Source organism: Natator depressus, chromosome 22 (assembly GCF_965152275.1).
Source record: "Natator depressus isolate rNatDep1 chromosome 22, rNatDep2.hap1, whole genome shotgun sequence".
Classification (NCBI taxonomy): Eukaryota; Metazoa; Chordata; order Testudines; family Cheloniidae; genus Natator; species Natator depressus.
Genome location: NC_134255.1, coordinates 13,449,079 through 13,557,182, shown reverse-complemented (window position 1 = coordinate 13,557,182; position 108,104 = coordinate 13,449,079). Strand labels below are relative to the sequence as shown.

Below are 108,104 nucleotides of genomic sequence, written 5' to 3'. Positions count from 1 at the left end.
GAGTGAGCCCTTCCCTCAAAGCGCGCGCCGGGCCGTCCGGGACAACCAATCAGCGCGGGTGCCTCCTTAGCGAGGGCGCGCGCCGGGGCTGCGTCCCAGCCTCCAATTGGCGCGCGTGCTTCCTTCCCGGGGGCGCGAGCCGGGGCCCCTCCCACAGCAGCCAATCAGCACGCGGCGTTGCGAACCTCTTGGGGCCGGGTCGCGCGCGCCCTCCTTCCGCCCCCCCTCCCCCCGCACCGAGGCGCGTCCCCGCTGTAGCCCCAGCTCCTAGTGCGGAACCGCCGCCTCCTCCGTCCCGTTCTCTCCGCCCGGCCGGGGAGGGAGCGGCCCGGGGGGCTCGGCCAGGCGCCCGCGGAGCCAGCGGGCGGGGCACCCTGACCCCCGCCGCTCCCCGCAGCCCCCCACCCATGGCGGCCCCTCTGAAGAAGGGCCCGGGCGGGCTGATCGGGCTGATGAAGGACGCGTTCCAGCCGCATCACCACCACCTGGGCCCGCACCAGCCCGGCGCCGTGGACAAGAAGATGGTGGAGAAGTGCTGGAAACTCATGGACAAGGTTGGGGGACGGGGAGGGGGGCAGACACGGGCAGGGGAGGGGGGAGGGCCGCAGGGGAGGGGCGGGGCAGGATTGGGCTGGAGATGGGGCGGGGGGCTCGCGATGGGGCGGGGCAGGATTGGGCTGGAGATGGGGCGGGGGGCTCGCGATGAGGCGGGGCAGGATTGGGCTGGAGATGGGGCGGGGGGCTCGCGATGGGGTGGGGCAGGATGGGGCGGGGGGCTCGTGATGGGGCGGGGTAGGATTGGGCTGGAGATGGGGCAGGATTGGGCTGGAGATGGGGCTGGGGCAGGATTGGGCTGGAGATGGGGCTGGGGCAGGATTGGGCTGGAGATGGGGCTGGGGGCTGGAGATGGCAGAGAGGAAATTAGATTTTGGAAAGGTATGTGCTGTGGGGAGAGGCTGGGGCAGATGGTAGTGGTGTTCAGGAGAGGAGCAATATGTCAGAGGGAAGACTGGATTTCTAGGGGGTGCTGGTTAGGGCGTTGGGGAAGATGGAGAGCTTGTTGAGTGGTGGGGTGGCTGGAGTGGTGGTCAGCACCATTGCAGACATGTTCTTGCCTCTGACCTATTTGTGGTAAATCCTACCCATGTAACCAGAGGAAGTATTTTGCTGAGGTTGACCCACTTGCTTGTGAGTTCCAGCCCACTGCTGAGCATGGTCTGCTCTCTTGATGGCAAGATAGAGGTCTGGGGTACCTTGGCAGTTTGGAGAGGTCTATTGGATGAGTAGTGACAATGCAGTGGGACTCAGCATAGATACTTTTTATTAAAGCAGTGAGTTTTGAGTACCAGTCATGAGACCCTGTATAATTTCCTCTATAATAAACATGCGGAGTTATGCTAAAATAAGGGAAACGAAATCTCATGCTTCATGGCATAAAATGATTGCTGTAGGAATCAGAAAGGAATCACTCCCACAACTTCCAGCACTACATATCCAGGTTCATTAATTTCTTTTGCCCCCAAGCATCAGGGAGTGGGTACTGCCAGAGATGGCACGCTGGACTAGTTGGCTTGATGGTCTGAAGGAATGTGGTAAATTAAGTCTTAGTACTGATGGGTATATTAGTAGAGGAGCCACTGCTCTAAATAGCCTCAGTCAGTGCTTAATTTTAATTGTAGAGAATTGTGCTAACCTAGTTTATACCTAGATGAGTGATTCTGGCACTATTCTTCATGCCACAAATGGGCACAGTAATCCAGGAGGTAGGCTTAATGGGAATATATTTTCTTTATTATATATGGTTTTCTGTAACCTTAGTTGTGACATTTTACTTTTCTGTTGTTAATATCCATGGATAAGTGATGAGACTAAATTTGTATGGGATTGAGATATATTTGTGTATAAAATGAGTGGCATACTTCATAATGCTAGGTTCAGTTGAAAGAGTAGATTAGTGCATAATGAATGCAGTTAGAAAGCAGTTGGCAGTAGTTTGGGGAGTGCCACACCATCCACCTTCTCCTATTGGACAGGATGGGTATATCTCATACAGTAAGCCTGCCGACCCATGCATGTCATCTTTCTTCCTCTTTTAACAGACAGCATTTGTACATGTTAAGCCCTGGATCTCCTGCAGCAAATGTTATAGCTCTGTTCATTCTGAAAAGAAAAATAGAAATACCTTTTTTAAAAAGACCAGTAAGAAACATTTATGCCAAAAAATTCCCTTTAAAATTCTCTTGGCAGACTATACAAAAAGCATGGTTTGATTGTGACCTTCATTTGCTGTGTATGTGATGAGCTCTCCTATATGTGGAGAGATGGGAGAAAGGAAAGTAATAACCTAAGCACCTTTCAAGAACCTTTTCTTTCATTGTCGTTACTGAGGGCGAACAGATGAGAGAATACAAGTGATAACCAAAATGTTGGAAAGATGTTAGATATGCATATTTCTGTATGCATATACAGATGTGTTGTCGATGCCTGGATGTGACTTGTTCTAATAGGAGTACTTGTGGCACCTTAGAGACTAACCAATTTATTTGAGCATCAGCTTTCGTGAGCTACACGAAAGCTTATGCTCAAATAAATTGGTTAGTCTCTAAGGCGCCACAAGTCCTCCTTTTCTTTTTGCGAATACAGACTACCATAGCTGTTACTCTGAAACTTGTTCTAATGTGAATCTCCATTCCCATGTATATGCCATGAACATTCATGCTCAACTACATAGACTAGTCAGGCAAATAAAGGCTTAAAAAAAAGTTGGAATTGGAAAGATGGAGATTACCTTGGTATGTCATCTTGGGGTATAAAAGCAGCATTTTCTGGGCGTCTTTGGGTACCAATACCGTTACTGATCTGCATAGTCAGATCTTGGCCACACACAGTTTCCTTACCATGAAATTGTGATCAGTGAAGTAAAGCCAAGGGTGCTGCAGTTGCTGCAGAAATATTTAGAGGAATTTATTTTGCCTGAACTTGTGTTGGTTGCCAATTCTACAACCTCATTATGAAATGCCTTTGTTAGTAAATAGTGGCTGAAAGCTCTAGTTGTGTGTTTAATAATAGTTAAAATATTAAAATCAGACTTAAACCCTGACCTTGCAGTCTGATCTACATGGGTGCACCCTGCATCTGTGTGGAGCCCCATTAACTTCAACAGTTTTGTATAGAGGTAACAGTTTGTGAACACACATTCTGTTACAGGATTGGGCCTAAAATAGAATATCTGCTTCTTAACACAAATTGCCAACCATTAACCAAGACTTGGTTGAGGAAATTGCAAGGAGGTGGGAAGAACTTGTGAAAATTTTTGTGAAACTTCGTTTCTGTTGTCAATTATCTGACTACTTCAAATACACACAAACTCAAGTAGGTGTGTAAGAAAATAGTTGATAGGTGCACGTATGATAAGGGATCTTGTAGCTCAGACACCTGCTGTATTTGTATCTGTACAGTGACCTAAATTCATTAACCTGTAAAATTAGTTGGTATCCTGCAAAAGCATTCAGGTATTGTTGTTCTTCACGTGTGGCTAATGAATTTCCTACACAAGCTAATAGTTGTCCATTCCATTCTCTCCGCACATTTTGACAAGTGCCCAACTTCCATCTGAAGAAGTTTTATTTTTGTTTCATATTAATTTTGTCCCATGTTCTTCCCACAGTTGCCTTCGGTGACCCATAATGAGGCCAAAGCTCCAGTGTTGGGCAGCACTCCTTCGTATATCCAGTGGGATGTTCATCTTCAGTTATCTCTTTTTACTCATTATTTATGCCTTGGCTGTTGATGTGGGGTTCCGTAGTGAGGCTTGCATTGGGTTTTTTGACTTGTGACCAGGGCTTCATCAACATGGTACATCAACTAGGATTCTCAAATTTTAACTCATTGCATTCCTATCTGTTAAAATTTGAAAGAAAAGCTGTAGTTGTGGAGCTAATTGTTTGACTCGTTACTGCACAGGCAACAAGTATATAATAGTACACTTCAGTACTTAGGAAGTTCTGTTTTCAGTAAATCTCAAAGTTTGACAGTTGCAAGAATAAATAAGCATATCACTTTAAACAAAAATTGGACACTGGATAATCTCTTTCCAGGTTTTTAGATGGATCCCTTTCATGGCATTCTGCGCGAATCTAGTATGTCAATGTTAGGCCTTGTCTACACTGCCACTTTACAGCGCCGACACTTGCATCGTGCAGGGGGGTGTTTTTTCACACCCCCTGAGCGAGAAAGTTTCTGCTATGTAAAGTGGCAGTGTAAACTTTCTCGCTCAGGGGGTGTGAAAAAACACCCCCCTGCACGACGCAAGTGTCAGCGCTGTAAAGTGGCAGTGTAGACAGTGCACCAGCGCTGGGAGCTACTCCTCTCGTGGGGGTGGTTTTTTTTACAGCCGCGGCAGCGCTTTAATGTTGGTAGTGAAGACACACCCTTAGTTGTCAGTGAAATCTTATGTTGGTTTGCCATCTGCACCCTTATAGCTTATTTGGACTTTACTTCTGCAGCCCACTGCCTTATGTGAAAGCAGCCATTTAAATAACAAGTAAAATCACTAGACAGATAAATAGTTGGTTTGGGTGTGGTGTTCAAAGTTTAGTTCACACTTTCGGGGAAAGTATACTCATACATTCCTTTTCCACCTTTGGCAGGTCATTTTCACACTTGAGTGCAGGCTGAGGCTTGTCTGAGTTGTGTGGCCTGGTGCACCTTGTTTAGGAGCTAAAATAGTGTTTGGGCTGTGCTAGGCCTCTTTACCCCTTCCAAAAAACCAAACCAAAAATGACATTGTCCTGACAGAGAGTTTCACTGATTGGAACAATTTTGTTCCCCATTGAAACCCGCTTCTGTTCTATTTCATGAGGATAAAACAGTCCTTTTGAAAGCTGATATATCTTTAAATATTTGGCCATTTTGTAGACTAATATTTATATATTAATTGCAGCTGCAGTCCCTGATCAGGCCCCTGTCATGCTAGGTGCTGTACAGATACAGAAGTAGGCACAGTCCATGTCCCAAAAAGTTTTCAGTATGTAGGTTAGACTCTTTAGGGCCACACCACCTACAGTTTTGTTAGAATATCTGCCCCACTCTGGCAAACATTCAAGAAAATAACAAAACCTTGTACCTTTAGTATGTTTGTGCCTTTTGATGTGATTAAATAGGATACTGGAATATGAGGTTGTGGTACAATTTTTGAAACTTTGCTAAAGTAGGACAGGAAACCTTTTAAGTTCTTTAGGCAAGTATTTTGTCTTTGTTCTGTAAGAGAACTAGAGTATGATTGATTAACATGGTTATAAACACAGTTTGCCTATTCAAGTATGCAAGATTAAACATGCCGCTATATTATATGCAGTTCTGGCATATAGCATCTCTTATATTGTACATCTATATATTACCGGTCACCTTGAAATTTCACTCCTTTGTGTATTCTAGATGTTTGATGGCAACTTATGAAATTCATCTCAGTTCAGCAGTTTGCTTTCTTATCTAGAGGTTGAATCATGCCTTTGAGGCTCTGCTGTTAGATGTCTTATGAGCCTTCAAAGTGCAGCGACAAATAGCACACTGACAGGTTTCAGAGTAACAGCCGTGTTAGTCTGTATTTGTAAAAAGAAAAAGGAAAAGGAGTACTTGTGGCACCTTAGAGACTAACCAGTTTATTTGAGCATGAGCTTTCGTGAGCTACAGCTCACTTCATCGGATGCATCCGATGAAGTGAGCTGTAGCTCACGAAAGCTCATGCTCAAATAAACTGGTTAGTCTCTAAGGTGCCACAAGTACTCCTTTTCCTTTTTCTTTTTACAAATAGCACACTGAGCATCTCAGTCACTTCTTTGCACTGACTGTAGCCATCCTATACATTTTTACTAGGCTAAAGTGGGAGGAACTGATGTCAGTCTAATTTATCCTATTTCCTCATCTTTTCACTGTGTTAAGCAATTAAAGCAGTGCTTAATATCAGAAAATGTATTGATGCTGTAAAGTAACTTGTTAGTGCTGTGTCTTGGCAGGAGGGAGTTGCTTTATTTTTGTGGATAATGCAATTGATGATTTATCTTCAGAACCTAATCTAGGCAGCAGAATAATACAAATAATATCCAGAGTATGTCTACAGTGTAGCTCGGAGTGAGCCTCCCACCTCAGGCAGACAAACTCGTGCTAGCACGGCTCATGATGGCATGCTAAAAATCGTTGTGTGGATGTTGCAGCACTGGCAGAGGGTTGGGCTAGGGCTGGCTTGAGCTAAGGTGGCTCGCCCAAGACTCTGCCGATAAACCATGATGTCCACACAGCTATTTTTAGTGTGCTTTCGCAAGTCTTTCTACCCAAGCTGGGAGGCTTTCTCCCTGCTGCAATGAAGACATAACCTAATGCTGTTCTTGGGCATTTGAGGAACTAGTTATGGAAATTCTAAACTACTTAGAGGGGTTTTGTAACTGGATGGGATGGAAGAATAGTAGATTTCACATTACAGGATGTAGAAGAAACTGGTGTCAGATTAGCAGCCGTGTTAGTCTGTATTCGCAAAAAGAAAAGGAGTACTAGTGGCACCTAGAGACTAACCAATTTATTTGAGCATAAGCTTTCGTGAGCTACAGCTCACTTCATCGGATGCGTTCAGTGGAAAATGCTCAAATAAATTGGTTAGTCTCTATGGTGCCACTAGGACTCCTTTTCTTTTTAAGAAACTGGTGGTGGCTGAACTAAAATGGCAAACACCTCTGTAACCTAAATATGGATGTAATTCAGAAATTTTGTTGCAGGTCACCCCTGATAGTAGTGATGTGGTCAGGTGTGGCTTTGTGGGAGGCTGAGAAGTTGATATGTACTGAGTTGCTGATGTTTCAAGGAAAAAGCAAATGCTTGGCTTTGGCGAAAAAGGGAGCTTGTAGCTTTGTTTTTTAAAAGGAAGAAAGCATCAGACTCCTCATAGGCCTGTTTAGGAAAACAGCGTTGGAAGAGAAATAGGAGTTGAGAAATCAATAGAAAGAGATCCGTCACTCCTAGGTTTTTTTGTCGTTGTTTTGTTTCAAGGTTACTGTCAAATCATAACTTGCAAACAAACTTTTGCACCTGTGTTGTTAACATCTACATAAATATCACACTCTTCTGAACTTTTTACTTACCCTTGTTACAAGTCATAAAGAATAGAGAAGAAATTATTTTTTAGGTTTTTTTTACTTCGTGCTTTTGACAGCACGTTGAAGTCAGTTTCGCTGTTTCCTCATTCTAGTCATAGTTCCCCTATTTATGTGAGTCTTTAATATAACAATAAGGAAGAGAAAAACATTTAAGAAATAGGAACTATGATGGTAAACCTACAGTGTTCCTTTTACAAGGCTAGATGAAAATTTTAAAATCCAGTATACTTGTAAAAACGAGGAGTCCTTGTGGCACTTTGGAGACTAGTAAATTTATTTGGGCATAAGCTTTTGTGGGCTAAAACAGGACTCCTTGTTGTTTTTGCTGATACAGGCTAACACGGCTACCACTCTGAGACCAGTATACTTGTAGGTATTCATGCTCCTTGTTAACGTTTTTCATTTCTTTCAGCTTGGAAACGGAAAATCAATTTCAGTACTGTTTGTAGTCTGTTTAATTTTCAGTTGCTCCTTTCTGAGAGTTTAAAACATTGCCTGGGAAAGCTTGTGTTCACAAACAACTGTTTTCATTTAAATTATTAACAATATAGAAACATTTCTGTTGGTAAAAGCTTTAGTTTTAAAATAGTTTTACAGTGAGGCCAAATTTCAGTTGACAATGTCCATTTAAGACTGCACCTATTTTTAAGTCACTTAAAAAAGCAGAAATTACTTCTCTTTACGGTGAGCACACCTAATGTAAGGTATTTGCTGTCTTTCTGGACTCACTGTAATGTTCTTTGGTAGCCGCAATCATGGGGAGAAAATGAATGGAGGGCATGGTAACTTGCTAATACGCTGCTGGTTTCCCAGAGCTGTGAACGCTCCTTTTAACGTTGTCATGATGCTGCAAGTGCACAAGTAGAGAAGTAAACAAAGTGAAACCCTTTTTTTTTTCTTTTTTTTTTGCTGATATATTAAGAAAAGTCAGTTTGTTAAATGACAGGCAGTTCGTAGGCAAGTAACTTTATATCTGAGTGCTGCTATTGGGTACTTTTAAAACCAGGTATGGGGAGTTGTGAACTTCAGCTGTTGAAATAGGTGTCTGTTTGGTGAATAATTAAACTTATTTAAAATTCATCAGGTAATAAAACCAAAGTTTTTCAGCTTTTCTGATCTGTAAACCATTTACTTTGGGTATTCATACAGGGTATTTTAATGAAAAAGTTTTATAGAGGTTGTGAGAATACGACCTGTCTGCAGAATTTGTTGCTTTTCTGGGAAAACATGTCTGATATGAATATCAATATCAAATAAGTCTGTATAGTTACTGACATACAGTAGGTCTGCTTCTTACATAGCTGGATAGTTTCAAGAGATAACAGCCTGTGCCATTTCCTATTGTAGCTGACCCAGAGAAATGACTGTTCTGTGTTTTTGACTTGTCTGCTTCCTTCATGTGGTTTCCCTACAACACACCAAGAATAGTTTTAAACCCAATTGTTTAAATAACAAAATAGATCTGTAGGAGCAATAATGGTGCTATCTGTAGCTTGCGCTGGGGACATGGTTAGGATCCTTCCATGCTGCAAAGTGAAACTATGGTCTCAGAATACAGTTGTCCTAGCTTGGTTCCCTGATAAGGTTAATTTCACAATGTATGAAAGAAGCACCACTCTTGTGATAACTCCGCTCCTTGTTTAGATCTCCTAGTATTTGTCAGTTCAGACTGGAGGGGAAGTTTACTTGGCTAGATTATTTCCCACCTATACATTCGGTGCTCCTCCAGAGTGTAATTCCTTCTCATTATGAGAATACTAGTCACCTGTGTGAGACTTGGTGCAGTCAGGCAGTCATTCCCTTGATGGAAATCGAAGTCTCTCAGTGGAGCCATGCATTATTGGAAGACATGTGTGACCTCTCCACACTGTGTTTCTTGCACCTATCCTAAAACGCTGAGTGAAATGCTAGAGTTCCATTTCAGACTAAATTAGTTATTTGGTTTAAATATTTACTGTTCAGTCACAGCTTGTGAGGCAAAAGTAATGGAATAAGTGTTTAAGTGTGTAATATAGAGAGCCAGTTAATTTTTTTCAGAATGTTACTTGGTGGCATATAGTAGTTTTTTACCAGATTTTGTGTAGGTGATGCACTGCATAGCGGCACCGGGTTATTCTTGGCGCTTTCTTATCTACCTTCCTAAAGCCTTCTGAAGAAAGTGATCTTCTGCAGCATTTTTATGAGATCTGCTTTATAATAATCTTTTGCACGTCACTGGTGCCAGTTTAGACCTCAGTCATGCCTTTTGATATTAGGAAGTCAAAACAGTGCTTTTACACTACAGTAGAAAGCTTTAGGAAATTATTGCACCAGCCTTATTTTTTGTTTGAGGTAAACGTGCCAAAGACTAGAGCTGTTAGTTGAGTCTTATTCCCAATTGCCTGTTTTTTGTCTTTTCAAAAAGATGGCTTTAGAATTAAAGCACTGAAATTGCTTTGTCATGCTAAGCCGGTATTTCAGCACTTGGTTGGAGCTCAGAGAGCCCTAATAACTTTAAAAGTTGCATTATGCCTTCTGTAGCTAGCTTTCTCTCTCCCTTGATTAGGTAATTGAGAATCTTGGCTGTTCTGGATACAAATGAGGCCTTTCTCTGTGAGGTGTATGATCCTTTTTTAAGACTGTTTTTCCTATTGATTAAACTTGTTTTCATGAGCTTTGTCATGTAGTCGCTCTCTTGCAGACCGCTAACATTTCGAGAGCTGTCTGGTCATATACGGTTACAGCATCAGCATTCTCTTTGCAGGTTGAATGAAATTTTTCTGTTCAGTTATGGTGCCTAACCTGTTATGTAGAAGCAAAAATAGATGCATAGAAAATGGCAAAAAGTTTCCTTACTGATAAGCCTATTAATTTGTTTTGCACAGTGTACTTGTGGAATAATTGACTCAAATTCTTCCTAACTAGGAATGTGTAGATAATCTCACTGCTGTAATACAAATTAGAAAACCTTTCCATTAGAAAGCAATGTCACTGATCATCTATTTAAACAATATTTACTTGTAATTTTTAAATAGTCTTAAAACCTCAAAGTGGTGACTTTTTCCATTATTCATTTATTGCAGGTGGTGCGTTTATGTCAGAACCCAAAACTGGCACTGAAGAACAGCCCACCCTATATTCTAGATCTGCTACCTGATACGTATCAGCATCTACGAACCATCCTGTCGCGTTATGAGGGGAAGATGGAGACCCTAGGAGAAAATGAGTACTTTAGGGTCTTCATGGAGAACCTGATGAAGAAGACCAAACAGACCATCAGCCTCTTTAAGGAAGGGAAGGAGAGGATGTATGAGGAGAACTCTCAGCCGAGGTAATGGGGAAAAGTTACCACAAATACTTGTAGCACCATGCTAGCTGAGTGGGTGAGACCTTGAACTGAACAGCTTGGTAGTTGGTATGTGGGAAGGAAGAAATCAGTGAAGAGATTTAAGGTTAGCTGGAGAGGGTAAAGTTTGAAGTAAAATATTATTCTGTGCTGGAATGAAGGCAACGAGAGGACATGAATATGAAGAGAGATTCATATTCCAGATCTTATCATTCCTGGCTGTGGCTTAGCTTTCATTTGAGTCGCACTAGTATAAAGAATAAGATTATTTATGTTCTGAATGGGTTTTCAGATTTATGTATGAGATGTACCTGAGTACAGCTCCATGCCAAAGTAAAGAGCACCAATAAGGTTCTTTTGTCTGTAAATCTGTAAAGACTTCAGAATAGCTTGTTCTGAGGTTTAAAATTAAGTACTTAATATTGAAAGACTTAATTTTACAAACTTTAATTGTTGGAGTTGTGACCTCTGCTCTGTTAATTTGATTGCAGTTCTGGAGGTTTGATGAAGTAAAAAAAAATACCCTGTAGCATAGGAGGCAGAGGGAAGAAAATCATGAGATTGTCCTAAAATTCTCTCACTTCCCTTTCATACTATACTAGAATTTGAAGTTAGGGTGAAGCTCTGATTGGCACATAATTGATCTATTTTGAAATTAAAGGAACCTGAGCGTATTCAGAGGTCTCCGAGGGAGAGGAGTGTTCTTTTGGCAAGTCACTTTATCAATGGCTTAGAATTTTATAATGCTATTTTATCCTTGACTATCAATTAAGTTGTCCCCGGACATCATTTTTTCCCCCCTCGCTTTGACCTCCATGTCACGTCTGTTTAGAGATGGACTGCAACAGCTCTCTGGTGTCCTGACTATTGTCATGATTTGAGAGACTCAAGGCTTTAGAAGCACTTCATTTATCAGCTTGTGTCTTAAAGGACACAGGTCATGAGCACATGTCCTGTTACTAAAAGTAGTATGCATATATGGCTGCTACTTTAGCTGTTTGATACAATGGAGAGCAAGGTTTTGTTGACTAACGTCAACAAAGTAGGGATAGACAGGGCTGCTCTTGGGTGCCTTCATTTGTTTTTCGTTGAAGATTCTCAAAGGGTAGTGGTGGGGAATTTTTCTCTTCCCTAAAAGTGCTGTCACAGGTTCTATAGGGTTCCATCTTGTCACCCTTCTCCTTTAATCTGCATACATGGATGTTGCAATGTTTATCGAGGAAACATGGTGTTTTTGGCATGCTGATACTTTACATTTCATCTGGCCCAGCTGTAGTAGTTCAGTTTGCTGCCTTACATAGTGACTTCTTGAGTCTTTTTGGAGAAAAGGATGGAGGGCTAGACTGTCTGATAAAACATATGGCAGTGGCTGGTTGGCTTGGAAAACAACCATAAAATGTGATGAGGAAACGTGCTCCTTTGTCAGTGAGCGTACATCTGTTTGCTTACAGTCTGGGTGGCTGGTTAGACTTCTAGCTGCTTTTACATGGTCAAGTGTCAGTCACAGCAAGAGTGACTTTTTTCCTTCTACAGATGACCATGAGTTTGACTGTTGTGGATTCAAATGTTACACGTGTCACCCATGCCTTTGTTACCTCAATTTAAACTACTTCATTACTGAAGCTGGTGCAGAATTTGGCAGACCACTAATTAAGTGAGGTATCTCACCATAAGCATGTTACACCAGTGCTCTGTGATCTGCATTGACTGCCTGTTGGTTTCTGGATGGATTTTTTGTGGTTAGTTTTGAATTATAAACTCTAAATAGACTGAGGCCTGCCTACGTGAGGTACCTCCTCCTTCCTTGTGCCCAGCTGTCACAGTTGAGATCAGCAGACACTTGAGCTGGAGTCCGCTAAGTATAAGAAATGGGAGCTGGGGATGGGGGTGGAAAGGTTACCAGCAGGAGGTCCTCTTTGTGGGCACTTTGACTTTGGAACTTGCCCCTCACTTGGACCAAAATAGTCTGAATCTGAAGGGCATTGCAGCATGCCCTGGAGGTTACCTATTTTCTCTGGCTTTTAGGGAGGGAGGAGAGGTATGGCCACTTTAAGTGGCAAGAGGTTGATGGGGGGCGGAAGGGTTAATGCTGATTTATATATATTTATCCATTGGTGGTACAAGATAATGGAGGGAGTTGTAAAAAGCGTATATTTGTATTGAACTGTTTTCAAAGGGCGCCTAGGGTAGTGGAATAGGTACAGTTTATTTTTTATGTACAAACTGAAGTAAGTAGAAAAATGTGGAACTAGCTGGATCAGTTGAATTTCGTTGCAGCTGAATGACTTAAGTGAATGAAGCCTTTGCAGCTATTTGCTTCTAATATTTTGAAACCAAGATGGGAAGTGATGGAGCCACTTTGCATAAATGTTTCTTGATGATTTTTTGTTTTAATGTGTTCATGTAATACGGCTTCATTATTACCGTTTTGATTTCCCCCTTTCCATGGCCACTCAGGGGTTTAAGTATTATTCTGTCAAGTTATTTTACTTTTAGATGGTGCCTCACTAAAAATCTCTTCATAGCCATTTGAAGTTTTCAGGTAATTTCTTGAATGTGGGAGGTGAAAATGGAACTAAAAGCTGCTGTTTAGCATGGCTTTTTGATAAATTTGTGATTTTTGATTTGCAAGGATTATGCTACGTTTCACAGTTTGCTTCAAAGCTGTAAATCTGTCTGCCTTTAAAATTTAATTCCAATTTTCTGTATAAGGATTTCAAGGTTTGGGGCCAGTATAATGAGTGAAGCCAAATCAAACGACCAGATTGTCCCTTACGGGAAAATTGCTGCTTCTGTAGACTCTGATTGACTCTTCATAGATATCGGAATTGAAACTGGGGGTAGGGCAGGGAAGATTTCTCAGCTAGAAACACTTGAATATGCATGAAAAGTTATAAAAAATAGTGGATGTAATGGGGAGAGGGCTTGAGCACGCATGCCTCGGGGATAACACACTTTTAGCATGACATTATGGGAGTGAGAATGTTTAATGTAAAACTGCAGTCATTTTGGATTAGCTCAAATTAAAACGTGCATGATGCAAGAAGCATTTGTCACCATGGATTAACTGTGTAAACTGTATTTTAATTAAAATTGGCCTTTGGGTCTTTTGCTGGAGTTTTCTATCTTGCTGGAAAACCTTTTGGGACGCTGACAACCTGCAAACCCAATGTAAGGCTGTAAACCGCTCTGCAGTGTAGTGAACTGTAGGAACGCTTTAATGTAAGGTTAATTTTAAACCTTTTGTTAAGAGCTTTTTTTATTGGAAACTAGCTTGCTTTGGGCTCCTGTACCATCACAAATGACCTTGTCCAGATCAATCCACCTCCAGTACTAGGCTCAGAAGTGGTACAGTACTGAACATGCACTAATGTACACTAACCTGTTGATTGTTTCAGTATTCTGATCCATCATTCTGAGCAGATGCCAACTGACAGGCAACATCAATTGTTTAAGTCCAAAATTTTAGTCACAAGAATTGATCTTCTGACTTCTGTTCCTCAGATAGTTCCATAGCACTGACCTGAGAGAAGCAAAGAAGGAAAAAAAATATAATGGTTTAGAGTTAAAACAAAAATGCCTATTTCAACTAATATTCAAAGCATGTTAATTGACAAGATGGTACGTATAAGTTGCAAAACCAGTGCTTTTGCAGTCAGTTTTACCGTCTGCCAGGTGGGATCTGACTAGCAGTCCCTCTAGAGTTATGCTTCTGAAGGATTGACAATCAAACACTACATCCACAGAAGTGAAAATTTTTGGCCTGTCAGAACTGGTAAGCATGCTGGTGTAACTAAATCACAGCCCTGCTGCTTTCACCTTCTCCTTCCCTACTCTCCATCCATCTCTCAACCCAGAAAGACGTAGTCACCCTTGTGTGGATTAAGCAGTTTTCCTCCGACTACACTTCAGGCATGTTTTAGCCAGTGGGCAGTCATGAGCTTGGTAGCTCTCTCACTCGTCCCATATTTATTCAGTGGATAAAAAGGCACGATTGGTTAGAATAGTCTATAACATATGAATGATTCAGGCACTAACTCAGGATATCACATGTGTACAGAATATGGATTCTCTGGTTAAGATGGGAATGCTTTTAGATGTGCTTGTTGAACCCTCTGTTTTCAGCACTGTGCCCCTGTCAGGCCGGTTATTGTGTTCTAACTTGCTGTAAGGTGTCATTTAGGAACTGATTACTGTAAATTTTGGAAATTAACCACAAAATCATAGGAGATTTAAGGTAAATTGGTTGTGCTTTAAAAATAAGCTGAGCTCCCCCAATTGTTCTAGAAGTTTGTCATCAGCTGTTTTAGAACAAGCCAGGAACCCTGAACAAGAGTCTGGCATTCAGCTGAACTTCCGTTATGAGGTAGCATTATATACATCCTCTTGGCAAGGAAAGATGTTTCTTATTTTGCTCTTTCTTTGTTTGTTTGCCCCGGCCAGTTAGAACATGTTTGAAAACATTCTGTTTTTTCCTATCTCAGTTTTGCTATCATTCAGCCTATTAAATGTTATTGCTTTCCATATTCTCCTTTACCCTGGTTTGCCTGTTTCCTGTAGTGCTCAATTTAAACATTTACCTTTCTTCCCATCTTCTGAATTTAGCAATCACTTTGTTTCCTTCCCCAAAATTTCTCATGGTTTAGAACAAATGAAGTATTTGGACATTTGCATAACTCGTGTGCAAACTGTGCATGTGTCCCTTTCCAATAAATGCAACACTGAGTGGCAAATGACAAAATAAATCACTCTTTTTGATAAGAGAACTAGGTTTCTTTAAATCTTTCTGAATTCAAACTATTTTTGATCTCTAAACCAAGGAACAGGGTTCCCCCCAAGCAACTTAAAATGATCCCCAATGAATTCTTCCAAGAGCTGGATTGAGGCAGAAATGAAGAGATCCTGTCTGGTTGGTCATGTGCCATTCAGTAGAGTTACAGTGGCTACAGATGTGTGCTGCGTTATGACTTTATGCGCATCGTGGAGTGTAATGTTTGGCTTTCTTGGCCAGATTGGCATTTTCTTTTTGGTTTGTTAGACCTTTTGCTGACACTCTACAGAGCAACTTCATTGCGTGTCATCTAGCGTGGAGTCACTTTGCATTTCATGGTACACTGTACAATATATGATGCTTACACCAGAGTTGTGTAGAACCAGAATATGGCTGCCAATTGTTAAGTGTTTACTGTAAAATGAAAACTTGGCTCAGTTTAAAATGTAGTAGCAGGAAGTGAGATTAAATTTACATTTTAAGGGTTTAGAAAATTAAGTTTCAAAGATCAGAGCATGAATCTTTGATGTATTTATTATATCTAACTTTTTTCTTTGATGCACCTGTTCCTCTGTTGTGTTCAGGAAATTATAATAGACTTGTAGAAACACTCGGTTTAAGGGATGGTGGCTGAAAGTCTGGGCTCCATTAAATGTGATCAGAAAATCAATCAAATGGAATTTAACCTTTCTATGCTATATACTAACAATTGTTATGCAGAAAGTATCCTCCTAGGGTGGCTAAAACCAAGGTGAGGTTTAGCTGACTTCCAGTGCTCAGTATTCATAGCACTTTTCTTAGGACTGTAACGGCTGTTTTGCAGCTTGCAGCAATGTGGTTTGGTATAAAGTGCTTCAGTGGAAATTGTTGTTGGCTTCCATAAACTGTTATACAGTATTTATATATTTGGTGTCGTTTTTTTAACTCAGCTATTTCGTTCTGACATCTTTAAAGATGTCATCTAAATTCTGCTTCAATTTACATGTCTGTTTAAAGATTACAGCAAAGTCATGGCTGCTTTTTAAACTATGCGAGCACTACTTAACTGTGGTATGTAGAAAGCCGTGAATATTTTTGAATTGGCGCTGATCATGGAAGCAATGAACAATAGTTTGTGCTTCAATTTAGAAATGAGAAGTCCCTAAGTACACTTTTAATCTTATGGGGATGTTGCATCTCTTATGCATATAGTCAATCAGTTGTGGGAAGTGAGGCCTGTGTGGGGTAAGTTTGAACTTGCTAGTCAGGAACCAGGTTTCTAAATACAGATTACGTATTTGGGAGTTCAGTAAAACATAATTGCAGTATCTGCTGGCCCCTGATTTTGAAAACCACTAGTCTTTAAAGGTTTGTTTACTTTGGATTTTTTGGTCATACTATGCCCATGAGAAAATAAGGGTGGATTGCTAGATTCTTGTGGTTAATATTTGTTCTTTGTGTTCTGACCAACAAAAAGTTCCCCGGGATGGGAGCTGATCATTTTTTAGAAAAAAGTCAGTTCCTATTCTGTCTGAATATACAATATCTCCTGGTCATAGATGGGGGGAAGATGGAGTCTGGTGGGAGGCATTTCAGAAAAGTATGCCGTTCCACAAAATGATGCACTATAACTGATTATATTTGTTTTCATTAGCACTCCCAAACAAAAAGGCAGAGCTTAATCTAAAAATTGGAAAGAGAGTATTGGGTGAAATGTACTGTACAAGTAAAGTGATCACAAGGTGACTGTCCACAATTTAATACATTTCTAAAAATGTAGACTGTCCCAGGTAACCCCACAATCTTGCTGTAATCAGCATGTTAGTCTCATGTTTCACCGTAGAAGAGGGTCTCCATAAGGGATATGAGTGCAATAGGCTTTGTGGCTGAGTTCAGAAAGGTTGTTCCATGCATTGAGGGCATGTGAAAGAAAACTCAGATGCTTTTAGGAGAGGCAACTCGGTGAGGTATCAAGGTTTGTATAATTGGATCAGAAGAGGTAAGGGCGATGTGAAGAGAGAGATCTGCAGATAAGTAGGGATGGGCAGGGTCCTGAAAGTAGCGCCCAAGGAGCTTAAACTTAACGTGGTAGAGAGTGAGAAGCCAGTACTGAGATTCAGAGTGTGGAGTGTAGATCAGAATCAAGCAAAGAAGATAATTTTAGAAGTTGTATTTTGTGTGGACCGAAGCGGGTCCATTAGGGGTGACAAGGAGGCCAAAACGGTGGAAGAGGAGTTTGAATGAGAATTCTAGTTGTAGGGGTAGAAGGAAAAAGGCCATATCAGTTGTGCCATCTTGCAATGTGTTTTCCCATATGTCCTTATTAGATCTCAGCCCTTCTTTTTTGTGTTTGGAATCCTCTTGTAGTGATTGTGTTTGAAACAGACTGAATTGTGTAATGAACTCCTAGTGGGTTGCACGTTATATATCTGGACATATGGGACCCAGGAGAGTAAAGAAAGGTGGCGTATGGTACATCTGTGTTATTAACAACTTTAACCCTGAATGCCTAATTTGGATACACGATAGCAAACGTACTGCTTCTGTGGGGCTAGACAAGCATGGAAACACACACCAAAACATTCATGTTCCTTTTTATTTGGAAGGTGGGAACCAAAAAAAGTGCATTTCCTGCAGCAATGCAAGGTTTAGTGATTCCAGTTAATCTAATACAATAGTACCTCTTCATGGCAATGCTGAACTTGCCCAACTGTTCATGGTATAGTTTTAACTCACCTTAACTGCAGTTCATGTTGGAATGCTTTTATTTTTATCACAGGTTTCAGAGTAACAGCCGTGTTAGTCTGTATTCGCAAAAAGAAAAGGAGTACTTGTGGCACCTTAGAGACTAACCAATTTATTTGAGCATAAGCTTTCGTGAGCTACATCCGATGAAGTGAGCTGTAGCTCACGAAAGCTTATGCTCAAATAAATTGGTTAGTCTCTAAGGTGCCACAAGTACTCCTTTATTTTTATCACAGAAAGTTACAGGTACCTGCTGTAGACATGAAAGCGATAGTTTACACAAGAGTTGCGATTCATAAACTCACCTGGCTGTGTAAGCTAGAGATGTCTCTTAATGAACTGTCTTTTTGCAGTTATCTAATATCTTGCTTGGTGGAGAATATAGGAAAGGCAAATAATTTACCCATCCATAAATGTAGATATGAAGTGTCTCAATTTGCTGGGTTTTAATATCCTCTCTAAGTAGTGGGAATAGGCTCTGCTTCTATCCTCCGAATCAGTTGGTGGGACAGTCCACTGCCGATAGAATTTCCATTTTATCTTTTTAAACAAAATTCAGCCTTCAAACCTTGTATAATACAAGTGCTACAGTGGCACAGCTGTGGCACTGTAGCGTAGACGGAAGGGGGTTTTCTGTCACGGTAGTAAATCCACCCCTTCAAGAGGCGATAGTTAGGTTGACAAAAAATCTTCCTCTGACCTAGCAGTGCCTGTACCAGGAATTAAGTCAGTTTAACTACATCTCTCAAGGGTTGACCTAAGCTTTAGGTGTAGACCAGACCATAGTCTCTCAGTGGCTGAGGATGGAGATATATATATAGGCTCTGTGGTGAAAGGGAGGGTTAGAAGTTGAGAAGGAGGCAGTGTTGTGGAAGGGAAGCGTTAGAAGTTGAGAAGGCAACTGTAGATGAGGTGTTAAATGACACAAGTATTGTTTGCTTTCTTTTTGCTATTTGCACAGGTAGGCTATATAGCAGTGGTTCTCAAACTTTTGTATTGGTGACCCCTTTCACATAGCAGGCCTCTGTGTGCAACTCCCCGCGCCCCCCTTATAAATTAAAAACACTTTTTTACATGTTTACCATTATAAATGCTGGAGGCAAAGCAGGCTTTGGGGTGGAAGCTGACAGCTCGTGACCCCCCATGTAATAACCTCATGACCCCCTGGGGGGTCCTGACCCTCAGTTTGAGAACCCAAGTGAGCTGTAGCTCACGAAAGTTTATGCTCAAATAAATTGGTTAGTCTCTAAGGTGCCACAAGTACTCCTTTTCTTTTTGTGAATACAGACTAACACAGCTGCTACTCTGAAACCTTGCTATATAGTTAAGGTACATTAACTAAAAACCCCCTGCTTTTCTGTGTGAGAATATATATTGATTATGTGCCGAGGATGCTAAAATTCTCTGAATTTAACATCAAGTTGCTGACTTGAGAAGTTGGAACATGTTTAATTGTCATGCCATCTGACAGCAAGACTTAGTGATGCTGCCTCAGTAGGATTTCATACTCTAGCCTTGCTCCAGGGTATAGAATTACTTATCCATGCAGGAAGAAAGCTGTAGATATTTACTGTCTTTTATAAAGGAGAGTACTTACATGTGTCTAAAAGAGGAAGGAAACAGATCCCACAGAAAGATATAAAAAAGCTTGGTTTGTTTGCTTTAAACCATTGATTCTTAGATTCTGACCCACAAAATGTCCAACAAGAAAACTTCTTACTGGACCAACAGACATGTCTCCTAACACTCAGGGGGAAGGGGAAAGAATTGAGGGGAAAAAACACCTAGTGAATGAGGTGCAAAAGAGCCCTCCTTCTGTCACTTCCTTCTGATGCAGCTAACACTTCAAAAAGAAAGAAAAGGGGAGAAACAGAAAACCCACAACACTACAATACTTGTGGAGCCTACATCTGCATTTAAATGAGAACATCTTGAAGACAAGAGCAGGCTCAAAGGCTGTCCACAAGAAAGGTTTCCTTGCCAAGCTGCGGCATATAAGCCCTAATTGCCTGCTTGCAAGGAGAAACCATTACCATTTAAATTTCTGGGGGGAAATATGAATCTGTTCCTTACATTTGGGCTTTAATAGAGAGATTAGGTGTTGAATTTCATAGTCAAAACTGTAACCAGTTACAGCTATTACCAATGTAATAGCATAAACTTTCATTATTTTCGCTTTCCTCCCATTATAAATAACATTTTCGTGCAGATGCAATTCTATAAGTGAAATTGAGCTTTTGGATTCTTGCACAGTAATAAATGGATGGGATTTTGATCTCTGGGTGTTTCCTCTGTGTCTGAGTCTAAAATAAGTTTTCTAGGAAATTAGTTTACCTCATGGACTTTAGTTTTATGGCTGGCACTGCAGAAGCAATCATCCAGTTGATCACAGATCATTGGTTAAAATGTTGATCAATTTCTTGGGGTTTTAACCTGTGCAGTTAGCTGTCTGACATCTGTGTTTTGTACATCTTAACTTCTTGTGTGAGGCATTGTCACGTTTTGGATTGTGCTGTTTGACAACAGATTGTGCCTTTGCTAAAGGAAGATTACTTCAGCCTGATAGGATGCTGCTGAAAAATTGGCTGAGCTTCATGAAAGGTGGTAAGCTAAACTAGAACAGCTCCTTTCTAATATTTTGAAACACTACCTTGTGACCTATAGAACAAGTTCATGAACCTGCAGACATTTTGCTTTCTTCATGAAATGGGGATAAGGTTGCATTTTCAGTTAGTGTACCACTGACTTGGCTGTGTGATTCATTGACCACTGGCTGTCTCTAAAAAGCATGGCTAGAAGTATAGTGGTGGTGTTGCAGAGTTTTTTTGGAAACAGTATGATGAACAAAAATGGATTGTTCTTTCCAAACCTAGTGCAGGGGGAGGACTGCAGGTTGACACAGGCGCTAGGTTTCTGTGCCGTCTGGATTCTTTGTTTTCAGGTCTTCAGAGATTTCCATTCAAAGACATAAAGTAGATTTAAATTCTTTGGGAATTTTTATCCCTGTAGCAAAATGTTCTGCGTTCACTTGTTTGACAAGATTTAAGAAAAGGGAATGAATGGAGGTTTTAAGAGTGGAGATGGGCAAAGAAACTTTTCAATGAAAGGATGACACTTGCATCCCTCAGGCAGTCTGTTAATGGTATCGTGCATGAACGAGGAGATTCTACCCATCCTCAAGTTCAAGGGAGGGCAGAAAAGATTGAGGATCTGGAGAAGCTTTGGGCAGGAATAGGAGAATCCTATTTGAATTAAAAGTGGAGGGGTCTGGGTGGGGAGGAAAAAGGTGATCCAGAATTGATTTTAGCTATAATGACTTATTGCATTGTAACACATAGTCACTAATACTCCATTGTGGTATGGTTCCGACTGTAATCCAGAGGGTAAGTGGCCTAAGATAGGTATATTGAGGAGTGTTGCTGTTAAGAGATATACAAGCATCAGAGGTCAAGTCTTGCTATTATATTTCAGAGATCACCATAAAGGAATACATTTGTTAACTAGATATGCTATTGTCCTTTATCCTTGCAAATCCTCTGAGGAAGTGTAGAACTCCCTAGCCTAGTCTCTGATTAAGTCATTTTAAACCCTGCCTCTTCAGCACTTGTATAATCAAGCATTTTAAATATCCAAATCCAGCAGAAATGAACTGGTGATATATTTTTTTCTCTTCAGCATAGAAAGAGCAAAGTGGCCTGTTAAAAGTGATCTGAACATCAGGATCAGAAAGTCCGGAGCTGAGCTTGTTATTCCAGGCAAAGCCAACACAATGTTGTGGTTAGAATACTGGGTTGTTCAGGAGTTATTAAAAGCTGATGTCCTGTGTAGGCTCCAGATATCTCATGTCCTTAATCATAAACATAACATGTGAGCCAAAATTGTCCCACCTCCATCGTTTTACAGTATTTTGTGTGTAATATGTTAAGTGATTTGTTGCTCTGTACCCCAATAGATAGTTGCATTTCAGTGTTGCTGTTTATACAGTTTCTTGGATTGCTTTAGGAGACTGAATCGAAAGGGTGCATGCATGTATCGGGATAAATGTATTTAATATTCATTTCTGTAGAAAGTTTATTTCATAGCACATGTAAAATTAAAGGCATTAGCCTATTTAAGCTTTTGTAGTCTATTGAAACACAACTTAGGAAGCTATAATTAAACGCTCAGTGGGGCTGTCTGTAGCTTTTATTTTTGAGTGCTTTTTTTCCAACCGCACTAGAACGCATGTATTGTAGGTGTTAAGGTTTTGAATGCTGCGCGTGAAGACAAAGCTTTGAACTAGTAAACAGTCACTTTTTAGCCAAGGACCTGCAATTAAACTAAGATTCTTTATAGCTATGGAAATTGGTGGCCACAATGAAAAGGGGGTTGTATAAAAAGGGAATAGAAATAGCTAGTGTTACACTTGTTAAATGTCCCCCCTTAAAGTCTTGTCCGGCACAAAAAACGAGCGTGTGACGAGAAGGAACAAATGCAGAACAAATTGTTACTAACTGCTTTCGGTAAGTGTACAAAGAATGGAACAATGAATATTCAACTTTCAATGTATCTTTTGTAAAAACTTGACAAGAAAGCGGGGAGGGTGTTTTGACCTATGCCTTTTCTTGATAGCAGCCCTATTGCATCTAATTAACGTGCCAGATTCCTTTTTCCCATTGGTGCCTTAATGAATCAGTCCACAAAATCAATGCAGTGCTAGCTGACTCCTTCAAAATAGTATAACGTGGGCATCTATTCTGCCGGTTCTAAGGCTATGGATACACGACGAGGCTTTTAGCAACATGGCTGTGCCGCTACAGCCATGCCGCTAAAAGGCGCGCAGTGTAGCTGCTGTTTGTCGGCAGGAGAGCTCGCTTCTGCCGACAAAAAAATCTTCCACCCCCCACGAGCGGCAGCAGCTTTCACTTCTGCCGACAAAGCGCTGTTCCCACCGGTGCTTTTCATCGCTAAAACTTTGGTCCTGTGGGGGTGGGGGTGGGGTGTTTTTTTGTTTTTTGTTTTTAACACCCCTGAATGACAAAAGTTTTGCCGGGAAAGTGCCAGTGTAGGTGAAGTGAGCTGTAGCTCACGAAAGCTCATGCTCAATAAATTGGTTAGTCTCTAAGGTGCCACAAGTCCTCCTTTTCTTATTACTCCGGAGGTGACTTCTGCTGTTGAGTCAGTAGTAGTTAAATGGAATGTCATTCACTTCCTGTGCTGGAAGCTTTCTTGAAAGTAGTTCCGTTGTATCTATTTTTAAAACTGATTACTGTGTGCAGAGGACTCTGAAGCTGCCACTGAGTTATAAATGTCATCTCAGGATCTCTTCAAGCATTCCTACTCAGTATTTGTGTGTAAGGGTCAGTTATGTTAACGCTAAGAGCACAGTTGTTGGCTGACATAGTGGTAGGAAATGGCATACTGCTATTCTTCCTGGAATTCTGTGCAGCCATTTATCTGAGTCTGACTATTAGTATCTGGCATATAAGCTTTAAAATGTGACAGGGTATGGGCTATGTGATAGCTCTCCGTTTTGGTGGCATCTGTAAAGTGCATTTCACACTCTTGCATGTTAGAGGGTTAAAGAACGTCATTTCAAATGTTTGAATCCTTAAATTGTCAAACTATCAACTTGCAACACAGCTTAATTCCTAAAAAAAATTCTGGACTAACTGTTCTATACGTGTCCAAACATATTAGGGTCTTGAACCCACAAGTGTTAACAGAGGACTGGAAGTTAGGGAGACATCAATTCTATTTTTCTCCTTGTGTAACTTGAGTTGCGTCAATTAGCCTCGGTGTGCCTCAGTTTTCCCCAGCTATAAAAGGGCAACACTGACCTCATCTGGGTGCTGTAAAGCTCGGCTGATACAATTGGGGGGCTTTTTAAAAAAATGCTGGGATCCTCTGATAAGTTTCTGTAATTGCAAAGTATTTATTAAACATTTGGGGAGAAAGCCAAGTTTTACTACTATAAATCTTCAATACTCCGTTCTTGTCACAGGAAAATCCAATTTCATCTTAATTTTTCTGTAAAGAGTAGCATTCTCTCAAGCTGTGGCAGATCAAAGCAGTCAGCTGACCCACCAACTATGACTGCTTACAATTGCTGTGCATGATGTGGAGCACAACAGAGTATGAGTTAACGTCACATGTAGGCAGTGTTTACAGCACCCAAAAAGATAGAGTACTTTTTGAATGTAGCAGTTCTAAATTTGAGTGTGTGCTGCTGCATACCCATATTACTTGTTGAGACTTCTTTGTATAAATGCCATCTAGTGTTCATTGTGTGGTGCTGATCTAAGTCTCTTGAGAACTACAGGGTTTCTTGCAGTACTTGCCAGAAGTACCTCATACTCTGGAGGAATGAACATGCAATTAGGAATTGGAAAGAGTTGTGATTGTACTTGACCACTAACTTGCTGCGTGGCCTTTGCCAGGTCACTTCTTCTCTGCCTCAGCTTTCCCATCTGTAAAATAGGAACAACACCTCCTTGTCTCACAGGTTTATTGAGGATAAGTTAACTATTAGTTATTTGGACATGTAAAGTGCTGAATAAATTCTTACCAAAGAGCTGCTTAAGCAAAACTGTGAAGGAGCAGGCAAGAACTTCTCAACCAGTGAAATAATTACCAATGAACTTGAACATCACATTCTTCTATGGAAGCAGAGAAAATGTCACACATTCAAGACATCATTCAGTACTTGCAAAGCAGTATTTCAAAACTGAGCAGGAGCAGCTGAGCTGCAAGAAGCTGTTTAAAATACACGTCTTCAGTAATATTGGGAAATAGCACAATGACTGCCAAGTGCTGTTACCTTTTTATTTGGCTAAATGTTCTTCTGGTTTTCTAGCCATCCTTTTTGATGAGGGACCCTTGTATTGTGTAAACAAAATGCTTGCAGGAAGGAAATCAACTAGATGGGCTGTCCCCAGTATATGTATCAGAGTCTTCCTCAATATAAATAAGGAGCCAATAAATCTTTGTTTTAGAATTGCATCAGGTTTTTTTCAAGATCCTTTGTTGCCTTTAAAAATACATTAAAGAACTTAGTATTTAGAGATCAGACTCTTCCAGCATTTTGTCAGGCTTCTTTTCTTCACTTTTCATTAGAGTAAAAAAGTGAATTCTTCTCAAATCTCATTTCTTCTTTTCTGGAGCTTTTTCACAAATGAACTTTGCTCATTGCTTCTAATTTGTTGTCATTAGCCACCTTTCCAGGTCATGTCCCTTTTTAATGGTCCACTTAAAATATTAAGCCTCCCCTTTCCCTTTCAGTTCTGCGTAGTCAGGAATTGTACAATAACTTGGTTTTACTCCTCACAAGTGTTTCCCTCCAGAGAACCCCACACTCGGGTCAGAATTACTGTCTTAAGATCTCTGCCAGCCTCAAACTTTGCTGCCAATTTCATGAAATTACTTTAAAGAGAATTCTATCCTAAAATTGGTTGTAGTTATGATGTTAATCAAGTTACTTTTAGTTTAGATTTTATTTGACAGCCAACATTGTCCTGTAATTACATATTCAGTTTTTATGTGAACTTGAACATTGCCACATGTAAAAATGCGTGCTGTTTATTGAAGCTGCTGAACTTAGTAAGTATTGTAATGTCCCTTGATGGGTACTCGGAGTGTGATTTTCAGAGGTGGTGAGCACTCACAACCCCAGCGTATCTCAATGGAGGCTGCAGATGCTTAAGCACCTCTGAAAGTCAGGCTGTAAGCAACTGTTAAGTCTACAAGAAAATTTCAAAAAGGAGAAATGAAGAGCTCTGACATTGGCTAACCTTGTGCTGCATCCTTTAACTCCTTTCATGCTGCAGGAACTCTGGTGCACTTTCAATGGAATAAGCTTCCCAGGATGATCGTATTGTATGCACACTTCAAACTATAATAGCATTATAGCTGTGCGTCGCAGTGAGAACTATATAAATCCCGCTCTGGAACAGTCTTTCTTTCTGGTGCAGGCTGCTGCACACGAAACATAATGTTACACCAGTGCCAGGCTCTTCTTAGCACTGAAGGAGTATTGGAAGAAAGTAGCAAGATGATAGTGTGACCTTAGTTTTAGGAAGGCTTTTATAAATGCAGTTTATGAACTGCAGCAGTCATTGGCTATTTGTGCAAAGAGGTGGGTTTTTTGTAACCCTGTGGAATTTAAATAAGCATAAAATGTAACTTAAAAAAACCACTGAGATTAAAGTCTGCCTCTACTATTGACTGTTCTGCAAGACTGAGCTCTTACAGTGGAAAAGTGCTTTCATCCAACAAACAGGAAACCGGAAAGGAACAGCCTGCTACAGGTCAGAGGGGACCAACATCAGAAAACCAAACTGGGAGAAGCTGAGGCCCATAGGGAGGCCACACTGAAGGATTTCAGTAGGACTGGAAGTACTTGATTGACCTGTTGACTTCCTGTGAGACCCGGGGAGCAGAAGCAATCATTAAGTGGGAAGGAAGTAGCATAACCATAGGGGATGGGGAGGAGAAGGAGAATCAAGCAAAGTATCTGTTCGGTCTTCAAAAACCTTCCATGGGGCTTAAAACTGGCTCAGCACGTATTAATTGTCTGACTTACTCAGTTATCTGGTCACACTGTATTTCACTATGCTATTTCTTTTTAGTCTCTCTACAAAAGTTACTTGAGGCTTGCCCCTTGGGGGACTGGACAGTATTCAAGGGAACAAAACTAAAAGCACAATTCACACTGCAACTACCCAGTCTGCATTTAGTAATACCTAAGTGTAATTGTATGTATTAAACTATCTTTAAACATTCTGTTCATACCTAAAGAATGGAGGCTCCAGGCTACAGCTGCAGAAGTTTATTAGCTAATAAAATACTTGGACTTTTTTAGTAAGTGCAGAAGTCGTTAGTTCTTTGAACCTTTCTTCTTTCAGTCTCTAGATTGCTTAATTTCCCAGCAGTCAACTGTTCTCTGTCTCTGTCTCTGTGTCTGTCTGTATAAAATCTCACTAACAGAAGTGTGGTGTCCTGTCCAAATTGCAGACACTTCAGTTTGAACCTGATGGTAACCACTGAACAGAAGCATCATGCAAATTTTACTTCTGAAGCTTAGTTTTTACTGTTGCAACTGAATCCACTACAAGTAGGGGAGAGATCTGACTTCTGCAATGTTTGCAGTCTTAGGGTGCTGTTTTCTAAAATGCATAACTCAGTGAGATACCTAAATCCCATTGACGTTCAATGCGATTTCTACACGTTAGTTGCTTAGGTGCTTTTGAAAATTTTACTCTTTATCAGCAGAACCCAAGTTGCCAGTGTCATTTCCAGTTTTTTGGATGAATATTTACTATTTGATTTTGTTTTGAAGCAGCAGTGAGGGTGAGAGTTGTCAGTGTTACCAATACTAAAAATAAGTTACAACCATAACCTTGATATGCCATAAACAGCTAACATATATTTGCTAACATGTATTTGGGCTGTTATTTCTTTACAAAAGTGATGTAGCTTTTAATTTTTCTGTTAATTTGTGTAATTGCAAAGCACTGGCAGTTGATATATTTCAGCAGTTGGTCACCACGTATCAAAGAATGGTAAGTTTCCGTAGGCTCTTCAGAGAAGCTGTTAGAAGGGCTCCCCCTCCCTTCTTTCATTTTGATGATTTAAGTGATGCTTGTCTGAAAGTGGCAATAACTTGGACTGCAGCTGAAGTTATAAATCCCTAGACCTTGGTAGAATTGTTTTGGAAACAATTTGTAGATCAGCATTTGAGAGTAGAATTGAAAAGTGTTGAAACGTAACTTTATTCAGCTCCAAGGCCTTTTGGTTATTCACCCCTAAGCCTGTCAGGATACTGTGTTCCTTTTCAAACATTCATAACCCTGCCTGCCAGCCACAGGGAGGTCTATAGTCGTTGGGGACATTAACTTTCCCCCAACCCTTCATAAACTACAGTGTGTATGTCCTGAATCATACTTATGAACTGTGCTGCTTTAGTAGCAGAAATCTAGTGTTACCAAGCTAGCTCAGCTAATCACCTTGCTCAACTTCATGGTGTTACTTTTCTGGAAACTCTTTCCATCAGTGACGTGCAGCGAGGTGAGATACCACTTTTCCTGTTACGATTTACACTTCAACTTTACAAGAAGGTTCTCTGCATTTGCTGATGGTTTGAATTAGTTTGGTTACTTCTTCCATGTCAGGCTGTTGGAGAAACAAACATATCGTTGGTTCAGTCCTTTACTTTCCATTTGCTTTTATTTATTCAGTTGGTTACATGCTCTTCTTCTGTAGCAACTAGGCGTATCCTCGATAAAATGCAGATTCACACTGAACAGTATAAGCATCCCTTTCCTCCACACGCTGCTCCTATGTATGATGTGAACCGATACATGTCTTTAATCATGCATTTGCTTGATCAAAAAGGTGCTGTGTACCATCTGATGAAGATTAGTAAACTCAGTGGGTAGTCGGAGGGAACAAGTTGCATGGCTGGGGCCCCTTAACTCATTATGTCCCATGTCTATTAGTCAATGTGTTTTTAGGGTCTGTCAACAAAAGAACCCGTCGTGATCGTTAGTAGAGATCCAAATCCCAAACCACACTGTTCTTTATGGACTCAAACCAAGTCCCATTGCCCCTGGTAGCATATAGGAAGGCATCTAGTTTACGGAGTCCAGCTATACTTGGTTCTTCTGGGCTGCTGTAGAAAGCACAAAAACTTTTGTAGGAGTATAGTTTTTTACCCAATGGAAATGAGGACATTTTTCAAAAGCACCTGATTGGCTTAGAAGCTTATGTCCCAGCCACCTGTGTTACTTTGGTGCTTCTGAAAATTTTATACTTTGTGGGGGCTGTGAAGTACTTTTCACTATCCTTTTGAGTACTTGTAACCTAATATTTTTACAGTTTCATGTATGTTGTTGAATGTAGTGTGTGAAGCTCTCAAACAGCTGAAAGAAGAAACACGTTGCATTAAAAATAAACCTTCCGAACTTTTCTTTGTATCACTGAACATTTGTAACTTGATTTCAATTAAATGAAACTTCCACTATTTACTTTGTTCCAAACATGATTCAGTTAGTGAGTAGTACCTCATCAGCTAATATCTTTATGCACTGCCACAACATTTGACTTTCACTGACAATTTTCCATCCTTAGAAATGCTGCCAGTAACATTCTCACTTTTGCAGAGGCAGCCCAGCTTTCTAAAAATGCAAGGTTGAGTTACTGATGCTGCTGAATGTTAGTGTAAGTTCCCTGCCCTTGCCATGCCTTCTGAAATCATACTGCACTACTAAAGCAAGATACACACACTAATAGTCTTGGCTTTAATAAGTGACTCTATATTCCCCTCTAATTGTAGGCTTGTTCAGGTATCCTTTACCCAACCTCTGTACAATAAAGAAAACTGTACAGAGACTTGCAGCATCTAGAACCATATGATCAGTGTGTTTGTGCTACTTTAACATAAATCTTGGATGCTGTAATAGGTCTAAATAAGACTGTAAAATTGTGAGACTACTATTAAAGAGAGAGCTGCTTCCTGCAGAGCACCTGAGTGCATCTTCAGCTGGTACTTGTGTTCAGCCTGAGCATCTGCTGGGCTCACACCTGATAGAAAGTGGGAGAGAGCAGATGCCTTTAATCCCAAACTAGCATGTTCCGTACATGTGCCAAAGAACTCCATTAGCAAAGGCAGAACATGAAATGATTAGGAATGAGAACAGGACAAAGTGACAAAAAATGACACTTCCAAATAGGTCAAGTCAAAATTTTGACTTTTTATGGCTATGTGGAATGTGAAATACTCTTTCCAGACTTTACAAAACTCGAAAATATTGGGGATTTAAAAAAAACAGGTGAGTGACTATGGGGGTAATAAAGTGAGCATAGACTAGCTCCAGTTTGGGTTTCAATTCTGGGAGTATTAGAGGAAAAGAAAACTCTAACTCATGTGTTTTAAATAGTCTCATTCGACATTTTGGGGCACAGGTCTATGGAGAAGTGTTTGCAAATGGTAATAGAAGGGGAAGTGAAGAAGTAACTGGCTCTCTTGATGGGCTGAAGCTGGAGTCCAGTTCTGAAGTGAGTCAGGATGGCAGAGCTTGCACTTGAATGAGCTTATTTCATCTAGGAGGGCAACATGAGCAGAATGGGGACATCTGGCTGAAAACTATAGTTCCAGTTTAGAGACCGCAGATGGCATCTTCCACAGAACTAATCAAAACAATGAGTATTCAAAATTAGTGAAGAAATAGCAGGTGCATCCAGTGTACATCCAAACTAACACTGCATTCAGGGATGTATTGCCCTACAATAGTGTCCTTAAAGATAACATGTTGAAAAAATGGTTCCATGCGAGTGAATCCCCTTCCCACTGTGGTTCAATAGTCAAGGCATTTTTAGTGCTGAGGTGAGGGAGCTTGTTAGGCCACCTACTGTGGCCATTGAGCAGGCTCTGCAGCTCTTCTGCTGCTGAAACCCACTGATCGCTAGCAGTCTGCCTAAATTGTCTTTAGAAAAAGCATTAATCGAAGCAGCACTCTCCCTGTTCTACCTGACACCAGCATTCATGCCAGTAGTTCTTTACCATCTCCCATATGGAGGGGGACAAAAACTACTGGACTACCCCCATTCCTAGTCTGCAGCTCTGTCCTTCCCAACACCCAGTGGTGGTGGGGAGGAGGAAGAGAAAAGGAGCCTTCCCGCATAAAGGTGCAGGTGAGGAAAGAGAGCAAATAAACACCCCTTCCATCCAGAGCCATCTCTCTTATGTTTCTATCATGCCATCGCTATCAGTTTCATCTAGGCTCTTGCTCTCAGCCAGGAAGAGTGTTATTTTGACTCCTTTGGAGGAGAGGGTGTGCTCTCCTATAAGACTTATGACTTTGGGGGTAAGGGAGGAACTAGGCTGTGCCTTAGTTTAGTTTTGCCTAACTAAAAAGTGGCGTCCCTTACAGGCAGCATGGTGTAAGGACTTGAGCATGAGACATGAAGTCAAAACCTCTTGAATTCTAATCGTGCTCTGCCACCTGACTTGCTGTGTAGCCTTGGGCAAGTCTCTTAACCTCTCTCCTAACTACAAAACAAAGCCTAAAATATTCCCCTACCTCAGAAGAGTAGTGAGGGTTAGTTAATTAGTCTATGTGTATCCAGCACTTCCAGAATGTAAATCTCTTTAAGTGTCATGTGTTGGACAAAATGCGCTGAGAACTATAAATGTATGTTTGAAAAATGCTCCCAAATGGGGGATTTTTCAGTTGGGGGATAGTTTCTGGATTTCTTCAAGCTATTTCTGCATCTGGCTGACTTGCCCACAAACAGTGTAAAGTCACATTTTTCTTTTTAAAAAGAAACTTCTGCTTTTGTAATCTCTTGCAGGCGTAACCTGACAAAATTGTCCCTGATATTCAGCCATATGCTGGCAGAACTGAAGGGCATTTTCCCAAGTGGCCTCTTCCAAGGAGATACGTTCCGGATCACCAAGGCAGATGCTGCAGAGTTCTGGAGAAAAGCTTTTGGGGAAAAGTAAGTTTCTAAATGTGCTTAATATGAGAGATGCAAGAACAAAGTTCATAGATGTATTGTTTTTTTAAATGTTACTTCTGCTTTATGGAGTATGATGATCTTTTGTCAAATTAATCATAAAATTAGTGATGGGAAAGACCTATTAGATCATCTAGTCTATTCTCCAAGGTCCAGTGCAGGATTGTTCCCTATGTTATATTTTTCCAGTTCCTTGTCCAGTCTTTATTTAAATATGTCAAGTAATGGGTCTTTCCCCACATTCTCTGGGGGATTATTTTACTGTTATGAAGTTTCCCTGGACATTCAGCTTCAACTTTCCTTTTCTTAATTAATCCCATAACTTCCAGCCATCCTAAATAATTCGTCTTCCTGCCTGCCTGCAAATGGTTATCGTGCTCCCCACATTAGTTGTCTGCTAGCCAGGCTGTTCATATTAAGTTATTTTAGCTTTTCCGTTAATTAGTCTTTCCAGTCTCCTAATCCCTTTTTTCCTCGAATAATATGTAGCATTTGTGTATTGCTTGTCTTGCTCAGTCTGCATAATGGTCAAGTTAAGATGGAATAAAGGAGAAACTTAAGTGCAAGGTATATTTAGGTACAGGCCAATGAAATGTCAGATTTATTTTTTTAAATCTAATAATTAAACACTGTATTAATTTTAGAAATGTCCTCCACTATATTAGAGGAGAAGGTTTACTGGAATGGGACAATGACTTCTGACTAAACAAGACACACCATGTAAACAGTGTAATTAGTACATCACAGATACTAAATGAATATATTAACAGTTAGGAGTCAAAAAATGAAACCAGTTGGACTTGACCAAGAGATAGGAGCCTGAAGATTGGTAAGCTCTTTTCAGGGATCTTTTTATAGACTTCTACTATATATTTCAAAAGGGAAAAATGCTCAATTATATAGAAAGTTCAGGTTCTGGTCTCCAGCATGTAGGAAGGCATCTAGTTTATGGAGTCCAGCTATACTTGGTTCTTCTGGCCTGCTATAGAAAGCACAAAAACTTTTGTAGGAGTATATTTTTTTTTACCCAGTGGAAATGAGGAAATTTTTCAAAAGCACCTGAGTGGCTTGGAAGGTTAAGTCCCAGGCATGTGAGTTACTTTGGTGCTTTTGAAAATTTTATTCAGGCAAATCATCTCTCTAGATAGCTGTGTGCTGTCATTTGACTGTCTCTGTCTCTGCTCCAGGGAGACTTAAATTAACTCTTCCTGTGCCTGCTGCTGAAAGATGAAATGGATCAAATTATGACAGCAAGTGCTGTAGATGCTGTTTTTCAGGGTGAACTGTTGGCTGCACAGGTGTTAATGGGATGGGGGAAAGCGAGATCAGAGCTGGGCTTGCAATTCCAACACTTCACTTTTTGCAGAGTAGTGAATTGAAAGATGGCTGGTTTGCTGCTGCTTGCTGGTGATGCACGGAAGTTTCTCCCTCATGCTTGACATGAGTAATTTTCTCTCTGAGTTCAGTTGGATTTGTCTTGCTTTCCTTTTCTAATTGGGGGTGCCTGTGTGTACACATCTGTATATATCATAAATAGAGTGTAACACTATGGCATTGCATGATGATGTTTCTAAGCTCCTTTCACACTTGCGGATTTTTCCCCTCCTCCCCCGCCAGGACTATTGTCCCATGGAAGACCTTCCGCCAGGCCTTGCATGAGGTGCATCCAATCAGTTCAGGACTAGAGGCCATGGCTCTGAAGTCGACTATTGACTTGACATGCAATGACTACATTTCAGTGTTTGAATTTGATATCTTTACCCGACTCTTTCAGGTAAGGGCAGAGGAACGTGAGTCACTTGAAACACTTTGGAAATATATGTAGCCTACTGCTTAGATAGACCTTTACGCTAGGCCTTAAATAGTAAAATAACACTGTTAATACTAATAAGACTTTTCTTTTCCATATATATATATATATATATATAATATAAAAAATATTTTTAAGATTTAGAACTCTGCTGTTTGGTAGCATTGTGTGATATTTCTTGTCAAAGGGGGGAAAAAAGCTTTCTAAAAATAAATCGTAATTGTAGCACACTTTCAATATCCCTCCCCGAATCAATTTTTCCCACTTTAAAGGTCAGTTTTAAAACTGAAGTTGTGATAAACTTCCGTGAGCCAGGAAATGTGAAGCTCACTCAATCAGTCCATCCCTAACTCTCCCTTGTGCCCTTTTATTGTTGGATTTTTTTCTGTGAGGGCGTATTTAGGTTGGAATGACAATATGGAACTTCAGATTTCCTGGCTTTTGAGTTGCCACAACCAAAATGTTATATAAACATATCGTGTTTTCTATATGAAATAAACATCTATATTGTTGAATGGAATCAATATTAATTTTTGGGTGAAAACGTAAAAGAAATCTGTGTCACCAGTAGTACTTGGATAAAGAATGCAGCTTCTGATGGGGCAATTGGATATTTAAAGTACAAACACTTACTACTTTGGCTCTGACTTGCCTTTTTCCCCCATGTGATAGGGTGGGTTGTAATTAAGATGTATTTAGCTGAAAATTCCCATATGCAGTGTTGTCGTGCGGCTGGTCAAATTGTGTACTTCTCTCTACTCTAGTATGTGAAGAGTGGTTTAGGAGTTGTTATAGTTATGAGTATTGTAAACTGCTATGCGTAGTCTCTTGACTTTGTGTGCATTAATAACAACAGCACTTAGCATTTGTACATTGCTTTATCCAGTCACAGCATTGTACGGACAATATTCTCACCACACCCTTGTGAGATTAGGTCATTAGGTATCGCTCTCCATATTTCACAGAGAAACTGAGACAGAAGTGAAGTCACTTTCTTGAGGCCATGCAGCATGTCAGTGACAGAGCCGAGTCATAGTTTCTAGTTTGTAATCCTTCGCTTAATCTTCTGAATTACTCGTTTCTATCCCTGTCTCACCTCTCAGTTTCCCCAGAATGGTGTGAGTGGTAGCCATTCCTGGGCTGCCTTCCTTGTGAGCAGAATGACTTATCCCTTGGTATTTGTTAAATGTGTATTGACTGGGATTTCTGTCCCAGTGGTGTTTGACTACTAAATTGATAAATGTTTCACTTTGTGGTTTCTTCCCCCTTTTTTTTCTACCTGTTAAACATTCTGATTTATCCATTCTTCCTCACCTTTAAGGTTGCCTATCCTTCCATCTATCTAAAGGGGATACAGAAAGTGTTCTTTGATTTTGTGTTTTGGTCCGGTTGCTAGTTGAACAGAGTACACCGAGTTGCATAGTTTTGTTTCTGTGAGCGCTAGTAGATAACAGCAATATTTATACCTCATTCTTCTCCCCCAGGGATGGCCACCAATCATAGCCTTGCACTGGCAGACTATAATACTGTTATCTCCAAGCTTTGCGATACTTTTTGTTGCTCCATCACCTTATGGGCAAGTCCACTGTAGCCTCTCTGATTGAATTATCACGGAGGTGTGGCGGAAAGGGATTCTTGGGATGCCAAGACTTAGCTAAGGAAATTTTTCCTGTGTAGTTAAGGGGAAAGGGCCAATGTCTCTACAACTGAAACACCTCGCTATCTACGTTTCTGGCTTTCACTGCTTCCTTTTTGTTGCTGCTACACTTTGCATGTTGGTACAGTTTGTCACCATCCTGTTGCTATTTTGTGTTGTCTCCAGGGGGTGATACTCAAATCCTAATGCTGCTTGATTGTAAATAAGTTTTAGCCCCTGCAATGGAATAAGAACTCCAGTTTATTGAAGAACTGACCTCTTTTTGGATTAAGGACAGTCATGTGCATGGGTACATCTTGGAAGTGCATGGTTAATGGTATTTCTTTTGTTGTTTCTTTAGCCATGGTCCTCTTTGCTCAGGAACTGGAATAGCCTAGCAGTGACTCATCCTGGTTACATGGCATTTCTAACTTATGATGAGGTGAAAGCTCGGCTTCAGAAATTCATTCACAAACCTGGCAGGTTAGTGCTTGGTAGCAGTTGCCTTTTTGAGGATTCTTGCTAACTCCTCTAGTTAGTTACTTTTGCAGCACCTGCTGTGTCAGAGGAGGGTCGGTCTGACAGAGGGGCCTTACTCGGTGTTTTGCTGGTTGCTGTTACCGTGCGCTGTGGCAGGGGAGGAGATTACTGCCTCTCACCTCTGGAGACCACTGGTTGCACACTACTTTTAAAAATAAAAGGAGTAGTACTTGTGACCTTAATGTACTTGTGTACAGTAAGACCTTAGTCTCTAAGGTGCCACAAGTACTACTCCTTTCCTTTTTGCGAATACAGACTAACACGGCTGCTACTCTGAAACTTTTAAAAATGGAAACCTTGTATAATCTTTTAAAAAACTTAATTTGAAACAGCAAGTGAGTGTGAGGACACTCATCCTTATTGCTGTGGATTCTGTGTTTAATTGTGCGTGCACGCGCGCACACGAGTTTTTAGATGCTTCACTCATATCAGACTGCAGGGTTCTCCCTGTGCGCTACAAGTGAGCAAAGTGGTAAGAGCTGGTAGAAATCCTCCAGCTACTTCAGCTTGTCTTATCTTTCATCTTGAGATAGCTAGACAGAGGCTACCTACTTGGTTCTTAATGTTTTTTTGGCTGATCCAACCAAAACGAATTTCTGTTTTTGTCTCTTTTCAGTTACATATTCCGATTGAGCTGTACGCGACTCGGTCAGTGGGCCATCGGTTACGTCACTGCAGATGGGAACATTCTCCAGACTATCCCCCACAACAAACCTCTTTTTCAAGCACTGATAGATGGCTTCAGGGAAGGCTTGTAAGTAACTTTGCATCAGCCTGTCACCTGTTGTGCTCTTTCAGTCTGCGGTGAGTGTACAATGCATCCTGTTGCTGTGGCCCCTATGATTTACCTGCCTTAATCCCGTCACTAGTTAATGTAGCTTTAGAAACGAGTGGGCTGATAGAACGTACCTATCACGTTTCAGTCTCGTGTCATTCTGGCTGGTGGTATGTGCGGCGTTTTGCAGCGGCCATGCAGCTGTTAGGGATATTGTGCGGGTGAGCATTACGCAGTCCGTCCTCTTTATTTACGCCCTGAATCAGCAAAGCACTTGTAAACCTATTAGTTGTCCTGTTGAGGTCAATGGAACTGCTCACAAGCTTGATTATTTTACTGAACTGCATTCTAAAAGAGGGAGTTTGACTCTCGAGAATATTCATAGAGAGAGCCATTTTTTTCATTGCTTGTCTCTACTCCCAGTGCCACTGTTGAAGGTACATGTCTGGTTTGTAGTTTCCTGTCAACGTAGTCTCTTCTTCCATTTGACCCTATACTGATGTCACAAAAATTAGGATTGAGTTATGACCTCAGTTTTCTTTCTTCGGGTGTTACAGTTTCATCATTAAGACATCACTGCAGGGTGGGTCATATAAGAAGAGAAGATTGGGGGCTGAGAGTGCCTTTTATTAAAAAAAAAAAAAAAAAAAAAAAAAAAATCAGAATAATTTGATCATTGGCAAAAGGGAAACCATGAAAACAGACTTCCTGTTTGCGTATTGATAAGTGTGGTATATTAGGGGGCTTTCTCTGGTTTGAAAGTTCCTTTTCAAACCAAAGCACCTTGGATTCCCAAAGAACTGAGATGCTCAGTCTTTGCGTGGAAAAGTGCCCCTATGAGGTGATCCCAAGCTGAACCTACAGGTAGGTTTTTCTTTTGCTGAGTGATCAGTGTTCAAGTATAGTTGACCTCTGCATTTTTAAAAAGAGATTTAAAAAGGGATTTTAGAAAGAAAGAAAGGTGCCTTTCTTTAAATCTTATGTTATGTTTACTTGTTGTAGTTATTTATTTCCTGATGGTCGGAATCAAAATCCTGACCTGACCGGTTTGTGTGAGCCTACACCTCAGGACCACATTAAAGTTACACAGGTGAGCAAGAGGGCTCTGTCCTGTCAAACTAGCACCACTTCTCCATTTTCTGGCCTCCTCATCTGCTTAATACACTGGTTCCTTGTGTACGAAGCAGCTGTATCAGGTCTTGTAAGACACACAAAAATCTTTGAATGGTTGGGTTGGGGAAGACAGATTGAAAACATCAAACAAAACTTCATTTCTGTCTAGGGCTGATAAGTTTTGGGTTCCTTGTTTAGAGTAATATGATAGTGCTGGCAGAAGGACACACTAACTCCTATGTCGTCTTTTATCCCTGACCTATGTGACCTTAAGTTGAACTTGAAGCTCTATACTGGAAGGCTCCTTTAGGATAGCTTCAAGTCCATTTTTTTTTCCAGAGATTGACAGAAGCATTGCTTACGGAAGTCTCTAGCACATAAAATTGCAATGTAACCTTTGCAAGCGTCTGTTTCTTTTGAGCTGTGGTTTGATGCTGTGATTTTGATTTTTTTCTCTGTGTGAATATTGGGGTGGATTTCTTGTAGTTACGACTAATGAGGCACGTTATATTCCAGAGTGAATTCTCTGTTTTCCTTCCCTCAAGGAACAATATGAATTGTACTGCGAGATGGGCTCCACGTTCCAGCTGTGTAAAATTTGTGCAGAAAATGACAAGGACGTGAAAATTGAGCCATGTGGCCACCTGATGTGCACTTCCTGTCTCACCGCATGGCAGGTAAGGAATTGCCCCATTTGTGCACTCTTTCAGAGTGAGGTTGGTCTGTCTTTGGGCTGGGGTGATGTATCTTTTCCTTCCTTCTTCTCAAACTGTTTAGATCAGGGGTGAGCAAACTTTTTGGCCCGAGGGCCACATGGGGGTTGAAAAACTGTACAGAGGGCCAGGTAGGGAAGGCTTCAGAGTAACAGCCGTGTTAATCTGTATTCGCAAAAAGAAAAGGAGTACTTGTGGCACCTTAGAGACTAACCAATTTATTTGAGCATGAGCCTTTGTGAGCCACAGCTCACCCCATCGGATGCACACTGTGGAAATTGCAGAAGACACCACATACACAGAGACCATGAAACAATACCTCCTCCCACCCCACTCTCCTGCTGGCAACAGCCCATCCAAAGTGATTATCAAGTTGGGCCATTTCCAGCACAAATCCAGGTCCTCCCACCCTCCGCCCCCCCACACAAACCCACTCCCCCGCCGGCAATAGCCCATCCAAAGTGACCACTCTCCCCACAATGTGCACGACAGGGAAGGCTGTGCCTCCACAAACAGCCTGGCCCCCCACTCCCATCCACCCCCTCCCACTTCCTGCCCCCGACTGCCCCCATCAGAACCTCCAACCCATCCAACAACCCTCCCCCCCCACCCCTTGTCCCCTGACCACCCCCTCCCGGGACCCCTGCCCCTAACCGCCCCCTGGGACCCCACCCCGTCTCCAACCCCCCCGCTCCCTGTCCCCTGATTGCCCCGACCCCTATCCATACTCCTGTGACTCCCAACCCTCCCTGTTTCCTGTCCCCTAACTGCCCCCCTTGAACCTCCGCCCCATCCAACCGCCCTCTGCTCCCTGACTGCCCCCCCGGGACCCCCCCCGCCCCCTTACCATGCTGCTCAGAGCAGCAGGAGCGCGCCACCTGGCTGGAGCCAGCTGCGCTCCCTGCACTGTCCGGTAGGAGCGGCGGGTCAGAGCGCTGCCCATGCGGCGGCTACAGGGGAGGGGCCAGGGGCGAGCCTCCCCGGCCGGGAGCTCAGGGGCCGGATGTGGCCCGCAGGCTGCAGTTTGCCCACCTCTGGTTTAGATCCTTATGGGTACCGACAATTTGGTGGTGGAGCTGAAAGCATAGTGTGAAATTCATATCAATACATCTATTGTGCCTTGCTCCAACCGCAAAATAATAAAGGATGCTAGAGTGTTGTCCCCACAGGATGCAGACTTTGGACTCTGTGTTCAAAACTGGTTCTACTCACTAGACTCTCCTACCTTTTTCTCATTGTTGGTGCCCTAGCAGCTACTTTCTTGCCTTAAGAATAGTTTGTGTGGGAGGGAGGGCTTTTTAAAAACCCCATTTTTTTTGGTTTTACTCCAAATGATAAGGATCATGCTGTATTTATAGTGCAGTCTTAATTCCTGTTTCACTCCTTCCCTCCACCAAAATACACCTGCTAAAAAGATGATACTAAACTCCCTTGTCTGATAAGTTACTGTCCATTTTACTTGTTTTCATAACAGCCGTTGTTTTAATAGGTTTCTTCCCATTTCCCCCCACCCCCTTCAGGAATCGGAAGGTCAGGGCTGTCCTTTCTGCCGTTGTGAAATCAAAGGCACAGAGCCCATTGTAGTCGACCCATTTGATCCCAGAGGAGGAGGAGGATTATTGCGGCAATGTGCAGAGGGAGCTCCCTCCCCAAACTATGATGATGATGAAGATGACAGAGCAGATGATTCCCTCTTCATGATGAAAGAATTGGCCGGTGCTAAGGTAAAGGCCCCATTAGGCACATGCTGCTGGATGTGGCAATAGACACAGAGTAAGCTGGTTTGAGTCTTGTTGACTATGCACATTGGAGGTGTTGAGCCCCAGAACAGAAACTGTCCTCTGTATTTCCAGGTTGTGGTTGGTACAGAGATGGTAAGTTCCATACTATTGAAACTTACCAGTTCAGTCAGGCGATATTGTTCTACATACCAGAATCTCTGATATTGTATATATTGTCCTGGAAGGTGGGTCTTTGTCCAAGCCATTAGCAGGGTGACATAACTCAATTCATCTACTGAAATGCAAGACCTATATTTATAATACTTCTCTGCATGCTGAGTGATGCTGCTTTTGATTTATGATCTGTAATCAGCCTTATCAGCAGAAAGTCATTTTCCTCAGTGCTGAGTATAAGCAACCAGCTAGAGAAGGAGTTTTTCCAAGGTGCTGATGACTGAACTAAGTAGAGGGCAGTCTGATTTGCTGAGGAAGTCAATTGGACTGTCGTCTTTGAATATGTTGTCTGATTAATCTGTGTAATAAAGGTCTGATGACTGCCTTCCATCAATGCCGCTTCCTGCCAGGGAAATGTGTGCAAGTAAGGCATTCTTTATGAATCACTACACAGTGGTTTTTTTTTCTGTTGGCTTATTGCTGCCACTTGCCCATCAGCAGTGAGTTGTTCTGGTGCCTAGGGAAAAAGATTTTGAATCAGACTTTTTTTTTTTTTAAATAGTTAGTTTCACTTTATATAAAATAGGGCCTTCTAATTAAGAATTCTCTGTTCAGATTTAATGATAATCCGCATTGATTCATCCCTGTTATAAATTCTTTTGTAGTCAGCAGTTGAAGTTCCAGGCCACCGTCTTGGAGATGAGTGCTATGCAGCTTGGCATTTCTTGGGGTTAGGACACAGTTTCCTTGACATGACCTGACTTCCATTGTGGTTTGCAGTAGGCAAGTGCTCCGGATGTGCCAGCACCAGATGCTTACAAATTCTGTCAAGCTGTTCAAAGTTACCATGCTCTAGCCTGTATCATAAAGCAACTCTTATAAAGATAAAGAAAAAAGGAGTGACTGTTCTGATTTGTCAGGTGGTGAAACAGTTATCCACGGACAAGAAGGAAGGTTTTGACACCGCTCCTGGGGCACGCTAATGATTGCTGTAAGTGCCGTGCCGTCCCGTCATGGCAAAGGGACAACTTGCACACCTCTATAATATAACTCTGTGCTCTGCCATTAATAGAGTGGAGCATGCCCTCTGGTGAAAAGAAAATATGCCTACTGCAAATCCAGTACCAGTATTAAAGAATAGTTGGTCCAACCAAACAATTTATCAGCATTTTAGAGTGAGGTTTTTAGGTATGTGCTCTGTGGCTGAGTGCCAGAGTTGGGCCTGTTGGTGATTCACAAGGTTGGTTTCAGGCAAATGCTGCAGTGCTATGAAACAAACGTGACCTCGTATTGCATGCTCGGTGTTAATGTATTAATTTCATTACAAGCTGCAGCAAGGTAACGTGAGGTGCAGAACTTGAAGGCAAGAGGGGTGTGGTGCTTTAGATAGGATGTCTTCTCTACAGTTTGGCTCTTGTTCATTTTCTTTATTTTCTCTTTCCAGGTTGAGCGCCCTCCTTCTCCATTCTCAGTGGCTCCACAAGCCCCACTTCCCCCAGTACCGCCACGACTCGATCTTCTGCAGCAACGCGTGTCCATCCCTTCTGGAGCTTCCAGCCCTGGGACCACTTCCAAGGTGAAGTCTTCTTTTCACCCTCCTCCAAGGTCCTTTATTGAATGCGGAGGAGATATGGGAAAAGTTTTGGACTGTCCTGACTCTTTCTTCAGACTCTACCTTTTCTTCCTTCCTCTCCACAAGTCATTTCAGACCAGCTCTTTTCTTCCATCCAAGGAGGGCCCACAGTTCCCCCAGAAAGCCGTTTGTCCTTCTCAGTCTTCAACCAGTACGCCTCTGACTACTCCAAGTGGAGCTGCATTTATGGAACTGTGTTTGTTCCAGCTACTAGCCTAGCTGGGTGAAGTTGGTTCTTATATTCCCTTTCCAGGTTTTCCCCCAAGCATTTCTTTTTCCAGAGAGAGAACTAGGGAAGGGGAAGGGCGTTAGGAGGAAGAGATGGTCGTATTTCCTTTATGACCAGTAGAAGGAGGAAGCACAGTATTGGTAGCATTGGGCATATTAGTGGTTGTTAGTTTTTTTGGAGTGGGTGGGAGAGGCTGTGGGTTGGTGCTGAAAGGTCAGGTGGGAAAATAACCAATCTTATTAATCAGTGTTTGATAAAAATTCACTTGTGAATTCAATCTGTACAAGAAGTTCGATGAAATAGTGAGAATTCTGGTAGGGATCCTTTATGGTGCCATTGTGGGCAGCAAGAAAGCAAACCTGGGACTTAGTATGTATTCCTAGCCATAAATGGTTAAATGTTGTATCTAAAGGTCTATGGAGGATATAGCTGGGAGTTATTTCACGTTCTATGGCTGCTCTAGAGTTAATTTTGTGTAAGAAGCGTCCTAACTGGGATAAGTGCAGTGGGCTGGACTTCCTGCTTGCTAAGCTGTGGTTTTAAATGTCTGATGTTGTCTTACAGGCTGCTCCTGGTCCCCTCCATAAAGATAAACCTTTGCCGGTACCTCCAACGCTCAGAGATCTCCCACCACCGCCCCCACCAGACAGGCCATATTCCATTGGGGCAGAGAGTCGACCTCAGAGACGTCCTTTACCCTGTACACCAGGAGACTGTCCTTCCAGAGACAAATTACCCCTCGTACCTTCCAGCCGTCAGGGGGAGCCCTGGCCATCACGGCCAATTCCAAAAGCGCCGTCTGTAGCTCTCAGTCCTAGTGACCCTTGGGCAGGAAGAGAGTTGACGAACCGGCACTCGCTCCCATTCTCACTACCATCTCAGATGGATTCCAGACCTGATGCTCCTAGGCATGGGAGTACACTCAGCTTAGACACCACAGTGGTAAGTCACCCGAGGTGGTGGCACCCTGCTTTCTAGTGGTGCAGGCCTGCTTCCTGTGAGTGGGAGAGACGGGGAATGCTGCTTGTGTAAGACTTCTCTCAAGTGATGATAAAGCTGAACTGTCATTTTTGTTCACATTTTTCATACAAATTATAAGTGCTGGATCAAGAGCTGTGAGCAATAAAATCCTCCCATGGGATGTCATTGCCCTGACATTATGCATCACACCCAGCCCAGAGTAGTCTGTAGGAGGGGAGACTTCAGTCCTTTGGCTTCTCTTTTGAGATGGCCAGGAAGGTGGTCAGGTAGTGCTGGTTGTGGTGGGCTTTTTTGGGATGTGGTTTCCTTGTCCATTGACAGCTGGACTAAGAGCCCAGCTCGTTTTAAATGGTTGCGATCAGTTGGCAGCAATTTACAGTCACTGTTGACTTTGGGTCTGTGTTGCGTGTGGGACTGATTCCCCCACCACCATCTATAACACATTGCGATGCAGTACATTTCAGTCGAGAAGAAATGCTTCCCAGAACATGTTACTTTCTCTCATTCTTTAACCCTTATCTGTTGCTTCCTCCAACTCCAAGCTTCTTCAGAGTTTGAAAGCCAGTGTACTTTTTAGATATCAGCAAATTCTTTTGCAGGTACAAGGTTTCTTGAAATGGATGATTCAGAATGTCAAAGAAGCTCTCCTTTCTCAGACAAGAGTTGGTGCTTCGGGTGATGGGACATTGATGTCTGTTTGAATCTGCTGACAGAAGTGCTATTTCTAACCTATGGTTTCTTCTTTGCAGAACTTGAACAGTGGCCCCCCAACAGGCTCAGAATATGAGCACCCCAAAATAAAACCCTCTTCATCTGCCAATGCTATCTACTCTCTAGCGGTCAGGTGTGTTACTTTTGAATGAAGGCTCTTTTCTTGTAGTAGAGATAATCAATTTCAGGATTGCTGTAGATGTAGAGAGGGCAGAAATGTACTTCTGGGTCTCTATTTACATCTCAGTACTCTTTGGTAGCAGGGTTAGAATCTGACATTATATAGATGGCCTGAGTTTAGGATTCAAGCTCTGGATTGTTAAGAACATACAAACAAGGAAAAGTAAATCTCTCAGCAAGTATCCTTAGTATTAGATCTACAACTGGTAATTTCGAGTGTTACTGGAATGGTAATTACCCAGAATTGTTGCAGTCTCAGACAACGTGGTGTGCAGTGTCCTGTGCCTTAGACACAGCAGTACATATGGTATGAGGGAGTATATATGTTGAAATGAGGTTGAAATGTGAGATCCTCCAGTGGCTAGGATTTCTCTATGGCACTGTTACCACGCACCTTGGACAAGACTTTTGCTGCTTATTTCACCGTCAAATCAGGTCTCACAATTACATAGCTCGGAATTCCAATAAGCCAGGTTGTTGCTTTAGTCAGAATCAGTTTGAAAAGCCTTGCTTGAAGCTTTGGCTTTCAGTGCTTGAGAGCTGATGGTTGCCATTTTGTTGTTGTTTGGATTAGCTGCTTTTCAAACTGATTTAGTTGTTTGGCTTAACCGTGGTTTGTTTTTATTTGCATTAACTGTTTTTCAAACTGATTGCGGTGGTGTTTGGATGAACTGGTTTTCACATGCTCTTGATCCTCTTCCTTCTGCCCCCAGACCACTGCCCGTGCCAAAACTGCAACAGGGGGAGCAGTCTGAAAGCGATGAGGACACTGAATACATGTCACCATCCTCTCTGCCTCTGGTGCCTCCTGGTTCTGCCCAACAAAAAACAGAGATCAAGCTGCCTTTGGAAATGACTCACGGTTTACGGTGAGATTATAGTTGTGTCTGCTGCATTTACAACCCCACCTATCCAAGGAGGCTTGTTCATTTATTCTGGCTGAGGTTTTGGTCCCGTGGTTTATCTGCTGCCTGGTTCCCTCTGGTATTGACCAGATCTAGATTAGAGTAGTGGGGTAAATGAAATGTGAACATTGCTCTGGTCTGAGTCCTTTTATAGTGGATTCAGTTAACCCCTGCCCCCAGGCCATTTTTGTTGTTGGTCCTTTGACACCAGCAGACATAGAAATGTGACATTCCATGTACAGCTTTGTTCCCTCACTTTCCAGGTATACCAGTTACATTTTGATCTGTTATGTTGCAATGGAGACAATGTCAGAATGTGTATGAGAGCAAATATTCTCTGAAAGAAAGTAGGTAGCAGAGCTGTGCTTCATATCACAGTATGCATCTGAGAGGAATCTACATAACAGATTGTAGGTGAGGAGGAAACTACTGTTGCATATCTTAAGGGAACATTTTTTTCCACCTTTCATTCAGAGAGTTGGAGTGTGATCAGCCAAATAATGTCTGTATGTATGAAGCTATGTACAACATTCAGTCCCAGGCAACATCCGCTGACTTGGAGACCACCAACACTTCTGGTGAGTGGGCATCAATGCATGTTATAAAGCACCCATGAGAGAAATTGGGTAGGAGTGAATTGATAAGATTCCCAATTTAAATAGCATTTAAGCTATCATTTAACAGAGGTGTCACTTGCTGTTCAAGGTAAATAGTTTGTCAGATGCATAAGTGTTCATTTGGTGTTGCCTACAGACTGCAAACTGGGATGTCAGTAAAGAGAACCTAATTTAACAGGGCTTTAAGACACTCATCGGTTGTTCAAAAGAAATCATTGTTATAAAGGTTTTGTATGAAGTGGTGGTTGCTGTAGGTAGCTGGGATGGAAAATGTCAGCCCAGACTTGTCATCTTTCTGTTTCCAGCTGTTCCCATTAATTCTCCTCATTGTTATTGGTAATTTTTACTGAATTTATGAAATTCGTCCCTGTGTGTGTATCTGACACATTCCTTTTCTAGTGTGATCCATTTCAAGTTGCTGATTCTCAATGGAGTAGGCAAAGGCCTATGCACCAATGTGGCAGTTGTGATTAGTGGAGATATCACACGGCAGGTCTCTAGGGCAAATTTTTTGGGGTGCCAGCATTCTCACTGATGTCCCAAGGAGTTTTCTGTCATTGGAGATCAAGGTGTACCCAAATCTTGACCCTTTTGGGGACTGATGCAAGACCTGTCTCTTCTCACAGCCCGTTCCCCACATTAACACAGCTTCAAAATGACTTGGCTATTGCTTCTTGGAAGGGAATAGCCAAGAATGAGCATGCTCCAGATAGTACATATATTGATGGAGGGATGGCGTGTTTGTGTCCTTTTCCTGGCAGAATGATGAATTCCATTTTGTATGTTATGCCCTGGATACTACTGTGATTGATGCATTAGATAGTTAACTTTACTAGAAAGGTAAAGAACAACCCGCAGCTGCACACCCAGACCTGCCTGCAGAAGGCTGTTTGGCGGGACACAAAGTGTACAGTGTCTCTCGTGCCCCCTTTTGCTTTCTGCCTAGTTGAATGCCAACTGCAGAAAGTCAGGGAGCACTCAGCCAAGGTGGATTTGATCTTAAAGGCATCTGCATTGCTCCGCAAGCATAGTGTAAAGTTTAAAATTAAGCAGGAAAACTGAAGAGTTTGTGAGACACCTGGGTTTTTTAAAAAATGTACCATGTGAGGCAGGGGTAGGTATTTACAACTCTTCCACTGTGATACTTTTTACTCACTGCCTCCTGGAAAGAACTTCTTCTGGACTAGGGTTTCAACAAGAGACACTTAGCTATCTGCTCTGCGAAGGCATGTGGACTGATGTGAATGGAATATAGCCTGTCTTAAGAAAGGGAAGGCTCTGTTCAAGCACTTGGAGCTAATTGTGTATTTTTCTAGATGAGGGGGATATGGCTGCAGCCAGTGCTAGCAATGGCCCAGAAGAGTCTGAGAATGAGGAAGACGGATATGATATCCCCAAACCACCTTTACCAATTGCCACAGCTCGTCGCACACTGTCTGATATCTCCAATGCCACTTCTGCCTTCAGCCGAATGTCTCTGGATTGTGATCCCATCACAGGTGAGCACCCCTACCTCCTGATTTTGCAGCAGTATGTGATGATTTGGTACAGATCTTCGAAGCTTCTCTGTCACTAACTTGTTATTGCCTTTATGCTAGAGAAGAATCAGTTCTGTATTCCAGAGGTACTCCAGTCCTGAAGGGTTAGGGTTGATTTAGATCTTAACATGTGCTGCACTAGCCATTTAAACCATTTGGTGTTTGGATTAGCAGTTGGCAAAACCCACCATATTCACCTGGTCATCAAGAATACTCCTCTATGGAAATTAGGTTTACCTGTAGCACTCACTGGCAGGGGAAGTAAGACACAGACTATAGCTGGACTTAAAACTGAGCTTTCTGATGTTATTGCCCCTAAAGACATTGGTAACTCTGCAGGCAAAGGTAGTAAGAAAGACCAATCTTTGATCTTCTGCATCCGATGAAGTGAGCTGTAGCTCACGAAAGCTTATGCTCAAATAAATTTGTTAGTCTCTAAGGTGCCACAAGTCCTCCTTTTCTTTGTGCTAGGTCAGACTCTTGGGTATCATTCTTTGCCAGCAGATGAAGATAGTGTTCTGAAACTGTTTGGTGATGTCTACTCTGTAGAGAGAAGGGACTTGCTAGTTGTTTCTGTCTCCAGGCTGTAGAAAATAGTGCTGTCCTGGCTCACACAGACTTGGTAAGAGAAAATCAAGGCTCACTCTGTGCAAAAATCTTGTTTGAGCCTGGGACTTCTATTCTGCAACTATCTAGTCACATCTGTTGGAGGCACTGACCACCTTGGGGTTATTAGTCTTGCATCTTGTGGGGCTACTCTAGTGAGGAGTTCAGCATGCCTGATTTCCCCCCAGGAATCAAAGGCTACTCCCAGAGGAAGAAGATGTGATAGCTGTGGCAAGGGGCTCAGAGGGAGAGGTAGGAAACAGTGCTTCCTGCTCCCAAGTCCTCTAACCTAGCAGAGACTCTAAGCAAAGAGCAGCTCAAAGTAACACCTTGCCTCTCAGATTCTCCTGGCAACACCCTTCAGAGGGTGTCTTCCTTGCCTTGATCAGTGCCTTCCAGATCTTTGCCTGGAAGTTTCAGATTCCAGCTTTCCTTCCTGCAGAGCCTCCAAGAACTTTTCCCTGAGTCTGCTCTTCAGACTTCCAGCTTCCGCTCCTTCAGGATGCTCTCCTCCAGCCCTGGGAAAAGCAGCAGGACTTTAATAGGTTTGCCACACATGCCCTTCCTGGCATCTCCTCTCAGTGCCCCACAGCGTTCATAGAATACCATGGGTGGGATAAAAGAAGAGCAGAATCTGCCATCTTTCTGTTTCCAGCTGTGCCACTGACTCACTGTGTAACCATAGGGTTAAGGGTCTTCCTGTCTCTGTGCCTCAGTTTCCCTATCTGTAAAGTGGAGATAATGATATTGTCCTTCCTTTGTAAAGTGCCTTGAGATCTACAGATGAAAAATGCTTTAGGGGAGGGCTAATTATTATGATTTTGGTGAGTTTTCGTTGCTGTCTGAATCATGGGGAATTGGCTCTTGTCAGAGGCTGGCTACTAGGTGGGATGGACCATTATGGCAATGACTCTGCTCTCATGTCCTGTACCATAAAACATAGCTTCCTATACACTTGTAACAAGGCTCCGTACTCATGGCTACTGTTTTAGCATGACCTGCTGTCTCTGAAACATCATCCAGCTTATGGTGAACTACCTATTTCTAAGGCAAATTGTGGAGGGAGTTCCTGTTCGCAATTGTACAAAAGGCTTTTTGTTTGTTTTTAAGCTGCTTGTTTTTCCTGGAAGATTAGTGATTCGAACTGCATGTTGATGGATGAGGCAGCTTCAGTGAATTGGTTGCCTGTTGTGCTTTTGATACATTTTTCAGAGACCCTGCATCATGGTGACTGCTTCCTTCCTGACACCAGTGCTTCAGGGCTGGCTCCTTTTAAACTAGATTGTTTGGGAGTTCTTACTCTAAGGGCTTGTACACTTTTTGCAGAAGTTTATCCTATTGGAAAATGCCATCTTCAGGCACCTGAGGGGTTACCCCGAAAGGTAAATCAGACTTTCTTAAGATGTTCAGCATTCATGTTGAAAAGTTTCCAGTGATTTGAAAAGTAGGACAAAACGTTTTCTTCAGCTGTCAAAGGTTAAAATGAGAAGACAACTGTAAGGAACATGGGATAGCAAACAGTGATATCTGAAGGGGCAGTGTTCCTAGACACTGGGCAGATTTCCACTGGCAAATCAGTGACTGATGTTTTTGTTACCTTTTCACAAGAGGATACAACATGTGGCCCTTGGGAAGGTAGAAGCTGGAATAATTCATGGTGAGGACAGGCTGAAGAGGCTGAGTTTGCTGATCTGCTGTAGCAGGGTTACTGTTGCTAGGTAGGGTACCCTTCCACTGGACCTGTTGCAGAGGGAGTGGGGGATGTGGCAGAGAAGTGCAAAAGCAGGAGCAGACCTGGCCCTGAGACCAGAATGGCCAGGTCTCATTAGAGCAGTGCCTGATAAATTAGGTAATAAGTGAGTGGTTAACCAGGGGGATTTCCCAAGCCTTAGACACATACTGGGATGTGTGGTGAGATCTTTTGCATATTCCTTGTACTTGCATTGTTTTTCCAGACCTCTTTCTTACTCTCGTTTTGCTATCTGAGGTCTGCTCACACGCTTACCCAAGTAGCTCCCATTTGCTTGGTCTTGTTTCTATAAGCAAAACCAGTAGGGTTTACTAATTATTTACTAAACCTCTGTAACCATTTTTGTGCACCAGGGAAGAGGAGATGAGATAAACTGAAGTTGAAAGGACGGGCTGGCTGGGAAAAGTGGCTTGTGGTGCCAGGGCTACTACAGTGTTCTAAGGCTGCCTGTTAACGCAACAGTCACTTGTCTTCTTCCAAAATAACCCAGTTGTTTCTCCCTCTAGGTTCTTCCGATGGCTCTCAAGTTCCAGAAAGGCCGCCGAAGCCCTTACCGCGGAGGATAAACTCTGAACGGAAAGCCGGGAGTTGTCAGCAGGGTGGCGCTGGCACCAGCACATCGCCCCAACTCTCCAGTGAGATTGAGAACCTTATGAGCCAGGGATACTCATATCAGGACATTCAGAAAGCACTGGTCATTGCACATAACAATATTGAAATGGCCAAGAATATTCTCCGGGAATTTGTCTCCATTTCCTCCCCTGCACACGTGGCCACATAGCACATCACCTCCCTGCCTACAACTTCTGTGGACCAACGGCCTGGGCAGCCCATAGCCCAGCTGCAACCGCAAGGAGGAAGGGGTTCCTTGAGAGACATTGTGCTCAATTCAGCCCTGCCTCTTAAGAGAATCAGTTATCAGGTTTCTGTGGTTCCAGATTTCAAAGCAATGGAATGAAACGGAGCGGATAGATGTGTATACAGTGTGTGTCTTGGCATCGTTTTGGAGTCCTTCACCCCCGCCTCTTGTTTGGGAGTACAGATTTGTTTCAAAGGGCATTGGTAGAAATAGGTATCATGACAAGTGATTCCAGAGCTGATGCTCTGGGGGTGGGCGAGTGTTTTGTGCTGTGAATTCTAACTGAATGCTCGGAAAATGTCTCCAGGTTGATGTGGTGTGTCCTGTGGTTCATGGTACTAGATTGGGACCTGTTCACTGCTGTGTGTTTGGCTCAGGATTTTTAGAGCAGTCTGTAGGTGGCCCTCTGCTGGGAATACATAGGAGATCTAGGAAGAGATGATTAGATTGCTTCCGTTTACTGTGGCATTTCTCCTGTACCCATAATTATTGCTCACAATTTAAGTCCTCCCCTTTAGCTGGGATACAAGTGTGACTGGCAGCAGTCAGATATTTTTAACTCCTTAGTGCTGGGAGGTGGATTTCTCTCACCACGTATCGCATTGCTGGCACTGGAATCCAGGGAGTTAGATATGTTGAACTTGGCGGGGCGGGGGGAGAGTCTTTTGGGGAGGGTAGGCATGGAGAACTGGCTGCTGCTTATCTTTGTAGCCCAGAGCATCTTGTGCTTCAGTGCTTCAACTTGCTTACAGCTGTGTTGGACTTGAGTAGCTACCACTGGATACTCCCATGCACTCTTTCTATAGGAATGTTGCATCTGGTAAATATGATTTATTTATCTTAATTGCATGGTGGCTATAGCACACTAGTGGCCTTCACACACATTCCATCCTCTCCTTTAGAGAGCGCTTGTGGGAGCCACTCACCTGTGTGCCAGGTTTTGTGGAGTAGGTAGGTGCAACCGATGTATCTCATCAGTATCGTGTCTGCTTTGTAGTAAAAATGCAACAAAATTCTCTCTGAGGCTGTCTGTCACAATAATATGGGGCTTGCTTCCCCTTTGTTACACCAGGGAATTGTCAGAGCTTGTGTCAGACAGGAGATCAGAGGAAATTGTATAGTTATGAAACAATCAAACTGGACTTTAAAAGTTGGTGTTCAACTATTATTTTGGAAAAACCTGACTTGCTAGTATCCTGTTTACTCAGTCCCTTTCAATTTGGGTGTCTTTGGTGTTCGCGAAGTGACTGATTCTTTCAGAGAGGAATTAAATCAAAGAGAGATACAGAGACCATAGTCTGACAAATGAACAAAACGCGCATGTATTCAGTGCACATTAACTTTTCAGATTGTGCCCGGAATTATTTGCTCGCTGTTGAATGTCAGTAGTATGAATGAACAGCAGTAGTGACTAAATGACTATTTATGGCTTGAAATATCTTTAGGGGTGCGAGACTGTTTGATGTAGTTCATCCCTTTTACAGAATCTGGTAATCAGTTCAGGAGCCTGAAATTGACAGAGGGAATTTAACAAGAGTAATAGCAAATATTACAGAAGGGAACAAAGTACTAGATTCTCATTTTATGTGGAACATAATGATTATCTCTGAATCTCCACCCTTATCCTTGTATGTGCAGTGGGATCCAGGTGACATAAATGCATGAACTGTCCGCTCTTTTCTCCTTTCCTCCCTTCTTTGGTAAAGAAAATATCGTCTGGAATGCTAGGGAGAGCAACTCTCTGTGCGGTACAATCACTGCCCATCAGCATTGCTGCTGTTTCAGCGCCAGAGGTATAATTTGCAAACACAGCTTGATGCTGTGGTTTGTGTTGGTGCGAGATGGGAGATGCTTACTGTTCACTGTAATAGTGCAAAGTCAAGTCGTGTGACTTCAGCGTGAGTTCATGTGCATCGCTGAGGGCAGAGTCCAGCCCTAGTGAAGTCTTGAGCTGTAAAGGGAAGGGTGATTGTCTGCCCTCCATGGAATATACCTTAATCTGCTGTTCCTCTGCCCGTGCACGTGACAGACAGCAACTAACAGGTCATGTCTTCTTGTTTTTGTGTGAAATGCTGTGACAATAATACATAGCAGGCCGTGGTCAGCATGTCTTTCAGACCTTGTTGGTTGCAGGTCTAGTGCAGGAACAGCTGAGGTTGGTACAAGGGCAGCTCTGTTCTCTTATTACATCTGCATGATGCAGTGGTAGTTTTGATACTGACCAAGCAATTTCTGGAGTATCTGAATCATTTTGTGGTCTGTGCTTGTCCAAAATGTGCTTCAGAAGCAAATAGTGACCCTTCTGACGTGAAGACTACTCTTTTCTACCCTTTCTTGGTATCTGTCTCTAAAGCTGCCACTAACTCCCGGTTGGTTTTGCAGCCACTTCACTTATAACTTTCTCTGCACGATCAGCCCGGGTGTTTCAATGTGCACTGTGGCTGCATTTTCAGCAGGGTTAGTGCTTCTGCCGTTGCTGCACGGCAATTAAATTTAACCAGCTAAAAAGCCTGAACTGTTGTCCTGCTGTGCAGAGAGCCTGTTGTTCAAAGCAGCAGTGTCCTATTCCTTGTGGACAGTCCATTTTCACAAGCTTGTCCTGTTGCTAATTAGATCATGCCTAGCAAAGCTTTGACAGACCTCTTTTCAGGGTTCGGCCATGGAGGTTCATTGCCTGTGGACATCATTCCAGGATTAGAGATTTGAAGGCAATCCTTGTGGTGTGGATCTCTGACGTTATTTTTATGCATGTGTCCTTTCTGCCCACTGTGTCTTAAACTTATCTGAGAAACTTAAGTGGCTTTTTCTCCTTGAACACGTGAATGTTTGTAACAGTCTGCGAGTGTTGCCGAAGCATAGCCGAGCCAACAGCGCTTCCTGAGGTGGTTCTCTGTGGAGTAAAGTGAAGCACTTTGTGGTGTATTTTCCTTGCTGCTTTTCTTTTGCAGAGGTAACCTTATGATTGCCCCATCCCACCCCTGTGTCTTTATTCCAGAATGTCAACGTTTTATTTTACTTTAAAAGAAAGAAATGGAAGAAAGGAAAAAAAAAAAGCCAAATGTCTAGTGCCTTTAAGAGAATGCTGCATCTCCAGGCTGGATCTGAGTACCCTCTTGTGAAAACTTAGAGCCTCAACTAGACTAGCCTTATCGATGCCTGTGAGTGCAACTGCTTTGAAGGGGATGGAAGTGGGGGGTGGGCGGGAGAAGAGAGAGAGAGAGATTGGGGAGAGTCACTTCAAAGATGACTCTGTGTTTTGTAGCATTTCAACTGTGGAGGTTTCTTACCTTATCCCTGTTACTAACGGTGACTTGTCTGGATTGGTGCTGTAATAAGCTTGGTGTGAAGACAGTAGAATTGTAATACAGGATTCTTTTTGCTTTTAACAAAACCAATCAGAGTTCTGGTCATAAAAATGCTGTTTGTCCCCCACCTCTCACCCCAGGAAACAAAGCAAGCAACATACAGTCCAGTGAGAGAGGAGTAATAAAATGCAGTGGTACCAGATTGTGTTTCACCAAGTGACAATCAGCAGGTAGCTGTGACTGCAGATGTGTGCGTCCCATTCCAAGTTTCCAGCCACTCAAGTGCGTTAACCACCCTCCCAACTGTATGGGAATCTACAAGACAACCAATTCCCACAGGAGGGAGGTAACAGCCATGCTGTTACTCCTGTAGGTGGAGAAATCTGCCTGCTGACCTGCACTTGTCTTGTTCCTCTCTGCAAGAGCTGCAGATTTAAGCATTAAGCAGTTAGTGCCTCTCTGCTGGTTTGCAGTGGCTTTTGCTTTCTTTGTAAGCTTTCCCCATGTGTCCCTAGCTGCTACCCAAATCCCAGGGCAGCTGGATAGGTTGGGGAACAACACATTGCTTTATGCACTAAGACCCTGTACATCTTTCCAGCTAATCTAGGGGCAGAGTAACTGCTGTACATGTGCATTTTATCTGACTAAGGACAAAAATGCAATTCTTGTGGCTTTTTTTAATGTGCCCCAGTTTAAAATCAGAGCAGGAAACAAGAACATTATTATTTTTTAAATTCCTAATATAAATCTTTTTTTGAAATTCATGGTGGGGGAGGAAGAGTAGCTTTATTTCTCTTGAATAATGAATACCAATTTATATAATATCAGTGTTAAAATGTTGAGATTTTCACAAAATATTTTAAGTATAATAGTGTCATTAATATAAAAAAAATTTATATTAGCAGTATTTAATCCTTTGAGACCTGTAAAGAATAAGAAAAACAGAAGGTAAATATTCTTACAGAGAGTAGCTGAGCTTTAAGGTTCATTTGATTTAAAGTCCTCGTTTTGTTTTGCAAATACATTGTTAATGTTTAGAAGTTATACTAATGTTATTTATTAATTTTTTTCATTCTTGTATGCAGCCCACTAAAGAGCTTTTTTTGTTTTGAATTTCTTGCACCTGTCAGTTAAAAAAAAAAATACAAAACAAAACAAAGTTTTATTTTTAAATAAATTTCCTTTGTTGTAGCATATCAGTGAGGTGGTCTTACTGTGATTCATGGACAGTACTGCTCTTGAAACTGTCACGAGCCTATTCAATGTAACAGGGATGCACATTAAACGCTGAGAACTGCTGACTGGGTGTTCTTGCCACCAAAGGAACTGATAAAAGGTACCTTATTACGGTTATTTGGTACATCCTAATACAAACTGGTTTACACTAGAAAAGGGCTGGTCTACACTAGAAAAGATATACCAGTATAACTGTCTGTGACAGGTGGGTTTTTTCCCCCACTGGCATAGTTATACCAGTACAAACCCTGGTGTGGATGAAGTTATACTGGGATATGGTGGATTTTGCTTTCTGAACTGGAGTACAGTATAAATACTTATCCCAGTATAGCTGCGTCCACACTAGGGGTGTTTTCAGCGTCAGTCATACCAGCGTAGTTAAAGCAGCAAATCTGTAGTGGAGACAAGCCTTGAGACACTGCAAGTTTGTCTTAAACTGCATGGCCCTACTGACTGAGGGTTCCTCCTCATTCACAGAGCTTTGGTCTTCTGCTAACACATGGGTTGTCAACACTGCCCCTTCTGAGCAAAGGTGGGAAATATAGGAAAAAGGGCCTGTTGCCAGCTGCTGGCATTCTAGGAAAGCATGTGCTCCTTAAGCAATGCAAACTGGTATCGGAGAGGCCTCATTCTTATAAGAAACTAATGAGAAATGTCTCTCTTGAGTTGTGGGGGGGTACTCTTGACCTCTTATGAAAGAGGACTGTCAATAGATCTTTCCTGAAACACTTGCGTCTGCTTCCTCTCTGGCAGCAGCACAGCTATGGAGTTGTTAAGTGAGGGGTGGGCAAACGACGGGCTGCATCTGGCCTGTCAGACCTTTTAATTCAGCCCTCAAGTTCCGGCCGGAGAGCAGGGTCAGAGGCTTGCCCCGCCTTGGTGCTCCAGCCAGGGAGTGGGGTCAGGGTCTTGCTCCGCTTGGTGCAGCTCCTGGAAGCAGGAGCATGATGGGCATGTCCACCACTCCGGCTCCTACGCATAGGGGCAACCAGGGGGCTCCATATACTGCCCCCACCCCTAGCACCAGCTCTGCAGCTCCCATTGGCCGGGAGCTGGAGAGGGGACATGCTGCTGCTTATGGGAGCTGCTTGAGGTAAGCGCCATCCGGAGCCTGCATCTCTGATCTCCTCCCGTGCCCCTGCCCCAGCCCTGATCCCCCTCCCACCCTCTGACCTCCTTGGTCCCAGCCCAGAGAACACTCCTACACCCCAAACCCCTCATCCCCAGCCCCACCCTAGAGTCTGCAACCCCAGCTGGAGCCCGCACCCTGAACTCCTCATTTCTAGCCCTACCCCAGAACCCACACCCCCAACCTCACCCCTTCCCGCTCCCCAACCCCCAATTTTGTGAGCATTCATGGCCTGCCATACAATTTCCATACCCAGATGTGGTCCTCAAGCCAAAAAGTTTGCCCACCCCTGTGTTAATTAGATCTAAATCAAATTCAGTCTAACAAACAAGAGCCCCCATTCTTGTGTCTAAGTAGGAATGCAGTAATAGCTCCTGACCCAGTTGTGAGCATATATTATCAATGCAGTAGACAAATGAGGGGTGAAGAGAGGAGGAGATGAAGGCACATGCGCTGAAGTCACACATTACAGTCCAAGTGTACAATCCGCACCTAGGGAATGTTACCATCCCTAATTGAGTTTCTCACTTCACCATTGTGAATTGAGACAAAGTACAGCCAGTCCTGGAAGTATTTTGGCTTTTTATTTTCACATATATAAAAAAAAACCCTGCAAATATCAGACAAACTCTTAAATTTACACACAAACCAACAAAAATATATATATATATATATATAAAACAAAAGCTTTTGCTTCTGATATTTCTAGCTCACAAGTACAGCTCACCCTTTTTGTTAATGAGTTGGTTGCATCTGCTGCTGCAGAGAGTCTCATTAACCACTGAGGAAGTTGGGTGCATAGGAAAGGAGCTGCTATCGTTTTGCCCAGTGTTAATGTAAGGCTGTTTGTTGCTGAAGTGTTGGAGGAATGGAAAATAAATGGCTGGTTAAGTAGCAGCTATGGGGGTGTGTGCCTAGGTGAAACAACTTCTGCAACTTGCTTTACTTCTCTAATAGGAATCGAGAAGGAAAAGCAAGGGGCTCATCTCCTCAGTGTTCGCCTGGGGGTGGGGGAGAGCTCATAGGGCTGATGGAAGCAACAGCAGTATATGCTTACAGGCTGGGTGTTTTCCGTGAGGAGGTGGTCTGTTTGGTATCTCTGAGATAGCACCAGTTCAATAGTCTGTGGGAGCTCAGTTCTGTCAGTTTCCCTTCTTGTTCACAGTTGGTACCTGTCACCCTGGCCTAGGCCAGAGAGTGGGATTTTAGTCAAGGATATGTAATCTTTTATCTAGTGAGAATACTTTAGGGTTTTTTGAGGGTTTTTTGAGAGGTGCCAATTTCTAAGCAGGGCATAAAGCTTCTCTCTTCATCAGCCTCGACTTTAGACGTGGTCTGCTGGAGGGCCTGCTCATTTAGCCGCGGTACAGCTTAATTAGAAATCTGCCCAGGGTAGCCACGTTCCTCAGGGAGGTGGCAGGTGTGAAACAAGGCCTAAGCCCTCAGCTAAGCAATGCCACATCATGCAGCTTTAAAACTTTCATATGAATGTACTGTTGGGTCCAGTCCCTGCCGAAACCTCAGAACAACTGGGAGGCCCTACTTTTTACTGCACATAGAACAGAGATCCTTTCCTTTCAGCTACTTGTTCTCAATAGAGTCACTTGGGAAAACGAAATCAACTCTTCCAAGAATGGAGCGCTCTACCTGCATTTCACCAGTGCAAGCTGAGAGGCTGTGAATCTAAACCAGCAAAACAAGGACAGTTAAGGGAAAAGCTAAGAGAATTAACCATTTGCATCCTAGAACCCACCAGGTAAATTCCACCCCCTAGCTGTAGTTCATACTATGCACCCATTGTTCAGAGACTTAGCTGAATGCTGCTAATTTAATACGGGTTGTGGGGTTGGGTTTTCTTCAGTTGGAAGGAGCTCCACTTAAAAGCACAACTCTAGCCAGAGAAACCCAGACTGCCTAGCGCTCTAGCCTACTTTCAGGAGGGCAGGGGGACTTACTGCTGTGAATTTTCGGTAAAATGCTTCTAGATTTTCCCCCCCACCCCCCTCTCAATACACACACACAACTGGAACAATAAAAAGCGAACGGTAACATTCCTGATAAGACCTTAAATTCTTCCCCTGTCAGGGTAATGTGGATGTTTCCAAGAATGTGTTTTTGGCCTCTCTGAAGCAGTAAGCCAGTCCAGATTTGTTGCTGCTAGCATGGTATCTTTCAGACCCTTGGCTAGTGTAATGGCCATGTTGGGTGGGGCTGGGGGGTGAGGTATTTCTCCTGGCAGAGCAGTCTCAGCGCTGTGATGCATTTCAAGGTCTCTGGTCACGCTCCCAAGGGGCTGGAGCAGGGTTGAGAGGCGGCGATCCGGGATCAGGAAAGGTTTGAAGGGAAAAAACACATGGCGGGTCCCTCATTCTAGTTCCTCAGGTCGATGTATTTCTCTGCCTTTAAGCCATGGACAAGAAATAAGTAGTTAGAGGCAATCAGAGTGCAGGTTCTCCCTCCTCCCACAGATGAAAGGACCAGCCGCTCAGAGCCAACCCGGGTAAGTGTGACTCCGAGAGCAGTGGGTATTCGCAGTGGAGGCTCCTCCTTAAACCATTCTGTGGTTGAGTGATGAGCTGAAGGCTACTGGGGCATGTGCTCGTGTACGCCGATTTGCATTAAACCAAGGGACAGTTCCAGGTCAGCTAACATGTTCAACTGGAAACCTCTGCATATTAAAACTAGACAAAGCACTTTAGGATAACAGCAGGAACAATCCTATATCAGTGGCTGGGGGGACGACTGCCTCTTTAATTACTTATACCCCATGGAGCAGCTTCCCCGGGGAGAGGGAAAAAGCTCCCTAGCAGCAGAACCCATTGGTTAGGGCTGCTACCTTCTTTTCTTCCTCCTTGCAGTCCCATGGCTGAGGACACACCCTGCCCTGGTGTTTGTGGATCCCATTCTTAGGCACATACCTAGCCTAGGGAGTCTAGGTCCCTAGGCAGGCTTTGCGGAGGCCAGAGGTTCTCTAGCTTGTAACACCTACACCGCTTAGCTCCAGACCAGGCTGACCGCGAACCAAGAGGGAACAGGGAAACCTAAGGGCCTGCAACTCTGCTTTCTCCTGGGAGCCAGGGGAAGTGGCCAAGTTCACGGTGAGAGAGCTAAGGAGGGGGAAGGGAAAGTTTTTATAGCAGAAGGGAAAGCAGTTTCAACACCGCTACTTCCCACTAGCATGCAGCAACACATCCACATCTTGGCCCCGGCGCTGACTGTTGTGCAATGAAGGCTGGCACCATGAGGTCTCTTCCCCACTTCCCTTATTTACTGCTGATGACGATGGATGATGAAGGCCCATGCAAGATCAGGGGTGCTGGGAACAGCAGTTGACAGCCGCTTCCCCAGCTCCAGAGGAGGCCCACCCTCAGTGTGAACTGTAGGGCAGAGACACCCCCTGTGCCGTTCAAGCATCACTGCTGCTCCTGGCCAGAGGCTGCAAAGGGAGAGCCCAGCCCCCAGAAGGTAATTGCATGGAGATCTGTCCTACCTGGTCACCTGCAGGTCTCTTCTCGCTGTTAGCGCCCTGCAGAAGCCCCGCCTCTTCGGGAAGTTTATCTGACTTAACTTCAACTACAATCTCGTCTTTACGGGCATCTGGCCTGGTGCTAGGGGGAGGGAGGTGACAGTTTTCAGAGACGTTTGAGGTACCTGAGCGCCTACAGGCTGAGGTGCGGGAATCTGGGCCCTTTGGCTGATTCCTCCGGACTCCTCCGGGCAGAAGGAAAAGGAGTCAGAGCAAAATCCAACTACGGTGGGAACCCAGGCCGAAGGAAGCTTTCAACGACTCCAGCCTCTACCAGCAGGAGGTGCTGTAGAGGAAGGGGCAGGAGCCCTGGGATAGCTGCCATGCTCAGTGCTGTTGGAGTGTGTGGCTCGTAGCTACTCTGGTCACATGAGGGCTTGCTGGCTGATGGGGAAACTCAGCTGTGGCTCCCTACAGCGCCTGCTTCAGGAGGCAGTGCCGGGAGCCTTTGCTGCTGGGAAGCTCTTGGCTACTCTACATCCAGGCCTCCCCCCGGCATGAGAAAGGCAGTGAGGCATCCTAGCCCTTCCGAGGGGGGTGGGGGGGCAGAGCAAGTTGCCTGAATGGAATGAGATGGGAAGCGTGAATGATTTGGTGCGTCTTTGAGCCAAGCCCTTGCTAGCTGGGAGGCGGGGGAGCACTGGAAGGGCGTGGCTGGGGCGCAAGCTATGCTTACATGTCCTGCTTCCCGGTGCGGTTGCAGGGGATCTTGCCTTTCTTGTGCAGGAAGTAGAGCACGGCGCCGAGCACGGCGATCACCAGGATGCACACGATGACTGCCACGATGATCACGCCCTTGCTCTCCTGGGTCTTTTGCTCTGCTCGCAACAGACAGGTGCCGTTACTGCCTGACCCCACGGCTTCCCCGAGAGACGCCTGTCACCTGCCACTCGCTGCAGTAGTGGGCAGCACGCTTACCTCTCCCCAGGCTGCATTGGAAGGGCATTAAACGGGCAGGGGGTAGCTGGGGGGCACCAGGAAGAGAAGGGGGATGCATGCAGCAGAGCTAGCAGAATGCACTGGGATAGCTCTCGGGTTCTGTTCCTGGCCCTGCTGCTGGCTTGCTGGGGGTAACAATATGGGACGCAATGAATGGATGTTTGTAATGTGCTGTGTATTAGGCATCATCTCCAGTGATGGGAGAGCCCCCCCTGTTGACGGAGGTCATGTCTTCCCTGACGCACAGCCGTTGTGCTGCTGAGTAGTGTGCCACGTATCAACAAGCCGTCAGTGACTTCGGGTCCTAAGGCTCGATGCGACTTGGCCTCTTAAGTGCTTAAATCGCATTTGAAAGTGGGCCTTAGGCGCATTTCACCCAGCATCTAAAATAAAGTGTCTAAAACCTCGGTCAGGTCGGAAACGCTCCGCTGATATGGAAGCACTTCTCATCCAAATACTGGGTTTTAGGCTCTAATTTAGACCTCCCTCTGCAGCATCTGCCACCCACCCAGTGCCACGGACTGAGGGCAAGAGATCCCAGCTGAGTGAAGGTCAAAGCGCAGGGTGGAAGCTAGGGGAAGAATGGCCTGAAGGAGTCACGTGCTCGGGCCTGTTTCTGGAGTGTAACATGAATGTCGCACTCTGCAAACAGTGGGGGACACACAACCATCAACACAGCTGTAGGCAGAGGGGAAGGCTGGGAGTGGGTGCCTAGAGGCCGCAAGAAGGGGTGCGAGGAGCTCACACGATGAAAGCAGGCCGGGGGTCTCAGGAGGAAAGGGACCAGCTGGGAGGCAGGGGGTCCTGTGGGGCACAGTAGCTACTGACCTTTCTTGATGGGTTCCGCTAGAATGCCAATAAAGAATGGAGAGAGAGTGCTGAATGAGGCCCATTCCTCCCGGAGGTGGGAAGACTCTCGGCAGACATTCACCCCATTGGTTCCGGGACTTAACCGCCCACCCCGGTGTCCCAGGGCAGCTCACAGGGTCTGAAGTTTTAGAACTAGGTGCCCATGGCATCTCTCCGTACCAGGACACCAAGGGGTGACTTGAAGGGATGCGGCTGCTATTCCCCATCCATCCCCATCTTCAAGAGGCCCGGGCAGTGCTGCTGGGCCATTCTGGGCTCTCAGTCTCATCCCTTCCCTTCCACAGGGGGTACTTAATGTGTGGGTGAGATCTCGTTCCTCTGACCACTGCAGGGGCCACTGTTCAGCACTTTCCCTGGGGACGCTTACCGGTAGTGTTGCCAATAGGAGGAGGTGATGTCGTTGTCGTCCCTGTAATGAAGACAGACATTGGCTGGTTGATTTGATTCCTCCCCTCTCTGGAAAGCTGGGAGTGAGTTAGCATGAAGGGTGCCCCCAGCAGCATCCCACCAGCTAGAGGGAGACTCCAGCCTTGGACCATCTGTCTGTGCGCAGTGTGTCATTGAAACGGCAGGGGCTGGAGCGGGCGAGCATTCCCTGCCCCTGGGCAGCCTTGCAGACATGCTCATTGGCTTTCCCCAGCCAGTTACAGATTCACCCGTGTGCACAGTACCTCTCCCGCCACAGGGACCCAGGGCTAACGATAACGAGATGATGAATCATCTTTTGGACCTCCACTTTCTAGGACCTCAATGTCCAACACAGACGCCGCTAACAAATCGTGCTGAGAACGGATCACGCAGCGTGCGCCTCAGCCAAGCAGCTGGGCTTACTGTCCAGCCCAGAGAGACATGGGGAAGAAACATGCAGGAGACACTACATTTGGAAATTATTAGCCAGCACATGGGGACGGTCAGTGAGTGTTAAGTGAATTCAAGCTTCCCTCCCTGAAGCCAGGCCAATGGCCATCAGCAACTGGCCTCAGAATTCCCCTCCGTCCTTTGGCAGCTCAGATCGGAGAGCTGTGTGCATTCAGCATCCTACCTGCTGATTTGAAGGACACGAATAAGCATTGACTGCTCAGTCTTCCCCATAGCCCTGCCCAGCCTCTCTTCTAGCTTTTCCATTCTCAACAGTGCCGTTAATTAAGTTCTGACTGCCCAGTCTCTGCTGTTAATCGGGCCTGAGCTCCAATCAAAGCCAGCAGCTCTTTGGTTCAGGGTTGAACTTGCAAATTAGGAAAATCACTACTTTACAATGAACCCTCTTCCCCCCACCCCACACGCCTCTTTCACAGTCACTTTTCAAGTAGAACCAAGCTTTAAATCTTACAGTTCAGTCTGTCAGCTCTCCTGCTTAGCTCACCCTTTGGTGTGAGGCAACCAAGGAAATATTGTAACCCCTTTGGGGCAGGGAATGTCACTTTGTGCAGCACCTATCACATTAGGGCCCCGATCCTGGACTGTGGTGCACAGCAGCTCCACTAATAACCTATGGAGACTTTGTAAACACTAACCCTAGAATTCACGTTTTGCCCTTATGGAAGAATTTGTAGGTGGGAGCTTCATACCCTGCAAAGTGGACTTGGCTTTTAGATTTGTAATCCACAGGGAACTGAACCCAGAGCAAATGCTTAAGAACCAACACGTTCTTCCATCAGTGCAGCAAGAGACCAGGGAAATAGATTTAATCCTACCATTGAAGAAAGAGATTCTCTCCACATCTGATTCTCTTCACAAAGCTGAGTTCTCTTCAAGTGAAAACAGCTATGAGTGAGAACTCCTTGTTACCTATTTACTCCGGCCTTTTGAGGACACAGTGGGTTTGTGCCACAATCAGAGTACTTTTCCTACTAGTTGTAAATAGAGAGTAAGTGGCCCTCCCTGTTATGGTATTAGTGATCTCTTTTCTATGTACATTTAGGTTCACTGCAGAGAGGAAAACTTGACTTTTACAAAGAGATGGAAAAGTTCCTCCTCCATTAGCAATTCAGGTCTTGTCAATCCTGCTTTCCCTGGACCTGTCTCTCATGACTGGCCATGTTAGGTGACTCTGGCGCATGTGAATAGTCAAAGGGAGTACTCATGTACTGAGAACCAGGTCCTGGGAGGTGCTGAGTATCCTCAACACCCATTGATATGAATGTGAGTAGAGGACGCTCAGCGCTTGACAGGATTAGGCCTTGACAGAAAGAGGAAGAGATTATTATTAAGATTTTAAAAATGGCAGAGAAGCTCAGAACTTCAGCAAAATCAGACCAAGCCAGACCAGCTACTCTGAAATGTCTCAAGTGGAACCACCATCATGGACAGGGGGATGTGGGTGCTGTCTGTCTTTCTCCATCACCATCAGAGTTTTTCTCTCCAAAAATATTTGGTGCAGAATTTTCTGATTTTTGAAAATTCGAGGGACGCAGCAGGTAAAAACACTTTCATTTTATGTGCCCTGTCACTTCTTTCTCCAAAAATCAAAACTTTGTTTAAAAAATTGAAATTGCTGATATTTTGACAAAACACATATTACTTTTTTTTAAACCAGCTCTGATCCTGAAGAAGGGCCCAATTCTCATTTACACTGAGGCCCATTTATACCCTGCCACTGAGGCATGAATGACCATCAGGCCTGGAGAATGTAAAGCCCCTTTGCAGATCCCCTATTCTATCCATCTTTGGGTGAACCGTGACTCTTTTCACAGGCAGGCTGAGCGCTACTGGGGTTGTGTGGGCCCGTGCATTGAAGGCTACATGACTGGTGTCTGATGCTCTTGGTATATTGTGTATTTTGTTTTTAATCAGAAATTTAAAAAAAAATCATTAAGAAAAAATGGTCTCTCTGTTTTGTGAATTAGAGCAGGAGGGGAGGACTCCAGTCTGGTCTGGAGTGAGAAAAGGGGATTTCCCGCATGGGATGCTTCCCCCGTCAAGGTGGCCAGGAGACTTACTCAGCTGCAGCGTAATGTGAAGACTGCTAGTGCCCAGCTTGTTGGTGGCCATGCAGGTGACTCCTGACTGCAGCAGTTCTGGGGTGACCTGGACGGTCAAGTTGCTGATGACGCGGTGATGGTCTATGTGGTTTTGGACCTGGGGGGAGATGGAAGAGAATGAGGGATGCCGCTCAGGAGGGGAAGAAGTGATTGCTAGCCCATGGGTTCCCAACCAGGGCCTACGACTGCCCTCCCTAGTTGGGGGTTCCCCAAAAATATGTAACAGGAGACGCCTGAATGGAAGAGGTCAAGAACCACTGCCGAGCCCCCAGGTCCATTCCCTGCACCGCATCCGGCGGGTGGATCTCACCGTTCCATTGATGCTCCACGTGATCGTGGGCTCAGGGAGGGCAGTAGCTCTGCACATTAGGGTCACCAGCTCGTTCTGTTTCACGGGCACCAGGGAATCCTTGGGACTGATCTGTGGCTTTGCTGCGGGGGAGGAAGAAACACAGAGCAGAGGTGTCAGCGTGGCCTGGGACAGATGGGACAATTTCCTGCAGTGTCCTTGGGAGACTTTGTATTGGATTACGTTTATGTATCTTTGGGGCCCCATTGTAATCAATGAACAGTTTGTCTTATTGTGGGCCGGGATTGCGTGCAACCTCCTGAGGGGAGATGTGACAGCTGTGTGTGTGTGTGGGCGTGTGTTTCAGAGGACTATACTGAACAATGGGTCAGGCAAGAATGGAGTCTGGGAACAAAATGTGTTTAGTGCTTTTCCTGGGGGAGCTTAGGGGGGAATGCAAATTCCCCACCTCTGGTTATGCAAAACCGCAGCCTTTTGAAGCTACATCCTGTGGAGTGAGCCATTGTCTGCTGATCACCTAGTACACAAAGCCAAGATCAAAGCCCAAGAAGTACAAAGGAATGACTGAGCTATTTATGGTTGTCTGGAATCTGAGATGCTACGAACTTGTAACGGCGGGGAAAACCCAGGTGTGGGGTTTGACGAACCTGAGGCTGCAATTGGGATGACCTCTGCATAGAGGCTCTTTGCTTGTTTGTAATCGATTTTCTCTGTTATGCTTTCACCTTAAGAATAAATGTGCTTGCTTAGAAAGAGCTGTGCACAGACTTGTGACTACTGGCAATGACAGCTGTTCATAGCCTCCATCGAAGAAGCAAAGCACGGACTGTGCCCTATTCAGGCACTCTGGCTTGCTGGGAATAAACTGCAGCCTGGAAAAACTCCAGTCAGGAGGGAGAGAAATGCGAGTCTCTGCCCAAGAGAGGTGACAACTGAGGAGTCAGGAGCCTAGAGTGAGTGCCCTCAAGGGCCCATGGAGGGGGAAATACAGGTGCAATTGTCCAGCACTGTGACGTGGCCTCCCTGCAGCCATCTGACCAGGTGAGGGGAGATGCACCAAGCCCTCCAGGATGTTGGGAGGCTGCGTCTCTCGTCTCTCTCTGCCCGCTCATTCCTCCCAGGGACCAGCAGGGCTGGGGTGGAAGCAGTTGGGTGTGGGCTGTGTGTACCACGAGGGCAATTCCATGGGCTCCTTGCTGGATTCCCCCACCCCCCCTAGAAGCTGTCCCCTCCCAGCCTGTGCAGGAAGGGGGGGCGGGGATACGGCGGTGGCCGGCTCTTACCGTGCACGGCGACGTACACCTGCTTGGAGCGGGAGAGCCCTGGCACCCCAGCCACAGCCACTTCGCAGCTGTAGTTGCCGGAAGATTCGAGGGTGACGTTGCTCAGTTTCAGTTGTTTTCCGTGCCCCAGTAGTTTCCCCTTCTGGAACAGGAGACGAGCAGGCTAGTGTCCGACTGCTGCGGCCCCGCCTCTCTCCCGGGAGCAGCACGTGGCTGAGGGAGCAGCTGGGTCTTCCCAAGCTTTCCAGCTCCACTCAAAGCCCTGCTGTTGGGGGGCAGGGAGAGACTCTCACCCCCTCGGGGTTAGCGGGCAGGGAATGTCCTGCCCCGGGGGGAGTATTAATGAGGTTTCATCTAGCTCTGCAGGTCACTGGAGCACAGCCAAGGCCTCTCCTGCACGGTGCCCAGCTCCCGGCGCCACTTTGGAGGGGGAGCACTGTGCCATTGTCTGGGAGCAGCCATCCGCATTGTTCGTTACCTTTTCCTTCTTCCACCGCAACTCCAAGGGCTTGGAGCCTCTGGCGTCACATGTCAGGGCTAAGCCTTCTCCCTGCTGCAGCTGGATGGGCCCCTCAGGAGTTATCTTGAGCCCTTCGAGGTCTAGGGAGAGGGCAAGCATGGGGATGAGATGTGGCACCCTTCGTGTGGCCTAGGGCTTGCTGTCGCTGGTACAGAACAGAAGCTGGTTCCCAGGAGCCAGCCCGGAGCATGGACACAGGCTGGCTCTGGGTGGAGGCAGCAGGAAGCTGTTCTCAAATGCCACCTCCCCCCCACTGGGGAACCACTCGTCCGGTCAGCTGGGGTCACGGGGCCCTGAGTTGCCAGCCCATTGTGCTGGATGGGGGCGGGTGGTGCCTCCGCAGACGTGGGCAGGCAGCACGGCACAGATTCATGCGGAGCTCAATGGGAGAAGGGCTGGGACAGCACAGGGCCCAGGGGAACCTCCCCGCCTTCCTCCCCGGCCCTTCCTTACAGTTCACAGACAGCTCCGCTGTGGCTTCCAGGCTCGCCATGGAGTCGAGGTCGAAAGTCCGGCACAGGTATCGGCCGCTGTCCTCCTTCTTGACCTTCCGCAGGATCAGCACCCCGTTACTGGAGGTTAGGTCTTTCTCCTCAGCATGGGCACCCTCCTGAGGGGCACAGGGCAGCTGGGAGTGAGGGTACGTGGGCACACGCGTGGCTCGCATTGGCACCGGGAGCAGGGGTGGAGCTGCTGCTGGTTTGCGGCCCCGTAGTCCATTCCCCTGCCCTGGGCTGGGCTGGAACTGGTGCCCTAGTGTCTGTAAGGGGGGGGGAGGGGGCAGGGAGGTGCCAGGCTCTGCCTCCCATCTCCTGATCAAGCCCACTCTGCGTGGGGCGGGGCTGGAACCGGTGCCCTGGCACAGAGATTATCCCTTTCCTTGAGCCATCCAGCCCTCGGCAATAGATTCCCAGACTGGGGCAGGTCCAGGTGTAGCAAGTGTGTGGAACCCGCAGCCCTCCCAGCGCAGGAAGGGTGAGGATCCCCGTGTACCGGGGAGCACAGAGACAGCCTGGGGGGAGCTCAGACAGGGACTGTCAGGCAGCCCCATATTCAAGGCACACTCTGTCAGCCCCTGGGCATCCAGAGCCAGCCTGCCCCAGCCAGCCGCCCTGCCCCTTTGCTTACCTGCACTTTCAGCAGGTTGTACTCAGGCGGGGGGTTCCCGTCCCCCTCGCAGTGCAGCGTCACCTCGTCCCCCTCCCGCACCTGCGGCTGGGGAGAGCGTATCACCAGACTTAGCTTCTCCGTGGAATCTGGGGTGCAGAGAGAGAGAGAGAGAAACGTGAAGAGCCTCGGCTCAGCTGGGACTGGGGGGCGGGCAGACCAGGGGTCCTTGAGAAACTAGCAAGCGGCAAACAGGAGAGGGGGAATCTGATAGACGGGGCGCTGCTCTGGCTGGAGAGCAGAGTGACTCCACCTATATCCACGCTCAGAAGTGTGAGGGGCCAAGACTTGAGCAGATGCCACCTGTTGCCATGCACCTCCGGCAACACCTGGAGCTGGGGGGTGGATCACTGCAGGCCCCCGCTACCATCCCCATGCAGAGCAACAGCCGTACGGCGTTCAGGCGGTGCCATGGAAGTTACAGCCTGGTCTAGTGCAGCATCAACCCTGCAGCACAGGGAGTGTTATCGCCCGTAGGGAGAGTCACTCCCCTTCCCTTGGGCTGGCCGGGCCCCGGCTGATCAGTCCCAGACTCACAGAACACGGTGACGTTGACCTTCTCGGACGTGGCAGTCTGGTCGGCCCCCAGCAGGCAGTAGCTGACCGCGCAGTGGAAGCGGGACTGGCGGTCCTCGCGGCTCACGCGGGCAAAGAGGGTGCTGCTCACCGTGTACAGCCCGCTGGACTCCTTGATGAGGGTGGAGAGGATGCTGATTTCTGCTGGGCGAAAGCAGGTGATGGGGACAGTGCCAAGAAGGATTAAGCACCTGCAGACCCTGTTGGCTCCAAGGCCACCCCCGCGCCCCTGACTCTGGGATCCAGCCCTTGGAAGGAAGGAATGGGGATGCACAAGCTTCTCGACCCCTGGGCTGAGCAGGATTGCTGTGAGCTTCCTCACAACTGTGCCCATGGGCGCTCCGTTGCCGTGAGCTTCCTTGCACCAGGATACAGGATTATCCTGAGCATTGTGGTCCTGGAATTGCCTCGGCAGGCCCCTTGCCCCAGCTCCCCAGGGCTGGCCTCACCAGGCTACAACGTACCTAAGCAGCCCAAGGAGAAGGAGCTGGTCCCAAAACTTACTTGTGTCATCCTGCCACAGGGGGCTCCCATTCTTGTACCATGTGATGTTGGGGGCCGGAAAGCCGTTCTTGCTGATGCACACTGCGATCTGAGACAGCAAAGGGAGCGCTTGGTGCTGAAAACCTCCAGGTCCCCGCGCAGCACCCCCTAGTACCCCCCAACACACAGCACATGGTGCAGCTTGCACCTGGACAAGGCAATTAGGATTCCCCCCATCCCTGCTGGCACTGTGAGCTTCTTGCCAGTAGGGTCACACCTTCTTCTGGGTGCCTGCCAGCCTTGTGAGCATAGGGGGCGGGGCGGGGCTTGGGGCGGGTTGAGCACCCACAGATGCCGGACAAGTTGGTGCCTATGATTGTGAGCTTCCCCCCAGCAGTGCTCTGGCCCCTTTGGTGCTAGCCAGGCTCTGTGTGGCGCAGCTGGCTCCCCTCACCTTTGGGATCTCCTTACTCGTCACGGGGATGCCCGCGTCATTCACCTGAATCTCAGGAGGCTCCGGGGTTTCTGGAAAAGAGCAGCATGCCAGGCAGGGGTTTGGTGCCAGGTGGACCGAGAGGGAGGGGAAAGGCAAAGTCCCCGGCCCTCCCCAGGCCGAGCCAGCACCACGGAAGGGGGAACTAGACCCAGCCCTTGTTCTCAATGCCATGAGCCTGTTCCCGCCTTCCCACTGCACCGGTAGGCATTGCGACCAGCGAGGGCAGCATGGCTGGTCCTACAGGGCATGTCACGTGTCCTGGGAATGGCAGCAGGGGCTGGAGCGGGCAGCAGCGTCTCTCTCACTAAGGCCCACGCCTTGTGAACTACGGCATGGGGAGAGCCACGCACACGCTGCCCTGCCCTAGGCTCCCGGCTTAAATCAGCCTCCAAACCTCCATGCCCTTGGGCAAAGCCCTGGCAGGGGCAGGCAGCCCTGAGGGGAAAGGAGCATGTCAGCTTGTCTGGTGTCCCTGAGCAGCAGCATCCAGAGCAGGGGCTTGGGCCGAGATGCCAATCAGAGGCTGTCGCCCTGCCCCTCTTTCCCCCCCTCTCCCCCCGGTTCTGGGCCCAGTGGCACTCACTGTAAATGTGGAGCTTGGTCCGGTTCTCGCCCACCCCTAAGCTGCCCGCCCCGACCTGGCACACAAAGGTCCTGGCGTCCTGCAGGGTCACCCTGCTGATGGTGAGGGTAAAGTCATCCTCCATGGCCACCCGGCCCTTGTACTCCGTGTCCACCTCAAAGACCTGGCCACGGACCATGTAGTAGATCTTCGTCCGGCTGCGTTTGTCGATCTAAAGAGGGGAACGAGAACTAGAGGGACTCGCCGCTCCAGCCCAGGACCCAGGACCCATCAGCTGCTGGGCCCGCTTTGTGCCACCAGGTGGCGGTGGAGGCTTTTGTTAGCACAGCGCCAAGGTGGCTGGGACACTGGCATGTGGGGAGGGATCTCCTCCAGGGGCCAGGCGGGGAGAGGGGGCAAGACCGTCTCGCTCTGACTGGGACCCCCCCACCGCCAGCCTTTGCCAGGCTAGCAACCAAGCTGCTCTAGGGATCTTATTCCCCTAAAACCCTCCCATGGGAGTCCCTCCTTTCTGCCCCCCACCTACATCTTCCAGTGTCCCCTGCTTCTGCCCCATCGCTGTCCTCCCTGACCTTTCCCGCTGGGGGCCCCCGATCCTGCCCCGTCAGTCCCCCACCCCGGGCCCCCCTGAGGGCGCTGGTACTCACATAGAACCAGTTGATGTAGGCGTAGTCGCTCGCCTCAGGGAGGGAGAAGTTGCATGGGATCCTGGCTGTCTGGCCCAACTCCACCTCCACCACCTCCAGCATGGAGACCTCCACCTTGCTGGCCCCACCTGCTGAGACAGGGCACGAGGTGAGGGGGGGGATGCCCCACAAACACTGTGCTTGAGGCAAGGGGGGGGCAGGAGAACGGATCCCCTTTCCCCCTCCCCGCCCCCGGAGACAGACGAGACTCTACATGTACTGCCTTGGGGCCAAACAGCAAAATCGGCCCCTCGGGTGAGATGGGGGGAGCTGAAGCCCCCCAGCAAAGAGCAACAAGGGACAAACCTGCCCCCAGGAGGTGCCTCATCTGCTCCCCCCACCATGCCATGGCCTGGCGCACAGACCCCACTGCCCACACCGGAGTGGCTCCTGTTTGCGAGATCCCTGTGCGAACACTGGCCTGCCTGCCAGTGCCCTGGAGTGAGCTCAGCCCCCCTGGGGGCGCCCAGGAGGAGAATGCTAGCCAAGTGCCAGAGTGGGGGGCAATTTCCAAGCACAGTACAAACCTTACCAGCCCTGTTTGACCCCAAACCAATCCAGGACCCCACCCCTGCAAGCCAGCACAGCCCCACACCTCCCAGGCACCCCCACCCCCAACATCCCATCCTCCCCACTCCCAGCTGCTAGACCCGCTCTGCTCCTGGTTCCTCTCCGCACACCGCCCCAGATGGTTCCCATTAGGCAGCAGTCACTGCTACCATCCAGCTACCCTGCCATGTGCAGCCACGTCCCCAGCCCTGCCCAAGCAGGTGTGCGTGGGGTGGTGGGGGTCACTGCTTACCCAGCAAGAGCTTGTTAACCCCAGCTGGGCCATCTCAGCCCTGCCTCTCCCCGAGCAGCTGAACACCTTTGTGGCCAAGACAATAGCAGCTGAGGCCACTAAACTCATCACAGAGCATGGGGAACACCCCACTTCCTTCCCCTCTCAGGGGCGCTGGCTCCGATCCAGCCCAGGCTGCGGGGCCTGGCTGCTGGGGGAGCGGGCTGGGGCACAGGCCTTTCCCCATGAGGGACCCAGCTGAGGCCAGGGGGAGCACAGCTGTCTGGGGCTGGGTGGGACAAATCTGGAAGGGCTCGGTCGCTTTCCCAACGGCACAGGTGGGGCCACTCCATAGTCTCCCCAGCCAGAGGGGCCCATGGTTGAATGGGGCCTGGAATCTGAGCTCTGGCCCTCCATGATACTCTCTCTGCCCCCTGCAGCTGGGTGTCCCCCTGCTCCCAGCACTGATCGAGTCAGGAGAATGGTCCCACAGGAGGGAGACGCTGGGTGCAAAAGCAGCTCCCCCTCTGCTCCCCAACCCCCAGCACGGGGAAGGCAGCTGAGCCCAGTAAGTCACTTTCCAGATGCTGATTAGAGCGGCACAGGTGGGGATTAGGCAATGAGCAGCAGAAAGGGGACAGTTATATGGGGGGGGGGGGTGCCCTGGCTGCCTTGCTCCTCCCCCCCGCCCCCAGTCTCCCCCCATGTTCTGGGATGACTTCACTTCTGGGGCAGGATGTTGTGCTTGGCTGAGCGCGAGTCGGCGGCCGCAGCCCCTTTGTTAGGACATCTGCTGGGTCTGAGGTGGCCTGGCTGGCGGTGGGGACGGGGGGCATGCAGGGCGTCCGGGATCATGACACACACCCCCCATGGGGGAAATCCCAGCTTCCTGGTCACATCCGCAGCTTCATCCGGCCCCGGCAGGTGGAGGATCACTCGGGCCGCCACCGCCTCAGGCCTGGGGAGCGAGGGGCCCGGGCTCTGGCCATGAAGAGGGGGGCTCAGAGTTGGCTGAGACTGGCAGGAGGCAGCGCGTGCCACAGCAGAGGGGGTCGTGCCCAGCCTAGCGTGCGCCATGGTGGAGGGAGGCTGCTGCATCCCACCCGTGATGGAGGGGGCAGCACGGTTGCGTCTAAGCCGCTGTGGCCCTGGCTGCTCATGGAGCAACTGGCAGAGGAATCACCAATCCAACCCCCATGTAAGCAGGGCTGGAACCCCCTGTTCGCCCCTCTGCCCTAGGTATATGGACCTTTAACCCTGCTCCCCTACGGGGACACTGAGGCACACAGTGTGGGGAAGGGACTCACCCAAAGACAAGCAGGTGATCACTGGCAGGGCCAAGAGTAAAACCCAGGAGTCCTGATTCCCCATCTCCTGTGTTAGCCCCTGGATTTCACCCTTCTGGAATGGGGAACAGAACCCAGGTGTCCTGGCTCCTCCACCTCCAACTGTGAACCTACGCCCCCTCTGCCTCACAGCCAGCACCCAGGGGTCCTGGTTCCCAGCTGCACTACCAAGGAAATTCTACCGGCTTCCCCTGGGCGCAAAGCAGGGGGCTAGGCAGGGCATAGGTAGAGGATGGCAGGGAGGGGGTGTTATGCTAGGGGTCTGGGCGAGGACCAGATACAGCCTGAGGAACCGGTGGACGCCCACAGCCAATCCTGCCTCAGCCTTCCCCAGCGCTGACTCTGATCTGCCGGGGAAGTGGCTGTGATCTGTGCCATCTGTTGCCTGCAGGACCTCAGCTTGTCTGATTAATCTGCCCAGCAAACAGAGCCCCCTCTCCCCTCCGTGGCCTTTGTAGGGCAGGGAGAACCTCAGGGTCTGCACAGCGCCAAGCCCTGCAATTAACAAGAGATGAGAGGTCTCCCCTGGGGGGTGGGAGGGTCAGGGAAGAAGCTTGGAGAGGGTGGGCACAGCACCAGGAATCAGCCCAGCCTGCCCCACACAGCCAGGGGGCCCAGAGTGGGGGTCACCCCACATTGCAAAGGGTCATGAAGGGCACCTGATATGAGTGAGGACAGCGACCGTGGGGAGCAGAGAGGGAGCCCCCTGCACCTCCAAACAATTGGGTCCTCAGAACATCTATGGGGGGCTCCAGAGAGATTTCTGAGGCTCCAGCTGCCCATGATGCAGCCACCAGCCCACCCCTCACTGGAGAGAAGCCCCATGGCACCCGTGGGTCCAGTCTAAGCCCAGCTGCCCCTCCCAGGCAGCGACTAGGGCTGCACGTGGGACTCTCCCCAGCAGGGCCGAGCTGGTGCTCACAGCCAGTGATGGATGGTGACAGCCAACGCAACCGGGATGAGCCGGCGATGCTGCTGCAGAGCCCGGCCCATGAGTCACGCCAACAGCAGCCCCCGACACGGGGGGGGCGGTGCCGAGCCTCCCCCACAGCATGGCGCCCAGCTCTCCAGCTTGCTCAGGTTCCCAGGACCGACCGAGGCACATCTCTCAAAACTGGGTGTCTGGCAGGCTGGTGGCCACGAGGATTCAGCCAGCCACGGGCCCCCCACAGGTGAGAGATGGGCAGGCGTGGCCCCAGAGGGCTTGTCCACAGGTCACACCCTGTCTCCAAAGCCCTCCAGTTCAGAGCCCCCACCCCCAGGAGCAGAGACGAGAAGGCTGCAGGCAGGAGATACTCAGTGATTCACCGCTTTGGACAAGTCTGCTTTCCCCTGGCGTGGGGAGCCATCCTGAGCCCTGCTGCAGGGAGTGACCCATGTTCTTTATCGAGGGGACCAATGCCAGCAATACCCTCCGTGAGATTGCACCCCCCTCCCATCAGCCACGGGCTGGATCCCAGCTGGGAGGGGCTGCACCAGGCGGGATCCCAGCTGGGAGTGGGCTGTGATGCTGAGCAGAGGAGTGGTCATGGGGCAGTTAAGGCAAGAGGCGAGCGCCCCCTCTGTAACACCAGCCGCCCCGCTGTGCCAGGGCAGGAGGGGCTCTGCGGCTCCGGTGCTGGCCACGCGCCTGGCACAGGAAGTGGTTTCCAAATCTTGCCATGCAGCTCTAGATAGGAAGCGCCTTGTCCTGCACTGGCCCCAACACAAGGGACCTTTGTCCCAGCCGGGCCACTCACATTTCCAGAGGGGGAGCTACGCACGGCGGCTGCTCTGAACGCAGGGGTTCCAGGGTGCCCTGGCCACAGCCTCGGGAGTTCATATGTGGGGGTTGGGACTCAGCAAGGGGGATGTGAGGGGTCACAGGGCTGGGGGAGAGCCAAGGGAACGCAGCCAGGGTGTGTGTGGGGGTTGCCGGTTATGAAGAGTGCCAGAGATGCATCTTAGGGCCAGAGGTCCCCAAGTGCCACAGTACAGGAGACACACCCGGGGGGCTACATCCTGGGCGCTGGGGTCACAGAACAAGGGATGCCACCAGGGGGCCCAGCCAGGATATAGCAGGGGATGGGGTCACAGTGGAGGGGACATAGGGGGGGCCACCCCCCTCCCCCCGATGGCTCCTAATTGAAGAGCGAGAACAAGGTCTTTGAAATCGCACCTGCTTGGAGCGAAACCTGCTAAGAGCAAACCCGAGTCTCCTGCCCAGGGCTGTGCCCCCTGCCTTTGGCACCTCCCATGCCAGGCCCTCATGTCCTGCACCACATCACCAGCATCAAACCACAGGATCATAAGGCTCTGGTCCAGGGCAGGGGGTGTTATCGCCCTGTGCCCCCCTAGAGGACTGGGACAGGAGAGTGTGGGGGTCATGAAGCCGCAGATAATCCCCCTGCAGGTCTCCCCCTACCCCCATCTCCCGCTGGGCTTCATCCTGATCTGTGGAAGGGGACGGGAGGCTGGATAGAGCTCCCAGACCAGCCGCCTCTCTGCACTCCAGAGCCATCTAATCCTGTCTCACTCTCTTCCCAGCTGGGGAGGGGTCAGTAGGAAGGGCCCCAGGGAACGCTTGCCCCTGGGGCTCCTGGAAATGGGGCCAGGCCCCTCCTGAGTACTGAAGGAAACCGCAGATAACAGGGCAAGGAACCCCTCCCCACCCCTGCACCTGGCAGCCACTTCGCCCCACAGGGCCATCAGTGCAGGATCTGGCCCAGATATGGGGCAGTGGCTTAGCCAAGTGGCTTTGGAGGTTGTGTCTAAGGGCAGACAACCCAGGAGCATTACAGACCAGCGGTGCCAGCTCCCACCCTGAGCGTCCCAGCACCACTTGTCCCTCAGCAGGATCTCTCCCCGGTCACGCTAGCTGCCAGATCCCACCTGTCCAGGACTGTGTGTGCTCTGCCAGCCGCTCCCAGAGAGGAGAGCTGAACAAACAGGGCTGGACAAAAGGCCACCTGGCTCCCTGGAAATGCCTCTTCTCCCCGAGCCCGCTTCACAGGGGCCTGGGACATGAAGGCCACATCTCTCCAGGCAGATCAGCAGAGATCACACACCCGGGGGGTGGGGGTGGGGGGGGGGGTAGGAGACGGTGGGAGGAGACAATGGAGCTGCAGTATGCATACTCCAAGCCTGGACCCCAAAGTCGCCACCCCTGTGGAAGGGGCTGACAAAGAGCAGGCAGGTGCTGGAGAACTCGCAGAGAGAGTGAGAGGCCCAGGCCAGTGCCTATTGGACACACGGCTGGCTGAACAGCAGCTGTATTGATTTAAGCTCCCATGGAAAGAGATTAGCAAAGGGCACAGAGAGGGAGATTGGACAGGGTCCTGAGGCTGGGAAGCCAGAGAAGTGCTGTACCTGTGGGCGAAGGACATGAGTAGCCCTGCCTGTATAGGGGAGAGAAGCCTTACTCGGAAGGCAAGGAGACAAGAAACCCCAAAGAGTCCAACATGTGTGGAGAACAGGGAAGGGACAGGCGTGTGTTGCCTGGGGTCAGCAGGGGCCCCTAAGAAGGAGATGCCCATGTATGAACTGTGATGGGAATAGACAAGGGCGAAGCTCGGCCTATTGACAAGGCAAGGACAAGGGGCTGGTTTGGGTGCCGTGAGGTTGGCCCTATACAAAGGCCCTGCCCTCTTAAGGGGTAGCAAATGGGAAGGCATGGGCCACAGTGAGATTGGAAAAAAAGAAGGGGGGTATCTGGGGACTGGAGCATGCAGGAGACTGTCAGGGTAGACAGGGTGGGGATGACTGTGGACCCGGCAGGTGGTCAACCAGGCACCCAGAAGAGGGTGGTAGGAGTTGGAAGATAAAATGCTTAGGACGGAGGGGGCCCAGCGGGACATAGGAACTGCCACTGAAGCGAAGCAAGCTATGGTGGGAACTCAGGCCCTGAGGGAAAGGGGGCTGTGGGATCCTGTGGGGCAAGTGAAGGTGCTACAGGAGAAATAAGTAGCCACGGACCAGGCCCTGCCAATAGATGATGGAGACCCAGAGTACCAAAGGGAAAAGTTTAGGGGTGCTGTGGAGGACCAGGATAATCTGGGTCTCCTAGTGGGTGAAGCAGAACAAGAGAGGGATGCCCTGCCGGCCCTGCTCAGGCAAATGCAGGGCAGGAGGCAGCCGCACCCCCAAGGGTTACAGGCTTGAGGGTGTGAAGATGATTTGAGGTGTCTGCTCCGCACAAGGCCTGAAGGGGTTAAGGTGGCTAGCTGGGCCAATTAACGGCCCAGGCTGCATCTGGAGGAGCAGCCAGGAAGCAGGGATTAATTAGGGAGGAGGTTCAGCTGGACAGGAACAGGGACAGGAGGGGCCTGTATAAAGCCCAGGAGCTGAATGCAGCTGGGGTCTATAGGGAAGTACTTTGCAGTCATTTGCTGAGGGAAGGAAGGGGTGTTTGGCACTATAGAGGAAACTAGCCTGCAGTGACTCCTTGCCAGGAGGGAGTTTGGGCTGGAAAATCCAGAACTGGGGGGGAGCCAGAGAGGTAGGAAAGGCTCAGGGGAAAAAGCAGCCAGGGATAGAACAGTTCAGACCTTGGCTGTTGATCGGAGGGTCCCAGAGCTGGACCTTGGAGTCGAGGGCGAGCCTGGGTTCCCATGCCAGCCCCTGGGCAAGTCTCACAGAGCAGAGAGTGGAGACTGGCCTGCTTGGGACAGTTAGCCCTAAAAGACCTTGCTACCCAGGACCACTGTGACCTGGCTGGAGGCCCAAGTCACAAAGAGGAAGCCACCGCTCTTGGAGGTTAGGTCCATTAAAGGCTAGTAGTAGTTCTGGTCACCCCATCTCCAACCAGATCTATTAGAACTGGCAAAGGCACAGAGAAGGGCAACAAAATGATGAGGGGTCTGGAACAGCTTCCCGATAAGGAGAGAGTAAAAAGACTGGAACTGCTGAGCTTGGAATAGGGAGGACTAAGTGGGGCTATGACAGAGGTCTGTGAAATCATGATGGAGCGAGTGACTAGGGAAGGGGTCTTTACTCCTTCACATAACACACGAACCAGGGGTCACCAATGAAATGAATAGGCAGCAGGTTTAAAATGCACACAAGGAAATACGTCTTAACTTCAGCACCTGGAAAGATAATGGAGCAAATAATTAAGCAACCAATTTGCAAACATCTAGATGATAATAAGGTGATCAGTAACCGTCAGCATAGATTTGTCAAGAACAAATCGTGTCAAACCAACATAATAGCTTTCTCTGACAGGGTAACAAGCCTTGTGGATGGGGGGAAGCAGTAGACATGGTATATCTTGACTTTAGTAAAGCTTTTGATACTGTCTTGCATGACCTTCTCATAAACAAGCTAGGGAAATGCAACCTAGATGGAGTTACTATAAGGTGGGTGCATAACTGGCTGGAAAACTGTTCCCAGAGAGTAGTTATCAGTGGTTCACAGTCATGCTGGAAGGCATAATGAGTGGGGTCCCGCAGGGATCAGTTCTGGGTCCGGTTCTGTTCAATATCTTCATCAAGGATTTAGATAATGGCATAGAGAGTACATTTTTAAAGTTTGCGGACGATACCAAGCTGGGAGGGGTTGCAAGTGCTTTGGAGGATAGGATTATAATTCAAAATGATCTGGAGAAATGGTCTGAAGTAAATAGGATGAAATTCAATAAGGACAAATGCAAAGTACTCCACTTAGGAAGGAACAATCAGTTGTAAACATACAAAATGGGAAATGACTGCCTAGGAAGGAGTACTGCAGAAAGGGATCTGGGGGTCATAGTGGACCACAAGCTAAATATGAATCAACGGTGTAACACTTTGAGGGGGAAAGCAAACACCATTCTAGAATGTATTAGTAGGAGTGTTGTAAGCAAGACACGAGAAGTAATTCTTCCACTCTACTCTGCACTGATTAGGCCTCAACTGAAGTATTGTGTCCAGTTCTGGGCACCACATTTCAGGAACGATATAGACAAATTGGAGATAGTCCAGAGAAGAGCAACAAAAATTATTAAAGGTCTAGAAACCATGACACACGAGGGAAGATTGAAAAAATTGGGTTTGTTTAGTCTGGAGAAGAGAAGACTGAGAGGGGACATAACAGTTTTCAAGTACATAAAGGGTTGTCTCAAGGAGGAGGGAGAAAAATTGTTCTCCTCATCCTCTGAGGATAGAACAAGAAGCAATGGGCTTAAATTGCAGGAAAGGAGGTTTAGGTTGGACATTAGGGAAAAACTTCCTAACTGTCAGAGTGGTTAAGCACTGGAATAAATTGCCTAGGGAGGTTGTGGAATCTCCATCATTGAAGGCTTTTAAGAGCAGGTTGGACAAACACCTGTCAGGGATAGTCTAGATAATACATAGTCCTGTCATGAGTGCAGGGGACTGGTCTAAATGACCTCTCAAGGTCCCTTCCAGTCCTATGATTCTTCATGCCATGCACAGTCAACCTGTGGAACATTGCCGGGGATGTGTGATAGCCAAAATTATAATGGGGTTCAAAAAAAAGAATTAGATAAGCGCCTGGAGGGTAAGTCCATCAACAGCTATTAGCCAAGATGGCCATGCTCTGGGTATCCCTCTGACTGCTAGAAGTTGGGACTGGACGACTGGGGTGGATCGCTCAATAATTGCACTGTTCTGTTCATTCCCTCTGAAGCACTTGGCATTGGCCACTGTCACCAGACAGGATCCTGGATGGACCATTGGTCTGACCCAGGGTGGCCATTCTTCCGTTATGTTCTAAGAGCAGCAGTTCCACTTCGCTGTATTTCCCCCCGTCATTTCAGGAGCCACCTACAAAACCGACCTGCCCTTTCAGAGGTAGTGCTAGCCCTCTGGGGGCCCTAGGCAGGAATATTTGGGGGCCCCCCACAACACATTCTCAAAAAGCAGATAAGGGGCCCCCTTGAGCTGCTTGGGGCCCTAAGAAATTGTGTCATGGGTTTATGCCCAGCACCGGCTCTGCTTCTGGTATTTAAACCCCTCGCTCTGCTCTGCTCTGCTCCCTTTCCAGCTGCCTCCTCACGCAATCTCAGGGCTGCAGACACAAGAGCTACCTTCTCCTCCCCAGCAGCCTCTGCGCTGCTGGCAGATTTGAAGTCTCAGCTGAGGCCATGTTCTCCCCTTCGCTGGCACCGCTCTGTGGGGCAAGGGGCACCAGCACAGCTCCATGCAGTGCCATAGGGTTACAGCTCATGCCGGGGTGCCCTATGCAACACAGCAAGATTGTGGGAGGGACGAAAGCCCGTCAGAGACCGCAGCATGGCCCTTTGGGGGGCCAATGCCCCAGTGTGACAGCAGTCCCAGGCCCCCTGACCTCCTCCCCGCTGGTGAAAAGCAGCGAGAAGGAAACTGAGCCAGGGAGCTCCCGGTGACTCAAGCAAGCGGCACAATGACTGGGTCTCTGCGGCCAGAGTGGGGGGTGACTGAATCCTGATGTCACCAGCCCCCTGCTGCCCACGGGATCCAGAGAGCTCAGGGAAAGGCCAAGCATGAATGGGGCATTATGTCCACAGCAGAGGGCACGGGCCAGGGGGACAGCCAGCTCAGACAGCACAAGTGTGGGGGCTGCCCTAGTCACCCACCAGCCTGGCACTAGGGCCCTGGGCTGCTGGGGGCAGTACAGCCTCTTCACCCTCTGTCTCCAACACCTACCCTGGCATTAGGGGGGAATGCAGCCCCCTCATACCCATTGGTGCTCCCCCTCTGAGCCTGGTGCTAGGGACTAAACGACAGCAGTAAGTTCCCAGGACCAGATGGTGTTCACCCCAGAGTTCTGAAAGAAATCAAAGGTGAAATTGCAGAACTACTAACTGTGGCATGTAACCTATTGCTTTAATCAACCTCTGTACCAGATGACTGGAGGATAGCTAATGTGACACCAATTTTTAAAAGGGCTCCAGAGGCGATCCTGGCAATTACAGGCTGATAAGCCCAACTTCATTACCAGGCAAACTGGTTGAAACTATAGTAAAGAACAGAATTACTAGACACATAGATGAACCCGATTTGTTGGGGAAGAGTCAGCATGGCTTTTGTAAAGGGAAATCACGCTTCACTAATCTACTAGAATACTTTGAGGGAGTCAGCAAGCATCTGGACAAGAGTGATCCAATGGATATAGTATACTTGGATTTTCAGAAAGCTCTTGATAAGGTCCCTCACCAAAGGCTCTTAAGCAAAGTAAGTTGTTATGGGATAAGAAGGAAGGTCCTCTCATTGATGGGTAACTAGTTAAAAGACAGAAAACAAAGGGTACGAATAAATGGTCAGTTTTCAGAATGGAGAGAGGTCAATAGTGATGTCCCCCAGGGATCTGTATCAGGACCAGTGCTGTTCAACATATTCATAACTGAGCTGGAAAAGGGGGTAAACAGTGAGGTGGCAAAACTTGAAAACAAAACAAAATTACAAAAAAGTTAGTTAAGCCCAAAGTAGACTGCAAAGAGTTACAAAGGGATCTCACAAAACTGGGTGACTGGGCAAGAAAATGGCAGATGAAATTCAATGTTGATAAATGCAGAGTAATGCACGTTGGAAAACAATCCCAACTACACATACAAAATGGTGGGGTCTAAGTTAGCTGTTACCACACAAGAAAGAGATCTTAGCGTCAATGCGGATAGTTCTCTGAAAACATCCACTCAATGTGCAGCAGCAGTCAAAAAAGCGAACAGAATGTTAGGAACCGTTAGGAAAGGGATAGACAATAAAACAGAAAATATCATATAAATCCATGGTACGCCCACACCTTGAATACTGCGTACAGTTCTGGTCACCCCATCTCAAAAAAGATCTATTAGAATTGGAAAAGGTACAGAGAAGGGCAACAAAAATAATTAAGGATATGGAACAGCTTCCGTGTGTGGAGAGATTAAAAAGAGTGGGACCGTTCAGCTTGCAAAGGAGACGACTAAGAAGGGCTATGACAGAGGTCTATAAAATCGCGACTGGTGTGGAGAAGTGAATAAGGAGGCATTCTTTCCTCCTACGCACCACAAGAAGCAGGGGTCACCCAATGAAATTCATAGACGGCAGGTTTAAAACAAACAAAAGGACGTTCTTCTTCGCACAACACACACTTAGCCTGTGGAATTCATTGCCAAGGGATGCTGTGAGGGCAAAAGTATAACAGGGTTCAAAAAAGAAGTAGATAAGTTCATGGCGGATAGGGTCCATCAATGGCTCTTAGCCAGGATGGTCAGGGATGCAACCCCATGCTCTGGGTGTCCCTCAGCCTCTGACTGCCTGAAGCTGGGAGCGGATGACAGGGCATGGATCACTTGAGAATTGCCCTGCTCTGTTCATTCCCTCTGAAGGACCTAGCTTTGGCCACTGCCGGAAGACAGGATCCTGGGCTAGACGGACCACTGGGATGACCCAGTCTGGCCGCTCTTCTCTTCTAACGTACTAAAAACCTGCGAGGCAACTGGGCCCGTTGCCCAGCATACGGCTTTGTGCCCAGGCTGTGTAGTTGGCTGCAAGGCCTTACCCTGCTCCCCCTCCCTATCCCCTGGGACTGGCAAGTTCCTCCCCCACCCCACCCCGGTCTGGCAGGAGTTTCAAAGCCCCCGAGTGGGTCTTTCTCTTCCTCGACTTTCTACAGCTGCCAAACAAATGGGGGCGAAAGGCAGGCAGCCTGGGGCAACCCATGGGAATGCACCCTCAGCCAATGCTGGAGGGGCAAGGGAGAAATTAACAACCCAAAATTGGTGTGTCCTATATCAGGTATCAGCGATGGCCAGATAACGAGGGGATGGGCTATTCCACCCATCACTGCCTTTGCGGGGCCTTAAGGGAAGAGACTTGTGGGGAAAAAGACAAAGAACAGCTGGCACAAGCTTCTCCATCATACTGCCCCATGCTCCACCTGAGACTAAACAGGGTCAGACTTTAACAGCAGCAGAAACAACGGCGGCTCCAGCCCAGCTTTTCTTTCCCCGAAAAGGCCAGTTATCGCCACCTTTGGCACCAGCCAAGGGACTGTCAGACCCAGGGGCTTCCTTGTAAACACTCCCCAGCTAGAAGGAAAAGAATCCAGGGCTGTTGTTACAATGAAACCTCACTCACTACCCTACATTTCAAAGGCTGCCACCGTTTTTCCTTCTTTTCTTTATCTTTAATGAGAGGTTGGATGGGTTTTTAATGGGGGCTTTGCCATGGCACTGAGATCTCTGGATACCAACCCCCAAACCTCGTCTACCACTGGACAGCGACTGCGTTATATTAACAGTTTTAGCCCATTTAATCCCTCTAAATTAATACAACTGAGTGGCCGATGGGTATTGGGGGAGCTGCCCCAGCCCTCCTGCCCTGGGATTCTGCACCCTGCCTTTGCCAGGACCAGCCCTGTGTGACCTTGGCAAGTCCGAATCTCTGTATTCCTCAGATCGTCATCTGCAAAATGGGGCCAATCCTGATGGCTCAGGCCGCTTGGTACTGCTCTGAAAGCAGCCTGACCAAGGCCCAGCACCTTGACGGATGGCACCAGAGCATGGGGTATGAAGGATGCTGGCAAGGTGGCGGGCCGGAGACTGGGTTCCTCGACACGTGTTCCCAGCCTCACAGCGGTAATGGAGTGGCTGGCCGGGCTCCAGAGCTTTGGAGAAAATGTAATGGCTTATCGACCCGGCGCTGGCAGGAGCTGGGGAGCAGAGATGCTTCCCGAACTGACAGGCCTGGGGACAGTAAACAAACCCCACATGTAAACAAGGGGGTTCAGCCCAGCGTGAGAGGCCCTGGCACTGACCCCCAGCCCAGCCATTCCAAGGCGCAGACAGAGAACTCAATGGGCCTGACAGCAGGGCTGGATTCGGCCCAGGACAGCTAGCTGAGCCCTGGAGGGCAGAGGAGGCAACCAGCCACAGAGCGAGCATGCCACACAGGAGAGGGACTGCAGGAAAGAACAGGAGCCATGGGAGTAATCCCAAGAGCAAGATCTCTCCTGCTTCCAAGGGAAGGGGGGAGGCTCTGTCACTTGAGACAGCCCAGTGGTGGCGAATGGGGAGATACGGGGAGCGATCCTGCCCGGATTCTGGGGCAGCCTGGTTGTTAGCGACCCCCATCTCCCATGGAGCCGGGATGAGCCCACTGCTGGGTTGGGGCACTCCTGCTGCTAAACCAGAGCCCCCAACCCACCATAGGCATGGAAATGCACTGATCTGGAATAGGAAGGGGCCGTGCATGCTGAGTGCACATTAAGCAGTGAGGGCAGGTAATGAGCTGAGGTTAGCAAATAACGAGCTGCAGCGGAAGCCTAAGAGACTGACCGTGCCCCAGAGCTGGGGGGGAGGGGTTGATGGACCGGATGGAGCTGCTCTCTGCAAAGAGACAGCCCATTTACCTGCTGCCCATGGTCATGCCCCTCCCTGAGGCCAGCAGGGGACCATGGGGGATGAGCGCCTCAAGGCACAGGTCCTGCACCTTTGCGAGAGCAGCTGGCTGGGACGGCAACCTGAGGAGACTCCATCCATGTCAGGGCAGCCTGCTGCAAAACCCCAGCGGGGAGAGGTGGGCCCAAGTCCAGATCTCCTGGGCAGAGATGGGCTACAGGCTCTGCCACCGTGCCAGGCACAGCCGCCTAACACACAAAGAAGGGACGCTGAGGGAAGCGGGAAGGAGCAGACCCAGCTGGTGCTGCTGGCCAAAGGCTGAGAGAGAGAGAGAGAGAGAGAGAGACAGCTGCCTCTACCCCCCGCCCCAACCCCCAAGCTCTGGCACAGATGAGAAGTCCAGCCAGTGCCATGAGCTCAGAGCCCAAGAATGCCCGGAATCTGCCACCCGCCATGAGGCAAAGAACGTTCCTTTTGTTGGCGCCTTGGCACACGTGCCGCACCCCACTGCCGGCACCTCGGAGAGCCCACTGCCCTGGATCCTCCCCAGCTCCCCCAGGGGCACAGAGAGAGGCTGAACACCACGGCGAGGGGCTGGGCTGAGAGACTTTATGGCGGGGAGGGCAGGCTCAGGGGAGGACTCTGGAGCATGAGGGGGATCTCCCCCGATACCTCTGGATGTACCCCGCTGCCTCCCCACCTCTTCGCTCAGCAGCTCCCTGGCTCAGGTTGACAGTCCCACCCCCTAGCTAGGGTTCATCACAGCTTTGATCCCTTCTGTTGGTGGGGAGGGGCCCAGGGCCCTGTGTGGGGCAGACTCTAGGCCTGGGCTGTGGGGAGGAGGAGCCAGGCCCTGACCACCGGAGCGGGAGCCTCGGGATACAGTGATTGCATTGAGGGAACAGTGCTGAGGAGCCCAGAGAACTTTGTGCGCGGGGCAGAGGGCATGGCCGGGGCAGCCCAGGGAACAGAGAGACCTTTCTCACAGCAGACCCCGCCCCCACGCCCACAGAGAAAGGGAAGCTCCCCGCTCCAAACCCCCAGCAGACAGAGAGGATCCATCAGCCAGTCTAACCCCCCTGCCCCTCCCACACACACACCTCAGGCTGGAGAGACGCTGGGCATGGCTTCACTGTAACTGAGGGCCACTCAGCTGGACCAGCCTGGTGTCTCCTTACTTTTGGGGTCCACGCTCAGCGGGGAGAGGGATTTGGAGCAGCGGTGGTGGAGAATGGGCTAATGGGCAGGCTGGGGCATCTGCCTGGAGGGGGCCGGCAAGGGAGAGGACCCAAGCAGGCAAAGCTGGCTTTGTTTGCACTAAGCCAAGCTCTCCCTGCTTTGAAGAGTCAGGCACACAATGGAAGGCAGCTGGGGACTGGAGATCCTGACTCCCCCGCCTTGGAGGCACGGGGAAGGAGGGGGGCTTACTCCAGACCCACAGCGGCCTGGTGAGTCTTAGGGCAGGTCCCAACGGGACAAGAGGGCCCAAGACTCAAGCACACAACTCAGCAGAGAGCCCAAGGGCTGAACGGCCCCAGAGCTCCCCTCACAGCCGCCCATGGGGCAAGCTTGCCTAGGTTGTGACTCATCTCGTGCCTAAGGCTGCCAGGCATCAGCTGAGCATTTTCCAGTCCTAAAGATGAGACCCACGGGGCTCTGAGCAGAGCAGGCACTGGGCCCTTCTGGCCCTTCGTGCCTCGGGCTTGCAGGCCCTGCCCTGGGAGAGCGGCACATTCAAAGGCCCCATTCTGGCTCTGCCACAGCCTTGGCAGGGCGCCAACAGGGGCTCACAGCCCCCCACCGCTCTTCCCCGTGGCGAAGGCAGCCAGCAGCCTGCATGGAGCCATCCTTGGGGTCCCTCTCAGGAGGAAGGTCCCCAGTCCTGGGGAAGAGGCCAGTAAGGGTAGGCGCTGCATAACCAGAGCAGGGCCCCGCAGGCTCAGTGGAGGGGCAAGGGCAGGAGTTGGAGCCATGGGGGCAGGGCCAGACGCACAGCTGTTTGGGAGGGAGAGCCCAGGAAAGGAGCCCTAGAGAAAGGCTTTGTGGGCAGTGAGGGGCAGAAGCCATCATGGCTCGGCCAGTGGGGCCACAAACCAGGCTGGGGACTGGCACGACTGGAACACGGCTCCTGGTGCCCGGCAGCCCCAGAGTGTGGACCCGTGCCCAACAGGCTCGACCGGCCCATGGCAGAGAACAAGGGGGTGGGAATGGCTCCTGCACCAAGGGATCTGGGATTCAGGCCACCCCCACAACGGAACGGTAATTTCCCAAAACCCACCCCCACTTCCATCCCCTCTCCCAGCAGAGAGAGGGCAAGAGAAGCCAGCAGGCATCGGGCCAAGGAGGCCACCAGCAGACGCTAGGGGAGGCTCTCAATCAGCCAAGGGTATGGTCCGGGGAGGTGGCTCCTCCCCCCCAAAGCTGCACAGATAATGTCAGTCACCAGAGAATGTCCTGGACCCTCCGAGCAGCAACGTACCAATCTCATTCGCCCTGCACCATGCACAGGACACCCTGTCCCCCAGCTGCCCCAGTCCCAGCTTCTCCCAGCACAGGGTGCGGTAGGGAGCAGGGGGAGCTCCCAGCCCCTCCCAGATGTATCCTGCACAAAACACATGGGGGACCAGCATGGCCAAGAGGCAGAGAACCCCCAGGAAATGGCCTGTCAGCTGCTCACCAGCAGCGCTATCAAGCCTCAGACCCAGCAAGCACGTTGCACCCTTTTCTCCCAGCTGCCTGGCAGAGTTTCAAAGAGAGCCCTGCAGATTTAAGGCTTTCTATTGCAAGAGAGCGGTTAGCTCCTGCGCCTTCCAAGCTGGCTCTCGAACTTCTGGCCTGGAGCCAGCACTGCACACGAACAAAGATCGGCCTTTTACACTTCAGGATGAAAAAGTACCCCTCCTCCCCTCCTCCCCTCCTCCTGCAGAGCCCAACCCCCTCCAGCAGGGCTGAGGTGGGCCGGCAGGGGGGCCAGCTTGATGCTTGGAGCCAGCCTTGCACTTAAAGGAGTCCTAAAACACTTCCCAGTGGCCAGGCTTGCCCACAAAAATATCCATCAACCAAAGCCCTGATTGATGGGCGCCAGCCCTGCCCCCGCACCCTAGCTGGGCCTCCTCACCTGGGTCATTTAAAAACAACAACCCCACAACAGTTCCAGGCCTGGGAGAGCAGGGCGCGCTGGGGGCCTGTGGCCAGATGTGGGAGCGGAGGTTTCCAAAGTGCTCCTGTTGCTGCTATGAAGCAGCTGCTGGTCCTTTCATGCTACTTGTCGGATCACTGCCCTTAACACTCCGCGTGGCCCAGCCCAGATCTCACACAGGGGGGCAGGATTGCTGTGCCCCGTTGCTCAGAGGAGGGTGCAGGGAGGAGAAGCGTTTTGCCCCACACCGAGAGTCAGGAGAAGTTCGGCATCCTGACTCCCACTCCCTTGAATCAACTAGTTCCACCCCTACTGCAAGTTCCAATTCACAGCCCCCCCCCCCCCCCCGCGCCCCCATTCTGGTGTCAGCCCTTTAAATCTGCACGGGCCCTGCAAACTTCCGAATGCACATGCAACGGCAACAAGCCACACAAGGGCTGGGGTTCTTCCAGCTGCAGGCCTGGAGAGCCTGTACTGGGGGTTCTGGAGAGGTGTCCAAGGCACTGCAGCAGCATTCAATGCTGGGGGAAGATGGGATATCGCATGGGGCACAGCCGGGCAACATTCCCCGCAGGCAACCTACGCCTTGAGGAACATGCCCCTGCCCTGACCTGAAAGGGTGCCCCCAGCCTGTCTCTGCTGCTTGTTCTGTCCTCAGCCTGCCGGCAACAAAGTGCAGCAGATACTGCCCATCAAGGACCGGACCAGGACCCATCCGATCACTCTGCTCAAGCCACTGAATGGCTGCGAGACAGTAATGGCTCTGAACTGGGGAAAGGCTCCCTATCCTGTTCCCAGCCCTTGCAGTGCTTTGGGTGACCGACTAGCCACGACGTGCAGAGATGCAGCTCCGATGGCTCGGGGGCTGGCGGTGGGGTTTCACACAGGCTCATGGGAGCAGAATGCAGCCTGGGAAACCCTGAATCACAAGGCGGGTTCATGAGGCTGTGCCTTGATTATCTACATTTAGCTTGCCTGGGAGCAAGACGGGACATAAACTTGGCCAGGCCAAAGGGACAGGACTTCACAGACCCAGCTAACTGTCTCTATGGAGCCCAGAGAGTGGGCTGGATAACAGAATACCCGGACACAACCTGGGGAGGAGATCGTCTCTCAGCTGAGTGCTGACCCGGGGACGGGGCAAGCTGGCCCAGTGGGAACTGCTGAGCTCTGGCTGATGGGAGAGGAGGCAGCTGTGAATGGAAGGGGAAAAAATACACAAACATACACAGGCTAACAAAAAAACAACCAGCAAGGAGAGAGGATAAAAAAAGAACAAGTGAGAAAGGCCAAGAGAAACACAAGGCTCCGGGGAAAACTCCATAGAAGGGAAAGCCATGGCCAGCTCCCAATAGACCCGACCAGCCCTGGATGGGAATCAATACAGATTTGCCATGCTCCGGCCCACCCCAGCCTCCGCTGCCCACCCTGCCACCCCCCACCCCCATGGCCCTCGTGTTGGCTCACGCAGCTCCCCTTTCCATGAGCCTGAGGCTGGAAGCTCTTCGGGCCGGGGTTGCTTGCTTTGGCAAGCTGGGTAAACAAACAATTGCAGGAGCCCAGCAGGATCATGGCTAGCGCTCTATACCCCCGGAGCACTGGGCTGGCATGAGCCACCCTCCTGGGAAGGGGAGAAACCCCCTGTTTTACAGGTGGGGACAGCAGGCATATGGAGAGGAGAAGCAACTTGCCCCAGGTGGCTGCATTAGTGGCCTGGGCTCTGAACTCACTCTCAAGGCTTTGCTGGGTGCCTCCAGCCCCAGAAAGGGTCAAAGATACCTCAGGACCATCTGGAAAAGGGGGCGAATGATAGAAAGGGGTTGCCCTTATTCCATTCCACCCCCTTGCCCCATCTCCAGTCTGAACTGCTTACCGCTCCTGCCCTATCCGAAATAGCGAGCCCCCGATTATCTCCGTGCTCTGCCCCCCACTCCAGGAGCCCTATCTGGGCAGCCCATGCTGTGTATGGCGAGGTCTCTGCCCCAAGCCTGGTATGCGCCTGGTATTTGGCAGCCCTGTGCTTGGCTGCCTAGAACTAGGGGAGACGCGTGTGTCGGCTGGGGCAGGGGGCCAGAGCACAGCACCAACATTTCGGCCCCGTGCACGCCACCAGCTCAGTGCACGCAGCTCAACGCCCTGGTGGCGGCAGCCACGCCCATGCCCACCCTGGCGCTGGAGTTTCAAGGCACCAGGTTTGCAAGGAGGAGGTCGGCAGCAAGAGAAAGATAAAAGAGGAAGCTGCTTCCCTGTCCCCGCAGATTCGTTGTCTGGGTGGCCACGGCAAAACCACCCTGAAAAAGAAAAGCCAAGGCCTGGCACGTTTCCTTTGTACCATCTCTCTCTGCTGACTCCCCCAGCAGCACCAGCGGAAGAGTTCCAGCCCTTCCCCATCATACGAGGGGGATTTGGGGCAGGCAGCGGAATTCAAGGCGCTGCTGCGGCAGACAGGAATCCAAAGCTTGGGAAGTATTTTACAGCACAGCTTCAGGGACGAGGGTCCTGTTTGCCATATGGGAAGAGCCTGCAAATTCTTCTCTCCATCTAACGACAGGGATTCCCCCGCTGCCCTAAACCAGCACGTCTCTTTCTGTGTTTGGGGAAATGGCATCACGCCCCCTGCCAGCTCCCGACGTGTCAGTGACCCTAACAGGAAAGCTCAGGAGGTCACAGTGGCTGGGTAAGAGATCAGTCTATATGGAAGTGATGGGTTGGCTGCCTAAACCTTTGTGTGAAACTCCTGGGTTCTTTGGCACCAGCAATTTGAATCCCAGCAGGACTGGACCGAACCCTCCTTCTGAAGCAGACACCATGCAATTTTGCGTGTGGGGTCTCCTAAACACCCTTCAGAAATAATCACAAGCTTTGTCTAGTCTGCATGGCCATTAAGACCCCCCATCATTTCATAAGCGCACAGGTTAGCTCTCATCTCCTTGGCTAAAGTTTCCTCTCTTATTGTGCTGTATAGCTGCCATACCCCACCCCAGAGGTGGCTGCATGCCAGCAGTGCTGTGTGGAAGCCGTTTGAAATGCACACTTTAAAAGGGACACCGTTAACTGGAATTTTTTTAAAATTGGTTCATTGTTAAGAAATGCATGTATCCGAGAAGAGGCGCCTTTAAACAGTATGTCCTGAGTGGTGGTTTATAACCACTCACAGAGGAGCGGAGGCTAAGGGAGAAAATGACCATACATGTGAAGCAGTGAAAATAACTCTATATAAGGTGGACAAGTAACTGCAAGAATATTGTTCTAGACTGGGCATTAAGCGCCTTTATGTGACCAGGTCACTGAAACAATCACAGCCTCCATCCAAAACACAGTCTTGTCACCACCCAAATCAAAGGCACCCAAGGCACGTTTGGGCAGAGGGATTTTGCTAGCTATTGTTTCGTGAAAGTTTGTGTCTGGGGAAGAAACAGCAGAAAAGACCAGAGAAGCTGAGATAAAAGGCAGCTAGGAAGCACCAGGCACAGTCAGACCAAGCACTGGGAATGTGGCTCTGCTAAAAGCCAAGAGACTGAGCTTTTGGGCAGAGTACAGGAAGGATGAGGGGCTTGGAACTGTGAGCAAAGAAACTGTCTCCTGTTTGATTGTTGCTGTGTTCAGGGAAACAGGACTTTGATTCAACTCTGTTTATTTGCAAAGAATGGACAAAGATCCCTGACTCGCTCATCAGTTTCTCCTCCTAACTGGAAGAATCAAACCCAAGGTTTTTGGCTACCCACTCAGGCCAAAGGGGCAACACGATTGTTTTTCCTCTCTCTCTGCTAAGCACTGAAGACTTGTCTTCAGATAGAAAGTGTCCTGGCTTAATCTACATCAGTTTGAAAACTGCTCATATGGGTTTCAAACGGGTTCTCTTGGTTGAGCCTGAACCTGTCCCTTTACAGCTAAACTGCTCTAAATCAGGTTCAAACCGATATGAGCATCCAGAGTCACACCTGATTAACTCAATCACTATCAAATCACACCTTTTATTAGTCCACTATAGCTCCCTGTTTAAACCAGGCTGGAGTTTTCAGATAGAAATGTGATTTGCAACCCCCCATGTCTCCTTTGACCCTAGATTAGGGGAGACACATATCACCCCTGAACTCCAGCTGAAACGGGCTCCCGCTAGGCATAGGCAGAAACCCTCCATTTATCAGTTCGGTCCAGTGCCCAAAAGCCAAGAGGCAAGGGCTTCCATTCTCTCCCCCCAGGGTCACTCTGCTCCTAGCCCCTTTCCCCACCCTCTGGGCCAGACAGCTGCTCTGGCTGCACAATCCCCTTCCTGAGCTTCACTTTACAAGGAGCGCAAAGCTGTGAGGGGCTGGCACCCCAGCCCCCTGAGCCCTGCTTTGCCCAGATGCCCCTCAAACCAGCTCCGCTCCGGGGGGAGGGGGAAGACCTGGGCGAATCGGCCCCCACCATGGAAACTGACCACAATGGAGCAAAACCGGGCTGCGAGAGGCACTTACCGCTCCACCCAAGCTGTCGCAGGGGAGAGGTCAATTTCCACCCGACCCCCCAACCACCCCGACACAGAGCCGCGCCCTGCGCTGACCCCTCCGGATCAAGGAGCGGTGCGAGGAGGACCTGACTGCACCAGCCTTGTGCTGCAATCCGGGGTGGGGGAGTTGGCAACCCGGGGGCAGGGGGCTGGCTGGGTTCGGATCAGCTTCTCGACACGAGCCCAGCGCACGTGGAAACTCCCAAGCCGAACTGGTCTCAGACACACAGCCCGCCCCCCCCAAACGCCCCCCCCCCCGCCCGGGTCCAAGGCACAAAGAGTCGGAGCTAAGCCAGCGGGGCGCAGCATCCTCGCCGCAAACTGCCCTGAGCCCCCCTCTTCACCAACGCTGCGGGCGGGGGGCACCGCACGGCTACCCCCCCCCCCCAAAAAAACCCCACCCCCTGCACACAAGCTCACCCAGCTCCGTGCACCGCGCCTCGGGAACACAAGCACTGTCCCACCCCCCCCGCAAACCTGTCCCCGAAGCCCGGGGCGGGGGCCACGAGCGCCCGCCCGCCCCCCCCGAGCCCCCTCGCCCCGCCGCCGCCGGAGGGTCCGATCTGCCGGCGGGGAGAGGCCGCGGCCCGCAGCCCTGTGGGTGCGCGCCCCGCTCCGGCTCACCTGTGGCGCCCCAGAGCAGGAGCCCGCAGGCGAGCAGCAGCCCCGGGCGCCCCGCCGCCCCGCTCCGAGCCATGTTCCGCAGCCGCAGAGTGAGGAGCGGGCGGCTCGGCGGGTTTGGAGAAGCCCAGGGGCTGACGTCAGGGGGGAGGGAGGAGGGGGCTGGACTGGGAGCTGGTCCAAGCAGGGGCCACCGGCTGCACCGAGCCAGCCCATATCTCCAGCCCCTGTCGCACGCGGCAGCGCCCCTCCTCAATCCCTCCAGCGGGGCTGGGGGCACCACGCGGGGGCGGGGGAGGAGCTGTCCCAGGGAGACAATGACCAGCGCTGGGGGATGGGGGGGTTATTTCTGGACCCCTTTAATGACACAGAGGTGCCTGCGCTTTACCAGGGCCCCCGGCTGCTGCTTTCCCTCCAAGCAGGAAAACCAGGCATGGTCCTTCCCCTGCAGTCTCCTCAGCACAGCAGCTGGTTTGCTCTGTCTCTGGGACCCCTTCCCCCCAAGTGAACCGTAAAGTTGTGGCTGCAGATTTGGCTGGGAAGATGCAGGGTTGTCTGTCCAGCCCCCCTAAGCTGGCTTTTGTTCCCAGCCCAGAGGGCAGCTCTCCCTTGGCTGTTTGCAGACACCTCTTTTATTGTTGCCCTGTCAGTTTTGACTCTGCACCTTAGCCTGCCGCAAATAAACAGATCAGTCTGCCTGGTTGCAACCCCCAGCCCCTGCGCTGCCAGATTGCTGCAGGAACTGGACAGCAGAAGGGCCCATACAGGATTGTTTCCTGCTGAACTTTTGCTAGTCGAGAGGCTTTGGTTTTTGAGATTTTGTGTCGTTTTCTCCTCTCCCATCCTATGTCTATCTTGTCTACTTAAGCTGTCGGGTAAGGAATCTTTCTCATGATATGTCTGGGCAGCACCTGCCACAATGGGGCCTCCATCTGTAGTGCAGCTGCTTTAACATAGCCACCATTTGAAACAGTAAATAATCCAAGCAATGAGGCTTCCACTGAGACCATCCTACAGCTGAGCAGATCTCGCTGCTTTCCCTGTTATCCAGCCAGCTTTTCCTAACTTCATCCCACGACTCCTTAATATTCACCGTGCGCCGTGTACCACCTTAAATCATTCCTCCCCTTCACACGCGGCACTTAGCTGCAGACAGTTATCATGTCTCTGCTATAAGTAAATAACATCAATCCCATGTCTCTAGGTTGTTCTCGAGCCTCATAAATAGCCCTGTAACTGGAAACTTAGAGGAAATGCTTTACTGGGTCTGGAAACAGTCCGTTTTTCAAGTGCTTATAACTCTGTTATTGGGGGTTTAATTCCAATTTAGCCTGAAAAATTGCAGCTTGGATGGCTCAGCCGGTTTGGGGTTACAAATGGAGAGGGAAAGTTTGTAGCAGCTGGCTCCTAGGCATCCGAGATGGAAAAAACCCATTGGGGTGCCCTGGTTATCCAGCTGAGCCTAATGTAGGCTTGTTTCCTTAAGATATGTACATCTGATTTTCCACCCTGGGGTTCATCCCATCAAGCTGGAACCCTGCTACCATCTAGCAGTGTGAGAAGGATGGTAGTCATGATCCCCAACAACTTGTTTGCGACCTCCAGGTTAAGAACCCCATTGCCAGTGGTTTGCCCAGTCCGGTTTTAAATGTCCTGAATGTTGGGGCATCTGTAATGACCACCTCCCACCATGGGTCATCAGCAGGATCCCCAGCACTGCCTCTACCACCAGAGGTAAAGGGCTAGCTGTGGTAGCAGTAGTAGGCTGTTATCCTCTATTGATAGAGGGGATAAGGAACACAAAGCCAGTGTGTTACATTCTGACCTCTTCTCTTGGGGGACTGTCCCACTACCTATTAGACCTCTTTGCTGGGCCATTTCTCCTGATAATCAACCTCTTTCCCCTTTCTTAATCCTTGTTACACCCTAACTCATTCCTCTCCATCACTATCTATCTGTATAACAGGGATGCCTTGAGGTCCCAGATGAAATCCAGACCCCACTGGGGTAGGCAGAAACCAAATTCTCTTCCCTGTGTTACTGAGACCAACGTCTGGGACTTGAGTGACCCTGGAAGCGTTTGATTTAACAATGATATGTTGGCGGTCAGTGGGAAGTTCTTCAAAACCACAGTGCCTTGTCTCTTACCCCCATGGATAGGACTAAACTTAAGTGTCCTCCAAAGCTCTTGGCCAATTTCTCTGGACACACGGACATCAGCAGAGATGCACTTGTTTAGATCTGCAGAAGTCCATTGGCCCAGATCTTCAGAGATATTTAAGCACTTAACTCCCACTGCCTGACACTGTCCCAGCCATTGGATTGCAGACAGGTTCTTGCCCACTTCAGCGGGGTACCTGGGCATCTGCCTACCAGTTTGATAGGTAGGATTGTGTTGAGAGGCCAGGGTTGAAATTTGCCTCTTGCTGTCTCTCTGGGCATAGAGGAATCTCTGTGGGCCAGGACAGATGCTATGCAATAACTGTGCATTAGACACGTGCAAAGGGCTGGGTTAGCCCTTGGTCCTTTTTAAAATCAGAAGGAAGGAGTCCAGAATTTATCTGGGGGTAGGGGGGGTGTCAAAGCAGAATCAGATGAGTTTGCTCTTCCGAGGGCCTGTCCGTACACCCGGAGTGATGCAAGATGACATCATAAAGCTCCTGTGTTACATCACAGCATCATGGTGAAGCTGCCCATCTTTGTCTCCCTGTTAAAGGTGCCCGCCCCTGGGTCGAGGCAGCCTGGAAAGCAACGCCAGATTGGCTGAATCTCTCCTTTTCACGCTCATTCGCAACACCCGGATTCCAGATTGGAAACGGCCAAGCACAATGGCTCTGTGGAAAGCCCCTTTGGCCCTCGCCCCCTCCCCCACCCGCCCCGCCACCCTCTTCAGCCAAAGCACAAAGCCTCCCATGCAGCTGTTGAATCCTGTGCAGTGCAGTGGCTGTGGGAAAGTTGTTCTCAGGCCTGTACGGGTAGGGAGAATGCGCCTGAGCCCACGTGGCTGGAGGAACCTTTGATCACTGCCAGAGCTGTGCAAGGCTGTAATTACCCAGCAAAAACTGCCTGTCCCAGGAACCCCCACAGGGCACGGCTCCCCCAGACTCATGGCTCCCTCGCTCCTGGGCACCACCCTGTCACTTTCTGTGCCCAGCATATGTTTGACTCGGCTCTCGTGGCTGCAGTGTGGCTCCTGTGACAACAAGCCAGGGATCAGTCTGTGGGGAGCTGGGAGATGAAAATGGGCTGAAAGGCTGTTAGCCTCAACCCTAACGCTGAGGCTGTCCTGCCTTGAACAGCTCCCCCACAGTATGCTCTAGTGGCTAATGAGCCAGGACTCCTGGGGTCCATTCCTGGCTCTGCCACTGCCTGGCTGGGTGACCTTTGGCAAGTCACTTCCCTGTGCTGTGCCTCTGTTTCCTCATGTGGGAAATGGGGGTCGTAAGGCCTAATCAATGAGATGCTCTGTAACACACTGCCAGACCCTTGCCTGGATGGTGCTAGAGCAGGGGATGGCCCCATGACTACCATGCCCTTAGAAGCTCTTCCCAGTTCCCCCCAGACCTGAAGGGCTCACCCTGGCCCCAAGGACTACACCTGGCTTTACTCAGCAGCTCCTGGATGCAGTAGAAAGCCTCCCCATGCCAGCCCTCAATGCTTGGTGTCTCGGAGCCTTTGCCTCATCTGCCTTTAGCCTCTTCCCTGCTCCATTTGCTTTTCCTAACACTGCGACTGGGATTCATACCCCACCTGCAAGGCTTCCGTTGGCCTTCCTCTCTGCAGCTGCAAAGATACATATCAGCATCCCTCTGAAAGAGGGAGGAGGGGCAGGGGAGAGAGAAGGAGAAAGGTCCCAATGGATAAGGGGGGAGGGGAATGGAGGTAAAGGATCCACACCTGCATCTGAAAAGGAGGTGGTAAAAGGCCAAAAAAACCAAACAAACCAAGAGTTATCCAGCAGTGAGAGCTGGAGGGTTGGGGTTCAGGACTTCTGGGTCCTCTTTGCAGGTCTCAGATATGGCCTGTTTGATGATGAGAGCTAAATCCATAGTCCAGGACTCCTGGGTTCTGCTCTTGGCTTTGAGACTGATTCATTGCATGGCACTAGGCAAATCACTTCCCCACTGTCTCTTCCCTCTGCCTGGGGCTCTCTCTTCAGCTCTCCTCTTATTCGTTCCCCCTCTCCTTCCTTTGTGTGTGTGTGTGTGTGTCACACAGCAGTCCTTCCCATGCCCTTCTTCTCTGCTTCTAGATGCATTTCTGATCCACTGTCTCTCTATCCTCCCCCTTCCTTTCCAGGACAAATGAGTTTGGATGATTCATCAGAAAGGAACAGTTTATTCCAAATGAGATTAGTTGTTTAAAATGGCATAGTTGGTTGGTTTGCCATATGACTCTAGGTACTGGCTGCTGATAGCAGCTGGAGCCTTGAAGGCAGACCAGGAGCAGGTTAGATTGGACAGAAACAAGTGGAAGGGAATTTAACTGACACCTGCGGGGAGGCAGCTGCAAACTTTACATATAAGTACTGTTCCAGCCATGCACTTCAGACACCCTCATAAGGACATACTCAATCAACTGACACAGGAAAACAAAGTGCAGCCAGGTATTGTGATGCAAGCAGGCAGATGCAGTTACACAAACAAGCATGCACACAAATGTGCCCAGACACACGCATGCAAACACATGGACATACCCACCAAGGAATACCCCCCCAACACACACAAGTATGCCTGCACAAACAAACACCAATATATGTACAAACACACAGACACACAAAACTGCAAACACACAAATGTACATACACACAGAGAAATGCCCTCATAGAAACATGCACACACAAATGCCCCCCCTACACATACATGCCATGAAAATATTGCACAACTGGGTGCCCACACACACACAAAGGAGGTGTCTGAAACAGCCAGTGGCTGAGGGTAGTGTTTTGGTCACATCCATCTCCCCCTTCCCAGACAGAGAGATGGTGCTTTCTGCTGTGCAGACAGACTGGGCTTCCAGAAGGCTGATTACCAGCTCAGTGTATATTGACCAAGGGCCAGTTGCAGGAGAGATGAAATCATTGCTGCTGGTGGATGGTGGTAGGGCTCTGTTCTGTCTGTGGCTGGAGCCAGAGGGTGTACCTGGGAACCCCAAAGCAATACACTGCTCTGGGGCAGGATTTCCCCCCCCATTTTTTGCATGCTAGGCTGAGCCCCAAGAGAAACAACGGGGCACTGGCAATCTGGCTGCCCAATGGTGTCAGCTGGCACAGCCCAGTCAGTCAAGGCACAGGGAGACGGCACCTCCAGATCCTGGGACAAAACCCTAGGAAACCCACGGCCTGTCCACAGACAGCATCACAACAACTGGCTGAACCCCTGTTAATCCACTAGGAGCTCTTCCTTCTACATCTCCAGGCCAGGGGTTGTGCAACTGGGCGCACACCACAGCCTGGAGGCAGCGTGAAATTCCGCCGGGTTCCTGGGAAAGATGGGGAACGCATGCAGGGTCCCAGCACAGGGTAGAGGAGGATGCTTCTCGCTGGGGACCAGAACGCTCTGAGTCTCTTGGTCTTTGCTCCCTCTCACCTTATCTAGCTTCTTCTGTTTTATTTGCTTGTTTAATGGCTTTGGCTGGAGCCCCAAATAGGCAAAGCTGCAGAGTAGGGGCGGGCCTTCTGGACCTGCTCAGACAGCTGGGGATGGCACATTCAAGCTGGACTCCTAGGTCCGATCCTGCTCTCGCTGAGGTCAGTGGCTGCAGGAGTTATGCTGGGATATGCTCCGGAGACGCTTTGTAAAGAGAGAGGAAAATCATTTGCAGGAAAACCTCCACAGTCCAGATCTCATCCCTTGACACCCATGTCTGCCAGCTCAGCCTATGGGGGCCTGTCCTGCCCCACAGCATAGGCTGCCCTACAGCTAAACACACACGTCATGGTGTCACCCATGGCAATAAACACAGGGCCTGATTCTCCACCAGTGACACGCCATTATCCAGTGTAATGGAGCAGGCTTTAAAGGAGAGGGTAACTAGGTTCATGAACTCAAACTAATTTTGTATCCCTTCAAAAATTAGCCTGAAAGAACCCAGGAGTCTGAAGCCCTGCTGGGCCCCAGCTTGAACCAGTGAATATGCGGGGCCTGATCCACTGTTGTCCTGCACCTCAGGCAAAGGATTATGTCAGCACAAAGTGGGTGCATAATGCAACCATTTTAATAGAACTCAGCACTGGTGTAAGTGGCTGCGCGAGGTGCAGAGCAATAAAGCAATAGAGAATCAGGGTCACAATGTCCCAGGCAAGATAGCAGAGCAGCTGATATGGGACTCGATTAATGAAGAACTAAAGGAGGGTAACGTAATTAAGGCCAATCAACATGGGTTTATGGAAGATAGATCCTGTCAGACTAACGATGTCTTTGTTTTAGAGGAGATTACAAGTTTGGTTGATAAAGGTATTAGTGTTGACATAATGTAAGGCGTCTGACTTGGTACCGCTCGATATTTTGATGAAAAAGCTATATAAACGATATAAAATCAACATGCCATATATTAAGTGGATTTAAAAACTGGCTAACTGAGAGATCTCAAAATGTAACTAAATGGGGAATCATCATCAAAGGGGTGTGTTTCCAGTAAGGTCCCTCGGGGATCGGTTCTTGGCTCTATGGTATTTCATATTTTTATCAGTGACCAGGAAGAAAGCATAAAATCGTCACTGAAAGTTTGCAGAGGACACACAAATTGGGGGAGTGGTAAATAATGCGATGGATAGGTCACTGATTCAGAGAGACTTGGATTGTTTGGTAAACTGGGTGCAAGCAAACTGTTTGAATACACCTAAATGTAAACGTATACATCTAAGAACAAATAAGGCAGGCCTTACTTGCAGGATGGGGGACTCTCTGGAAGCAGTGATGCTGAGGAAGAGTTGGGGGTCATGGTGGATAATGACCTGAACATGAGCTTCCAGTGTGAATCTGTGGCCAGAAGAGCAAATGTGATCCTGGGATGTATAAAGTAGGAATAGAAGATATTTTACCTCTTTATTTGGTACTGATGCCCCTGCTGCTGGAATCCTGTGTCCAGTTCTGGTGCCCGCAATTCAAGAAGGATGTTGATCAATTGGCAAGCGTTCAGAGAAGAGCTAGGAGAATGACTGAAGGATTAGAAAATCTGCCTTAAAATGATAGATTCAAGCAGCTCAATTTATTCATTTTACCAAAAAGAGAAGGTTAAGGGGTGACTTGATCCCAGTCTATAGCTATCTATGTGGGGAACAGATATTTAAAAACAGGCTCTTCATTTAGCAGAGAAAGCTAGAACATGGTCCAATGGTTAAAAGTTGAAGACAAAGTAGACAAATTCAGACTGGAAATAAGGTGCACATTTTTTAAAAGGGCGAGTAACTAACCAGGGGAACAATTACCCAGGGTCGTGGTGGATTCTCCATCACTGGCCATCTTTAAACCCAGATGGGATGTTTTTCTAAAAGCTCTGCTCTAGGAATTACTTTGGGGCAGGTCTTTAGCCTGAGTTACAAAGGAGGTCAGACTAGGTCCCTTCTGCCTCGGAATCTATGACTTCAGAGCTGGGCACGGAACCCCTGCTCTACCACCGCACACAGCTCCCCCCGCCCCCCCCGCCCCCATAAAGCCCAAAGCTCTGCAAGGCTCACCCCAGCTTCCATAAGAGGCGTAGTTCTAGCCTGGCTCAAAAGGTTATAAATAACAAGAGGCAAACCCTGATTCAAACTGCCCTGAATTTCAATCAGATCAGAATTTACAACTCTGCCCCATCTCTGATAAACGGAGATTGAAGCAGATGTTGCAAAATTCCACAGGCAACTCGGGAAGAAAAGGATGAGCCATGAGCTTCATCCAATCACCTTTTCAGGGTGCAACCCACCCCCCCCCTTTTGGTCACATTCCTGAACTGTATTTGGACCAGCACAATTGCAGCATGCAAATCAACTACAGCAAAGCGATGGAGGGCTGATGTTGCAATCCAACCACCCAGTGCCGTGCCGTGCCTGCCAGAACTGTTTGGAAAGGGAGCCGTAAGTGTCATAAACATTTAGACAATTTTCTAGGCTGTTACTCTGGCTACCGTGGGTTTGACACCATTGCCCTTTATGATTTTCATTAGAAAAATCCCATGGTTTCCTCCCTCCTTGTTAGTCTTACCCCATCCATCAAGCAAACACCAGGTGGGAGAGCAGTGACTCAGGCTGCAGACGGGACTCAGGGTTCAGATAACATTGTCCACAGCTGGGGATTCATGGGCCTGGATACCTTGGTGTTATCTGACCTTCCTGATTTGCGGGCGTAGCCTCAGAGCTGGTAATTACACTTCTCTCTGACCATCTGCATGGTGAAACTGATGCTTGTTCCGCAGAGTTGTGTACCGCAGCTGTGGGAAGATCAAGGCTGGCGTGTGTGGGGTTACAATACGCACAGGCAGAAGAAACAAACGGTTTTGTTTGGAGGCCAAACTCCACCTGTGTTCAGTAAATGTACTTAAACATGGTCAGCTTCACAGCTGCCATAAATCAATGGGAACATTCCAGTAGGGACCAAGTTTGGGCCCCAAGAAGAGGCCTGGTTTGGGACCAGAAGTGACCGAAATATAGGGTCTCTTTGTATGGCTTTTGGAGCTACTGGGCTTCCCTGAGTTGATCCCATCTGCACTGCAAGATGCAATTGGATCAGAACTGGCAGCTGTAGATGGGACCACCTGCTCTCCCTCTCTAACAGAGGCACAAAGGCCCCTGTTCTGTACAGATTTACACCATGTGGAAGGAGATGCAGCTGCCTGGCCATCCTAGCTCCAGCTCCATGCATGTGTTTTGCACTTCTTGCTCACCTGAATGGCGCAGGGCTCAAACCGGAGCCTGTCCTACAGTGAGGCTACCCTGCTCCACTTGTCTCTGGGATCCTGAAGATAGAGATGAGTGAGATTATCCACTGGATGGAATGTGGATCTTCTGCTTACCCGGAAGCTTTGTTTCTGTCCGACTGGGGTCCTAGTGGATTTACAGCCATTTTCCTCATACAAACATTTGGAGAAGCCATCCATAGGCAAATCCTGGCCCCTAGTAGACAGGTTCAGGATTATTTCTTTCCTGTGACTGGTTTATGTCATCAACTTGACTGAACAAAGTTTTAATATCAACCCCAATCAAAAGATCCTTAGGCAATAACTTCCTTACACCAGCTATAACTTCATGTTGAACACCATTTCATTCCATTCAAGATGGATTCTGGCTAAAGCCACGCTTACAGTAAACTCAGAGGATTACAACATTCACACTCTGATTTGGTAAATAATCTTCCTCTTTGACAAAATCTGTTTTAACAAGAGTGATGTCAGAAGCTGTAATTTGCCCTAAACAGCTTATCCCATTGACTTTTACATTCTCTGCACAAGTTATGGGGTTACCTTCACCCAAGCTCACAGTAAAAGTATTTACATAAAAGGTGGAAGTGTTGGGGTAAATTTGGTTACACACAGACAACTGTTTAGAATCAAACATACCAACATTGTGACAAACTGGATAGATTCCATCCCCATCTTTGTTGTTGAGAGGAACTGGTTTTTCACTATGATATAGTTCCTGTTGTTCCTTTATTCTTTTCAGTTGGAGCTTAAGTCTGTCTACTTTTGCCTTAGCTTCTAGTTCCTATGATCAAATATGCGCCATTCTTTGTTCATGTTCAAACCACAGGCACTCTCTTTCAGCAGCTTCTCCTTTCATATCAGCTATTTTTTGCTTTTGTTCAAGTTTGAGCCACTGGTTTCTTAGCACAAGCATTTTTGCTGGGTCTTCTTCCTCAGCACTAGCACTGAACAGATTTTTCAGTTCCTGGTCTGGGGCCTGTAGCCTATAGGATTAACCTGCTTGCTTCTCTCTCTCTTCTTATAGTTTAAATATTTTGGTTTGTTGTAGTAGGTTTATAGATTTGTATTACAGTAAATTTGGCTGTAATGCAAAGGGACCTACAGGCCATATCCTGTATGTTAAGCTAAGGTAAAGTTAGCATATCTATATTAGATCTTTTACCTAGATAAGTACCCACACATGTCTTAGACCTTTATCTAGACAGATAGATAATGGAAGAATGGTATAGGGGTTTCCAAGTTTGTACCCACAGAGTTAACAGGTACCCCACAAGGAAAAAACTGAAATGACTAAAAAGAATGTGTGAATGTCATCAATATGCACAAAGATGCTTGCCTATAGAGTAAGCACACCCCAATGTTCTGTGGGTGAGGAATGAAATTTGGGCATAGAGGAAGGATTTCTGGCACTTGTGCCCTATAAAAGAGGTGACCTACCTCGCTAGAGTATTTTATTTCTACTCTATGACACTACTAACTATTGGTAGGCCCTACTCATTCTCTTTCAAACTTTAAGTTCCAAGGAGACTAGGCTAAGCTTGGTTTCCCTAAGCGTTTGTTCTTAGTTTTTGATTTTAAGTTTAAGTTAGTCAAGTAAACCCTAAGTTAGCTTTGATAGGTCTTAGAATTAGGTTCTTCTAAGCACTGCATCTCTCACTCAAGAACTGAGAAACCTGAACCGTGAGGCTGGTCCTGTGTCTCTCACCACCAGGTTACTGAGGAAAGGTGTGAGTATATTAATCAAAGCTTTGTAGCATACATTACCATATGTATCTTTTGAATAGCAGTAATGCAATTGTAACTGATTATTTTACCATTTACTTACTATTTCATTGATTTTAATAAAAAGTCTTTAAGGCTATATCTGTCTCAGTGTGAGCTTCCTGTCATACCCCCGAGGGTCCTTTATAAATTCTGTGGAGCCTGATCCAGGACAAAAACTTTTATCTTCTGATCAAACAGATTGGCGAGCCTAAACCCCATACTATCCAAATAAATATTATTAACATCCTAAGGCAGGCAACAGGCCTTTTGCTTAAAATACATCCCTCTGTGTAAGCACAGTCTTTCCAGGCTTTTTCTGTCAGGATCTTGCTCCTGGGTCACCCACTGTAACTGATTTTTAACCCTTAAAGTCCCCAATGCCAAAATTAAATTTTGACAAGTGTGTGGTTCTGATCCAAAAACCCAATTAACCTGTGGTAATGTGTCTCCAAGCACAACTACGCCACTGACTGAGGTCCCCGTGGGGGCCAGCTATGGTCACTCAATTAGCGTGAACTGCAAAGAAAGGGGCAGCCAAACCCTAAAAAGCTGGTGGATTTTCCAATACTTAGTTTCATTAAGCCAGACTAAAACAGCTTCTTATTTACCTTACTGGTTACTCAGAAGTCCAAACAGTTCCCTTAAAGTGATCCAGCCTCAGGCCTCCATCCAGGTACCCACATCAAATCTGATGAAAATTTCTGTAAATTTTATTTCATCATATAAAAGAAAAGGTTCTACCAATCCAAGGATCGGACACGTTACCTCCCGGGTGAACAAAATGTTTCAGATCTTACCCAAAGATACGCTACAGCCAATTCTTAACTAAATGTTATTAAAAACGAGAGAATGGTTAAAAGATCAAAATACAGACAGACATGAGTTCAATTTGTTGAGGTGCAGATTCACAGCAGAAACTTTGCAACTACAAAGCTCTCCTTCAGAAATAGTTCATAGGTCATAGTCCACTGTCCAAATCTCATATTCAGGGCATAGCAGCATAATTGGGACCTCAGTCGTGCAACTCAAAACTTCCCCTGATGAAGCTTAAGCAGATCTGAGAGGACAGAATCAGGATCCAAAGATCTTTTATACAATTTCATGTCTTTTAAAAAGTTGGAGTTCCTCAGGTAACAAAAGGTAATTAGGATGATTTTGAAGGAGGTCCATCATCAGTACTTGCTACAGAATTAACATATGGCTATTCACAGTACAGTTCAAAGAGATAAATACTGAGATATCCTGTGTTTACAAATCATCTAAATGTTAGGATCTTTTGACCTCTGAATTGTCAGAATACAGCATAGTGAGGGACTGTTGATTACATTGTTGACCCTACTTATACATATGTAAAGACAAAACCACCAACATTATCTCCCCACACACCTTCTGAGGGTTATTTTGCAGGCTGTTTAATCCCTTCTAGCCATGCATCACACTGTCCCCTGCTAAAAGCAGGCAGATCAGCTGGGGAGGGTCAGACCTGCCAGCTTTCTTCCATCTGAGGTTCATGCTGCTCTTTATGAGGTCGGCATGATGCATTATTCAGCAGGACTCGCTTCCTGCCCAGATCTCACAGCTGACAAAAGGCAGATGTTCAGGGAGGAATGTGGACACTTCAGTCTTGGACCTCTTCACACGCCTCTGCCATGGGAGGGGGAAGAGTCGCCCTCTCCTGGGACACAAGAGGAATTCAGTCCCTTTGAAGTAAGGCCGGGGGCCTAGTCCTGTTACTCCCCAGATGGTGCGCTAGCCTGTCTCCAGCTTCCACCCACTCCACTAGGTGCTGTGGCATGAGAGCATGGGTCTGAGTCTCATTTAGTCCACTGCTGCCAGTGATTGCGGGGAGCTAAGGAGACTTTAACCCACCTTTGCACTCTGTATTCTGAGGCAGGGCTGGGCCCTGCCTGGCCCCATGTGTAACTTAGAGCAACCTCAGGGCTCCTCTAGTGCACTCTGTTTCCCAGGCACCATAGGAAACAGCAAATAGACGCAGTGCAGTGCACATGGGCCATGCTCCCTGCACCAGGGGCCCTTACATAGCAGCTGGGGAAGCCTCATGTGGAGAGCTGCACAAAGAGGCCATGGGATAACTAAGATCAGGCCTGCTGTGTCCTCTGGGATGAGGGCCCTAAAGTCATCAAAATATGGGTGCTGCTTTTGGACCTATTGGATGTCCCACAAGTGGTGCCATCATTGGGTCAGAAACCTACACCCCAGAGCGGGGAGAGACCCTCACACCCTTCTCCAGTGGAGAAAGGGGAATTCATTCTCCAGGCCAGACTCTCAGCTGGTGTAAATGGGTGTCACTCCTCTGACAATAGGGACTTACACCAGCTGAGGATCTAGACCTCTACATTCATTCGATCCTGGGGTAACTCTGACACCTGCCCCAGTCCTGGAACATCCCCGTCCTGCTGAGTCTCCGTACCAGTTCATGTTGCTCCCCCTCTCTGGGCTCGGATCCCAGTGGATAATTTGTGTGTGTTCCTCACTCCTTCCTCTCTCCCTTGTTTGTGCTTTATTTGGGGATTATTAACCATGGCTACAATAGCTTTTGTTTATACAGCGGGGATGGCGTCTCGGAAAATCAAGATGGGGGAGCGAGCCGGGGCGGAGGAAGGAAAGATGTGAGCCGCGAGGGAGGAAAGGGATGAGTTTAAAATAAAGCACCATCTGGATTTTCAGGTTGGAGGAGCCCGAGACCTTGGTGCTGCCTCAGGCCCACCTGCTTCTGTGCCATGCACAGTGCCCAAAAGAAACCAGAGTCCCCATGTCAGGGACAAAAATGCTCCTGTTCCACTCCTGGACCCCTCCTACAGGTGGGAGCTGTGGAACAGGGCTTAGCTGCAAAATCTGCTCCAACCAGCCTGTTTGGTGCTGCAGGGCAGGTGGGGTGTGGGGGAAGCCAGGAGCCCACTTTGGGAAGCAGGACTGGGCAGAACAGGTGTCTAGAATGTTGACTCAAGGGGTGACTGGGGCAGAGCCGGTAAAGCCATTAGCCCAGTGAGCCAACAGCTTCCTGGCTAATCTGAGCCAAGCAGGCACAAAGCAAAGGGGAGGCCGCTCAGTTAACCTGGATTCCATCTGAATGCTGGGTATAGCACCACAAGGAGGGGTGTCCTGGAAAGGGGCTAGCAGCTCGGAGGAAAGATAAAAGCTGCCTTGGAGAGCATTCTCAACAGAAAAAAAGGAGGTTTTGACGTGACCTAACCTCCCCACAGTAGCAGGTCTATTGAGTAGAGCTGACTCCTGCCCAGCTCTGGGAAGAGAGTAGGGTCTAGTGATTAGAGCAGGGGACTGGGAGGCAGGATTTCTAAGACCTGTTCCTGACTCTGCCACTGAATTGTTGTGTGACCTTGGGCATGTTACTCCTCTGTGCCTCATTTTCTCTGTCTGTCAAAGGAGAAGAATTTCACTGACCCAGCAATATTAAATGCTTGGAGGAAGGGGACAGGGACTAGCCACCCCAATGGAGACTATAAAGAGGAGGAAACGTGGAGGAAAGGATACCATATTTTCCCTGATGGTGGCACATCGCTTTGAAGGCTCTCACAATCCCACAACTGAGAAGGAGGCTGAGCTGGTTACAAAACTGACCTGGTTTAGAGGGGGAGTGAAGACACCTATAAAAACATTAAAAATATATTTATAACTGTAGCAGATCAAGCACTCACTACCTCCACACCTCCTGCTGGTCATCCAGGAATTATCTCCCTTCCAGTCCTCACAGCGTCTCCTACTGGCTGGTGTCTGTCCCACCTCAGGCCCCATATCCCTCCCACACCCCAGTGCCCCTTACCCTGGGGTTCTGCCCCACAGCAGTCCCCATGCTCTGGGTCTCCCCTCCTAGGGGAACCCCCAACGCCCACCTCACCTCAGTGGCGACTGCCAGTCATCATCATCTTGCCCCCATTCTCTGGGACAAACTTGCAGTCTGCAATGGCTACTCATCACTGGCAAGGAGGTTAGACCTGCTGCGTTTCTTGACCTAGCTGTCTCCCTGCAGCCCCAGTACCTCCTTTGGCCTTAGAATCATAGAATAACAGCCTCCAGAGGTCCCTTCCAACTCTATCTAGTCCAACCCCCTGCCCAGAGCAGGACCAATCCCAACTAAATCATCCCAGCCAGGGCTTTGTCAAGCCTGACCTTAAAAACTTCTAAGGAAGGGGATTCCACCACCTCCCTAGGTAACGCATTTCAGTGTTTCACCAACCTCCTAGTGAAAAAAGTTTTTCCTAATATCCAACCTAAACCTCCCCCACTGCAACTTGAGACCATTACTCCTTGTCCTGTCATCTGCTATCACTGAGATGAGTCTAGATCCATCCTCTTTGGATCCACCTTTCAGGTAGTTAAAAGCAGCTATCAAATCCCTCCTCCTTCTTCTCTTCCATAGAATGAACAATCCCAGTTCCCTCAGCCTCTCCTCATAACTCATGTGTTCCAGTCCCCTAATCATTTTTGTTGCCCTTCCTCCGATTTCTCCACATCCTTCTTGTAGTGTGGGGCCCAAAACTGGACACAGTACTCCAGATGAGGCCTCACCAATGTTGAATAGAGGGGAACGATCACATCCCTCCATCTGCTGGCAATGCTCCTACTTATACACCCCAAAATGCCATTGGCCTTCTTGGCAACAAGGGCACACTGTTGACTCATATCCAGCTTCTCGTCCACTGTCACCCCTAGGTCCTTCTCTGGAGAACTGCTGCCTAGCCATTCGGTCCCTAGTCTGTAGCGGTGCATTGGATTCTTCCGTCCTAAGTGCAGGACTCTGCACTTGTCCTTGTTGAACCTCATCAGATTTCTTTTGGCCCAATCCTCCAATTTGTCTAGGTCCCACTGTATCCTATCCCTACCCTCCAGCGTATCTACCACTCCTCCCAGTTTAGTGTCATCCGCAAAGTTGCTGAGGGTGCAATCCACACCATCCTCCAGATCATTAATGAAGATATTGAACAAAACCGGCCCCAGGACCAACCCTTGGGGCACTCCACTAGATACCGGCTGCCAACTAGACACGGAGCCATTGATCACTACCCATTGAGCCCGACAATCTAGCCAACTTTCTACCCACCTTGTAGTGCATCCATCAGCCCATACTTTAACTTGCTGACAAGAATACTGTGGGAGACCATGTCAAAAGCTTTGCTAAAGTCAAGGAATAACACGTCCACTGCTTTCCCTTCATCCACAGAAGATTAGCCTTTTTCCAATCTTCCAGGACTTCCCCCCCCGATTGCCATGAGTTTTCAAAGATAATGGCCAATGGCTCTGCAATCACATCCGCCAATTCCTTTAGCACTCTTGGATGCAACACATCCAGCCCCATGGACTTGTGCACATCCAGTTTTTCTAAATAGTCCCAAACCGCTTCTTCCTTCACAGAGGGCTGGCTACCTCCTCCCCATGCTGTGCTGCCTAGTGCAGTAGTCTGGGAGCTGACCTTGTTCATGAAGACAGAGGCAAAAAACAAACAAACAAAAAAACCCCACATTGAGTACATTAGCTTTTTCCACATCCTCTGTCACTAGGTTGCCTCCCTCATTTAGTAAGGGGCCCACACTTTCCTTGGCTTTCTTCTTATTGCCAACATACCTGAAGAAACCCTTCTTGTTACTCTTAACATCCCTCACTAGCTGCAACTCCAGGTGTGATTTAGCCTTCCTGATTCCATTCCTACATGCCCAAGCCATATTTATATACTCATCGCTGGACATTCAGCAAGGCCTCAAC

General features: G+C 47.9%; 2 protein-coding genes and 1 long non-coding RNA gene across 7 annotated transcripts in view; 1 reads left to right on the top strand and 2 right to left on the bottom strand.

The window, feature by feature from the left end:
• The first annotated feature begins 386 nt into the window (after positions 1-386).
• On the top strand, positions 387-50,580 carry CBL (Cbl proto-oncogene). Its single transcript, XM_074936800.1, has 16 exons — positions 387-554; positions 10,208-10,455; positions 31,295-31,441; positions 33,077-33,233; positions 35,267-35,388; positions 36,062-36,199; positions 37,223-37,310; positions 37,879-38,010; positions 39,567-39,770; positions 41,386-41,517; positions 42,368-42,745; positions 43,534-43,628; positions 44,389-44,544; positions 45,055-45,158; positions 46,514-46,696; positions 49,598-50,580. The coding sequence occupies exons 1-16, from the start codon at positions 408-410 to the stop codon at positions 49,870-49,872; spliced, it is 2,706 nt and encodes a 901-aa protein (XP_074792901.1). The 5' UTR covers positions 387-407; the 3' UTR covers positions 49,873-50,580.
• Positions 50,581-56,295: 5,715 nt separating this feature from the next.
• Positions 56,296-91,836, bottom strand: MCAM (melanoma cell adhesion molecule). 5 transcript variants are annotated; one of them, XM_074936805.1, is made up of 17 exons: positions 91,704-91,836; positions 70,002-70,129; positions 69,355-69,565; positions 68,730-68,800; positions 68,297-68,384; positions 67,754-67,936; positions 67,178-67,305; positions 66,503-66,659; positions 66,008-66,129; positions 65,530-65,671; positions 64,247-64,368; positions 63,895-64,033; positions 61,323-61,364; positions 60,914-60,931; positions 59,823-59,964; positions 59,111-59,228; positions 56,296-58,020 (listed from the first exon to the last, which is right to left on the bottom strand). In XM_074936805.1, the coding sequence occupies exons 1-17, from the start codon at positions 91,774-91,776 to the stop codon at positions 57,991-57,993; spliced, it is 1,914 nt and encodes a 637-aa protein (XP_074792906.1). In that variant the 5' UTR covers positions 91,777-91,836; the 3' UTR covers positions 56,296-57,990. The 5 variants fall into 5 exon arrangements, with proteins under 5 accessions (XP_074792906.1, XP_074792904.1, XP_074792908.1 ...); XM_074936803.1 differs by having other exon boundaries at positions 70,002-70,132; positions 91,704-91,791; XM_074936804.1 differs by having other exon boundaries at positions 56,297-58,020; positions 67,754-67,933; positions 70,002-70,132; positions 91,704-91,791.
• An 8,175-nt stretch (positions 91,837-100,011) lies between these two features.
• Positions 100,012-108,104, bottom strand: part of LOC141976041 (uncharacterized) — a 12,710-nt gene continuing 4,617 nt past the window's right edge. The window contains exons 2-3 of the long non-coding RNA XR_012636050.1: positions 100,566-100,637; positions 100,012-100,112 (exon numbers count right to left, since the gene is read on the bottom strand). This is a non-coding gene — a long non-coding RNA (uncharacterized LOC141976041). The remainder of the gene's footprint in view (positions 100,113-100,565; positions 100,638-108,104) is intronic.

What these genes read in the sequence shown, in the direction of transcription:
- MCAM (XM_074936803.1), bottom strand. Translation starts at nt 91,776, where the DNA reads ATGGCTCGGAGCGGGGCGGCGGGGCGCCCGGGGCTGCTGCTCGCCTGC. An exon ending in GACCAAGCTCCACATTTACA is followed by an intron (nt 68,801 to 69,354) that starts GTGAGTGCCACT and finishes GCTCTTTTCCAG; the next exon opens with AAACCCCGGAGCCTCCTGAG. An exon ending in CGAGTAAGGAGATCCCAAAG is followed by an intron (nt 68,385 to 68,729) that starts GTGAGGGGAGCC and finishes TTGCTGTCTCAG; the next exon opens with ATCGCAGTGTGCATCAGCAA.
- CBL (XM_074936800.1), top strand. Translation starts at nt 408, where the DNA reads ATGGCGGCCCCTCTGAAGAAGGGCCCGGGCGGGCTGATCGGGCTGATG. An exon ending in AAGAATTGGCCGGTGCTAAG is followed by an intron (nt 39,771 to 41,385) that starts GTAAAGGCCCCA and finishes TTCTCTTTCCAG; the next exon opens with GTTGAGCGCCCTCCTTCTCC. An exon ending in GAAATGACTCACGGTTTACG is followed by an intron (nt 44,545 to 45,054) that starts GTGAGATTATAG and finishes CCTTTCATTCAG; the next exon opens with AGAGTTGGAGTGTGATCAGC.